This window comes from Amblyraja radiata, chromosome 17, assembly GCF_010909765.2.
Source record: "Amblyraja radiata isolate CabotCenter1 chromosome 17, sAmbRad1.1.pri, whole genome shotgun sequence".
NCBI lineage: Eukaryota > Metazoa > Chordata > Chondrichthyes > Rajiformes > Rajidae > Amblyraja > Amblyraja radiata.
Window position 1 is genome coordinate 32,993,351 of NC_045972.1, and position 144,179 is coordinate 33,137,529.

The following is a 144,179-nucleotide window of genomic DNA, read 5'->3' on the forward strand; positions in this document are numbered from 1 at the left end:
ACTTTGAGGAGAGCAGTTTCTGTGCTATGGAGGGGGCGAAAGCCAGATTGGAGGGGTTCAAGTAGGTTATACGCAAGGAGGTGGGAATGAAGTTGCGACGTAACGATACGCTCCAGGGTTTTTGAAAGAAAGGGGAGGTTTGAGATTGGGCGGTAGTTAATAAGAGAGGAGGGATCAAGACCAGGTTTCTTTAAGATTGGTGTAACAGCAGCAGTTTTGAAAGCGGAGGGGACAATTCCTTGGGACAATGAGGAGTTGAAGAGATTAGTGAGGTTGGGGCAGAGAACGGGGAGGCAGGACTTCAACAGGGGAGTGGGGAGAGGGTCAAGGGAGCAGGTAGTGGGTTTGGAAGAGCTGATGAGTTTGGAGATTTCAATAGGGGTCTGTCTTATCGCTGTTGAGTTTGACGAAATTATGTTGCATCCAGGTTTTTATAGCTGACAAACAGGAGTTGATATGGGAGAGGGGGGGGGGGGGGGTTGTGGGGGGATTTGGTGCCGAGGTAGATCTGGGTGTCGTCAGCGTAACAGTGGAAGTCCAGGTTGAAGTGGCGGAGTATCTGACCAAGGGGGAGGATGTAGATGATGAAGAGGAGGGGGCCGAGTATGGAGCCTTGGGGAACGCCTTGAGTGACTGTGGCTGTAGCAGAGGTGTGGTTGTGGAGAGAGATGAACATTGTAAGAATTTGTCCAACTATGTTTGTTTTTTAATATTTAATGATATTCATTCTTGGTACATAGAATGTGGGGAAATAGTGTAGTAGTGTACATGTGCTGTGCTTGAGAAAGCTTCTGAGAATCAAAACTGTTTATATGAGGTTCTCTTACTGTCCTGTGGCATTTGAAACTTCCTATCATTTTTCCATTTCTTCCTTCTAAGATACATAAGAATCTTTCTTTCTACATAAGAAATAAATCTACACATCAACACTTTCCCACTCTACACCCGATCCCTATATCCCTTGACTCCCACGGTGTTTATCTTTCAATTTATTGATCTCAGTCTTGAATATACTCATGATCTTGATATCATTCAGCACTTTGGAGATGGGAATTCCAATGCTTGTCAATTCCCTGATTGACTAAATTTCTTCTTACCTCCAACCCAAAAATTCATGGTTTATGATGGTCTGTAGTTCCTGTAGAAGGGCAGCTGATCGGGTAAAATATGTGTCTGCAAGAAGAGGTGGGGTCAGAGGGAATGGAGAAGAAAGAGGGGCCTGAGATGCTTTGACGTTCAAGAGCTTGTGATCGGTGACTCCTGAAAAGGGGAGAACATTTGTAAGAAGATAGGAATGAAGTTGTAAAGAGGACCACCTCTGTGTTGAGATGTCTGTCATTTTTGGATTAGAGAGGCAAAGTGCATGTATTTTGAAGTGCGTGATGTTGATTGAGGATGTCTGAATGTGGCAAGAACCATGGCTCAAAGGTCACCAAATATCTTGGACAATATTTGCACTCATGGTAGATGTAAATTCAGTTTTAATTCACATGGAATGAATCAAAATCAGACGTTGCTGAGGAAAAAGATCTTGAAACATGTAATCATTTCTGTAGGCATGCATGAATCTTTAGTCAATATAAAGGATTGCTGAAAGCACAAACAAGGGTAGTGTGGGGCATAATTCATAATTAAATTTGCCTAATCTTCAGGTCTGAGAACATTTCATTTCTGTACAAATTGTACAAAGGTTATTGGTAAACAAGTGGAAACTCTACCCAATGGGTAATTGCTAATTTCAAGCTCTGTTAGAACAGGTGCTATTCAGACAGCAGAGTGGATAAAGGTATCAATTAGTTCAGATTTTACCCTATTGGTGTTATTGATAATTATTGAAAAGTATGTAAACTATGAAGAAGTGTTAAAAACATGGACTACAAAGCTGATTTCTAGAAGTGTGGTGCAAGTGACCAAGCTTGACCTAAAGACTGAATTTTAGAAAACATAAAGATAAGTAAAAGCATATACAGGCCGTCAGACTTGCTTCATCTATCAATGAAAATTAATGTCAAATCCATTTGACAAAGCAGCAGTTTCCTACACTAGCCCCCTCCCCTACCCCTTGATTTAGTTAATCCAGTAATCTACCTATCTCTATCTTGAATATACTCAGCCTCTATGACACTTGGATAGAGGATTCCAAGACTTAATATCCTCTGAGAGAAGACGTTTCTTCTCATCTTTATTCTGAATGGCCAAGCCCTTCAATTACTTTGAGACTGTGATCCCTGGTTTAGTCAGTGGAAGTCCATAATTAACTTCTGCCCATTAAGGACTCCAAGAATGATAAACATTACAGACATTAACTGGTTTATATTGACCAATTCTGTTTATTACAGCCTCCGAAATTTTAAAGGTTTAACTAAACATGATTTGATTTTCATCAACCAATACTGACACTGCATAATCCATTATTTATTTCCATGTATGCCATTAACATAAATTGCAGGAGTTACTTATGTCAGTCTAACTCTTAAAGTCAGCCTCTCCATTATTATTTACATTTGCCAATTTCAATCTCTAGAAACTGTTGTAGTATTTATGAAATTTTAGAAAATGACAACCACATAGATTGTGGCAACAATGTAACTCAGTGAGTGAGATGAATGGAACAATACTGAGTTAGTATTAGTATATCTTTATTGTCATTTTCCTGAGTACTCACCTACCCAGAGGAAACAAAAAAACGTTGCTCAACCAGTGTCCATTCAGTGTGCAGTAAAAAATAAATAGAAATAAAAATACATATATCATGAACAAATTAAACACTCTACTCTCTACTAAACATCAACAGGCGTTCCGATCGGCAGCGGCACGACAGTGGCTCTGCTGCAGTGTGTCCAGGTTGGTGGTTGGTGCGCGATACTTTGGCAGGGGGCAAAGTTGCCTTTACCCTTCCTTATTGTAGAATCATGGAATCATACAGCACATAAACAGCCCCTTCAGCCCAACTGGAAGTAAGCAGGTTAAAGATTTATTTTCAGATTGGAGGCCAGTGACTCAAGGTGTGCATCAATGATCAGTGCTATTTCATTGCTATTTGTGATTTATATCAATGATTTGGATGAGAATTTAGAATGCATGATTAATAAGTTTGGAGATGACACCAAAGTAGGTGGTATCATTGATAGAGAAAATAGTTATCAAAAATTACAGCAGGATCTTGATAAGTTGGGCAAATGGGCTGAGGAATGGTTAGTGGAGTTTAATGCAGATAAATGTGAGGTATTACACTTTGGGAAGTCAAACCAAGGCAGGATCTTCACAATGAATGACAGGGCCCAGGACACTGTTGTAGAGCAGAGGTTTCCAGGAGAGAAGGTACATAATTTCTTGAAAATGGCATCACAGGTAGATAGGGTGGTCAAAAAGGCCTTTGGTACATTGGCCTTCATCAGTCAGGGTATTGTGTGTAGAAGTTGGGATGTTCTGTTACATCCAAATGTCTTTAAAATGTTGTTATGGCACCTGCCTCATCTACTCCTCTGACAGCTCTGTCCATATAGCCACCACCCGCCATGTAGATTTGTTTTTGCACTGAGAAGATATATGAGGAAGTTGAAAGGACTTGAGGCCATGAGCTCTCAGGAGAGGCTAGGCAGGCTCGGACTTTATTCCTTGTAGTGCAGGAGGCTGAGTGGTGATCTTAAAGAGGTGTATCAGATCATGAGGGGGAATAGATGGGATGAATGCACAGAGTATTTTACCCAGAGTAGGGGAATCAAGAAGCAGAGGACATGAGTTTAAGCTGATTGGTAAAAGATTTAATAGGAACCAGAGGAAAATTAAATTCACATAGTGGCTATATGGACCGACCTGCCAGAGGCATAGCAGAGGCAGATACTATAACAACATTTAAATGATATCTGGACTGGTACATGGATGGGAATGGTTTAAAGGGATATAGGCCAAATATTCTAGACATGCCATCTTGGTCAACAGGGGCAAGTTGTTTCCTTGACTCTGTTTAAATTCAGCAACTCCTTCTACATCTGGTTAAAGCATGATGAATAATATGTTGCAGTGGTATAAGCTGAGGCATGGTAGTTGGCCCAGACACGGCAGCAGCTCCGTGCAGGGTTACTGGATTCTGAAGCTGTTCTCAGAGGACAGAAGAAACCTTCATTTAACTACTAATGCAACCTACTAGATTGGACATGGAAATATCCATTGGGAATCAAACCTATGGCACCATGTGAGGTTCCTTATGGTTGTTTCTGTTTGGAATTCCCCTGAACAATCGCTGTTTCACTACGACAGAATCTTTGGCATCTTTGAATAGTCCGTTACAAGCATCAGCTCGTTGATGTCTTATATTTCACACCCTTTAATTCAGTGCGAAGCATTTTCTTGGAATCAAACACACAAACCCAGAGCCAACTGACAAGTGGCAAAGCAACAATAGAACAGATTAACAGAAATTAAATAAGAACTTGTGCCATTCTGGGTCCAAACCTTTCTTCAAAAGGAAGCCTTCTTCTGAAGAAGGGTTTTGACCCAAAACTTCACCTGTTCCCTTCCTCTAGTGATGCTGCCTGACCCGTTGAGTTACTCCAGCTTTTTGTGGCTATCTTTGGTGGCATCTACTGTTCCTTCCCACACATTAAACAAGTACAGTTGGTTCAGAAAGTCGATGGTCTATGAGTATACATTAGCACCCAGTGCCAAGACATGCTTTATACCTGAACTGACATTTATTACGTCCATATATCCCTTCGCTATCGCCTCCTCCACAGACACCAATGGACCATTGTGGCCTCCAACTTTCCTTGGCCATCAGTGCGGCTCTGATTTGTTCTGAACCTTTTCATCTCTAGTTTCCCTCTCCCCATTGCTCTCAGTCTGAAGAAGGGTCTCGACCCGAAACATCACCTATTCCTTTTCTCCAAAGATGCTGCCCGACTGCTGAGTTCCTCCTGCATTTTGCGTTTATCTTCGGTGTAAACCAGCATCTGCAGTTCCTCCCTACACATTGAATAGTGCCATGCTGTGAAGAGCCAGATCCGTGTGTACAGTGTGTTACTAAATAGCTGTCCACTTTAAGAATCAGGATCTGAGTCCATACTTGACTTCTCTGAATGCTTTTCCTGCTTGTGGCCTTGAAATGCACAAAGCTGGCGTTGACCTGATGAAGTGAAGGCATGTCAGTGTTGCAATGGGCCTTGAACTCTCACTACCCGGTGTCCTGACATTATTTACACAACGTTTGCCATCTTGAGACTGCGGACACCTGAGAGCCCCCGGGGATGAAAGCTGCAGCGAGGTTAACGGCAGAGCGGTGCCCAGAAACGTGAAGAGAAGCGAAACTCCGGGAGCATCTCTGCCCCGGTGGGCGATTATTTAAAAAAACAAAACGTGAACAATGGCGCGTGTATAAATGTTGAATTGTTATCCTGGCAGTTTCTGGCGTATGGCACTGAATGAGAATGGTGGGTAGTCTAGGCCGGACTGAAATTCAAAAACGCTCCGCATCATTTTCACTGCTGGGGATCTACAGCGGGGCGGGCGGGGGAAACCGCTCTCCATCCCATTTATCCACCAGCAGCCGCTTCCAGCCCCCACGGCCAGGGCTGCACTCTATGTGGAGCCGGGAGGCGGGGTTGGTGGGGCATCGACAATTTCCTCGCCCGTCTTTCCATTAAGTTCCGCTGCTTTGGAAAGATGCGATCGAATGGAGCGGATGGCAGCCTGAGTTAATAATAGCCGGAGGCTGGGGTTGTCAGTCAGGGCAGCCCACTGCTTCCCCTTTATATCGCCTCTATCCCTTCCCTATTCCGTTTTAGACCCGCGTCTCCGCTGTTTCCACAAGCCAGGCTTCACTTCCCAAAAAGCCACCGGCATTTGACGTGCTCTACAACCCAGGACCGCGACGGAAGACGTTTAAACCAAACTCAGCCCCGTTGTCTCAGTGTTCAATCTTTTGAAAACACTTTTGTAGCGATTGTCATGTAAGTTGGATGATTTTATTTCTCCTCTACTTATCTGTCACCTGACCAAGCAAGGCTTTCTTCGATCAGAGAACACTTTGTTCAGGCAGGCGTTTCATTGTATGTGCGCGGTTTTATTAAAGATACAGTGTAGCGCGAATGCTGCTGGCTGTATCCAAACTAGGGACATTTCTGTGGCAGGGAGGAACGCGGTGTCAAGCAAGAGTGTTACAATGGACCGAATGAGAATCAGCGCCAGAATTCGAGTGTGTGTGTGAGAGAGAGAGGGAGAGGGAGAGGGATGGGGGGGAGAGGAGAGAGATGGGGATTGGGGTAACTGCTTATTGCTGGGGCGAGTGCCGACTGGTATTGTCTTCGATTAATAAAATTGGCACCTGAGCCATTACGAAGGAGGACGTTTTATGCACGTGTAATTTTGAGTAATACGAGATCGTTATTATCATTTTTATCCCAAGAATTGTCGAGTAAGTATTCTGGTCTGAAAATATGTTATTAAAAAATAGCGTTGGAAGTGCTTTCCTTTGTTTTACATACTGTACAGTTTATGTCGAGTGCGGTCCTATCTGTCATCTTTCAAGCACTCCCATTCTCTCCCTCTCACCACCTATCAATGCGCCGCGAGTTTCCTATTGTGTCTGGAACCGACACACCCACCGTCGGGAATCCGATCGGATGGTCTCGGCGGCTGGAATGCCGAGTCCTAATCATGTGGGGAATGGTCGCGGGGTGCAGGAGGTAAAATACTGTACTAATCAAGCTCAGTTAACCAAACAACTGTCTCAAACCGTAGCATTATGTCGCCTACCCAGCTTCAATGCCGCTTAGTCTACACGGACTTTCAAAATTTCAGGTTTAAAAAAAAGAATAAACCGCGATGCATAGCGGCCGATAGTTTTAGTTTAACGTGTTTGAAACCAGAAGAAAAATGCATTCTGAAGAACAACAGTAGTATGTAGGAAGGAAACGCTGTTCAATTTTAATCCAAGACCCTGTAAACTGTACAGCATATACACACCTTTGCATTTAGAACAAAGTATTTGCTGTATTAGTACTATTCAGAGCTTATTACAAAAACATATGAAAAGCAAGCACCGTTTCTGCGTTAAATTAAATGGAGAAACGGGTCTTCAAGTAATCTCCCTTGAGAGCCCAAAATACACCACCCGTCCCTCTCCATGTCACACACCTTATGTAGGGTGGAAATCTATTGTTTCTTCAGCTACAAAATGCAGGGATCCATAGTTCAAGATGTTCTGATAAACATTTTTCCAGGTTTCCCTCTCAGTTTCTCCTCCACTGCAAGAGACGTAAACAGTCTATCCATTCTCTCCTGGTAACAGACACATTATATCCCAGGCAGAATCCTGATGAATAAGTTCTATCTAGTACAATCATATACTTTCTATAGTACATTGTGCAGACCTCCACACAGTATTCTAGCTGTGGCCTAACTGAGTTTAATATATTTATTCCATCACCTCCCTGCTCTTGTATTCTATGCACTGGCTAATGAAGGTAAGTGTAATAATATCAAGAGCAGAGTAGACCCAAGCGCAGAGAAGACCCAGGGGCCAGTAGTAAGTTAAACTCAAAAAAGCTTTTCCTACAATCCTGATAAACATGTACAAGGTTCAGCATGCAAAAATCCACAACTGTGCCGAGACAGAGACAATCATCAGCATTTAAATAGGGAACTCAATAGGTAACACAAATGATAATGTCACACAGGTGAAAATACTTGAACATAATTGAACAAAAGACAATATAGTCTATGCCAGCCTTAGTGATCAGCAGGTGCTGTGACATGTAAGTATTCTACCTGCCGTTTTAATCTACCAGTGTTGCCACCTTCAGAGATCCTTAGATATGCTACAGGGTCCATCGGAATGGACTTAAGGAGGACTAAATTGTGTCCTGTCCTTAATAGTCCCCTCCAAGTGCATCACTTCACACTTACCAAGGCTAATGTCCATTTTCTACAGCTCTTCCCATCTTACCAACAGGACAATATAACCCAGTAGCTTAAGACGACCAACACTATTAATTTTGATATCATCTACAAAGTTACTGATCCTACCGCCTCTATTCATATACAAATTGATAATGTATATGTTAAAGATCCCAACACCAATCTCTTGGGTGCATTAGTAGTCACAGACTTCTCATCAAAAAGCAACCCTTCACAATCACCCAATACCTCCTATATCCAAGACAATTTTGGATCCAATTTGCCAATTCAATGTTTTCTCAGCAAATAAGCAGAAGGTGTTGCATGAAAATTGCAGGAGCAGAATTAGTCAATTCGGCCATCAAGTCATTCAATCATGGCTGATCTATCTCACCTAACTCCATTCCCTGCCTTCTCCCCATAATGCCTGACACCCATACCAATCAAGGACATCCCAAGAGTTGTAACATATTGCACCAGTCATCCATGTGGGAATGTTGTTGAAGTCCTTACCGAAGTACATGTAGCTGTCCTCATCAATGCTTTATGATATCTCTTAAAAAAAAAAAAACACAGTCAAATTTGTCAGACAGAATCTCCTCCTGTCCAAGTCATGCTGTCTCACTTTGATTGATACCTGCCTTTCCAATGGTTAATCCAGTCTCTTAGGGGGTTTTCCAATAACTTCTCTACCACCAGTGAGCACAATGTTAGAAAGTTCTTCTGTTTCTCTCCCTCCGTGCATTTATTCCTCACCCAACATCCGAAACAGATTGCTTTAACTCAGCATAAGATCTTGTTGCAGGAAAGTTGGCTTTATTTCAAGAGTTGCTTATTGAGCGTGTAGCACTTGGGGATGGTTTCAAATTTATTTTTGTTTCTAGATTGTCAAGCATCATACTAAATGGAATAAAAGATCCATTGAGTGTTGGAAGAGAGATATTACTGAGAGATAGTATGTGCATTTATGTAATATTCTTAATGACTCTAGGACATGCCAAAGCACTTTACAACCATTAAAGTACTTATTTTGAGATGTCATTACTATAAGAAAATAAATAAAAGATTTTGATTCTCTTTATGAGGCTGTTTTTGGAAGCTGTGATGTGTACTGGTTAATGTTCCACTGCTTTAAAACGTTTTTCTTGTTTAGCAGGAATAGTATTATGCAAATGGTTCAGTGGGTAAACGAGTCAAATAATAGAGAACTGTCTCAGATTCAATGCCTGATTTGTATTATGTTTGCAGATCTCTGCTCAGGGCAATAGTTTTGGACACATTAAGTACCCTTGGGCCTCCCAAAAAAGAGGCTGAAGATATTTTCTACTGCATTCAATTATAAATACCGAGTGGATGATCCATTTTGGTTGCCTCCAGTGTTCCCCTTCATCACATTTGCCTGCTTAAACCCTTTATGATTCAATCTGTATACATTTTAGAAATGGTTGAACTTTACAGAAATATCTGTGGGACTAGACAACAAAATGTAGAGCTATGAATCTCTGTTCATTGGCACCACTCGCCAGAGCTACCACACTAGCACCTGTCCCATAATATGAAAAATTGACCGTCTCCCACTGTTGAACTCTCACCATTAATATCTTGGATGTGCAGACACACGAAACTGCAGATGCAAGGATCTTGAGAAAATCAAAGTGCTGGAAGAACTCAATGTGTCGGGCAGCATCTTTGGAGATAATGGACAGGTGACCTTTTGGGTCGGGACCCTTCTTCCAACTGGGGGCGAGAAAGGTGGGGGCGCGTCAACACCTGCCAAGAGATAGGTTTATACAGGTGAGGAGGTGGGTGTACATGGGCAGATGGGTGGAGTAAGTGAGAAAGGCTAGAGGTGAAAAGGAGGCAAAAAATGTCAGATAAAGAAGAAGAGAAAAATGGAAAGCCAGAGGGAGAGATATGAGTGGAAGGGGACAGTGGAAGAGAAAAGAAGGGGAACAAAAGGGTATGAAGGGCAGGAAAGGAACAGAGAGACTGGAGGGGTGGAATTGGGGAGAGAAATGGATGCGTACGGAATGGGAAAGAGAGGACAGTGGAATCAGTACTTGAAATTGGAGAATTCAGTGTTCATACCATTGGGTTTTTAACTACCCAGTAGATTAGAAATTACAGTTCTGAAGAGAGACACAAAATAACTCCAGCACTTTGTGTCTATCTTATTGACCCTAACTGTAGTTTGACATTCCATTTCACAATGTTCATGGGCTGTTATTGGTTACACAATGGATGACGTGTAGCACTTTAAAAAGCAAGCACTGACAAGCATTACGTAATGCATGCAAAGTGTAACTAGACACAGGTTCAACATCATCTTTAAATTTGCCGATGAGGCCATCATTGTTGAACGAAGAATGGGTAATGAAGAATAGGCTGCATCCCTGAGTACTTGAGGAAGTAGCCCCAGAAATAGTGGATGCATTAGTGATAATTTTTCCAAAACTCTTTAGATTCTGGAGTAGTTCCTGAGGATTGGAGGGTAGCTAATGTAACCCCACTTTTTAAAAAGGGAGAGAGAGAGAAAACGGGGAATTACAGACCAGTTAGTCTAACATCGGTAGTGGGGAAACTGCTAGAGTCAGTTATTAAAGATGGGATAGCAGCACATTTGGAAAGTGGTGAAATCATTGGACAAAGTCAGCATGGATTTATGAAAGGTAAATCACATCTACCGAATCTTATAGAATTTTTCGAGGATGTAACTAGTAGAGTGGATAAGGGAGAACCAGTGGATGTGTTATATCTGGACTTTCAGAAGGCTTTCGACAAGGTCCCACATAAGAGATTAGTATACAAACTTAAAGAACACGGTATGGGGGGTTCAGTATTGATGTGGATAGAGAACTGGCTGGCAGACAGGAAGCAAAGAGTAGGAGTAAACGGGTCCTTTTCAGAATGGCAGGCAGTGACTAGTGGGGTACCGCAAGGCTCAGTGCTGGGACCCCAGCTATTTACAATATATATTAATGATTTGGACGAGGGAATTGAATGCAACATCTCCAAGTTTGCGGATTACACGAAGCTGGGGGGCAGTGTTAGCTGTGACGAGGATGCTAGGAGGCTGCAAGGTGACTTGGATAGGCTGGGTGAGTGGGCAAATGCATGTGAGGTTATCCACTTTGGTGGCAAAAACAGGAAAGTAGACTATTATCTGAATGGTGGCCGATTAGGAAAAGGAGAGATGCAACGAGACCTGGGTGTCATGGTACACCAGTCATTGAAAGTAGGCATGCAGGTGCAGCAGGCAGTGAAGAAAGCGAATGGTATGTTAGCATTCCTAGCAAAAGGATTTGAGTATAGGAGCAGGGAGGTTCTACTGCAGTTGTACAGGGTCTTGGTGAGACCACACCTGGAGTATTGCGTACAGTTTTGGTCTCTAATCTGAGGAAAGACATTCTTGCCATAGAGGGAGTACAGAGAAGGTTCACCAGACAGATTCCTGGGATGGCAGGACTTTCATATGAAGAAAGACTGGATAGACTCGGCTTGTACTCGTTAGAATTTAGAGGATTGAGGGGGGATCTTATAGAAACTTACAAAATTCTTAAGGGGTTGGACAGGCTAGATGCAGGAAGATTGTTCCCGATGATGGGGAAGTCGAGAACAAGGGGTCACAGTTTAAGGATAAGGGGGAAATCTTTTAGGACCGAGATGAGAGAAACATTTTTCACACAGAGAGTGGTGAATCTCTGGAATTCTCTGCCACAGAAGGTAGTTGAGGCCAGTTCATTGGCTATATTTAAGAGGGAGTTGTGGCTAAAGGGATTAGGGGGTATGGAGAGAAGGCAGGTAAGGGATACTGAGTTGGATGATCAGCCATGATCATATTGAATGGCGGTGCAGGCTCGAAGGGCTGAATGGCCTACTCCTGCACCTAATTTCTATGTTTCTATGTAACAATGAGTCAAGAGTGCAGGAGTGAAATCGATAATCTGATTAAATAGTGCCAGAGCAGAATTTTTTCTCTTAACCTTAGCAAGATCAAGGAACTAATTGTTGATTTCAAGAAGGATAAGCTGAGGATCCATAAAGTTATCTTCATCAGTGAATCTGCAGTTGGAGAGAGTCACCAGCTTCTAGTTCCTGAGTGTGTACATCTCTGATGATGTATCCTGGGCCCAGCACCCTGATGCAATCACAAAGAATACTACATCAAACTGTTGCATGTGTATGGTAGAGAGCACACTGACTGGTTACATCACAGTCCCCAAGAACCAAGGAGGCTGTAGAAAGTGGGAGACACTACCCAGTGGATCAGAGGTGTTGACCAATCGACCATCAAAGAACCCTACTCGGAAGAGCTGCCTCGATATGGCAGTTAATATCAATACAGACCAATACCACTCTGGCCAAGCTCTCATTTCGCTTTTACCACTAGGAAGGTGCAGGACCTTATTACCTCCAGGTTCAAGAACAATTTCTTCCCATCAATCATTAGGCTCTTGAAACACACTGCACAGCCCTAACCACAACTCTGTCTCAGCAACAAATTATTGTGCACTTTGTTTAGAAACTTTGGTAAAGGGCCTGTCCCACTTGGGCGACCTAATCCGTGAGTTCTGGCGAGTTTGCCCTCGACTCATACTCGCAGCATGGTCAACACAAGGTCGTAGGAGGTCTTCGTAACTCTCCTTCATGCTCAAGAGTGGTCTCTGCGTACTCGAGGCCTCAGCTAGGTCACGGCGTTTAAAAAAAATATGTTAAAAAATGGCCACGAGTAAAAAAAGGTCGCCATGGAAAAAATCACTACTTTTTTTACTCGTAGGTTCAGTCGTAGTAGGTCGTAGTAGGTCGGCATGTTAGTCGTAGGTAATCGAGGGTAGTCGAAGGTAGTCGTAGATAGTCTTCATCATAGTCGAAGGGAGGTCGAAGGAGATCGAAGGAGGTCGTCTTCACACTCCACTGTCCAATTTTCCTGAAGTTAGTCGTAGCTGGTCTTCAACATAGTTGAAGGAGGTCGAAGGAGGTTTTCTACATTGCCCACATGCTGCGTGGCACCGACACCTGAGTCCACTTGTATGAGTGTTAATATACATACCGCAGAGCCTGGTTTCCAGTCCCCTGGATGAAGTGGGTAAGACCTCTCTCTGTGAGGCATATGTGATGATTCATACGCAGTGGTTATTCTCTACTGCACTAGTTGAATTTTCAGGACTTGGAATGTCAATTTCCTCATGAATAGACCCAAGCAATAAATCTAAATGTCATATCATATTTTGGGAACAAAAATTGTAAGACCATAACATAATTGCCTTTTATACATAATCAATATTCTTTCTTCGAAGTTGTTGCCTTCACTGTGGTGCCTGCAGTCTCTTGCCTCACAACATTACCAACCTGCTAAAGCGGACAAGAGACATCTCAAAGCACTCATGCTTGTCCTCTTGATCATAGCACAGTGGTAGCATCGCTGCCTTACAGCACCAGAGACCCGGGTTTGATCCTGACTACAGGTGCTGTCTGTGTGCAGTTTGTTTGTACGTTCTCCCTGTGACCACGTGGGTTTTCTCCGGATGCTCTGGTTTTCTCCCACACTCAAGACCTACGGGTTTGTGGGTTAATTGACTTTTGGAAATTGTAAATTGTCACTAGTGTGTAGGTTAGTGCTAGCGTACGGGATGATCGCTGGTCAGTGCTGACTCAGTCGGCCGAAGGGACTGTTTCCGCGCTGTACTCTAAACTCTACAGTCTTGAATTGGACACTTGGATTGGAAAAGCTGTCCATGTCATGGATCTGGCTCCCTCATTCAGTATGCGCTTGTTTCCTGCAGTGGTAGTAGTGCTCATGAAAGGACTTGAAATTGAAACTCAACCATGCAAGTACTTCTTAATTTATATATAACAACAGATTATTGATGTGTGCTAAAGGAAATCAGCCCAGAGCAATAGGAATCATGCCACAAATAGAAACATCCTGCATTTATCTCAAGTTTCAGCAGAACAGCAAAAACTTGGGCAAACGTAATGGAAGAAATGTGATAAAGAACCCTTCCAATGAAGGTTAAAAATAGATGTCTGAGATGGGGTATTGGAAAAAACTGAAAATTATCCATGCTAGCAGCCATGTGAAAGGATGCTTTAGTCTCTGCATCAGTGGATACGATGGGATCGGACTGTGACTGGGTAGATAGCAGACAGATGAATGAAGCAAACAAAGGAGAAGAATTTAAGAAACCTTGGTCCAGATCTTGCTGTAATGGGGCAATTTTGTAGTGTGTAGAGTTTGATGTTGTCAGGCATTTATCAAGCCGTACAATGTTAATTTAGTTCCCATAGAAATGCCTGATGTCTTTGTGATTAGATTTGTGGATGGTTTGACCATAGGTGGAGGGACAGGTGGTGTTGAGGAAGCAGGGAGGCGGCAGAAGGATTTGGAACAGGTTGGAAGAGTGAGAAAAGAAGTGTGGTCAACTACGATGTAGCAATATCACTGCATGGGTGCAGCACTTATGGGTACGACTGAAGGACTCGAGGTGTGATGTGATACTGCTTCCATTAAATGAGGTTGGGATCTGATAAACAGCTTTAAGTGAGCCTTCCTTCCCCCTGATATGAAAATGAGTGCAGCACAATGTCAGAGAAAATGATTAGGAAAATAGAATAGTGTAGAATATAAATAAGAAGCTCGTACTTCAAAGCTAGATGGGATTTAAAGTAATACAACCACCCAGTCCAGGTGCTGAGGAAAGAAGCTGAGGGGCTCTGACCACAATTTTCCAATTCTCATTGGATCTGGAAGTAGTAAGGACAGCTGGGGTATTGCCATTGTTCAAACCGTAGATTAATGATAAGCCAAAACACACTGGGCTAGTCAGGCTAATTTTTCAGAGGGGATGATTCAACACAAAAGGAATTGGCTTTTTGAAAAGTATGGATTAATGCTGAACCTCTTCATGAATTTACCGATGCATACTCATACTTAATTAGATGATATATTGTTGGATGAAGAAGTCGGAGGGGTGTTGTTGTGTAAATGAGCATTGCAGGTTTTGACAAACCACTACATATAAGTTATTTGTTCAATTGGTGGATATGTGCTTGGCCAAGCTTGAGAAAGCAAAGGGTTGAGGAAGTAATGTTGTGTTTCTGACTGGAAGGAAATGCACACCAGTTTCCTTTAGAGATGGGCTTTGAGACTATTGGTCTTTCAAAACCCAGGAACATAAATAGGAGGATATAACAGAATTGATGAAATGGACAGACACCTTTATTTAATGCAGATAAGTGTGAAGGGTTATATTCTGCTCGGGATAATGAAGGGAAACTATGATTTTAAGGATTGTGAAAGAATAGAAAGTGCTAGTACTACACGTATATAATTCTTTGCAGGTGGCAGGATAGTTCTGTGCAGGCTGCATAAACAAAAAGAGTACAGGATTTTTGGCTTTATAAATAGCAGCAGCGAATACAAAAGCAAGGAAGTTTTGCTAAACTTTGAGAAGAGTCTGGTTAAGCTGCAGCTGGAGCATTGTGATTATGTCTGAGCACTGCACAATCGGAATGATCTCAGTAACTTGGAAAATATGCACAAAGTTATGTCGCAAAACGGGAAGCTGGATTGTTCACGTCAGAGCAAAGAAGTTTAACGGGACATCAAGTGTGATCAAAATCATGAAAATGTTTAATTACGTAAGGAAGAATGAATTGCTTTAATTAGTCATTCATTTAATTAATCATTCGTTGAATGGCTTTAATTCAAAATTAATCTCGACCTAGGAGCGACGATTCTCCAACTTTGGCAACATCTTTGCAAATCTACTCTGCTCTCTCTCAAGTGCAATTACATCCTTTCAGTTATTGGGTGGTGAGGTGTACACATTTTTCTCGCTGTAGCCGAGAATCGATAATATATGGTCATTAACAAAAGACAAAGGAATATCAAAGAGGGGTGGTATATTTTCATGCGGTATACATGAATTTTATCAAGGTGTTTAACCATGTGCAGGTTGATTAATAAAATAAAACCCCAGGAATCCAAGGAAAGTAGCAAATTGGATTAATGTTTGGTTCAGTAGCAAAAAGCAATGTTTCATCATTTCTGGATGCCTTGCTATTTGTGGTGTAAGTAACTTGTTTTAGACTTGAATACAGGGAGTCTTAAATAAGCCATTTGCTGATGATAACTGACACTGCCAGTGTGGTTGATAATTAGTTTAGTTTAACTATACAGCACATAAACAGGCCCTTCGGCTCACCGAGTCTGCACCGACCAGCAATCCCCGCACACTAACACTATCCTATACACACTTGGGACAATTTTCAATTATACCAAGCCAATTAACCTGCAAACCTGCACATCTTTGGAGTGTGAGAGGAAGCCGGAGAAAGCCCAGGCAGGTCACGGAGAGAACTTACAAACTATATACAGACAAGCACACATAATCAGGATCGGACTCGGTCTCTGGTGCTGGAAGGCAACACCACTATCGCTGCACCACCGTGCCGCCCCGATAATGAGGGAGAACATTCTGGATTATGGGAATATAATAATTGGAATGGTTATACGGGCTAAAAAATTGGCAATTCACATCTGAAGCAATATGAGTTTTGGGGAGGGCGAGATATTAATCAGTATGAAGGCATGGAGGAAATCTCTGAAGGTAACAGGACATTCCCTTTCTTGACCAGGGTTTAGGAAGCCAGACGAGGGAGCTACTGTCAGAACTGTATAAAAGAATAGTTAGACTACAACAAAAGAAATGTGTACACTGCTGGTCACCCAATTACTGAGAGGATGGATTGACTGAGACAGGGATCAGAGGAGACTTGCGAGGATGTTCCCAGAGAATCATAGTTATGAGGCGGAGGTAAAGGAGGCAGAGGGACAAGAGTATTTTGTGATGTATAGAGTTGTAATGGTCCTTGGCACGCCATGGTGGAGAGAACAATGTCCATGCATTTATATTAATTAATAGAAGGTTAGGGGGAGTTGAGAAAGATTACTTAATTCAGCGAATGGTGGGGGTGCAGTAGCCAGTGGCTGAAAAGGAAATTGAGGTCAAAGCCCTGTCCACATTGGCACATTTGAAGCAGCAGCATTGTAATGAGCACTTTGAAAGTTATATGACTTATACGCCAGGATAGAACTGGGAAGTGGGAGTCCATATCAGGTTGGCATGGACGCAATGGGCCAAATGACCTCCTTGTGTACTGTGAATTTCTAGTAATCAGTGAGCAGACACAGGGAAGCAAGTCTGATGGGGCCATCTATTTTTACACTGCCTAATTTTACTTTCTGAGGTCACTGCTTTCTCCTGTTGCCTCACGTGTGAATTTCAACCCCTTTCGCACCAGATGCATGGCTCTTATTTAATCTCCCCTTGGACTTGTGATTTGGCCTTCATTCCTCTCTCACTGTGTTGTCTGTGGACCTGACAGATGGCCAAGTGGCTTATTATCAGTTTCATTTGGACCTGAGATCTCTTGTTTCTGCGTGAAAGCTGCCTTCCCTGACTCAGTGGATGGTGCCAGGATATATTATGGGTGTAAGGTATAAACAGATGCTGCCGTGCAAAAAGCCAGTGAGCACCCTTCACATCCATAAGCCCCTCCCACCCCCAGCCCCCTCTCCATACCCCCACAGGCAGACACACAATGATAGAAGTAGATTTTAGAAACTTCGAAGGCAGTTTTGGTCAAAATGTGATCATTGATACCCCAGTTTTATTCCCTCAACAGTTTGGTGGCTGTTACTATATGAACCTCCCCACCATTCTCTGCTCATTTAACACTGCCTTTTTGACCAAGTTCTCGCCACCTGCTTTAATGTCAATTTATTGAATCAATGTCACGTGTTTCCTGATTGTACTAGATTGAAACATTTTGGGCTTCTTTGCAAGGTTATAGTTGCTATACAAATGCAAGGTGTTGTTACAAAATGAAATATTATGTCAGAGATTGTACCCGGAAGCACTGCCTCTATGGTCCACATGTGGTGAGCCTTTTGCTGACATTAAGCTTGTGGAACAATGAGGTTCAGTAGTTGCAACAGATGATAGAATTTAGCTTATAGTTTGACTTACAGGAGAATTTGGGATGTGTATGTGAGAGGATGTTACTCTGTGAGCCAGCATCGACTCAAGTGGCCAGATGGCTTCCTGTGAGGGAAGGAAATATAAAGAAAGTCCTGTTGAGGACACAGAAGGGCTGGAACTGTGGGAGGAAATAAGGGCGGAGAAAGGGACTGCAGATGCTGGTGTATACCGAAGATAGACACAATGTGTGTGCGTAACTCAGTGGGTCAGGCAGCATCTCTGAAGAAAAAGGATGGGTGACGTTTCGGGTCGGGACCTTTCTTCAGACTCAAGTGATTTGATTCAGATGGGATTAAACTCATTTTATACACGTGAAATAAGAGGTTATGCTACTGGAACTGCTGCTTCACAGCTCCTATGATTCGGGTCAGATCTTGAACTCTGGTGCTGTCTGTGTGGGGTTTGCATGTTCTCCCGGTTTCCTCTGCGTGCTCCAGCTTTCTCCAACATACCAAAGACTTGCAGGTTGGTAGGTTAATTGGCCGCTGTAAACTGCCCCTTGAATGGATAAGGGCAAATTTGGGCCCCATATCTGAGGATGGGTGTGTTGGCTCTGGAGAGGGTCCAGAGGAGGTTTACAAGAATGATTCCAGGAATGAGTGGGTTAGCATATGATGAGCGTTTGACTGCACTGGGCCTCTACTTGCTGGAATTTCTAAGGTTGTGTGGGGGGACCTCATTGAAACTTACAGAATAATGAAAGGCATAGATAGAGTGGATGTGGAAAGGATGTTTCCACTGGTGGGAGAGTCTAGGAGATCAGAGGTCATAGCCTCAGAATTAAAGGGCCTCTTTTAGAAAGCAGGTGAGGAGGAACTTCTTTAGTCAGAGAGTAGTTAATCTGTGGAACATTGTCACAGAGGGCTGTGGAGGCCAAGTCAGTGGATATTTTTAAGGCAGGGATTGTCGTGGTTTACATGACTCAAATTAAAGATATAAATGACACAGACACGGAGAATTCTTCAAGAAGACGAGAGGCCTTTAATTTGCACAAACCTGGGCCTTGGAACATTCAGAGATAGTACAGCTTGGCCATTCTCCAAATGCTCACTGAACTATATTTTCATGCAGCATTTTATTATAATTTCAGTTCTTATCTTTGGCTGCTTAGCATTCATGTTTTTACTAACTTTAACCTCGTACTGTCCTTGTCTTTTATCTCCAATTTCTAAGTTATCATAATGTTCTAACTGAAGCAAAATAAACTAAACAATAACATATGATGGACATAGCACGCCTTGAAGAAATGAGACTCCGACTAATAGATAAATATGACCAATTCTTAAGGAGTTGGTCTCCTTTCATCGACTTTTTGGAATCATGTGATGCAGCGGTACCATAAGGATTGCTGATTTCAGTTCATGACGTGGATAGATCTACATCTCCGAATATAGATTTGAAAAATTCTCTTTTAAGGGGCCTTTTCTTCTATTTCTACTTTCCACCTTTTCTTTTTTATTTTATTTTTTTATTTTTATTTTTTATATCCACACTTCACATTTTTCTACTCTCTACCATCTATTTTTCCACTCTTTCCCCTTTCTATTGTTTTTTTTTTTCTTGTCTTGCCTACTCATAACATAAAACTAGAGGTTGTACATAGAATGGATTACGGTATGACATAGTTGGCACCTAAAATTAGGTGCCACTGTATTGTTTTGTATTGTATTAACTTCTAATAAAATAAACAAAAAAAAAACATGTTTTTTGGGCCTTGACTTCTGAGCACACAAAAAAGCTGACATTTGCGAGCTTTACTAAATGTTTTCAGCATATTGGTTAGATTTAAGAAGTAACGTGTTTCTTCTATATACATTCTATATAACTTCTATAAGATAGACAAATTCTTGATTGGAACAGGTGTCAAGGGTTATGGGGAGAAGGCAGGAAAATGGTATTAGGAGGCAGAGATCAGCCATGATTGAATGGCGGCGTAGACTTGATGGGACGAAAGGCCTAATTTTACTCCTATAACGTGAACATGTGATAGATGAGTTATAGGAAGTGGGGAGACTGTTGAGAACGTGTGGGAGAATAAAATGGGTTACACTATAATTTGTTTAAACACGAGCGTTTAATGGACAGGGCGGACAGTGAGTTGAAGGGTCTGTTACTGTGCTTGTCTTTCTGCGAGTCTATGACATTGATTCAGTGCTCTTTTTTAATTTGGCAGATCGATAACGTGAGGATAAAGTTCAACTTCCCACGGCATTACTTCCTGGCTTCGGCGATGGTGCTTGATCCAGGGGCCCAGGGTTTGGCCAGGCCCCAGAACAGCAAGCAGGCCGGCACGACCAAACCACTGAGGAAAGAGGCCGAGACAAAGAGCAGCGATAGGAATGGGATTCGGGGGCACAGCAGCCTCTCCACTCCGCAGCCGGAGGCACCTTTGAGGACTATATCCCAGACTTCAGGGGCACTGGGCTGTGGCCTGAAAGTCATCAGGGCACCTGCAGTGGCGCCCGGCCTTGTTGGTAACAGACAATGCAGCTGGATGAGGCGGAGTGAAAGTTCATTCAACGTGAATAACGCTGGTTCCAATCACTCCCGGGCCAGGATCAGGAACGCCACATCCCTCCCTCATATAGCCAGGCACATCCCACAGGAGCCGCCCCCTGTTAAGAGCCCATGCCTCTTGGTGGCGCTGAGACCAATGAATGTTGATAAGGAGAAAGAGGTGTTTTTCAAATCTAATTACACCTACAACCCTCAGTTTGAGTATTCGGAACCCTTGAGCACTAACATAATGAGCAAGTACAGCGAGGCATCTGACCGCTTCATCGAACAGGTGGGCACAGCTCTTTAAATCTTGGTTTCTGGAGATTCCACTTGTGTCTTATGTCGAGCGATATTAATGCCAACTCCTGGCATACTGTAAAACTCCACAAACTTCATCCCGTGCTCTGTTGAATCTTTATGAATGTACACCCAATTTCATTCAACCATCAACTCGACACTCGTTCACCCTGGTTTAGCTCCCAGTCTAATTTTAGGTTTCTCATGTTTTTGTTGAAAACCCTTGTGGCTCAAGATCTCAAACCTCCTCCTACTCTACACCCCAATAAGGTCTTGGCAGTGTCTTCTTTGGGCTTTAGGTACAAACATTGATTTCTGTTGTCCCACCATTGGCAATCCTACTTTCAGCTGCATGGGCCCTTGTGTATGGATTTCCCCCCCAAAAACCTGGCTTCCCCCTCTGATCTTCAAGATAGTTCTTACAACCTAATTTATTGCCTGGCTTTTGTTCAACTGCCCTAATACCTCTTTGAAAGTTTGTATGGTAACAGTTTTGTGAAACCTTGAATCTGTTACATTGCTAAAGGCGCTAAGAACCGTAAATGTGCTTTAAGGCAAGACTGCGTCTGGTAACGATGTGATTCCAAGTCAGAATGCAGGTAATTGGGGAAATTCCCCTGTCGATCAAACCAGGTGATCACACAATTGTTAATGACAGACTGTTGACACAATGTATTTGAAATAATCCCCATGCACTGTTTTAATCCAGAGAAAATGCAATCTTATAAAGTGACATTACCACAATTTCAGCCAGACTTTCTCTTGCTCTTTAACTGAACTCTTTTTCCGGAGTAAATTGATTTTATTCGACAGTGCACTGCTTTCTCTGAGCCTATCTGTGCATCCACCTTCCCTCAAATTCGTTGGGTAACCCAGTGGTACCAGTAAATACTGTAGCCCTCGACTGTGAGGCATGGATCATATTTATACAATACCAGCACCTGTCTGGGAATTTGTCATGTTCGCTGGCCTAGCTGGAACTGGGCAGCTAGAGGTGCTGCAGGTAGTGCGGCTGTCTCACAGCTCCAACAACCCGGGTTCAATCCTGACTCCAGTGCTCTCCATGCGGAATGTGCACATTCTCCCGGTGGTGACGTAGCTTTCCACCAGGTGCTCTGGTTTCCATCTACGTCCCAAGTATATGTAGTTAGTACATTAATTGACCATTGCAAATTGCCTGTGATGTGGGTGGGTGAGTGGTAGGGGAATCAAGGTACAGTTGTGCTTGTGTGTGAGACAATAGGTTGCAGGTGGGCAAGTGGGGGATTGGTTTGATGAAATTGCTCTTGGAGGAAGGAGAGACTTGGTGACCAGAATGGTTTATTTCTCTGTCATAAGGCAATATTACATATGACCACCATTTTAAAGCTGTCAAAAACTTAAAACTCTCCATTCTCAAACATCTGCTTAAGATCACTATGCAGTAGCATTTTGAAGAAAACTGTACCCATATGATGTAGATTAATGAGCGTGAGATTTCCCTTGCACGTCTTCCAAGTGTCTGTTGGGCTAATGTACAGAGGTGCCATGCACAGTAGTATCGAGTTGAACACATCACGCCTGGACACACAGTTGATTTTCTTTCAGGCTTTTGTGGCCCATGGATAGTCCAGAGCCCTCATGTAGAAAGAAACTTCACCACACATGTGAGCCTCCCACGTGGCCGTTAAACTGCATGAAGTTGGCAATTTTGGTCTTGGGCCTGTTGATTAAACAATTGATAGTTGGGCATGTTGTTCCGTTTCTAGCTGAGTGGCAGTTAGTGCAATAAGATGAGGCTGCATGTCTCCAGGTGTTGGAGGAACAGCACCTCCTATTCCTCTTGGGTATCAATGGTGTAAACATTGAATTCTGCAATTGTAATTAATTAACCTACCAACATTCCCCCTCCCTTTCACCAACCCCCCTTTTCTACCTCTCTTCCCTGTGCCCCACCTGGATGTGCACCCATTTCTCCCTTTCCCCTTTCTCCAGCCCCATCCACCTACATTCCTTCCTCTGGCTTCACATTTTACGCCTCTTCTATCCTTATCTTCCTGTCTTCCTGTCACACTTTGATCTTTTCATTTTGGGCCTTTGGACAACCATCTCTCAATCAACCCCCCCCCTCCCCCCCAACCTTCTGTATCCACACACCACTTGCCAGACTTTGTTTGCCCCCCTCTCTTCCAGCTTTCTGCCCCCTGCTACAATCAGTTTGAAAGGTCCCAACTCGAAATGTCACCGATCAGTTTTCTCCTGAGATGGTGCCTGAACTGCCGAGTTACTCCAACGCTTTGTGTCATTGTTTTCCGATAATTCTAATATTATCTAGCTTAGCTTTCGCCATGCTAATCTCTGTGAAATGATCCACCGTCACGCAAGTAATTCAATTTGAAGATTAATGTCAAACCGTTGCATGCAGAAAACATTGTACTGACAGGGTAATTGGATTAAATGCTTAAAATATGTTGATAGTCAGTGGTATTTAATGGTTTACTTTGATTACTTTAATTCCCTTTGATCTGCTTGATACCTGCAAGGATTAGATCATCGCTCTCAGAGACTCATTCAGCCGCTTGCCTTTTACTTTAGGAGCAGGAAAACCCATGTTGGCCACTTTACCCCTGACTTCAAGGGACTAAATCAGGTGAAATTTCTGAATGAGATGCTGCAGGGTAACTACAGTTGCATTCCATTGTCTCTCTTCTAGGCGGTACGAATCATGAAGAGCGTGGTCAAGATGTACGGGTGCTACGAGAATTTTGAAGTGGCCACAGGGGGTGCTATGCTATCAAAGAATAAAATATGGACCTGCATCAGGAGCTACATGCGTAAGGAAGGATGCTCTGGAGAGGTGAGGTGGATAAAATGACTGTGTCCACACAAACCCTGCACCTTCACTGTATTTACACATGCTCTAACGTTTAACTTCCTGTCTTTGTTCTGTCAGCAGAGATTAAGCTGGCTGGGCCTATACTAAGGTGCGGTCATATGAAATTATCATGAGGCTTGACAGAGTAGATCTGGGAATGATGTTTCCTGTAACTGGTCATCAAAAAACAGGCAAGTAGGACAAGTGGTTGGTCATTGAGAACCGAGAAGAGAAAGATCATTTCACCCAGAGGGGAGTGAATCTTCAGAATTCTCTATCCAAGAGGGATTGATTGATCGAAAGATACAGCAAGGGGAAACAGGCCCTTCGGCCCACTGAATTCATGCTATCCATCAATCACTCATTCACACTAGTTCTGTGTTATCTCACTTTCGCATCCACTCCCTACACATTTGCGGCATTTACAGAGGCCAATTTACCTAAAAAAACGTGCATGTCTTTACGATACGGGAGGAAACCTGGGTACCAAGTTGAAATCCACGCATTTACAGGAAAAACATGCAAACTCCACAGACAGCACTTGAGATCAGGACCTTGGGTTGTGAGGCAGCAGCCCTATCAGTTGCACCAATGTGCCACCATCAGTCGCTGAATGCTCAGTATAGAAATTAATAGCAATTTTGGATAGGAAGAACATTTTGGATATCTTTTATTGTATTTGCTTTGTATTAGCCTGGCAATAACCTTTCGCAAGAAAAGAAGAAAATAAGGACTAGGCCCTAATGTTCCTGCTCTACCTTTCAATAAGATGATCATAGATGCAAGACCAATGAAAAGGAGGAAAGCTTTCCAGACATTGGCTGTTCAGCTAAAGCATTAGTGCATTAAATCACCCCATAGCACGTTAGATGCATTTTCAGTAACTTCAGTTTTCCTTGTGGGCGGCACAGAGGCACAGCGGTAGATAAGCACTCACTGCCTTACAGTGTTTGCAGTGCAGGAGACCCTCATTCGATCCCGACTATGGGTGCTATCTGTACAGAGTTTGTAAGTTCCCCCCGTGACCGCGCGGGATTTCTCTGAGCGCTTCGGTTTCCTCCCTTACTCCAAAGATGTACCGGTTAGTAGGTTAATTGGTTTGGTTTAAATGTAAATTGTTCCTCGTGTGTGTAGGATAGTGTTAATGTGTGGGGAATGCTGGTCGGTGCGGACTCGATGGGCCGAAGGGCCTGTTTCTACGCTGTCTCTCTAAACTAAACTAAAAGAGTCAGCACCTCTGTGCTTTGTGTCACTTTACTCTGAGACTGTCCCTTTCTTTTCCTTCTCCCTTTATTTGTCACACCCATTTTCTGCCAACTATTATTCTACTACACCATCAATTTTTCCTCTCATTTTCTTCTCTTTCATTTTGCACCACTTTTTTACTTCCTTTCCATGCCCTCTCATCACTGTCACATTCAACTTGAGTCTAGCAACTCCAGATAAAGCTGCCTCAAGGCTTTATGATTCGTTTTGCTGTATAAATTGCTGCCTGTTATTGTTAGGCCACGGGGGAGTATAACAGATGTCACCGGACTGTCTGGCTTCGCAAGTAAAAGCCAATGAACATTGTTGCTGCTGTTCCAATGAATCTGGAAAGCTGACTGGAAGGCAAAATCTTGCAGCTGCCATTCATCCTGATTAAAGCAAAGGCTGCTAATTATTCTTAACGACTTCAAAATCAATTAGTCCAGAACACCTCAGCCAAGTGTATGCCCAGTGTGGAGCAGGCACTTTCTAAAGATGGCTACACTACCTGCCTCAACAATGTTCTTTTGAATTAGTCAGCTCGTAGGGACGGACGTTGAAGGTGTCCTATCCAGAGTAAATCTGTGACTTTACTACTTTCAGTGTTTCTTCCAAATGTTGTTCATCATGGAAGAAGTACTGATTCATCAATTGTGCCAGAATAGTAAATGGTGATCAGGAACGGGGTTTCTAGGTTGCTGATGGTACAAAACCTCCTGGGGGTCAAGAGTCAGTGCTGAAGACTCTCTCACGCATTCCACTCCTCTGGTCGGTTTGCCCTGCTGGCCGGACAGTGACTGTGAGAATAGGATTCTGACATGTTGTCCAGAGTCACATACAGATCAGATCAGATCAGGACAGAAGGAGTGTGGAGGGATGGGGGTGGAAGAGTGGGAAGGGGATGAGAGAGGAGTTTGGAGGGGATGGGTGGAAGGACTGAAGAGGCGATGAGGGTGGGAGGGGTGGAAAGGAATGAGGAAGGAGCTGTGGGGAGGGCATGAGAGTGAGATGTGGGAAGGGGATGAGAGTGGTAGGGGTGAGGACGGTAGAAATGGAGTGAGATGGAAGTATGGAGAGGGGTTGGTGAGGGTGGGGTGTCGTGAAAGGATGTGGGTGGTAGTAGTGGGGAGGGGATGAAGTTGGGAAGGGTAGGGGTCATGAGATGAGAAGGTGGAGAGGGCTTTGGGGCAAGGAAGGGTAGTAGAAGGTAAGTTATGGGGATGTGGAGAGAAGAGGAAAGTTGAGTGTGTGGGTCAATGTAAAAATAGGAGTTGAGCGAATGTCGCACCATCTACATTGTATCCTTGTGTCTGCCACAGGATGAAGAAAGACTTGCATTGATATATCTCCACCCAAACATTCTGGACATTGAGCATCTCTTCACAGTGAAGTTTCACACAGTAGCCATGTTGTGAATAGTGAAATAGTGTCACTATCAGCAAAGTGATCAGGCCTGGATGCACTGCTTTAAGGTTGCTGTTTGTGAGAAGGATCATAATTAAACCTAAACAAAGAAATGTAAGTTAGTCTCAGTCATGCGCTCAGCAAGAACAACATTCTATGTGACAGCCTTTCATCCCTCGGCTGGCAATTTGAAAGATTAGCCACATGAATGATATCCTGCAAATCTAATTGTGTACTTGTAACTATATCCCAGCATGGGCTAGTCCCTTTGGAAAAGAAGGGAGAAAACCAGAGGGAAATAAAGCCAAAATACTTCTGTTGAGAAGAGCCGATGCTAATTAATATATAAACCATGATGTTTAGCGCGAATGTAAGGCAGCTTGTGCTTGCAGGTTGGTGGTAACTGGATGGGATGTACCCTCACATTGGCTGGAAGATGATAAGTTGCCATGCTCTAAGCCAAGAGTAGTTGATCCCCATTAACTCGAGCCCGGCCTAACTGGTAGCAGCTCTGTGGCAGATCCTCAGCATTTCTGCTCCAATTACAGTTCATCCCAAGGTCATTGCTGAGAAGGATATGTTCTAATTGTGCTTGTGATTCAGAAGTACTGACTTGCACTCAGTACACAGACATGGACCCCCTGTGAATACTGGCCCGCCCCTGAGGAAATTTTGGCTTCAAAAATTGTTTCATCCATGCCGAGAAACATATCACTCCTCAAACATAAGGCACTGTACAATACAACATTGAGAAATTCGACACACTTTTAAGAAAGTTAATGGCAGTTGTCAATATCAAGTGGTCTCTTTAGCGGGAGATTTTGTTACAGCTAACAGTAACACAATGTTTAAAATCCATGAATTCTAACCATCTGATCCAAATATCAACTGCTTTCACAGAAGGGTTAGATTTTACCAGCACTGAAATGTTATTTAAGAGACCAGCCCTGTTTCTCTTTTGTTCACTGACAAAGAGATCTATGGTTCTCTCGAAACAAAACCGACTGCAAATTGACTCAGAAATCTCTGGAAACACTCAGCGGGTTAAACAGCACCTGCGGAGAGAAAAAAACAGAGTTAATGCTTCAGGTCTGCGACCCTTCTAATGAAGTATCTTGCTGACCTATTGAGTAGTTTGACATTTTCAGTTTCTGTTACAGATTTTCACCATCTATGTGATTCAATCCTGACTTCTGGTGCTAATGCCCCTGTCCCACTTAGGAAACCTGAACGGAAACCTCTGGAGACTTTGCGCCCCACCCAAGGTTTCCATGCGGTTCACGGAGGTTGCAGGTGGTTGCCGGAGGTTGCGGGTAGTGGAGGTAGGGAGACTGACAAAAACCTCCGGGAACCTCCGGGAACCGCACGGAAACCTTGGGTGGGGCCGTTCAGGTTTCCTAAGTGGGACGGGCATAAGTGTGTTTGTATGTTCTTCCTGTGCTGTTGATTTCCTTTGGGTGCTCTAGTTTACTCCCACATCCTAAATATATGTAGTTTGGTAGATTAATTAGGCAGAGTAAATCACACCCAATGCTGTAGGTGGGTGGTAGAATTTTGCAAAATTGAGGGAAATGTGGCAAGAGTAAAACTGGATTTGAGTAAATATATGGTTGAGGGCCAGCACAGACCCGATGGGCCGAATAGCCAGTCTCTGTGCTATATGATTCTATCATAGGTCCACAGACTAGTTAGCTGGTTATCCATCCAGAATTAAGGCATGCAATGTGGGTGGATTAGAGTTAGAGTGGTAAGGAATAGAGTGAGATGGGAGGTACACAAAAATGCTGGAGAAATGCTGCGGGTGCAGCATCATCTATGGAGCGAAGGAAATAGGCAACGTTTCGTCCCGAAACGTTGCCTATTTCCTTCGCTCCATAGATGCTGCTGCACCCACTGAGTTTCTCCAGCATTTTTTGTGTACCTTCGATTTTCCAGCATCTTCTTAAACAAAATGAGATGGGAATTGTTTGCAATGAAGAAAGACACAAAATGCTGCAGAAACACAGCAGCAGCAGTGTGGGAAGGACGGTGGAGAGGAGTAGATAGAAGAAATGGAAGCAAGTTAAAGTTTGGAGCCAGGGGAACAGAAAACCTGCTCCCAGCATATTTTTGAGAAGCAGAAATTTATGAAAATGCAAAGCTAATTTTTTTTTGGATACAAAAGACTGCACACTGCACAAGGAAAAAATTATTGTGGAAGCACTTGTCGTAAATCTGACAGGATGAGATATTTGCAATTCTACCTTGGTTAGATCATCTCAGAAGTGTCATTTTTGTGTAGTGACGTTATACGATAAATAATATCAGCGGAAAGAGCTGCTGGTGGTCACGTGACCCCCCCCCCCCCGCCAGGGAGGCTTGAGGCTGGGTTAGAAGTTGCTGAAAGCTTGCTGGCAGAGACTTTACTAGTAATGGCCTGTCTGTGCAGCGCTGCAGAGCCCCTAGAAGGCAACACATGGAGCTCAGCTGTGGAGCACAGGGCTGCTGGGAATCACAACTCTTCTGGGAATCTGCTTGTGGATCCCCAGTGGATTAGGGCTGGCTAGGACTCACAAAACCATTCACTTGAACAGAGATTTTAAGCTATGAGGTAGCGAGGTAAGGATAATGTAAGATTTGTAGGAAGGAACTGCAGATGCTGGTTTATACTAAAGATAGACACCAAATTGGTGTAACTCAATAGATGATATTTCAGGTTGGAACCCCTCTTCAGACTGGGGTCTGAAGGATTTCAATATAGGGGAAGTTTGTGTTGTGATATTTAATTATTTAACTAAGCTTTAAACCATTTCAAGTGATTTATTTCATTTTTTCTAAATTACTGATGTAAGTTCTTTGAATTGTGTATTTGATTTGTATTCATTTTTGAGTGTGTCCCAACCTCGGGGACATTGAAGATCTTTGTCTCCACTAGCAGAAAGTGACATTGGGGGGCGTTACTATTCACCATAGCTGTGTGTTCCTTCACCTGTTAGATAGAACCATTGCTATGCTGTACATAACTATGAATCGAAAATCCTTTAATGTTACATTTGTGCCTAGGAACATTGCAGTCTCTGAAATCATGGCCGCAGAATCATCCAAATGTTTACTGACATTTTTTTTTAAAGCAGATGCTGGAAATTTGAAATAAAAATAGTCAAAAATGGCTGGAAATACTCATTAGATCTCAGATCTCAGATGAAGTGTATTTGACCTGAAACCATAACTCTGTTTTCTTTTTCACAGATGTCGCCTGACCTGTTGAGTGTTTCCATTATTTATTTTCTTTTTATCTCCAGAAGTTAATGCTATCACAAAGCTCTCTGAGTTGGTGCTGATGGTCCCTGCCTATTTGTTATTAGGAGAGCTCCAACAGAACAGGACTGCTCTCCCTTCTGTCTGCACTTTCCCATTTTCAACACCAACAACCTCTCCTCGAAGGATTCAGCACTCCGCACAAACACAGTGAAAACTAGTAATCCGGCATTTCACTAACTGGCACGCTTCTGCAACTGGCACTTCATATGTATTGGAAGGAACTGCAGATGCTGGTTTATATTGGTTATATAGGTTGGAAGACACAAGGCAAGGCCTGATGGGTTTACCTGATATCCATGAACAGTGCCTGTCCATCTGAGTTTACCATGTCCTCTCCCTCTGCAGGTGGTGGTGCGGCTGAGTGATGACCTGCTGTCTCAGGCGGTGATGATGGTGGAGAACTGTCGGCCCACGCTCACCATTAACCTGGCGGGGGCTCGTCAGCACTGGCTGGAGGGAATGCTGCGGCATGAAATAGGTCCGTGTCCAAAACTAATCGGGTAGGATCGAAGGACGTTCTGTGCTTTGTCATCTTTTGTCCTCTCCCCGCAATTTTCTTCTGTGTTCTCCTGATGTCTTTTACTCTAGTTCCTATGGGTACCTTCTGTTGTTTGTTATTGTGACAATGTAATTGAGCCACAGTGGTTATTGTGATTGACCCTGAGCCAGTGCTGGACCCGTTTCATGTAGACATCTGTAATGGGGTCACTGGAATGGGTAAAGGAGCAAGAACCTTGGCTGCTGTTGTGCCTAATGCCCCTGTCCCACTTAGGAAACCTGAACGGTAACCTCTGGAGACTTTGCGCCCCACCCAAGGTTTCCGTGCGGTTCCCGGAGTTTGCAGGTGGTTGCCGGAGGTTGCAGGTAGTGGATGCAGGTAGGGAGACTGACAAAAACCTCCGGGAACCTCCGGGAACCGCACGGAAACCTTGGGTGGGGTGCAAAGTCTCCAGAGGTTTCCGTTCAGGTTTCCGAAGTAGGACAGGGGCATTAAGGCACAAGTGTTAGCCCAGTTCATGCAGGCACAGAATTTTACAATAACTATAGCACTGAAAGAGGCTATTTGGCCCAACATACTGGCTCTATATAACCGCATTTCAGGAAGTCCCTTCCTCCACGTCCTCCCCACAGCTCAAAATTCTTCTCTCTAAGACACTCATCCTGCTCCCTTTCCGAAACCACAACTAATCTGCCTGTACGACTCCTCCAGCAGTACATTTGAGACCCTGACCACTTTCTATGCAAAAAATCGTTTTTTTCCTTGTGACCCTTTTGTTCGTTTGCAGTCAGTCTAATTTTCCGACCTTTCCACGAGTGGGAACATTTCCTCTTTCCATCATCTCTGTCGGTATATCAGATCATCTCTGGGCCTTTTCCTTTCCAAGGAGAACAAACCCAGCTTTTCAACTTGCCTTATACATACTGTACAATGGACAATGCACATCCCAAAACCCTAAACCTTCCTGTTCTTGTACCCCTTTCAGAATTTAGAACCCCTTTAATATGCGTTAAAAATAATTAGTTTGTTGCCTTTTCACACTCTTCGTATCAAAATGTAACACTTCGCATAACTTAGCGTTAACTTTCTGTCATCTATGTGCCTGTTCCACCACCCTGTCTATACTTTCTTTGAAGTCTGTTAGTATTTGCCTCACAGTTCACCTCGCATCTGAATTTTGGGTCAACCAGGGGTCAAACCTAGCCACTGCCTGATTTGGACGGCATAATTCCCTGCACCGTCATCCCAACAATGCACCTTAACATTCCATTGTTAGAATTTTCATGGGGTTACAATCCCTGTCCTCCAGATCTCACTGAGAGCCACACAGTACATGTTAAAATCTTCATGACAAACCTTTCCTTATTTGAAGTCAATTGTTACAATTTTTGGTTTCCGTGCGAAATATGTCAAACTATATTATCACTTTGCAATCACAAACATTTTTCCTCCTGCTTCTTTAAGGCGGGATGGGAGGTGGCTGTCCCTTTAAATCTCACTCTTCATCACAAGCAGTTCCTGGGTTCCCAGAGGTTACCCGTGCTGGAGAGGGTGCGATTATTTATTGCCAAGCTTTTGGTAAAATTCTGCTTGTTTTGGCCGAAATTGCGTTGACCTTTCTCCCTATGATGATACTGGTGACAGAGCTGTCCTTATGATGTGGTGAAGCTTTCTCTCTCCATTTGTTTATACAAAATATGTATTTGTATCAGGAACGCACTACATTCGGGGTGTCAATAACAGCCATCAGCCCTGGCACAGTGCAGTGGGCAGGAAGCTGTACAGCCTGAAGCCGGCTAACCCAACAGAAGAGGGCCTGGCCAGCTTAAACAGCGTGCTATACCGCAAGTACCCATTCCTGTGGCGAGCAGCTCTGCTCTACTACACTGTGTTCCAGGCCAGTTGGATGCCTTTCTGCCAACTTTTTCAAGACATTGCTAAGTTTGTCGAGGACCCGAACACTCGATGGGAGTACTGCGTGCGAGCCAAGAGAGGGCAAACAGATACTGCACTACCAGGTCACATACATTGATGTCTCTAAAGCCAGTTTCTTGCTATAATGTAGCTGTCACTATTTTTTGTGTTTTAAGGAAGGTTTATGCTTATTGCAAAGTCACTAATTGATATTTCTCTATATGGAGATGCCCAAGTAATGTGTAACAGTGCTATTACTGTCCGAAGCACTATCTCTTTTACCATAACCAGCATGTCCCAGCTTGATTACAGCTGTCTTTACCGCACTAATAGAGAGCTTGACAAAGCTGTCACAAGCTTATCAACGTTGTAACTGGTAGGGCAAACCAATTCAAGTGATACATTTGGATTTTCAGGTCTTCAATAAGGCGCCAGTGAAGAGATTATTATACAAGATTAGAGCTCATGCATGCAATGAAAGAACAGAATTCAAAGTATGGGAAAAAAACGAGTCACTGAGCTAGCAGGATGTGAGTACTGGTGGGAGGGCCTCGGACCAGAGGGCATAGCCTCAAAATAAAAGGAGCACCTTCAGAGAGGAGATGTGGAGGAATTTGGGTGGTGAATCCGTGGGATTAATTGCCACAGAAGGCTGTGGAGGCCATGTCAATGAATATTTTTAAGGCGGAGATTGACAGATTTTCTTAATTAGTACGTGTGTCAGGAGTTACGGAGAGAAGGCTGGAGAATGGGGTTGAGAGGGGGTAGATCAGCCATGATTGAATAGTGGGGTAGACTTGATGGCCAAATGGCCTAAATCTGCACCTCTAATTTATGAAGAGATTTATAAAATATCAATTTTTGCTGATGATACAAAGTTGGGTAGCAGAATTGACTCTGAAGAGGAGCGTCGGGGGATATAGACAGGCTCTGAATAGACGAGGATATGAAGCCTGGGATATTGACTAAAATAGTAAAGCATCAATATTGTTAGAAAGGTAGAAAAGCAGAATATGTTTAACTTGCGTGAAATTGAAAGGTGTCGGAAATTGAAAGGCCTCTATTTTTGTTCATGAATCACTGAAAGTTAATAAACAGATTCAGCAAACATCTGGAAAATGACGTGAGTTGACCATTTTGTAAAAGGATTTAAGTACAAGAGTAGAGATATCACATTCAATAATCAAGTAATCAGCTGAGTGTATCTGGATTTTTTTACAGAGGTCTCCCTATCTAAGACCAGGGGCATAGAAAACATTTTGTTTTACCTTGCTGGTGTAGTTCGGCCCCATAGTGTAGAGACTCTGTTGTCACAGGAGCAGTCAGCGTGACAGCATTCCTGGGATAACATGGTCTAAGTCTCCTCCTGCAAATCTCCACCCAGAAAATCAAGTAATTCCATGCAGTGCTGCTGTGGAAAAGTACATTGCTATCAACAGAAAGAGCCCGGTCCAATGTCCAAGTGAAATCGTATGACCAGAAAATTATGTTTCTCCTCCAACAAAAAAATCACTGTCCAATTGCATAATTCTCAGAAAGCTATGTAAGTGCACGTCTAGGTCATGGTGCATCTGTTACACATATCCCAGTTAGCCCATAACTGTAATTTCCTAAAGACTCAATGTTAAATTGACATAGGAAAGCTATGCCTCACTCACATCTTGGGTCTCTGTTGTTTGCAGGCTGTTTCAGTAAGGACCAGGTATATCTAGACGGTGTGTTGATGCTGCTTCGATACCGGAAAACCATTGATTTCAAGATGCTGGCGGCACTGGGGAAGGTAACCTTATCTACCCTGCTGCAGGGTTTTTCTCACTCAGCTACTTGTCGTATGAGCCTTACAATTCGCCATTGGTGGGGGTGGCAGGGGGAGCTTTGTAACACATGCCAAAGAATAACTCAACATGCAACAATGGTGTACAGTACAGCAGAGTAGACTCATGGTAGGGGTCAGCGGGTCACCTGCGTCTTTCCAATGTCTTGTTAAACTTTGAGCAATATTGCAGCTGAAATATTGGTCCATTACTTCTTGGAATAAAAGTATTTACTCTCCATTATTATTTACGCTCACTTAGGCCTTGCATCCTGCTCCCCTCTTCACTTCATAAAACAACGTGTCATTCATTGCAAGTTTTATTATTACAGTCACTGTCATTGGTGGTAATATATAGGCAGATGTTTCCCGATATGAGAGATATAAAGTTGAAAGTCATCCGGTTGGAGTTTTGAACATGACTTACAATTAGCTGAATATAATAATAATAAGCATGATGCCTCTGCATTTGAATGCAGGGCTCTTGCAAAGTATAGCTGCCTATTTTATTTTGGCCTGCTGCAAGGTTAGATTGATGCCCTGCCTTCTGTCCCTACATTCACTTAAAGCTTGCTGCCCTTTGCAATTGCCACGTTGCAGAATGGAGTGCAGACATAAGACAGCTTTCTTTCTCCATCTGGCCTGTGGAGCAGAATGTCAAATTGGATATACAAGCAAAGAATTTCACTCTGTCTTGTCACATGTGACAACGTACTCAATTTAATTCCATTCAAGGAACTGAATGATTCCCGCTTACGATCTCCGCTGGGAGAGAATGCCATCGCTCCTCTTCTGGCGCATGACTGAAAAGACATCACCATCTCGGGTCGAGCGGTGAACAAACTCTGCCCCACTACAGTGATCAGCTGCTCCTTCAGCTGAGTGATACCATCTAACACCCATTCTATGCTGCCTCTGAATCTCTAAGGGGGACCATTCACCTTGTACCACTTGTTCTGGAGCCTGCTGCATTCAGGATATGATACAATAATTAAATACTGGGCCTTTACTTAACAATTGGGTTCAATTCTCATTTAACTGAGTATGATTGTGTCTTGTAACCATTTTATTTGTCAATGCCTTCTATTTTTGTTTTACTTCTTTTGCCTATTCAGTTGACTGGGCCCAAGATCTTAAATTTTCTCTATTACCATTCAGTCTGTCTCTCTTCCAATCCCCTGGACCTAACTCTGTACAGCCACAGCACTATACAATAGTCCCGCTCCCTGCCGTCCTTGCTTCGTGTAAGTTCCCAAGACTGGCCTCCCAAAATACTTTTTCATGCAAATCGAGCCCTGCGCTTAGGCTTACCATTTGTCAAGAGTCTGAAAAATCTCTGACATATAAAAAACATTTAAATATATTCAAAAATGAGTCCAAATTAACCATGGCATGAAAATATGAATAATTTTATTACATTAATTGTCTTAAAAGATTTTAAGTTAAAATGCACAGAAAAACAATCAAATACGTTTCAATATACTTGTTAACAATTAATATATGTGTTATCTCAATGAATGCATCAGAAAACCCCTCACAACAGCTCATCTTCATTGAACTGAGTCACAGAGCCATTGGCAGGTGTGGTTTAAATGTACGATTACTGGGAAACTGCTGAAGGCTGGTGATCTCCGAGGACCTGCTGGGAACTTTGGGATTTTCACGTCGCACGAATGTCCCTCGGGTGTCGTTGGGATTGACAATCTTTCCCACCACTCAGAAAGTTGTACACAACAACTTTGCATCTGATAAGAGTTTCAAATTTTAATGAGCAATGTTTCTGTTGGGATTATTTCCTGGATTAATGGCAATGCAATTCAGGAACATCTTTCTCTTGCTATCTTTGTGTCTCTCTGGAGGATCAATAATATGTATCTCCCCCTTTCCACCATATCCCAGGTTTCATTCGAGGATGTGGAGCATCTGAAGAAATCCGCTACCCTGCAACGCACGCGGATCCCGCACTTCATGCGAGACCAGGGCCGCTACCTGGAGCAGCTGCACCACATCACAGCCGTCAACGGTCTAACGGACGAGGAGCTGCTCAAGCTAATCCCTCAGTAGACTCTGCCAGCAGCGGGTGGAGGAGAGTGTCTCCTGTTTTGTTTTGAAATGCACTATTTCACTGCAGCGTGCGGGTACATGCGCACACATACCCACACACATATACTGTACATACATAGACACATACATAGTACATCTGCTCACACACACAAACAGGAACACATTTCTACACATATCTGCTCATATTATACATACCTGCTCATATATATATATATATATATATATGTGTGTGTGTATATATATATGCATATAATATATTTCTACACAAGTACATAAACACACCACAAAGGCACAGAGGCCTTAGCTTTTTTTTGTTGTGATGCATCTGAGCATCCTTGGGGATTAGTATGAAAAAAAAAATGGGCATTTGTAACCACTGAAGCCAAAGCCTGGAGCTGGAGCTTCACCTCCTAACTTCTGTCCCATGTGCCATGTTTTTCCTATTTAAATGTATTTATTGTTGGCAATGGTGCTGCTTTTTAAAGAAAATTATTTTAACTACTTGCTGGAGAGGGAGAACAAAAGAAAATAATTATGGATAAAAACCCCACAGACACACTTGCATCAACATTGATTATGTGCAGTATACTGTATCTGCGATTAAGACTGTTTAACTCATGCAAGGCTGTCCTCGGCTCGGGCAGAGGGATGAATCTGGTTGAGCTCTCCATTTCTTCCAGAGTCGCATCACACCTTTAAATCAATTCCGCTGTTTATGTTTTGAAAGCATGCAAAGGCTTAAATGCAAATAAAAAATGAAACCAAAAAAATATATGGAAAATCATCTAGGAGGTGAGGGAGCAATGGTGAAGATAGTTAACATTTTGGCTAATGGATTTCCATTTGAACTAGATGATGATAAAGATGAATAGCTCTTTAGAAAATATAGTGTCAGGGAGAAGAAGGTTGGGAGTTGGACAGGAAGAGAGGTCTGTGGTGTTTGGAAGATGTGATTAGATGGGAAATTGAATAATGGAACCAGGCAAGTAGAAATGGTGATGGACAGGCAATGTAGCAAAAGATAGGTATTGATGAAATGGAAAAGGCAATGGTGAAATTTTAACAGGATGGAGAAAGAGAAAATCTAGGAAAGAGGAGATGGCAGATTGAGGTGCAAATTGTCCAATGAGGTGTGGACAATTGTGATAGCTGTGTACTATTTGGAAATCCTGTCAAATTAACTGGGTTGGTGGTTTGTGATTTGTAATAGTGAGCTGCACATACGATGCAGGTAGATGAATTCCTAAACTTGACAATAATATGAAACTCGGAAATACAGTCGTGAACTTTAAGAGCACATTAGCTGTGAAATCAGCAGACGGGAATTAACACAGAGAAGTGTGATGTGATAGGTTGTGTTACAAAGTCAAAAGAGTGGCGACATTAATTAAATGGGAACATGTTAAAAGTGGTACAGGAGCAGACTGGCTGCACACACACCTTCAAAGGGTGCAGGCAAGTTAGGGTGGTTGGTCTAGAATAGGATTTAATGCATTGTCAATGGAAAAGTATGTTAAAACATTATATAACTGTTCAGTTCTGGATTTAGTAAATTTAGTACCATTTAGTAAAGATGTATAGGAAAGGGTAGGGAGGGGGGGGGGGGGTGGGAGTTATTTGAAAAAGATAAAGTAGGATCTTTAGATGCCTTGTGAGATTTTTCTTCTTAGAGCAGAGAGATCAATGTAGTTTGATGAAGGTGTTTGATACAATATACAATCATGGTTAGTCACAGAGACAGTTCAGGTGGATACAGAGGATATCGACTGAAGAACATTGGAGAAAGTGCCAGGATTTGGATTATGAAATAAACTCAGTAGACTGTTGTGCTTTGGATATAGGAGCAAAAGACAAAAGAATGAATAATGAATTTTGATTGAAAATGTAACAATGCTTAAAGGGGAAATTAATAATGTTGTAAAGAAAGAACAGGGGAATGTGACTCTAAGAGCAGTGCCTAAGTGATAGGTCGATTGGCCTCCCTCAGCGAGTATCCTTTTCTAACTGTGATGTTTGGCAGTACTTGAACTAGATCAGGTTTAAGACCTGATTTCTGCTGATGAAAAGGAACTGCCCACATTGGGATCCTTGTACTGAAGATCACTGTATCATTATCCACAGTTATTTTTGTGTGTTAAGATATGATCCACTGTTCCAAGTTGGGATCTCTGGTGGTTTGGTTTCAGTTAAATATTTCTGGATGCCCTGAGAAGTCAAGAGCTGGATGGGTGACAGCTCCAATTGCAGCTGTGCTCAGCAGCATGGTAATATTATCTCCCTTTCACTAGATGTGATAATGCTAGATCTTTGGGGTGGGTTACCATGAGTCTTGAGGGGTATTCAGGCATAGATTCCCACCAACTGTTCCATATTTCTTGGGATTTTCTTCCAAATAATCATGGATGGAGTTTGCGTTGCCTACCTTCCCCCTTTTCCCAAAACATTCGCTGGCAGGTTCAGTTCAGGTTTGGGCACCCCTTCCCATGACTTCTGGCTTTGCTGCTGGCAGGATCCTCACTGACCGTTCAGCAGTAAGCTACCACATTGACCAGTGGTATCAGTTGGACATTCTCAAGGCATCCACCCATTTCCACAGCTGCAACACTAACCCTGCACAAAATGGACGTTGTTTATTGCTAATGATCCCTGCACCTCTTAGGGTAAAATTAAATCTTTAAAGACTGGGATCAGCGGCTAATAGGAACTGGCGTGAGATTCTTTGTGAAAAAGATCATAATCATAAAAGGAGGGCGGGTTTTCATTTTTTGCAATAACTTATTTATTGGGTTAATGAGGTTTTGAGATTTGGGGACATAAAAGCTGTTTATACAGGGTGGGGGACAATTGTAGATGAATAAACTTGTAATGAAACCCCCAGAGATTTGTCCAGCTGATGTTGGTGACCCAGGGTTTATATAGAGGGTTAAACATTGATGGTTGGTAACGCATGGTTCAGAGAAACAAAGAAACCCTGAGTGTTGGTGACCTAAGGTTCACACAGCAGGTGAAATCCTGCTCTCTTGGGAGGTACTTCCTGACAGCTGGACAGGAAAATAAGTGCTTAAATGTGTTTTTTGGAACAGATTTTTATGTACTCTGGAAATTCACTGTCATCTTTCAATGTAATATGGAAACAAATGAAAAAGACTGATTTTTTTAATCCCGATCCAGTTTCTGTACTGTGTCCTGTTCAATAAATTTGTAATGATCGAGAGGCGACGTCACATTTTTTAGTTTCACAAGATCTCAGACATGGTCCCAAAGATTAAATGTTGATTGTACCTAATAAAATTGCAGACATTTGCAAGAGCACACAATTAAAACAAATATTATTGGGTATGGAAATCGCTTTGATACACTTATGTGACATTCCTTCGGAAACATGAGGTGGTTACCTTTCACATCGGGGATCTATGTTTCTCAGTCCTCCTTCGCAGGGATAGATTTGCAGTGGACACTACCGAGTCAGTGCACAAACTGGCCAGACATTATGTTTGGATAGCTTACAACCCAATGGTATGAACATTGAATTCTCCAATTTTAGGTAACATAATGTATAACAACTCCCTCTATCTCTCCTCCACTTTCTCCCCCACACCCCTCTTTCTGCAACACCCTCCCCTGAGCCTCACCTGGATGCACCAATTTCTCAGCTCTCCCTCCTCCTACATTTCTTCCTTTGGCTTCTCAATTTGCAACTCCATACTTTCGGCTTCAATCTCTGGCCTTTGTCCCAACCATCTATCCATCAAACACCCTGTGTCCACCTAGTACCTGTCTCACTTTGTCTTGTCTTGCCCCTCTTCCAGCTTCCCCCTGTATTTTGTATGTTTAAATAAGGCATTCAGACCCCAACCTCACAACTGTCTGCCCCCCCACCCCCACCCCCAATCTCATGCCCCACGCCCTGACAACCAATCCAAGGATCCTCCTGATTGACATGCAACAGATTCCATCTGCCTCAGCTTTGCCACCCCACCCTGACCAGCAACAACTCCTGCCTAATTACCGTGGACCTGACTACCCTTAACAGTGGAGTGCATTTCCAAACCTAAAGTTCCTGAAATGAACAAACTTTGGAAGATTTTGATGTGGAAAACAGTATTCAGAGTTGTACAGCACAGGAACAGGCCCTTTGGTCCACAAGGCCCATATTGGCCATAATGTCAATGTTAAACTACAGATCTGCATGCACATGTTCTATATCCCTCCATTACCTACCTGTTTGTGTGTCTGTCTAAATGCATCTTAAACATTTCCATTGTATCCACTTTCACTTCCCCTGACAGCACTTTCTTGGCAGCCGCCACTCTCTGGGCAATAATCTTGCCTGTAAATCTCCTTTAAATTTCCCCTATCTAACTTCAAAGCTATGCCTCTAGTATTCGGCCTTTCCATCCTGGGAAAGAGTATCTGACAGTCTATCTATGCTTCTCATGATTTTATATCCTGTATACTTGTATCAGGTTTCCCCTCGGTCTCCAAGGCTCCAGACAAAACAATCTAAGTTTGTCCAAACACTGTAGCTAATACTCTCTAATCCAAACAACATCTTCTGAAGCCTTTCGAAAGCCTCCAACGTCTTCCTAAGGTATGGTGACCAGAACTGCATGCAATACTCCAAATGTGGCTTGAACATGTTTTATACAGCTGCAACATGCCTTCCTGATTTTTATACTCAATACCATGACAAATGAAGGTATGACGCAAGCCTTCTTTACCATCCTTTCCATTTTTGTTGCCACTTTAAGGGAGCTATGTGCTTGCACCCCTAGATCTCTCCGTGCATGGCCTTCAGAGCTTTCATTTCTTTTAAGCCCTGGGGTGGAATTAACTTGGTTCTCGGAATTTTCCACTCTTTAATGTCACTATTTTTTCTTTTCCATGCTGTTGGACCATCATGAGTGGATTCAGTACTCCCTCACCAACGGTTTGAGATTTCCACATCCTGCAACAGGCTGGAAACATACAAGAATGGAATTCTGATCCTAGATATAAAGAACACAACCCATTTTTCGACCTATGCAATCCATAGAACTACCAACGCAGACTTCTCCTTCTCCCTCCAGTTGCACGGTGCCATGGAGAACGTTATAACTAACCTTCGCGCAGTCTTTCTCTTCGTCTTCCTAGATATCATGTGACATGCATCTGCCAGATAGGGTCAGTTTCTGTGGATCCTCGTTTTGAACCTCTTGTTTTCCCTTTTGTGTACTACTGGCCATACAAACCCTATTCTGATCGTAAGGTGTTACTAAGGTCTGCAACAAACTGGCCAAACATTCCCCTCTTTCTCTTATCTGTCACACTGTACCTCAAGGACATGAATGTGTAACTTGCTCCACCAGTAGAAAGGTACAGTACAGCACAGGAACTGGTCTTTTGACTCAAGATGTTACTTAAATCACTTATTGTTGATAATATTCATTGTTAACAAGTTACCTATTTTAATATAAAACACACCAACTTAGTCTAGGTGCCAAAGCATTGGACAAACTTTTACACACTTATTGCCTCAAGCTTATTCAGATCTCTGCAGGTAATGACATCTAGTAAAATACCTACCTGTGCTTAATTCTCCTCTGATTAAATTCTTAGCTTTGCTCTCTATTTCCTGCCCTCTCCACTCTAACGCACTCTGTACTTTTATTGGATCCAGATTATGCAATTGATGCTTCCAACTGCTTCTTATGTATAGCTCTGGTGTCCATAAGCAATGCACATACTCCTGAGCTACACTGTTTGTATAGAGATATAAAATGAGTGGATGGCATTCATACAGTAAATCGGTTAAAATGGAACACACTGCCCTGAATAAATGCTTAACCCAATGCCAAGAATTGGAGGAACTATATAAAGAAGTGGCTACTTTGGTTACTTCTGCAACATTCACGTGGTATATATTGCTCATTTTCTATTTATATAGCACCCTTTTATTAACTATTTTATCATCATAAAATAAGAAGGTTGTGGATTCAAATTTCACTGCAGAATGTATCGTGTACGATCTAGACTTCATTTGGCCTGTTGGGTGAATGTAATGGCCACTAGAGGAATATTTCAAGGACATTCTGAGAGAAACGCTACTGTAGGTCTTTAAAAAACGGAGTGGGTAGTAGGGGATTTTAACAGAAAACACTGAACACATCAGGAAACATCTGTGAGGCAAGAAAGAGACTGAACATTTCAGGTCAGGAATCTATCTATATTACTAAATCTCTGATCTTGACCGCTTTTGGCCGACTGTGCTGCGATTTCCGAGAGAACGCCGCCACCTACGGCCGTCATTTTTGGCAACCTCGCTCAGAGCCCCCCTCCGCCGTATGAGTGCGGAGGATTTGTTCCGTCGATGAAAAATGAGAGATATTAATGTTTTTACAAAATTCCCCATTCTCTCTGCTGCCCTCGCTGGCGGCAGGGGGAGGGACTATAAAACCAGGAAGTGTCGTGCCTCTCTCAGTCTCTGCCAGACCAGGAAGCGAGAAGGTCACGGCTCTCTGAGCTGCGAATAACACTGAACGCACATCTACTCCACGGTGAGTCCCCTCGATGCGGCTGTAAAGTGGCTGCAGCCCTTTTTAACAAGTTTGTGTTCACAAGATGAATTTTGGTTGTCGGGTGTCTGCGGCCCAATTGTTTGCCTCGCCTTTTTGACAGGTTTGTGTTCACAAGATGAATTTTGGTTGTCGGGTGTCTGCAGCCCAATTGTTTGCCTTGGCTTGGCTTTTAAAATCGTTACAACAGTTGGATGCCTGCCCAAGCATCCATACGGCCCACAATGTCTATACTAGCCCTCTGGAAACCAGTACCTTCAGCCCGCAACACCCATACTAGCGCAACAGACAGCCCCCCCCCCACTGGCGAGCAGTATTGGAATTGGTGGAGGTGGAATATTGCGTTGGTGACCAGCCCTCCCGTGTGATGCTGGGACCCAACTGGTCCCACTTAGTCTAGTCCTTTATAAGGGCTAAAGAAGCAAGGGGAAGAAAACCTACCATTAATAGAAAGGAATAGAAAACCAAGGTCATAATCAGACCAGCCATGATCTTGAGGAATAGCAGAACAGGCCTGAGGGGCTGAGTGGCCTAATCCTGCTTCTAACTTGTACGAAGATGAAATGTAAGAAGAACAAGGACAGGGAAAAGAAAGAACAAACAAAAGGGATGATAAATTATTGTGGTTACAGCAACAATGATTGAGCAACCAATAGGATGATGCCAAAGAGGGCAGTAGAACTACTGTGAGCTGTCTGAAAAAATGTGGCTATGGTCTGTGATGATTAAATAATGAGCATCCAGAGTTTTTTAATGTGCAATATAATAAAATGAGAACTGTTCCTTCAGCATCTAGTGAGCTTCCCTGGAACAGTGGCAACATTGTAAAAGGCCAACATAAGAATGGGAGTGGGATGGAAAATTAACATGCCACACGGCCATAATTCATGCTTGCATATGGGCTGGAAGATTCCTGTAAGGCAGTCTTTCAATTTACATATGGTGTCTGCAGTGCAGTGCAGGGTGGGGGGGGAGGGAGCAACTGGGACCTGAACAGCAAATAGTTTAGTTTATTATTATTGTCATGAGCCTCAGATATAGGAAAAGCGTTGTTTTGTGTGCTACCCAGTTAAACCATACCATGAGTGCAATCATTCACAAATAAAAGAGTGGAACGATTATCATGGATAACAGTCGACCCTCTTCTGGGACAGGATGCAAAGAATCGTTACTTTCTGGCACCATCTTTCAACTCTCAGGTCCCTGAATTCAAGTCTGAACTTGCCCTCTAAAGAACGCATTTCTGCTTCAGTTGTACGATGAACAATTGCCATTCTGAGCAGTTTCTCAGGGAATGTGACAGGGGATTCCGGTTTCTCCGCTGTCCGAGACTCGAACTCCCAAGGCTCCATCGACCGGGGCATTGGAACCACCACCCAATCATTATGAAACTGAGAACATATCTTACTAATCGCTGATTGACAGACAAAGACAGGAACAATCCATGGGAGGAGTAATGAACAATGAGCCAAATGTTACCGCGAGAAGAGATGATTGGTGCAAAGTCAATAATCAGTAAGAGGGGTTTAAAAAACAGAGTGGTGAATGTTCCAATTGTAAATAAAAGAATGCAGAACATTTTGTAAATACTCCACAGCTTGCCCGGACACTGTGGCTGTGCAGGAGGCAACAAACAGAGGTCAGAGTGGGATTGGGATGTGGTATTGTAGTGGCAGGAATGGGAAACTCAGGGTCGCTCACACCGACTGAACGCAGAGCTCCGTGAAACGGTCAACCACTCTGTGCTTGATTTCTCCAACATAGAGGAGACTCACAGTGCTGGGTTCCTCTGTGGGAATCAGGCCTCCAAATTCATTCATTGTCCACCTCAGTGGAGACCTGATCCGCTCAGTATGGGGCTCTAGTATCTTTGGTATGGGGAACTGCGAGAATTATAGACAATTGCTGTTACCAACATAGGAAGTGTTAGAGTTGCCAGGTGATGGAATGGAGGGAGGTGAAAGAGTGGAAATTGGGCTTGGGGATGATTGAAGAGTAGACTTTGATTGTGCAGAGGGAAGAATGGACTCAGAATGTTGCAATATTGGGGCCCAAGGATGTGAATAATAGGAACACTGTTAAAAGTGATGAAAATAGTAACAAAGAGCCCGATTTCTATTTAACCTAGAATTCACTGTGAAACTTAGTGGTCTCAGCCCTGCCTTCTTGTGAATCATGTTGATCTGTGCTCACTCCATATAACAGTTTGACCACATGAGGACTCATCTTTGACCACATGAGGATTTATGCCTCATCATTCTCATGAAATATGATGCACAGATTTGCAGGCACAGATTTCACAGCCGACACGGCTCATACAAGTACCCATCTTGTCCCTAACATTTTATACTCACCAAATTACACACAATAAACCCACTGAGTGAGGGAACAAAGAATGGCCGGAATGTACAATGCTTCCGAAAACTCCTAACCCATGATGATTTCAATTTTAGTCCAAGGCACAGGCAGCAGTCAAACCAGTTGAACAACTCTCTCACAACAGATATCGACGTCAACCAAATGCATATCATTGATTAACTTAATAAAAAATAAACTAGATACAACTATTACATTATGTTGCCATTGCTTGACATTTATATCTCTTATATTGTTTATTATTTTTCTATCTTTTAAAATTAATATTGTACACTTTTGAATATCTTGTGGAAGAGTTGAATAATCTTCGAACAGTACTATTCCATTCTGTTTACTGTTCCACTTTAACTCCTTCACCAAAGATAAGTTCTTGTCAGAACACAGATCAATGGAACCAGATTACCCTTCCTTGTTCAAGAAAACATTTGTTGTTATTGAAAAGGGAAAGAATCACAGTTAAATCTTTCGGTAATGTCCACAAGAAGATCTTCTAGCAGTTGTTGTGGTTTGCAGTCAACAAAAGAAACACTGGCCAATTCCTCTCCCTCTGCTCACTACACTACAGTCAAGATTTTAAGCAGTCAAATCTCAATGTGATATTTCTGCACCGAGCTAAAAACATATTAGGATTTTCTGTTAACCCAAGTCTCTGTATTTATTGGACACAAAAAGCTGGAGTAACTCAGCAGGACAGGCAGCATTTGTGGAGTCCTTCCATCCAGAGATGCTACCTGTCCCACTGAGTTACTCCAGCTTTTTGTGTCGATCTTCAGTATAAACCAGCATCTGCAATTCCTTCCTAAACATTTCTCTGCATTCGTTGTTCAGTGGGGCTGAACATGCATCTAGGCGGGCTCCCTTGTTTATGCTAGGTTTCGTTGAGGTTGCTGATCTCTGATAGGTCAACAATTGGGGTCTATGGTTAAAAGGACAGCGGTGGCACAGCCAGTCGAGCAGCTGTCTCAGAACACTGGTGACCTGGATTCAATCCTGACCTCGGATACTGCCTGTGTGGAGTTTGCCTGGCAACCATGTAGGTTTCCTCTGGATTCTCTCATTTCTTCCCAAATCCCAAAGACTTGGACTAACGTCTGCCCGCGCCCTGGAGAGAAGAAAACTAAAGCAGTATATACCAGAATCTGATGAATCAATTAATCATTTTCTATATGAATAAGTATCTCAAAAATTATTTTATAGCTTGGGGGCATAGTAATTGTTGGAGATTCAATGTTGTTTGCGTATATTGCCAAAAAACTCTAAGTCGAGCAGCCATTTTGTAGACTTGCTTATTTTCTAAGCTGAGCATTGCTGAGCATTTTTTTGAGAAGGCTGTGTGCCTTTAAGACAAATCCCCCATATAATCTGTGCTTTCAGCTTTGAGCATAATGTCTCACGAGAAGGATGAGTCATGGTGCTCATGTGGTCAAACTGTCAGTGGAGGTCAGCCTGATTTATTGGAAGACAAGCCCGAGGCCTTCACTCTGAGTTGTTGGAAGTGGCGGCAGTGAGAGTTGGATTAAATGTCAAATTGTGTCAGCAGAGAAGCCAGTGAAAAGTAGGAAGGGAGAAACCGGAACTGCACACTGCCAGTATCCAGCCAGGATTGAACTCTGGTCACTGGAGTTGCGAGGATTTTGAAACCAGTCAACAAACTGTCAGCAATGTTTTGGGCGAGTACTAGTACACGGGGAGTAGAAATCCAGAAAGGCATTGAGATGCACAAGTCTTGAAGTAGCAAATGCTCGTATTCAACAATGAAGATGTGTTTCCATTTATATGGTAACAAATAGCTGACTTCCCTACTGTACATTACATGAACCAATTCCATCAGGTCTGCAGAAAAACTCTTGAAGTTGGCATTGTGTCGGAATCCAGTCCCCCCCCCCCCCCCCCCCACATTCTCCTGACATACAGCCAAAACACCACATACGTAGAAATAGGCCTTTCAGCCCACTGCCATGGCGACCATCAACCACCCATTTATTCTAATCCTACATTCGTCCCACTTCTCCTAGATTCTACTTCTCACCTACATGCAAGGAGCAATTTACAGCAGCCAATTAACCCTCAAATCACATCTATCTTTGGCATGTTGGAGAAATCTGGAGCACCCGTCTGATACCCATGTGGTCATAGGGAGATTATTTAAAATCCACACAGACAGCATTTAGGTCTGATTGAACCCGGATCCGTGATGCTATGAGGCAACAGGTCTGCCTCTAGTGCCAAGCTGTTGAGCCATTAATGGAAATATACTAGAGTGGTTCCTGGAGTGGGCACTTGTGTGGAATGTTGACAATCTTTGTTCTTTGGTCTATTTGGGCCTGTGTTGGTTTGCTACCTGTTTCAAAGAGGAGTCAAGGCCACTGACCCGGCTGATTTCCTGGCAGAAAATATATTGATATCTTTTTACTTCACAATAGAATTAAGAATTTCAACCCCTTTGTAATCTGACTTTGTTTAATGTTTTTTCATGGTTCACTATTTCACAGAGTACCAGAAGGATCTCTCTCAGACACCTCTCTGAAGGGTTAAAAATTATCATCTGACAAAATTCCTTTGGTCATGACTCAGTTCTTTAACTTGTGCTGAGTAGATACAATAGTGCTTTGAGCCAAATGACCGGTTTAAGATTTGCTAATTCCACTTTTGAACTACTGAGGCAACTTCGGAGACCCTGCAAAATTTCAATTTAACACAGGAAGAGGAGAGAGAGTAGCTCATAGGAATGGCATTTCCTGTTCATCGGGAGGGGGGGGGGGGGGGGGGGGGGGGGGGGGGGGGAGAAGATTCTGTTCATGGGAAGATACAAGGAACATTTTGAAAGAATGAACTGCAACAAATTCCTGTCCCCAACTGAGGCTGTTGATTACACAGATTTGAAAGATGTCCCAACAGCTGAATAATTAATTTTCACAATGTGCGCAGATGAGGTACAAACGAAGTGCCCATTAAAGCCTCTGGAACTGCAACACAACGTGAGTCTCAATGCAAAGGGATTTGGATATCCCTCCCAGCTCAAAGATCAGACACAACTTGGGATCAACACCCCAACTCTTCTTAGGGTCAGAGATTCACCGTGATCAACCCAGTTTACTCCCAAGTTTTGTGTTGGTTTAACACCTATCGCATGAGAGGTTCAAGTCAACTTCCAATTGAACTTCATAAGGAATATAACACAGAAACAAGCTGTTTGGCCTGCCATGTCCGCACTGTGCAATGCATTTTATTCCCATTTTCAGCACCTTCATAGCCTTCAATGCTTTGGCAATTCAAGCACTTGGCTGGATACCTCTTAAGTAGAGGTTGTAAGAGTCTCATCATCCCCTTCCTGTTTGTGGAGGCAGTAGGAATGCAGCCAGAACAAATTCACTACCTAGAGCGACACAGTAGAGGAGTTGGTAATGGCACTGCCTCACAGCTCCAACCAACTGGGTTCAATCCTGGCATTACATACACATTCTCTTTGTGACTACCTGGGTTTCCACTGGGATGCTTTTTCCCCTCTTTCAAAAGACTTGCATGTTACTTGCTTAATTGGCTGCTGTAAATTGCTTCCTAGTGAGTGAGAGGAGTTAATGGAAGAGTGGGGAGAATAAAATACATGAGGCTATAAGTGTAAAATAGGTGATTGATAGTTGGTGTGAACTCTAATTTCCATCTCCAAATTGAAGGTAAGAAACTAGGATATGAATTTTGCAGGAGTCAAAGTTATTATGGATAACGTTTGAGTCAATTAAGAGGAGAGAGATACATCAATTAGAAGCATAATTGGACCCAACATGTTTAGCTAATGTGGTCATTGTGCCACTGCTGAATTACTTTATTGGGTTTGAAGCAAATTAAATAACGGTTTGTGGTAGCTATTGTAGCTCTGTTTTTCGTCATTCTCCATGCAGGTTTATCATTTAGTCCAGAACACTATTTTGAGTTTTTGTCTAATCAACGAAGAACTCAATCCAAACCGGACAGTGTTGAGATACGATTCCTCCCCATTTCCAACCATCTGGTATCCAGGGACTGCTGAGACCTTGTCGGATCACTCCCCATCTCCCTGTGAAGAGAGGAAACAAAGATATGTACTGCCTTCAATAGGTTCACGAATGGCAAATCACACAGCTGCCGCATTCAAGGCTCAATCTAGTATTTGGGCACATGATGTCAGTTATGAGAAAAGCCTGAATCAAAGGCTTCAAGGCTCAATGACTCACAACACCTTAGCGTTTGGGGGCAGGTAACATAAACAGGTCAACAGGTAATTTCTTGAATTGCAAAAAATTGTTGTATCCTCCCATTCACTGTTTGGAGAATGATGTGAAGTGGCGGAGATTAAGAAGCTGATCAAGCTACAAGGAAAAAGACAAAGAAGAGCTGGACAACCAAGATGGCATCATTGGTATCTTTTACAGAACCTTTAGCCAGAGGTAATAAGGTTTCAGAGCATGATTTTCCATTAAAACAACTTCCTTTAAAAATGTTTGTATCTGGTGTGATGTTGGACAGATATAAGAGAATGGCAGAGAGTGAGGTGAATACATTTTCTCTTAACTACACCCACCTCAATGCTAACTAATAGGGTGATCAACCCCATCAGGCTAGATTGTTTTAGGGGTAATTTCCAAACCATCTAAAGAGCAGGGACTATCCACATCTTCAAGGTGAATGCCCCACTGATGGTAACCTGGAGTTGAGAGCTTGGAGCCTGACCCGGGGCTCCACAAACCTGGATTGCCTGGAAACCTGACCTGACTCAAGAGGTGGAAATGCTACCACATCACCGAAGGCCTATTTCAGAGCGTAAATTAGGAAAAACATTTGGGTTATTTTCCCCATCTTCAGGCATTGGTGTAAAATGCATGAGGAAGTGACTAGAATTCTTACTTCTCATCAAAAACTGAAAGAGAGCAGATTTCAGTGAAAGAAACACATCCTCATAATCTCACAGAATGAGCTTCATTGCCTGGCTCCTCAAATGATGCAGATACTTAAAGGAAATTGTTTGATGGAAAATTGTGCTTTGACCCATTCTCATCCCTGACGTAGTGTTCCGTAAAAGACACCGATGATGCAGTCTTGGGTGTCCTGTTCATCTCCACCTTATGCATCTGAATCTTGGAACAGGGAAGTCAGAGACAAGCTGGAGATCAGATCCCCTCTCACTCTGCTGCTGGCCCCAGTGGCTGTCAGTGCACAAATACATTGGGCTAAGAAGCTTGGTGCACTTTACATCATAGCATGTGGACATAGCACAGTGCCATTCGCTTCATTGGGTCTTTGGGCCTCATTAAAAAGGCACACTTAGGTATGTGGTTTGTGAATTTTGATGCTTTTAATTAATTTAATCTATTTTGCAGTACTTTTATTTGAATTGCTTTTGTTCATTTGAACAACCTAAATGTTTCTGATTCTTAGAGATTTGTAAGAAGTTCAAAGGGACTTGGGCCCAGCCACCGTTTGCAGTCTGCTCTGCATCAGATAGTCATACAGCACAAAAACAGGCCCTTTGGACCAGCAAGTTCATGCCGCCTTAGTCCATCTGAGCTAGTCCTATTTGCCCACATTTGACCGATTTCCCGTTAATCCTAACCAATCCATATACTGGCTGCAACAGCCAAGCCTTGAGCATTTCAGTCACCACAGAACCTCAAATGTGCAGGAGCCCATCCACAGGTCAATGGCCACTGTGGCTCCTACAAGGGAATCAAACTGGGCAGTAAATATGAAGGAGACTGCCTGATGCATGATCTGTTACTGATGAGGAGCGGCTACCTGTGTAGGCACCCTGGGCAGGCTGGTTCCACCAGATGTTGTCCTGACAGTCATCCCCAGTCTTGTTCTTGCTGCTAATGTTGGTGAACGTGTCGCTGGGTACACAGTGCTGGAAGTGATTTTCTCTTAATAGGTTGAACTCTGTGGCATCAGGCTGCAGACCAAAGTGTCCCAGAATGATGAGCTGCTTTTGTTCTGGAAGACAGAAGAGAATGTTGCTCACTTTAATGAAGCAATTCAATCAGGAAAACCTATCACATGATCACTTCATAAAAACTCAAACTGAACCTTCAAAATTCTTCGACCGTTTTATTACCATGCCCCAACAAAGTTTTCACTGTATATCAGTACACATGACCATCATAAACCAATACCATATAAGTCTTGCTGTACAATAGTTGGAAGTTTCTCTTGCACATGCTGCTCTCACCTTTTTAGGCTATACATTCCATAGATCATATTGCTGTACAAGAACAAAACTCTGCTCGTGCTGCCTTACCTTAAATCCTTAACCTTATTTTTGTAAGCCTGCTGAGCATACCCTAGGCCTGTAGGATCAGGTGTCTTGGCTTTCTCCACCCAGAGGGCAAAGATCTTGAATATTCTGTCAGGGTGTGTGGTGGAAGCAAAGTCACCGACACCATTTAATAAGGTGTAACTGAGCATTTGAATTGCTTTGACATAGATGAGAGTAATATTAGTAATGGCCGCAGACTCCAACACGATTAACAGACTCATCAGGAAGGCTGGCTCTATCCTGGGGGCGGAGTTGGATTCATGGGAGGTGGTCTTGGAGGGGAGGATGCTCCTCAAACTGCGGAGCATCCCGGGCAATACAGTTCACCCCCCTCCATGACACACTGGTCAACCTGAGGAGTATCTTCAGTAACAGACTGGTTCCACCAAGATGTAGTACAGAAGGAGATTCTTCCCTGTGGCTATTAAACTGTACAACCCCTCCCCCTTCTGTCGTTGGGTAAACTGACTGACTCCCCTCCCCAATATTTGCACATCCCCACTCGTCACTTTAATTTCATGTTTCACGTATCTTGTGTTTTATGACTGTTGGCAGATCAATTTCTCTCCTGGGATAAATTAAGTTCTATCATATCGTATGGTATTATGGGTGCCCACTGGCAGATGTAGATGTGGTGGATCAACTGGTCTGTTTCCATGTGGTATGACTCTATGACTATGACTCTACGATGAGTACAATGAGAGTCAGCAGATTCTGAAGCCTGCACCCAATCTGTTCTTCCCAATCCTGAGAGGTAATAGCGACAGAGCTCCTCACAGAAGCTTGTCTGACGGTTCTCTTCGCTAGCTTGGTAATTCAGAGATCAATTGCCTCATCCCTAATAGTGTTGTACAAGATTAGTTAACAGATTTCTGCTTACATTAGAATTAACCTGCTCTTTGTGCCTGAAGAGTGGACTATACACCAGGACATCGAATACAAAGACATATCCATTGGATTAGAATAGGGACGACGGAATACCAAAATTCTAGAGAGCTATCTCCAATGTATATATGGAGGTAGATACAAACTTCAAGAGCAAATATGTTGATTCTACTTTTTAACCACTTGCATGGTAAATCTGAGGATTTTGCCAATCTCCAGCTGAACCACTGGTTAAGTTACGCTACCTTTGGAAGGGTTTGAGGTGGTGTACAATATTTGGGTGAGGAAGGGCCTGGAGTGGGGGTTGTATGTTAATTATGTTACCTCCTTATACAGAGACGAGTAAATAATAAGTGGCCATCTGTCTATGAAGGAAATAATTATTATTTGATGTGAGTGATGGTCTAAGAACTTGGGTCCGCAGATAACAGTGTTTACTGAACAGACCAATTTTTTGTTTCCGTCTTGTCATGTGGTTTCTTCCTATTCAGTGATGACAGGCTCTTTATATATTATGATCAATTCATAATGTGTTCCACAGAGGAAGGTTATTCAGCCGAATATGTTTGTTCTGGTTGGGAAAAGCTCTCCAGCATAATACCACCTTCCAGCACTTGGTCTCCAGCCTGAAGATCATGCCTATTCAATGAACATGTGTGAGGGTTGATTAAAAATGTCCTTTCAGACACTGGAGTTCAAGACCCCCATTACCCTCTGGATGATTCCTTATAAATTCCTTACATCCTCTATACTCACACGTGTCCTGCATTAAACACTGCGGCTGCATCACTCACCCGACCGACTTGACGCCTTCTTTCACACGTGCATGGCAACATTTTTGCTTAATTTACCAAAATTGTCCTCTATTCCCACTAAAGCTTCCCGTTTTCATGGAGTGAACAGGAGGTACCTGTGAGGTGTGGCCTTAGGATGTCGAGGTCCAATGCTTTGTTGCTGCTGCTCGCTTGAACTCCAGATAACTGGTTAGCCTTCAGATGGATATTGACGAGGTTGAGTGGGAGTTCTCCTATCTACGCAAGTCAGACCCAGAACAAACAGAAGGAAAATCTGCGTTAGTTTTTGAGACCTAAGGACCTGACAAAAACATTTGCAGCTTTACTAAAAAGATAAGAGGCCCCAAATTTCCATGGGTAAAAATCCTGGTTGCTCCGCTCACATATGCCCACCAGTTAATGTTTGCCATATGCCAGGGTAATTTTAAAGACACTACTTTAGATCGGTACAAGCACTATTTTGGCACCACATTTCAGGGATGGCCTTCCCTTGCCTATGTTACAATGATGTTAGTAACACCTTTTCATAAGGAGTTATATAGTTATTCCACCAGGTGGTGCTTCAATGGCAGCCTCGCCTACAGTCTGTCTGTCCTATACGTCTTTTTTAAAATATATTTAGTGTGTTTTAAAAGTTTGTATTAATGTTCTTCGGTTTGTTTTACGTGGGAGGTGGGGGAGGGGGTCGGGGGAAACTTTATTTCAATCTTACCTTGCCGGAGATGCGATTGTTTTCCGGATCGTATCTCCGGTCACTCTGCGGCCTAACATCGTGGAGCTGGAGGCCTTGCTCGGGACTGACTTTGAGCCCCACCGCGGGGGCGTGGACTTACCACCGGAGCCAATCCCTTGCCTGGGATCAACGCTCCAACTGCGGCCTGCGGATTTTACCATCGAGAGCTCGCAGTTCGCGTTGAGCTCCAAAGGCCGCACGACATTCGACTAGCCCCGACCCGGGGTAGATCGCCCGGCACGGGGGAGCTGAGATTACCCCCTGATGCAGGAGCTTGATCGCCCCGATAAGGAAGGCCTTCCGCCAGCTACGGGAGTAACATTGTCCTGTCAACGGAAGGTTAGAGGCCCCCCGACCGCTGGAGGACGAAGAAGGGAGAGATTGAACTTTTCTTCGCCTTCCATCACAGTGAGGAATGTGGAGGAGTCACAGTGGTGGATATTCATATTAAAATGTATTTTGTTTGTTCTGTTGCTTTTTATTAGTATGACTATATGGCAAATGAAATTCCTCGTATGTTGCAAAACATACTTGGCTAATTAAAAAAAATGATTATGATTAAAGCACCAATAATCTGAAATCTGACCATTTTGAAACCCTGATGATTCAGTGTCTGATTCAAAGTAATGTTTGCCATACTTGCAACTCACTGGTTGTTCCCATGCCTCTTTACACTTACTGGACCCAGTCTGTGCACTCCCTCCCCATCCGCCAGTTCCCAGGCCCCCAGTCAATTCACCACACTCTGTTCTACCCTCACCTTGAAACCAACCAGGGTCCCATTTCCCACACTCCCTACCAGGTTCACTGTAAATAGTACAGAAAATGTACTACTCCTGCACACCCCCAAAATCTCCAGCAAAATGTAATTGCTATAAACAGCACATTTTTTTTATTGTAAACAGAGTATAAGGAAGTAGCAGCAAGGGACATGCAAGGTACATCAGAATGAAGGAAATGTTGGCAATTGGCAACATAACTACAGGACATTGGCTCTAGTGTTCTAGACCATTCCCGAATCTGTTCCACCCATGAGGCAAGTTAGAGAGTGAGAACATGGAAAACAAAACATAAAGAAGACTGCAGGAGTTGTGAAAGCAGGAGCTTGTCTATGTCCCCATCCTCTAACTCATTGACCAGATAGCCTGGTTAACAGTTTATCAGTCAATATCAAAAAGGGTCCTTAACCAAAAAGCACTCTGTCCATTTCACTCCATGGATGTTACATGATCCAATGAGTTCCTCAAATATTTGCTCAAGATTCCAGCATTTGCAGTACCTTGCGTCCCCTATGGTTACCCTGGTTTTACCCCACCCGAGGCATCCCCCCTTTCCCTACCCTCCCTGGATTATTTTCCATCCTTCCCAGTTCTGGTGAAAGATTTTCAATGTAAAAAGGTGATGCTGTTTCTCTCTCCACAGGCATCTGCTTTTCTTTTGATTTTCATAGGCCCATCTGAATTTCTTCATAGAAATTACATGAAGTATCTGCCACCATTACAAGTCCACTGCAGTCTGAAATAATAAATTGTCTGTGATTTATTTTGAAAGAATAAAGCAGTGTATATGCTGAAACCTTTACTTTCCAGGTAACTTGCTGTGTGTTCCAGTAGATGGCACCATCCACTGATGGCCAGTCTTATTGCAATGAATAGGCTTGGATAATATTGTGACATACAATAAAACAGCCCATCATGACCCCACTTACACTAACCCCCTTTATCATCTTCAAATTTATATTATTCACCTCCCCCCCCCCCCCCCCAAATTCTACCACTCACTGAGGCATTAGGGTCAATTTGAAGGAGAGGTAACTGCTTGAAACATTAAACCGAATAGATCCTCAGAGATGAGTAAGGTTTCAACAAATAGTTCCTGAGACTGTGACCGTGTGCTAAATGATACTCAACAGCAAGGGAAGGCAAGACAAGCGAGAAGATGGGGTTGGAAGAAGTGGCGAGACCAGATCACTGGAGGACTAGGAATGAAAGTAAAGGGCCTGTCCCACTTGGCCGTCATTTACAGTGACTGTCGCACGCGCCATCATGCATCTTCATGCGTCAGCACAGCTGTCTGGAGCGAGTGACGTAATTTGAATACCCAGTTTATGATTTTGATGGTGATTTTCTAAAATGTTTCAGTTTCTTGAGTGGTAGCAATGGGAAAACTGCAGATGTAATGCCCCTATTAAAAAAAAGAGGGGAATGAAAAGTAACAAGCTGCAGACCAAATTAATCTGTAGGAAGGAACTGCAGATGCTGGTTTCAATTGAAGATAGACACAAAATGCAGGCTAACCCCGCAGGACAGACAGCATCTCTGGAGAGAAGGAATGGATGATGTTTCGGGTCGAGACTCTTCTTCAGTCTGAAGAAGGGTCTCGACCCGAAAGTCACCCATTCGTTCTCTCCAGAGATGCTGCCGGTCCCGCTGAGTTACTCCAGCATTTTATATCACTTATCTGGTTTGCTCTTCCATTTCCATATTGGTATGTATTGGTACGTAACCTTTCAGGAATGTGTGTTCAAGGAGTTCCAGCTCGTTCTGAATACAGACATCTGCCAAACCCTCAATGTCTCATTCCTCATGTGAATTGCCTGTTGCCAAAGATTTCCAACATTCCCATTGTTCTAAAAATGCTAAATAATTATCCACAATGTACTCTTAAATCGCGCGTGCTTATATCCATGACGCGTAAAAGGAGGGCCGACTGCGTATGGGCGGCGCGTGGCGGGGCATGGTTACGCACGGTGATGTAATCATGCGTCATCACGCACTACAAGTACGAGGTCAGGACGTCAGCGTGCGACCGCAGTACGTCCGCGTGCGTAAGTGATACACCACACTGGTGGCGCACGAAGATTTCGTGCAGCACGATATCCTGGAGCGCCGCCCGATACCGCGTGCAACTCCACACTTCTCCACACCTCTCCATGCGCCCGTCCCGCGCTACCCACATGCTACCCGTGCATCACAACGTGACAACCACATTTTTGGAGGTTGCGTAAATGGCGGCAAAATGACGGCCAAGTGGGACAGGCCCTTAAGGATTTGGGACTTTTAGTGCTGAGAAACTATGAATCTATGAGTGCATAATGTAGAACACTGTAGAGGTGATGAACATTAAAGTTACAGACACAAAGGAGAGTCCCAGGAGATCTGATCAATAAGTGAGAAACCAGGGAGCTAGGGTGAGAAATGAATATGGCACGTGCAGAGATTCAAACAGTTCCCAAATAGAAGCCCTGGTTTTCTGCTCCCCCACACCTCTCCTGCCCCAGGTCCCATCCCCACCCCTACCCGCCATCCTCTGCTGCCGTGATCTGGAGAGGACAAGGTGGTGATGTTACTCAGGTATACTTTAAACTGCATCGCATTCCCATTCCTTGATGCAAAGTGGAAAGGCACTGATAAAAACGTCCTTTTTAACAGTATCTTACCTTGAAGTATCCCAGCACAGGTTGGTTGTAAGGCTGGTGTCCGTTGTTCTGCTCCGGCAGCACCTCGAGGGTGTCAGCCTCGTTTAGCTCAAGGCCCGTGCTGCTGTCCCAAAGAAAGGCTACACGTTCCATCTCCTGCGATAAAGATGGGAGCAAAATTGAGACAGCCACACTTTATCTCAAAAAGACAAATTCAAAGATGGTTTGCAGAGAGTGTGTCTCGGCTGTTGGTCTGGTGAACTGTTGCAGATGCACTGCTCTAATTATGTCAGAGCCTGTAAAAACTTCTTAATTCTCTGCAGAGGCGTCCTCAAAGAACAAAAAACATTTTCTCCAAATGGAAGAAAATTTAAAAGGTGGTGGCTAAAAAGAGTGCAGCTTATGACTGCCACATCCAAGTACAATAAACTCAAAATAAAATTAGATAAGACAAACTTATGGAATTAAATTAAACTGAATCTTGAGAGTTTCCGCTCAATGATCAATTATCACTGATCATTTCCACAGAATCTCCTTCAATGTGGAGACTGGAATTGACGCCAACCCTGACAGTTGTTTTGTAAAAATTGATCATACCTTCCTTGCTTTGGTACAAGAGACCTTGATGCAAGAAACCCAGGAACTCCCATGAGTTTTCAACTGTCTTCTCAACCCACCCTGCCAGCTTCATAAATTTGTGGACATTTACACGTCCAGGTCTCCCTGAAACTACCTTCCCTTCAAAAATGCCTCCTCGGTAATATACCACCCTCCTCATTGTTCACGTCACATCAGTCTGCATAAAATCTCATCTGCTATCTGACTGCACACGAAGTCCAAGCTCCTTGTTGCTCTCCATCCCAGTTGAACATCATTTATTGGATTTTGACTTTGTGACCTGAACACTCAAATCCAAGTTGGTAACACAAGTTGGGAAACACAACATTCCCAGTAATCAACATCTGGGGAACAACTATCTAATTTCCTCCAATTGGGAAAAATAATGATTCACCACATAGGAACAAAATAATGAGGAGTAGGAGCAGGCCATTCTGCCCATCAAACCTGCTCTGCCTTTTAATAAGATCAAACCCACAACCTCAACTGCACATTCCTATTAATTACTTCCGCCTCCTTGCTTATCAAGAATCCATATACCTCGGCCTTAAAAAGAAAATAAGAGACTTTGGTTCCACTGACCTTTGAGGGAGAGATTGCCAGCGACTCATAACTCTAAGAGAAAATGTTTTGCTTTATCACTGTCTTGAATGGACACCCTTTCACTTTTGAGTAGAGACCCCCAATTGCAGATTCTCCCACAGGAGGATACATCCTCTTTACATCCACTTTGTCAAGACCCTCAGCATCTTATAACACTCGATGGAACCTACGATTTTTGCAACCAAACAAGAGTTTTTATCCCTGATGCCACTGCTTCTTTCATCTTTCTTGTGGACATTTTTATTATGTCAATTTATTAAACATATTTTTGAAGGCCATTTACCCTTCAAGCATAAAGTCCTAATCAACATTCTCTGTTACCTTTTCAGAAAACTCAGATTAGATAAATGCCATCCCTCCTTTCCCCAGTGACCTTGAATTCATCCTATGGGTTGGGTGATTTATTCATCCCATGTAGACAGAGCCGTACATGTACCTCTTTATTCATTTTGAATCCTTCCACCATTACAATGATGTCCTCTTTTGCTCACTCAGTGGCAACATCTGCTTTCTTGGTAAAGACTGATGCAAATTACTCATTCAATCATTCCTTCTGCCTTGACGAGCAGGACCCAAATTGTTCACTTTCTTCCTTGAACTATTCAATGAATCTGCTCATGGAAGATCTTAGTGTTTCCTGTGTCTAAGAGTTTTAAAGCTGTACTGAACAGAAACGCCCTTCGTCCCACCTCATCCATGCCGACCTTTTTGCCCTTCCATGCTAATGCTACGTGCTGCATTAGGAACATATCTTTATTTGACGCCTCTTTAAGTGTCTGTCTAAATGCATCTTAAACCGAGTAATTTTATTTCATTCCACAACCCCCTCTGACAGCAAATCCCTGGTATTAAATCAAACTCAGTGTAAAAGGCTTACCCTTCATATCTCCTTTAAAACTGCTTCTTCTTTAAACCTATGCCCTCTGCTTCTTGATACTATCAGGGGAGTAACATTTTGACTATACTTTATCAGTGGCGCTCATTATCTTATATTCTTCAATCAACCACATTAGTTTTTTCGCTCCAGGGAAAACAAGCCCAGCCTATTATGTTGACTTTGAATCTATTTACTCTCGAAATCCTCTGTTCCACCCAGTTCTCCCTTGTGCTGTGAACCTGACAACTATTATGTTTCATAGTTCTTTATCTCTCTATCCCATCTATATCTCCCATTTCCCTTTCCCCCGACTAGTCTGAAGAAGGTTCTCAACCCGAAACGTCACCCATTCCTTCTCTCCCGATATGCTGCCCGTCCTGTTGAGTTACTTCAGCTTTATGTGTACATATCTTTGGTTTAAACCAGTAGGTGCAGTTCCTGCACCTATTGTTTCCTTTGTTCAGTGCATCTTATTCTCTCTTTTTTGTCATTTAAAGAGCTGCAGCTTCAGTTACTCCACCTTGCCCCTTGAGCGAATGACCCATCCCTCGCTAAAGGTTGCTCATTATCCCATCCGTATTGTTTCTGGCAACATTAGGGTTAATGTTTACTTTCAACTCACTAATTCTGATTCTCCTCCCTTTTAGTTTATTTTCTATGCTAACTTGCTCCGTGAACTTTTCCAATGCTAACCAAATATTTATGATATCTTAACCAATGGTTTTTATATGTTAGCTTCAAAATACCAATTTGAACATTCCAGTTTCTCTGAACCAATTCAGCATGTCTTTCTTCCCCACTGGAACCGTTACAAATGCACCAGAAATTCTCTCTTTCTTTGTCTTTTACACTATTATAATCACTGCTTATATCAGGATAATGGAGGTCCTTGTTGCGGATGTAGCCCAGTCCATCACATAGACCAGACTGTCCACTGTTGATTCTATCTACACCATGCAGCCTCGTAAAAGCAGCCAGCTGAAAGACTTGACCCACCCGGGCATTCCTTCTTCTCCCTGCTGCCGACAGGCATGTGATACAGAAGTTTGAAAGCATGCACCACCAGACTCAGGAACAGCTTCTTCCCCTCTCTCACCAGGCTTTAGGACGGTCCTTCCATAAGATAGGGTACTGTCCAATTCACCTCCACCCCCTCCGGTACTCTGCAACTGGTGTGCTAAATGCTGAGAAATATATACTGCACTCTGCATCTTTCCCTTTGCCCTACCTATTTGTACTTGAGTTTGCCTTGATTGTACCTATATATATTATCTGATTTGACTGGATAGCATGCAAAAAAAAAGCTTTTCACTGTACCATTTTCACATGACAGTAATAAATCTCTGAACCTCCTCCAAACCCTCACTGTACAATGGCTGTTATAACAGAGTAATTTCCACAAAAAAAATTAATCTGCCAACCATTGGAAGACTCCTTTAGAATAAGCCTATATTGTTTCGTATCTCTAACTAAAAGGATTCCTTCTTAAACCTTTAGTCTTTCTACCTTCACTCCTGCTCTTGAATAGAGAAGCAATGAATGTAGTGTTGTTTTCTTATAGCACTAGAGTCCTGGGTTCAATGCTGACTTTGGATTTTGTTTGTTTGGAGTTTGCATGCTATCCCTGTGATTGTGCAACCTTTGCTGGGTGCAGCGGTGTCCTCTCGCACCCCAAAAGACATGGTGGTTGGTAGGTTAATTGAGTAATATAAATTACTTCTAGTGGGGATCGGTAGGGTGTTTAAAGTAGATCATAGGGAAATAATGGGTGAATGGGGTTGATGGGATTGCTTTAGTAGCTGCACAAACCGGATAGGCCAAATGGCCTCCTTTGCAGTTGTACGAAATATGATGATATAGAACCTGTCACTTCAAGAACATTTGGTATAATGAAGACACAAGGAAGTGTGAATGCTGGTTTACCAAAAAAGACACAATGTGCTGGAGTAACTCCGTGATCCAGGCAGCATCTCTGGAGAACATGGATGGACGATGTTCAGAGTATGAAGAAGGGTTCTGACCCAAAATGTCACCTATCCATGTTTTCCTGAGCTGCTGCCTGACCTGCTAAGTTACTCCAGTAATTTGTGTCTTTTTTTTGCTTACTATGATGACCTTACATGAATCAGTATCAAACTTAAATAGATAGTGCCCCTGTGAAGTACTTGGCCCATTTTAATACATTGATTAGCCATACAAAGACAAAATGCAACTGTTTACTTAGGTGGAACTGATAATTTAGTGAAATAACTTTAACCTTGATGGTACCTTTTCCTCTTGTCCTTCTGGGTTTTCCAACACAACATACTTCCAACTTCCCCGGTCAGTTTTCCATTCCTGCAATGCTGCAATGGTGGGCTTCTCGAATTCCGAACATAGCTGGGGAAAGCAAACACTGCAGAGGATTAATAATGTGATGCACATGGGAGATGATGACGGATACATTAGCTGTTGGGGAGTGAAGCACAATAATGGAATAATCAAGTAAGATCAATAGAACTTGTTCACTCAGCGGATGTTCAGGACTTCTTCAAATCAACCTATGGTAATAGGTAATATCAACCTAAAAGGATAAAAGGGCACAAAGTGCTGGAGTAAGTCAGGCAGCATCTCTGGGAAACATGGATAGGTGGCGTTTGGTGTTGAGACCCTTCTTTAGACTGATTGTAGGGGGAAGGAAGAGGAGAAGGAGAAGAGAAAAGGGGAGAGACAGGACAATGATGGTCGGAACAAAGGCCAGAGATAGGAATAATAGTGAGACAGGTTTTGATGAGTTGTGAATGGTGAAGCCAGAGGAGAAGAGAAACAGGTGAGTCTACGTGAGAGGGGAGGGGGGGGATGGGGGGGGGGGATGGGGGGGGGAGGAGATTTGGGGGGGGGGGGGGGGGGGTTGGTTAGAGGTTACCCAAACTTGGAGAATTCAACATTCATACCATTGGTTTGTAAGCTACCCAAGCGGAATAAACTGTGCTATACCTCCGGTTTGTTTGCAGCCTCACTCAGGTAATGCAGGAGGCCCAGGTCAGAGATGTCAGCATGGGAATGGGAAGGCAAGTTAAAATGAGGAAATGCATTTCTACTCAATCTTAAATGGCTCCTCCCCAACCTTAAATTGTGACCCTTGATCCTAGAGTCCATGGCCATTAGTAACATTCTCCCTGCATTGATTCTATCCAGTCTTGTAAGAATTGTGCCTGTTTCGATATTATATCCTCTCTTTCTTCTAATCAATAAAATCGTAAATAACCTAATTTGCCTTCATTGGTCAATCCTGCCATCCCAGGAATCAGTCTGGTGAATCTTCTTTGAACACCTTCCACAGCAAGAGCATCCTTCCTCAGAATAACTTGCTTGTAATGGGAACCCCAGAACAGAAACGGTATAAAGCTTTTACCTAAAGCCAGGGAAAGATCCAAAGCCAATACCACTCTGCAACTGTGCAGGAAGGAACTCTCTATGTTTCTGTGTGTCACCAAAATAAACATTTACAAGTCCGGATTGTTCACAGGTTAAAGTATGCACTCCGTGGCTCTCATATGTGCCTCTTTGTAAATGGACTAATTGAGGATTTCTGGAACACTAAGATGTACTGTGTCAATAGACTGCAAGTGCTTAGCTGTAGATCACCTAAAGGTTTTTCAAAATATGCAGGATTTACCCACGCCCAGGCCCACTGGCTAATGCCCACTGCTGGACAAGAGCAGATGTTAAGTGAAGCAAATGGCTGTGGTTCTACAGATCTGTTGAGACTCACTGGATAACTCCTGAAGAACAATCACTTGTTCAGAGTGGCAGAGAGAAGCTAGTACTCATGGAAATTCACCCCACAGCAAGGCATTAGTACAGGGGGAGTTTAAACCCAACATAGATGATAGACGCCTAGATTTTCAATTTTAGTACACACTCCCTGTCCCCCAACGCACTATACAAACACTCACCCATAGCCCCAATTGCACAGGTGTGGCTGATGGGATCCTGTTGTGATGCCAGAGATCCCCGTTGTGACGAGAGTCAAAATGACAATCTCAAAATGGGCCCGGCAACCCTCCCCTAACTGCGTACGGATAGATACCGGGCACGGAAACCCGCCCCCAACTGCGCAGGCGTGGCTGGCCAGTGGTAGCACGACTGCCAAGTTTAAAATGTCAATAACTTTTAAAATATAACAACGATCTGAACGTAACTCACTACTGCATACCCCAGGACAATGGCGAGTGCTATCGTGTACCGTTTTGGCTGTATTTCGGGATCAAACAAACAAGTCAAGTCGTCACATTTATTTATATAGCACATTTGAAAACCAACTCTCGTTGGCCAAAGTGCTTTACATTTGTTATAAGAATAGTATAAACAAACAAACTACATACATATATACATAGAGCCCTCGCTCAGTGGACGTCAGGAAAGGCTTGGGAGTATAGATAGGTTTTTAGTCTTGACTTAAAGGAGTCGATGGAGGGGGCAGTTCTGATGGGAAGGGGGATGCTGTTACACAGTCTAGGAGCTGCAACTGCAAAGGTGCGGTCGCCCCTAAGCTTATGCCTTAACAAATATATACACAAACAAACAAGATGAGTGTTTTAGGTATATATATACCTAAATATATATATATATTGAACATAGAACCATACACCACAGGATCAGGCCCTTCAGACCACAATGTTGAACATGATGCTTACTTGGCTAATCCCTTCTGTCTGCACGTGCTTACTATCCTTCCATTCCCTGCATATTGTCTATCTAAAAGCCACATTAAAAAAATACTATTGTATCTGTTTCCACAACCACCCCTGGCAGCACCAGCATTCACCACTCTCTGTGCAAAAAAACTTGCTTTGTGCTTCTCCTTTAAACTTTCTCCATCTGACTTTATGGTTAAGCCCTCCAGTATGAGATTGAGAAACAAGAATAATACTGTTAGAGACATCAGCCAAGCCTTTGGCTTACCAAAATCAACTGTTTGGAACATAATTAAGAAGAAAGAGAGCACTGGTGAGCTTACTAATCGCAAAGGGACTGGCAGGCCAAGGATGACCTCCACAGCTGATGACAGAAGAATTCTCTCTATAATAAAGAAAAATCCGCAAACACCTGTCCGACTGATCAGAAACACTCTTCAGGAGTCAGGTGTAGATTTGTCAATGACCACTGTCCGCAGAAGACTTAATGAACAGAAATACAGAGGCTACACTGTAAGATGCAAACCATTGGTTACCCGCAAAAATAGGATGGCCAGGTTACAGTTTGCCAAGAAGTAATTAAAAGAGCAACCACAGTTCAGGAAAAAGGTCTTGTGAACAGATGATGATTAACATATATCAGAGTGATGGCAAGAGCAAAGTATGGAGGAGAGAAGGAACTGCCCAAGATCCAAAGCATATCACCTCATCTGTGAAACACGGTGGTGGGGGTGTTATGGCCTGGGCATGTATGGCTGCTGAAGGTACTGGCTCACTTATCTTCATTGATGATGCAACTGCTGTTGGTAGTGGCATAATGAATTCTGAAGTGTATAGACACATCATATCTGCTCAAGTTCAAACAAATGTCTCAAAACTCATTGGCCGGTGATTCATACTACAGCAAGACAATGATCTCAGACATACTGCTAAAGGAACAAAGGAGTTTTTCAACACTAAAAATGGTAAATTCTTGAGTGGCCAAGTCAATCACCCAATCTGATCACAATTGAGCATGCACTTTATATGCTGAAGAGAAAACTGAACTGGACAAGCCCCCAAAACAAGCAGAAGCTAAATATGGCTGTAATACAGGCCTGATAGATAGAGCATCACCAGAGAAGACACCCAGCAACTGGTGATGTCCATGAATCGCAGACTTCAAGCAGTCATTGCATGCAAAGGATATGCAACAAAGTACTAAACATGATTACTTTCATTTACATGACATTGCTGAGTCCCAAACATAATGGTGCCCTGAAGTGGGGGACAATGTATAAACACTGCTGTAATTTCTACATGGTGAAACCAAAATGTATAAAAATGGCCTTTATTAAAATCTGACTATGCACTTTAACCACATGTGATTGTGTCTATTACAAATCTCATATTGTGGAGTGCAGAGGCAAATAAATAAATGATGGGTCTTTGTCCCAAACATTATTGGAGGGCACTGTACATGGTGAGCACATCCAGGGGCAGGGGGGAGTGAACTGAATTCTTGCCAGATATTTTTACAAGTAGTCATTATGGATCACAGAACCTAGACCATCAAGGTCAGAGTTCAAAGGAGAAAGAAACATTCTGACTAGTTAGTGTGGATGGAATGTGAAATGAAGGCAACAGATGAGGTCGTCAGGGAGTTTGTTTGTGTAGAACACACCAGGATGAGAGAGAGGTTAAACTCGACAGGTCACTAACTCTGTCAAATCCATTCCTTCTGCACTGTCATTCATTTACTACATCTGCTCAGAAACAGTTCTGTTTGGAATGCTTACCAATGCCTACAGAAAAATATTTCCCCATTTTCTACTTTCTAGCATTGCACATTATAATGTCCCTGAATAATTCAGATACACTAGGTGAGGAATTCATGCACATAAAACCAAAAATATTATTTTAAGATATTGAAAAATCACATGATGGCAGAGTGAAGTAATTCTCCCAGGTCTCTGGTGGCTTGGCAACAATCCTGATCAATTTACGTGAGATTTTATTGTTCTCAAATGCTGCTTATCCAGTGTTAAACTAACCCTAAACACAATACCAACAGAAGTGCAATGCTCAAGTTTTCCACTCCCTGATGGAACTTACCACTAAGCCACTTTATTCTGAAAATTATACTCGCTGTTCACTCACAAAATATCCAGCTCCTCTCAGCCAGAGGGCTCAGAAGCAATGATATTTAAAAAGGGCCAAACACATAAAACATGCATTTATAATCAGACTGCTGCACAGCACTTCAGTTCACTATGCAATGCTCAGACTTTTGACAGAACATTCCCTGCGTTTTGAAGTAGGCAACATGGACATGTGTCTAGATCTATCATTGCTCTTCATGCATGTCATAGACCTGGAATGGACATCTCCCATGGCAACCACCACAGAATGCAACGTGTTATGTACCACGAGAAGCCACACCCTTGTCATTGCTTCTGGGAGGAACAATGACTACTCAGGCTGTGCCATTAAAAGGTAGTCAACACTGACATCTGTAATGCCATAAAACTGCCCTGATAGTCAAATCACCACCCTCTCAAGTTCCTAACTCCGGGATCTTTCCAATCTGCAGTTGCTGATGTAGTCACAAAGTATGATGATCACCACTACATTAGAGAGGTTATTGGCGCTCTCTACTCCATTAGACCACACTTGACCTACTTGCTCATTAGCCAAGCGACGTAGGCAGATGCACCCTGGGTATTTGTTGCAGGTGGGTTCCCAAAGGTCCAGACATTCATGCCAACTGGAACTCCCATTGTTAACACTATTCATTAACAGTGGAGCTGGGATGGACTATCAAATGATTAGCCTGATTAAAGTCCTATGCAGCTGAGACATGACTTCTTGGTTCTTATTCACAATGATCTGATCAATGAAGGCAAGCATTTATTTTTGCCTTCTTTACAAGAGCCGGTAAATCATGCAAGGATTATTAGTTAAGACACAGCTGAAGTCCAGTGTACACCTCTGGATACCAACCTACAGGATGAAAGTGGGTGAAAGCATTGGAAGTACATAGGAGATTTTTTTCAGGTCATTGTCAAAGCTGGTCAATTATAGTTATGAAGAGAGACTGACAAGGCTTGAGTTCCTATCTTTTTAACAGCAGAGAGGTACAGGGGATTAGTTCAAGGCGTGTGAAGTGATGAAATGTCTAGACAGGGATTAGGGAGTTGAGAGTAGGGAAGATTCAAACAAGAGGACATGACTTGAGAATTAAGGGACAGAAGTTTAGGGGTAACATGAGGGGGAACTTCTTTACTCAGAGAGTGGTAGCTGTGTGGAATGAGCTTCCAGTGGAAGTGGTGGAGGCAGGTTCGATTTTATCATTAAAAAATAAATTGGATAGGTATATGGACGGGAAAGGAATGGAGGGTTATGGTCTGAGTGCAGGTAGATGGGACTAGGGGAGAATAAGTGTTCGGCACGGACTAGAAGTGCCGAGATGGCTTGTTTCCGTGCTGTAATTGTTATATGGTTATATGGTTATATGGATGAGCATCTAAAAGGATGAGCACCTTGCCTTACAAGGCAGCAGATTGAGAACTAAAATATATTAGCATTATTTTTGGCCACCTTGGACATGATGATTGAATGGACACTTTCTAATTTGTAAATTTTTAATGTTCCTAATACCCTGTCCTCCCTTGATTTTGTACTCATCCCTTGAACTATTTACTAAATCTGCTATATCCCTTTATTGCCTCTCACCTTAAGATCATCTGCCCCTAAAGCTATAACTGCAGAATTGTCCCTCCATTCTCAAAGTTGTGCCACCACATAGGAATGTTGCTCCCGAAGATCCCTTCCCCCACTAGCTTTCTAACAGCTGAAGAAAGCCTCCTCATCACATTCACCTCTTCCCTATGATTGTCTCCTGCAGGCCACTGGAGCTTCCAGTCGTAATGCGACTTGAGCTCTCTGGATCCCCTCACCCAGGTCAGCTGATTGTCTTCATTCCCTCCTCCTGATTCCCCTCTCCTTCCGCAGACTCAAGCTGTAGGTTGTTCACTGTGGGAACTTGCTGAGTTACCACCAGCCCTCTGCTCACTCCCTGCAGCAGGAGCTGTGCAGTCGAGGTCTGAGCCTATAAATGATCCCAGTTCCTATGGGGCAGCATTGACAGGGCATCCTCCCCTCTAACCATCAGTCAGTTAGAACACTAAATTAGGTTTTATTTAACTTCCAGGAATAAATGTTTTGAAAGCAGAAATTTTAAATTTGTGATCACACTTCTCATTTTGCGAGAGGTCATTAACAAGGCTACCTTTTGACATGAGATCCTTTAGACTTTATACTGGAGCTGAATGTTGCACAATTCAAACAGAACTGTAATCTACTCAAAGTTCATTGTGCAACAAGTGACACTACTGACTAAGCCAAAAATAACATTAATTATTGATTGCAAAGTATTCTACTGTAACTTCCATGCATAACCAATCTCTGATAATAGGGTACTCAGAAGATCATAAGAATTAGGAGCAAGAAAAGACGATCCAGCTGATCGAACCTATTACATAGATACATAGAAAATAGGTGCATTCGGCCCTTCGAGCCTGCACCGCCATTCAATATGATCATGTCTGATCATCCAACTCAGTATCCCGTACCTGCCTTCTCTCCATATCCATACATGCTTGCCATCAAATCACTGGTGGTTTAGTGCTGGCATGAAAGACCAACAGAATAGAGAGCAAAGCAAACAAACTGAACATCATGGTCTGAGATTCACTGGCCCCCTGGGCTACTCCATACCCCCTGATCCCTTTAGCCACAAGAGCCCCATCTAACTCCCTCTTAAATATAGCCAATGAACTGGCCTCAACTACCCTCTGTGGCAGAGAGTTCCAGAGATTCACCACTCTCTGTGTGAAAAATGTTTTTCTCATCTCGATCTTAAAGGATTTCCCCCTTATACTTAAGCTGTGACCCCTTGTCCCTATTCTATCATTCTCTCCACATTCTTGGGATAATATACTACATGGCCTCTCAGTCCTTAAGATTACCTCACCCCACCGGTCTCCCCCAAAAAATCCAGAACTGTCTCACCCCTCTTGTCCTGCCAAATTAATTGATTCTCTATAAATACCCCACCACCCCTATTTCTTTTCTTATAGGTGTTTTTCTAACTTTCCTAATATGATGTTGGGCCAATAGGTCAGATGTTTCCTATTTTCTTTTGTTCTACGTTTTCAAATATATATTAGCAAGATTTCCCTTGCAAATTAGTAAGTTTTTGGAATATTCCCAAGTGTTTTGTTGTGCTTACAGTGAAAAGACTCTATGTGTAAAACTAGGCAATTAAACGAAGAGTTACCTTATCCAAGGCATCTTCATGCAGCACCTCCTGAATGGCCAATAGCTTGATCCTGCAACAGATACAACAACATTAGTCACATCAACTGGGAACCATTAAGCCCTCAACAAGTAATCATTCACAGAATGGTGTTAAATGGAGTAGGGCGATTTTGGTAGCATTTGAACCTCCTCCTTACCAACGTCATCGCCACAGACCTGAAAATCCTTCTATTATTTTCTCACTTCTGTGATTATTTCCTTTCTATTTTCTTAAACAACCCATTTGACTAGTTTTACTTTTAATCTTGTTTAATAGATAAATATATCTAGGACAATATTTGCAGTAAAACTGAATCTCACATTGGTATGCATACAGAGGGAGATATCAGTAAACATGCTTGAAGAACAGAAAGCAAGAGGATTCCGATATTGGGGTAGGTGTTGATTACTCTGGGGAAGGGAGCAGACAAACTGGGCCGAAAGCAATGGTCACAGCTTAAAAAGGCTGCGTAGGGACTACATAAAGACTTAAATGACTGGAGGAACAAGATGGAGATTGAGGATTTTCCTTCTCTTTCCATCAATTTACTAAAGAGTTACCACAACTTCTTGTCACTGGTAATCAATCCCAGGAGACATAAAAGACAGCTTTTTTGCTCAAGATTTCAGCATCTGCAAAGTCCTGGAGGAACTCAGAGGGTCAGCCAACATCTTGGGGGGAAAATGGACAGACAACATTTTGGGCAGGACCTTTCTTTAGACTGATGATTTATCTGTCTGAAGAAGGGTAGACCTGAAGTTTCATCTGTACATTCCTACCACAGATGCTGCCCTTACCCACCAAGTTTCTCCAGCATTTGCTTGTTGCCAGTGAATCTCAGACCATGATGTTCAGTTTGTTTGCTTTGCTCTCTATTCTGTTGGTCATTCATGCCAGCACTAAACCACCAGTGATTTGATGGCAAGCATGTAGCATTGGTGCTGCATGCATCTCCCAAGACATTATTTACATATTGCAAGGAAAGTATTACAGAATGCATGGGAAAAAAATAGCATTATGTTCTTTGTACAATAATTGGTAGCTCATAATGGATCCCCTGTGGTTAAAAACTAACCAACTCCTTCATTTGTAGCACTGAAGGAAGCAATATTATGAATACCACAGTTCAGAGAATGGAATAATCAGCAAGGAGAGACTCAAGATATGGCTTGTCATCTTGGTGTAGGTTCCTGTGATGGGGTGGAAAGGAATGACAATATCTGGACTAGAGTGATAACAGAATTAGGCATAGTTGTTTGGGACATGATACTGAATAACACATCATGCTTCACTGCACAAACTCACAGAGAAAACCAAACAAATCTATTAGTCCAGTGTCCATGGTACTATTTTCTGCAGCCATGTTATTCTTTGGAGAGGACATAGAAAATTGGATTATTTTTGTTTGAAAGCTGGTGAGCAGTGGATGCGAGGAATAACAGTTCAATAGAACTTTTAGGAAGAACTATCTTCAATATCTAGATCCCCAATAAACTAATTTTTTACCGAAGGCATGAAACCAAGTGAGATTGTGGGGTACGAGAGGAATGTAAAGAGGCTCTCAGACTGATAGGATAAGTTGAGGGTCTGAGCAAACAGATGACAGATTCAGAATAGTTACTGTCGATACTTTGGTAGAAAAACAAAAAGGCAGAATATTATTTAAATAGTGATAGATTGGAAAATGTTAATGTATGAATAAAGATATGAAGCAAACATGGGCATCAAGCAGTTAAAAAGCCAATGGAATGTTGACTGTCATTGTAAGAAGGTTTGTATACAGGATCAAAAATGTTGTTTTAGAATTATACATATGTTTGGGGAGACTATTCTTGGAGTGTAGCATGTAGATTTGGTCTTCTTGCCTAATAATATAGGTACTTTCCATAGAGACCATGCAGCAAAGCTCTGCTAGACAGATTCTTGGCATGGTAGCAGTGTCACTTGAGGGGATGGATCAACTATGCATGTATTAGGACTAGTTTATAAGGGCAAGAGGTACTGGGCTAAATGGACTGAAAGCAAGGGTTTTGTTCCGTCTGCCTGTGGGTTCTGGAATGAGGATCACAGTCTCAGCGCACAGTGTAATATGTTTGGATAAGGGGACAATTCTTCACTTAGTGGGTGGTAAAGCTGCAAATTCTCCATCACAGAAGGCCGTCATCGAATATATTAAAAAATACATAGATAGATTTATGGACTCAAACGTTATCAAGGTTTATGGGAAGCGAATGACAACAGGCAACATGATAGCAGGAGAGAGATTATGCCATGTCCATATGAAATGGCAAAAATAACTTACTGTGTTATTTTCTAAACTTAATGTATGCTTTGAGTCCCATTCCTTGCTTGGTTGTATATGTCTGAACTTCAGGTACTAAGAATCTGGACAGAGAAAGTATGAGTAACAAGACGCCCACATTATGTTTACATTTATCTATCCATTTCCTGCCATTATACATACAAGGACATACCTTTAGAAAGGAGATGAGGAGGAATTTATTTAATGAGGGAGTGATGAATCTGTGGAATTCATTGCCACAGAAAGCTGTGGAGGCCGTCAATTGATATTTTTAAGGTGGAGATTGATAGATTCCTGATTAGTACGGATGTTAGGGGTTATGGGGAGAACTTGAGAAGGAAGGAGAATGGGGTTAAGAAGGAAAGATATATCAGCCATGTGTAAGAAGGAACTGCAGATGCTGGTTTAAACTGAAGGTAGACCCAAAAAGCTGGAATAACTTAGCGGGACAGGCAGCATCTCTGGACAGAAAGAATGGATGGCATTTTGGGTCGAGACCCTTCTTCAGACATCATTAAGTGGTGCAGTCTTGATGGGCCAAATGGCCTAATTCTCCTCCTACAATTTATCAACATATATTCTTGGCATGTGGATGTTGCTGAAAAGACTGGTATTTGTTGTGTTGGCCTAGTAGACCAGCTCGCTTTCTGAACAAAATGATGGAGGAAGGGATACAAAGCACTACAAGTAGGGCATTCCAGGATTTTGACTAAGCAATGACAATGGAACAGCGATATCTATCTATATTTTTCCAATATGTTCTTCACTAAAATTAGTGATAACAGGGAAACCAGCCTTGATTCGCACTTTGCATCTTGCTAAGTAAATAGCTGCACACCTTGAGTACTGAAAGCAAACTGTAGCAACCTAGCTGCTTTATTGAAACAGTCATTCAATAAATATTGATTTCAAACTTGGTTTTAAAAAGAACTGCTCAGAGGCTGTTATCACCCAGATAACGGGGCCAAGGAAAGAGCGTTCACGTCGCGGCCCTGTTTCAACCAATCTTTCCACCACCACGCACAAGAAGCACAAGAAGCGCAAGACAGACACCATTGGGCAGATGCCAAGAAGTGTGTTCAGCTCTGGCTGAACAACTTCTAATCTTGTGTGTGGACTCGATAAGAAGAAGAAGACCCAGATAACGCTGCTTGATCACAAAGGCAGATTTGTTTCCAATCATTTAGAAGTTAGAAAATAAAATATGTTAACCAACACCATTAAGTTCCTTTTCTATAAAGGAAGGATTGAGATTATTTATAGTTGATTTGATCTAAACACTCACTCTCTTCACCATCAATGTATCAAGGCTTCAGTGTACATTCTAAGAACATACCATAGCTACCCAGGTTTGATTCTGTCCCTTGCTTCTTTTTGTATAGAGTTTGCCTGGTCTCCATGTGACCATACGTGTTTTCCCCCAGATACTCCAGTTTCCTCCTGCATCCCATATACATGCTGATGGGTTAATTGTCCGCTGTAAATTTCCCCCTGAAGTTAATAAGTGGTGAATCAAAGAATGCAAAAACTTGTAGGAGCAGATGAGAAAAGATGAGGGGTATTGGGATTGATGAATTTGTTCTGTAAGGAGCTGGCACCTCCTGAACCTGCAACCTTGACTAGCAGAATGAACGAGACTAGCTGACACACCATCAATTATGTTTCCCTTTACAGAAAATATTCTATCCTTTCACTGTCACTGGGTTAAAATGCTTAAGCACCCTATATTACAGCCATCTCAAATTCAATAGACAATAGGTGCAGGAGTAGGCCATTCGGCCCTTCGAGATGGGCAAATAATCATCTACACCTGCAGGGATAAAGGAAAAATCTAATAATAAAAAAAATAATTTGCTGAGGTATGGTTGAAGTGTATTGTTGGGGTTTAGTAGTTGAGTCAAAGTTCGAGGTGGACAGCATGGAAACTAGACCTTCAGCCCAACTCGTCTATGCTGACCAAGTTGCCAAACCAAGCTCCATGGCCTTATCCCTCCAAACCTTTCTTCTCCAAGTATCTTTTCAATGCCATTATTGTATCAGCTCTACCATGCTGTAGACACCATCTTCTGCATGAGAAACCTGCCCCCTCAGCTCCTTTTTTAATCTTTCCTCTCTCACCATCAATCTATATATACCCTCTAAAACTAGTTCTCTGGAACTATAGAATATAGATTTATTGTGAGAGGGGAAAAACGCCCTGACTCTGGGCAGAAGACCGTGTCTGTTCACATTATCTATACCCTTTAGGATTTTATACAACTCTGTAAGGTCATCTCTCATCCTCATATGTTCCAGTAAAAAAGACCCAGCATCTCCATAGAGCACAGAAACAGGCCCATCTGTCCAACTGCCCAAGCCAACGAAGATGCCCCATCTAAACTAATCCCACCGACCTACATTTGGCCCATTTACTTCTCAACCTTCCCTATCCTTTTGCACTTGTCCAAATGTCATTTAAGTATTGTACCTTCCCCAACTACCTCCTCTGATAGATTGTTCCATATACCTACCACTCTGTGTGAAAAAGTTGCTTCTCAGGCACCTATTACATTTTTACCCTCTCACCTTAAACGTATATCATTTGGTTCTCGATTTGTCTACTCTGGGTAAAAGACTGTGCCTTCACCCTATCTATTCCCTTTATGATCTCATGCATCTCTAAGATCACTCCTCATCCTCCTATGCTCCAAAGTATATAGTCCTCACCTGTCCAACCTATCCCTATATCTCAGGCCCTCAAATCCTGGCAACATCTTGGCAAATCTTCTACACATTCTTTCCAAATTAACAGCATCCTTCCCATAGCAAAGTGACCAAAACTGAACACAATACCCCTAATGCAGCCTCACCTATATCTTGTCACCAATGCAACATAACATTCCACCTTCTATACTCAATATCCTGACTGATGAAGGCCAATGAACCAAAAGCCTTCTTGACCAACCTATCTGGTGTGATGCCACTTTCACAGAACTATGTATCTGTACTCCTAGAAAGCTCTGCTCTCCAACACTTCCCAGGACCCTGCCATTCACTGTGTAGGTCTTGCCCAGGTTTGACTTCGCAAAGTGCAGCACCTCACACTTATCTGCATTAAACTCCATTAACCATTCCTCAGCCCACTTGACCAACTGATCAAGATCCTGCTGTAAATATTGATAACCATCTTCTCTATCCAAGATATCACCCAATTTAGTGTCTTCTGCAAACTTACTAATCATGCCTTCTACTTTCTCATCACAATCATTGATAAACCACAAACAGCAATGGCTCCAGCACCGATCCCAGAGGCACACCACAACTCACAGGCCTCCAGCTTGAAAAGCCACCTTCCAGCATCACTCTCTGCTTCTTTCCATGAAGTCAAATGTCGGCAACCCATACAATTCTGCAACCCATACAATCTAACATCGCATAGCAGCCTACCACTTAGAACCTTATCAAATGCCTTGCTGAAGTCCATAGAGACGATCATCTCCAGCTTTGCTCACAGCATTTTTGGTTACTTCTTCAAAAAAACTCTGATTTGTAAGACACGATCTCCCACATACACAACGCCGACTATCCCTAATCAGCTGTATCTATCCAAATGCATGTAAATCTTATTCCTCAGAATATCCTCCAGTAACTTGCCTACCGCAGATGTTAGGCTCACTGATCTCTGGTTCTCAGGCATTTCCTTGCAGCCCTTCTTAAATAGAGGCACAACATTAGCCACCTTCCAATCTTCCAGCCTCATCTGTGACTAACGATGATTCATACATCTCATCCAGAGTGTCTGCAATTTCTTCTTCTGCTTCCCACAGCATTCTCAAATATATCTGATCGGGCCCAGGAGATTTATTTACTTCCATATGCCTTAGGACATTCAGTGACCCACTGTAATACAGACAGTCTTCAAGTCTTCTGGCTCCACACCCACATCTATTCATTATACAAACATCTGCCAGTGCCCTGCAATGTCTTTCTAGCTTTCCACAATGTCCTCAGCTACACTTGATCAGGTTCCAGTGGTTTATCTACCTTTATGCATTTTAAGGCCTCCAGTACTTTTTTTTCCCTCGAGATTCTTCAATTAGCTTCCCCAAGTTCACTCACACCCATGCATTCTCTAGGGTAAAATCAGATGAGGAATATTCATTTTATACCTTGGCCATCTCCTGAGCCTCCACATATATTCAACCTCTGATCTTTAAGGTGCCCATTCTCTCCCAGGTTTCTCATTTGCCCTTAACATACTTGTAAACTCCTTGGACTCTCCTTTACCTTATCTGCTAGGCCTATCCCATGTCCCTTTTTTGTCTTCTGAAGTTCCCTCTAAAATGCATTCCCTCACCCACTTCAAAGATTTCACTTGATTCCAGCTGCCTATGCCTGACAAGTCTCCTTTTTCTTGACCAGAGCCTCACATTCTCTTGTTATTCAGGGTTTTGCTTTATGGAAGATATCTTAGAATATTTCTCATGATTACATAAATAATTTGCACTTGAAAAGAGAAATATAATTTCAAGTCATGGGTGATGATTTATACTCTATACAGACGAGTGTAATAAAATGAAGGAGGACATGAATACATCTGCATAATTGAAAGCCATGTTTGGAATTAAACTGCAGTGCAGCCAAATGCTAGGTAATACACTTTGGCGAAGGCTCACGTGGAACATAAACACAGGTGTGGACATACGGTACTGAACGCGCTTTTTCTGTGCTTTAATAGGGTGATTTCACGAAAGGTCACTGGGTCATAGGTCTTCACGCACGGAGCCGCAAAATCCAACTGGGGTACAAACGTCACTTCCAGTACGTTATTGATGCTAGAAACGCGTACTTTCAAACCTGTTAAAAACCGCGAAAACGGTTAGTTTTTGCGCTGTAAATAACTGTGCCAGTCGGGATGACCGTGAGACACAGTTATCCTGCTTTAGAGTTCTAAAGATTAAGGAAAATGAAGGTAAAGAGAAGAGAGAGCTGAAGGGAAAATAACAGCGGAAGTTGTTGGCCGTGCAGATATAAAGATAGAAAATATCGGGAATTATCGCGTTTGCTCGCTGCATTTCATCAAAACATCAATAATGCCTTAGTTTTGATGAAATGCAGCGAGCAAACGCGATAATTCCCGATATTTTCTATCTTTATATCTGCACGGCCAACAACTTCCGCTGTTATTTTCCCTTCAGCTCTCTCTTCTCTTTACCTTCATTTTCCTTAATCTTTAGAACTCTAAAGCAGGATAACTGTGTCTCACGGTCATCCCGACTGGCACAGTTATTTACAGCGCAAAAACTAACCGTTTTCGCGGTTTTTAACAGGTTTGAAAGTACGCGTTGCTAGCATCGATAACATGTACTGGAAGTGACGTTTGTACCCCAGTTGGATTTTGCGGCTCCGTGCGTGAAGACCTATGACCCAGTGACCTTTCGTGAAATCACCCTATACACAATAGACTTTGTGGAACTGCTTTCTGTATACCAGACTCATAAGAATCGATTTGAGATAGGATAATGAATTATTTTGGCTTAAGATCAAACACTCCTTACGGCACTCGTCAGTTGCGGTTGGCAGTAAGAAGTCTGCAAACCATAAAAATTAGAGTTGTCTGTTTTTAGTGATTTGTTGCTAAAAGGGTTCAATGGATGTACAGATGGAGAGAAGCATAAACAGCGCCATGAGCCTTATGGGTTTCAGGTCGCATGATGCTAGTTCAACGATTGAGTGAAGTGATTACAAACCCCTGCTCAAGTAGGGTCATGCAGATGACTTCCCTCACTCCAGGATTGTTGACCTTGTCCAAGTTGAGGCGTTGCAGGTTCCATGTGGCGACACGAATGACCCTCCTGCCGTCGAGGCAGTCGGTGAAGGTTGAATGTAGAGCATCCAGCGAGGGGGTGCGAGGCCGGATCCCCGTTTTCAGGCTCAGGTCCTGCAGGCTGCAGAAAGGGAGGGCGCCGGCCCGCTGCGCGGATAAGGTGGCCTTCGGCATGGCAGCGCTGAGTCGGGAGCTGATGGGCGTCAGGGAGAAGGCTTCGTCACCCGTCACCCGCAGCAGGTCGTTGGCGTGCCGGTAGGGCCGGTGGAGGACGATGCGGTGAGCCAGGTCCTCGGACACCCCCAGCAAGGCGGTGAGCTGCTTCTCCGAGGCCAGGTTGATGTTAAGTGTGGCGCAGGAGAGCAGGTCGTAGCTGGAGAGGTTCTCCACGGAGCGAGAGAGCCCTCGTTGGCTCACACCGACCTCGGGCTTCCCCTGCTGAGGCTTGGTAGCTCCCACATAAACCTCGGGCCTCGTCTGCTGCGGGCCTGCGGCCCCGACACCGACCTCAGGCCCCGCCTGCAGCGTCTCGACGGCCCCCACGCAGACCTCGGGTCTCATCTGCTGCAGCCTGGCGGCACCCACCCCTGTCACCAGAGCCACGTCCTCGATCTTGCGGAAGCCCCCGATCTTGTCCCGGTACAACACGATGTTGTGAGCCAACAACCGGTTGATGCCCGGCAGGGTCATCAGCTCCTCCTCGATTGCCGTGTTGATGTTGACCTGGTGCCCGGGCTGGCTGCCCGCATGGCTGGCCGGCCGCTCTTTCAGTCGCTTCTTCCCCTTCGGATACCGGGCCCCTGGGTCGCGCTGCGGCCGGTGACAGCTCAAAGGGTAGCCCATTGTTTAACCTTCCTGAGAAAATTCAAGTACATAGTAATTAGGACTTTCATTTTGCTGTCTAAAGCTGCTCTTTATAGTCAATTCATTAGTACGGTTCAGGAAGGTTGATGAAGGTTAATTTATCTGAAAACTTAGCTCCATTTCTCTCTTCATATATGGTGCCTGGCCTGTTGAACATTCCCTACATTTTTGTTCTTTAAAATAAAACGTTTAAGCACCTACAGTGTGTTGTTTTACATGAAAGAACAATCTTAATGGCACTGGAGTAGTCTTGTTCCATTTTCGCCAGGCAATAAAATTGGGAATTACAGAAAGACACTGATTGTAAATGAGCTGATTTATTCTGTAGGTAATTTTCTCAATCCTACTCAATTAGTCACATGGAGGGGATGTATATTGCCTTGGTGCTAACATATTTCATCATGGTGACATAGTGGTGCTGCCTCACAGCGCCAGAAATCCAGGTTCGATTCTGACCTCAGGTGTGGAGTTGGCATGTTCTCCCAATAACTACTTGGATTTTCTCCGGGTGCTCTATTCCTCCCACAACCCCAAAACGTGTGGCCCTGTAGGTTACACTCTGGCCTCTGTAAATTATCCTCAGTGTGCAGGGAGCGGATGAGAAAGTGGGATAACGTGGAACTAGTGTGATCAGATGGTCAGTGTGGACCGAAGGGCCCGTTTCCATGCTGTGTCTCTAAACTAAACTATTGAGTATGACACTTGAATGTATGGACATGAGATTATTTGAAGAATATTTAGGTCAGCACAGTGGTAGACTTGTTGCCTTATAGCGCCAGAGATCCAGGTTCAATCTGGACTACGGGTCGACTACATTCCAAAATGTACCGGGTTTGTAGGTTAATTGGCTTCGGTAAATATTCCGCAGTGTGTAGGATAGTGCTAGTGTACAGGGTGATTGCTGGCCGGCACGGACTTGGTGGGATAAAGGGCATGTTTCCATAATGCATCCCTAAAGTCTAACGTAAAGTCTAAGGATAAAGAAGGCCATTTGGCCCAATGAGTCTGTGCTATTTCTTAGAGCAATCCCATTTCTTAGAGCAATCCCATTCCCCCACATATTTCCCTCTATTCTATCTCACATATGTTTGCAGATGATACGAAATTAGGTGGAAGGGTAGGTAGTGTAGAGAAAGCAGTAGGACTTGGACAGGTTGGGAGAGTGGGTAGAGAAGTGGCAGATAGAATATAGTGTAGCAAAGTGTGGAGTCATGCATTTTGGTAACAGGAATAAAGGCATTGACTATTTTCTAAATGGGGAGAGAATCCAGAAATCAGATGTGCAAAGGGACTTGAGAGTGCTGGTGCAGGATTCCCAAAACGTTAATCTGCAAATCGAATCGGTAGTAAAGAAAACAAACTCAATGCTAGCATTTATTTCAAGAGGGCTTGTATAAAAAGCAGGGAGGCTCTATAAGGCACTGGTAAGACTGCATTTGGAATATTGTGAGCAATTTTGGGTACCATATCTGAGGAAGGATGTGCAGGCTCTGGAGAGAATCCAGAGGAGGTTTACAAGAATGATCCCAAGGATAAGTAGGTGAACCCATGATGAGCGTTTGTTTGCACTGGGCCTGTACTCGCTGAAGCTTAGAAGAATGAGGGTGGATAGATAGATTTTTGATTTTTGATTAGTACAGGTGTCCGAGGTTATGGGGAGAAGGCAGGAGAATGGTGTTAGAGGGAGAGATAGATCGGCCATGATTGAATGGCGGAGTAGACTTGATGGGCCGAATGGCCTACTTCTACTCCTATCACTTACGGCCTTATGACATATCTTTAGGATGTGGAGGAAAACCATACAGTCACATGGAGAACATGTAAACTCCACACTGGCAGCACTGGAGGTCGGGATCAAACCTGGATTACTGGAGCTTTGAGGTAGCTTATTACCCGTTGCATCATTGTGGCACAGGTAGTGCAGACAAAATAAGGTAAGGAATCATTTGATCTTGTCTCAATCATTATTCCCAAAAGATTGTATAGTTTCCCATCCATCTCATGGATTTAACTTGTTCTTACAAACATACACATTAGGAGCAGGAGTAGGCCATTTGGTGCTGGTAGTCGGTTTTTGTATTCAATTACATCATGATTGATTTGATTGTAACCTCAAATTTGTATTCCCGCCTATCCTCCCTTGCTTAACAAGAATCTATCCACCTCTGCCTTAAAAACAACAGAAATGTTTCTTCCACTTCCCTTTGAGGAAGAAAGTACCAAACACTCACTGCTTTCAGCGAGAGAGAAAAATCACATCACCCGTCTTAAATGGGCAACAATTTATTTTTAGATAATAACCCTTAGTTCTAGATTCTTCTAAAATAAAACATCTGTTTCGCATGCAACTGCTCTGGACCCCTCAGGGTTTTCACTGTGGTATAAAAGTCCCATAAAATAAAAACAATTTTGAAATAAGTTTATTAACATCAGTATTGATACCTTAAACAGAGAAATTTATTTTTAGGCATTTACCATACTTAAAATACAGAGGAGGTACTAAGTGAGAGCCGGAATTTAAACATTGGACTGTTCTGACACGCCCTCCATTGAAGTGAATTATGTTGTTGGTGCCATAATCTTCTTTACAAGTTTGAGCCATCATGCCTTGTTCTACTGCCCCAACTGATTCAATACCTTATAGCGGATAATCTTCAGCTTTCTACTAAGGGTCTCACCATTCAATAGCAATTAGGGAAATATGTACCTTCTCATAAGTTTCCCTTTGAAAAAAATCAGAATCATTCACTAAAATTATCCTGTTCAAAAAGGTTGACATCCAATGCCATGGTAGAATATCCCAGGAACTTCCATCTCATTCAACTGTGATGTAATTTTCTTAGATTCAAACCACAACAAAACTTTTATTTATGTGCCTCGACCCGAAACGTCGCCCATTCCTTCTCTCCATAGATGCTGCCTCACCCGCTGAGTTACTCCAGCATTTTGTGTCTACCTTTTTTTTTTTATAGAGCTCCTATAACACAACCAAATGTCCCAAACACTACACAAGAGCACAATCCTACAAAATTAGATAGCGAGCCATATAATTTGGTATTAGTGCAGATGATCAGAGGTTGGTTGTAAGTAATGGCTTAAACAAAGGATTAGAGGAGAGGTGGATTGATTTAACAAGGGAATCCCAGAACTTAGAACAGAGATAACTGAAGGTGCAGTAGTGGAGTTCTAACATTTTGTAAAGACCTAGAATCAAGAATTGGAGGAATAGCAATTTTCGGGAGGATTGTCGGATGAAGGTTTTTAATGGATGTGGGAGGGTGTAATCCTCTGAAGACAAAAATACAATACAATACAATACAATTCAATTTATTGTCATTTGGACCCCTTGAGGTCCAAACGAAATGCCGTTTCTGCAGCCATACATTACAAACAAATAGACCCAAGACACAACATAATTTACATAAACATCCATCACATTGCTGTGATGGAAGGCCAAAAAAACTTATCTCTCCACTGCACCCTCCCCCCCCCCCCCCCCCCCCCCCAAAAAAAAACAAAAAATGGTTAGAGAAATGGATGAGCTGAGCCATCTGTTGCTGGCCCCGGTTTGTTCTGGCCTTTTTATCGCCTTCAGTTTCCCCCACCTCTACTTTCAAACTGAAAGTCACCTATTCTTTGTCACCAGAGTTGCTGCCCAGCCTGTTGAATTACTCTCGCACTTTGTGTCTATCTTTGGTGTAAACCAGTATCTGCGGTTCCTTCCTACACAGGGGTGGAATTAGAGTCAGTTGCAAAGACTGAATTGGTCAGTCTTGGTTCTGATGCTTTTCTCTTTTGTTTAACGTAGATTCTGCACCTGCCAAGTGCTTCCAGCATTTTTAGTTTTTATTTCAGATTTCAAAACTCTGGTTTTTTTTTAATTTTCCAACTCTAGTAATGATGTGGATATGTATCAGAAGTTCATCTCATGTTCAAATACGACACCCAATTTATGAACAGCCTGATTCAAGTTTGGACAATTACCAGAGAGGGAGACAGATTCAATAGCCAGAAAACAGAATTGATGATAGGGAATAAAGACAATGGGATTATTTTGTCCAATATTTAATTGGTACTATTAAAAGGTGTATGACTTGTTGCTTAAGAGCTTTTTGTGCAGATCGAGTCAAAAACAACTCATCGGATTCAGGCAGGACTCCTTCATTCTCTCAGATCCTACAGAAAGTGTACAGATTGATTAGCTGGGAGGTAGTGCACTCAGCCTACCGAATTCACTCCGACAAAAAAAAACACATCTTATGATCCCGTGAACCCTATGATCTTTCCATGTCACAACACCAATCCACTCCCCAACTTATTTTGCAGCACAATCTTTACTCTCTGCAATAGAGTAAACTCAAGGACCAATCGTTTACGTGCAGCCTTCTCACAGACATATTCAGCTTGTGCTTGGCAGAGATTACTGTTATGTGAAGTCTTATACAGAATTGGCCTGACTTTGGTATGCAGCCCTGCTTTAATGCTCCTTTTAAGGTATGATATATTTTCAAAGCCAGTGCCTTAAGAATTTGTCTATATTTTCTTGCAGTTTGTACACGGGACGATTTACAGCAATTAAGAAATGATATATAATGTTATAAAGGAAGTGAAAATCAAGTCACAAGCGAATGATACAATGTAAGGATCTCTAATTAAAAAATGAACACAATAGCCACTGTTATTATAGCTCTCCTGGTGCATTTATTAATTGAATTCCTGAAACTAGCACGTCAATAATCTAAATGTTAATGTTTTTTTTGGATCTGTGGCTTTCATTCTGTTAGTTACTGTGTCACATTCAGGATTTGTTAACAATTCTTTAGGACCTTCATCCCAGACTGCCTTGCACAACAGTCATTAGAATACAAATGAGCTCTAAGAAATAGGGTTGTAGGATATTGATCTCGCAAGCAGAGGTCATTTTCCCCAAAGGACCTCCCTTTTATAGAAACATAGAAAATATGTGCAGGGGTAGGCCATTCAGTCCTACGAGCCTGTGCCACCATTCAATATGATCATGGCTGATCATCCAAAACCCAGTTCCTGCTTTCTCCCCATATCCCTTGATTCCGTTAGCCCAAAGAGCTATATCTAACTCTCTTGAAAACACCCGATGAATTGACCTCCACTGCCTTTTGTGACAGAGTATTTCACAGATTCACAACTCTCTGGGTGAAATGTTTACTGGTTCTGGACTCCCCCAGCATCTAGCCTATCCAATCCCTTAAGAATTTTATATGTTTCTATAAGATCCCCCGTCATCCTAAATTCCAGTGAAAATGAGCCCAGTCGATCCATTCTTTCATCATATGTCAGTCCTGCCATCCCCGGAATTAACCTGGTGAACCTATGCTGCACTCTTTCAATAGCACGAATGTCCTTCCTCAAATTAGGAGACCAAAACTCCACACAATATTCCAGCTGTGGTCTCACCAAGGCTCTGTACAACTACAATAGGACCTCTTTGTAGATGTAGCTAGTTGGGTTAACTCTTGCCTATTTCCATAATACATCTTAAGAAAACTATAATTTTCAGATAGTGGTGAAGCTGGGCTGGTAATGAGTCAAACAGTCACTATAGCTATATTTATGCTGCAGTTATGTGGTGGTCAGTCTGAATTGAGAATATATTTTTTTTTAAAGCAAGTTGGACCACCAATTAGCTACTAAAAACGGGTGAACCCCCAAAATAAAGCAAGTGACTGGAGAGAAACCATGGATATCTCTCACTCGCGTTCCTGCAGATGCACCATCTCCAGTGGGTTAACAAATTCTTTGCACCTGTGCAAAGTACTGCAAATGCCAGAAGTGCAAGGTAAAGGGCCTGTCCCACTTACGTGTCCTTGGCACGCAAATTACGCGACCTCGTTGTCGCATTGAGGAGCACGGGCATCGTGTGGCCGCGTGGGGCCGGTCCCACTGAGAAGTGCGGAGGGGTATGTAGTTGTGCGCGACATCGCGCGGGGCTCTGAAATTTTTGCAGCGAACGAAATCTTCGCGCACCAACGGCCTATCGCGTAACTGACGGCCAAAGTGGGACAGGCCCAAGATCCTGGTGCGACGCAACGTCTCACCTTCAACAGCAGCAAGCAAACGATCGCCGAACTCAGCCTGGGGCTCACGGCCGTTGCAGTCGGGATCCGCCCCCACTTCGACTCCCAGAGCGGGGCCAAGAAAATTGAAGCTAGACAAAAAATGCTGGAGTAACTCAGCGGGACCGGCAGCATCTCTGGAGAGAAGCAATGGGTGACGATTCGGGTCAAGACCCTTCTTTCAGACTGAAGAAGAGTCTCGACACGAAACGTCACCCATTCCTTCTCTCCAGAGATGCTGCCGGTCCCACTGAGTTACTCCTGCATTTTGTGTCTATCTTCAAATGACATCATGCGCTCCAGACGGCTGTGCGGTCAAATGAAATCACGCACAACCTTCGCGGTACCGTCGCGCCTCAACGCGACCATGAGGTCACGTAATTAGCGTGCCAAGGACACGCAAGTGGGACAGGGGCTTAAGAATGTTATTGCTGTTCCTCTCTCCACAAATATTACTCAAAGCTCATAACCTAGGTGCTCCCGGCACTTATAGTGATCCAAGAGCACAAAGGGTGCAATGGATTGGGAAGAAGCTATTAGAGGCAGTCCTTTTATTTATAATGGCACTTGCCACAGTAAGAAGTAACCAGCTGGACTGAGAAATAGATTCAAAGATGTGGTCAAAGCCTCTTTGAAAAGACAATCCATCCTCACTGCCTCCTGGCAATTTCTGGCGCATGACCAAAAGGAAAAGGAGAATTCAGGATGGCATTGTGAGCCTTGAGTGCACGTATCAGGGGCACAGAGAAGCAAGGAGCATGTGGTGTGCAACTCTTCACAAATATCAAGTATACAAGTTGCAAACAAATATAGTACAAAGCTCATCTCCAAACCTGTGGAACTTGGAGTCAGCACTCACCTCTACAACTGGATCCTCGATTTCCTGACAACTGACCACCAGCAGTGAGGATATGTGACAAATAATCTTCTATGATAATTCCCAACCCTGGTGCCCCACAAGGATGTGTTCTGCGCTGTCAAATATAAATACAACTCAATTTGCAAATTCACAGATGACACCACTGTAGAGGGCCGGATATCAAATAATGACGAGACAGAGTACAGGGAGGAGATTGAGAACCTCGTTACCTGGTGCCAAGACAACAACTTTTCCCTCAATGTCAGAAAGACAAAGGAGGTTGTGATCAACTTCAGGAAGCAAAGCAGTACACATTACATTAACAGCGCTGAAATAGAGCTTCAAGATCTGTGGAGTAAATATCACCAGCGACTTGTCCTGGACCACCCATATCGAAGCAACAGCCAAGAATGCACACCAACGCCTCTACTTCCTTAGAAGGCATGAGATGATGTTTGGCATGTCCCCAACAACTCTCACCAATTTCTACAGATAAACCATAAAAGCATTCTATCACGATGAATCACAGCATGGTTTGGGAACAACTTCATCCAAGTCTGCTGGAAATTGCAGTGAATTGTGGACGCAGCCCAGACCATCGCGCAAACTAACCACCCTTCCATTAACTCCATCTACACTTCACGTTTTCTCGGCAAGGCCACTAACATCAAGGACGGGTCTCACTCTGGACATTCCCTCTTCTCCCCTCTCCCAACAGGCAAGAGGTACAGAAGTGTGAAAATGCATGCCTTCAGATTCAGGCAACTGAGCCATCCTACCAACAACTAGATAGAGGTCGTGACCTACCACCTACCCCATTGGGAACCCTCAGATTATTTTTCTTCGGACTTTACTCGACTTTATCTTGCACTAAACCTCATTCCCTTTATCCTGTATCTGTACACTGGAAGGCTTGATTGTGATTATGTATAACCTTTCCGCTAAATGAATAGCACACAACAAAAAAGCTTTTCACTGTACCCCAGTGCACATGACAATGAATTAAACTACACTAAACAATGCATGGTACAAAGGCATATTAAAGCAGTGCCACATACGAGACTCACTCACTTCTGTTTATGGCACCATGTGACAGTACCTGTTGGTCACATGAACCATTTGTGGAACATTGGCTTCAGTCATCTTAGAATTTACAAACAAATGGAAGCAACTCATGCTTGATCCAAGGGACTGCTTAGGAGGATTAATGCTAGTGTCCTGTTGTACAGATAAAGGCTCCATAATACAGTGCTGGCTGAGACTTGCACGTAATTGAACAATGTCAAAAGAGGAGTGAAGAGTCACAGTTCAGCTGTATTTTCCAGTGTATAAAATCTCCCGGAATGTCCCTGTCAGTCCCCACCTTTGTTTATCATGGGAGCAGGTGGCACCACACCTCCTAGTAATTTAGAGACATTGGCCGCTTATTCACAGTATAGAACAGGGTGGAAATATCACTTGGAGAAAATTGAAGTGAAGTCTGTTGAGGTTACTCATTCCTTCCTTTGGATCCTGTATCCTCTCTGTGCCAGGAAGTCACAATGGCAGACTGTGATTTCATTGCTAAACACTTTTGAATGGAATTTAAAAAAAGGCAAATTCAGCCAAAGTAAACTTTCATTCACACCCTCACTCCTAATATTAAATAAAATAATACCAGGCATCTCTGCCAGAGCCAGAGTAGAAAGCTGGGACAATACCAGTTTGTCAACACTCTTAAGAACAGATAAGGTCTAGTTATAATCCTTCATCTAATATAGAGGTTGCTTTTCGCTTTTAAATGAATACCATTTTGTATTTTAAGGCTGATTTCCATATCCTTCAACAAACTCAAAATTGTGCCAGACACCCGCCTGTTCTGAACTGTCAGATCTGGTATATTTGAAGGAAGGCGAGGGGTGACGATACGGTTCTGGATCAATTGGGTCCAGATGATTGATTCAAACCGAAACAAAATCCGACAGAAGACTGAAAAGAGAAATTTAACGTGTTGTACTCCATAACTTAATCGAGAGTTGAAACAATTTCTCTGCTGCATTATCCCGAGCCACACTAGTTTACATATACTAGGTTACAAAAAGTATTTGAGTGTAATTAATGTAAAAGTTACCTGTATGGTCTTGATAAAAACTACAGTTTCTAAGTTTCTTGAGCACAATGATCTGGTTGCAACCTTTTGCAGGAAGAATCTATATTGTGCCCGCACGCTGACACATTTGCGTAAATACTTTGTTGCAGGTTGACGGACCAGATATCAATCCTTAATAACTTTGAGAGTATCACTGTTTAGGATAGGCTCACGCAGAGAGGTACCGCCTTGGGTCAAACAGCATCTGAGAGAGGCGTGTCATGCAAATCACCAACTTGATGTTTAATATTTGAGGACTGCCCATTAAAGCTATACTTCTCTTTCATCGCCAGGGTTCTATTTCGATCAGAGGCTTTCCCCCCCCAAAGTCCTAATTGTCTGATCGTGTGAAGCATGCCTTTCAAAAAACAAAAAATGCAGTTGCAAAATATTTAAATATACACAAAAAAAACCACTGGAATTTTTCAGGAGAATCAGGCAGCAACCGCTGAGGGAAATAAGACAGATAATATTTCCGGCCGTTAACTATCATTAGGATTGATCATCAACGTGAAGCATTAGCAAAAAAAAAACGGTCTGTTGGAGGAACTCAGGGGGCCAGGCAATGTCTGTGACAGACGACGTTCGGGTCTTCCAGTACTGCCTGACCCGTTGAATATTTCCAGCATTTCTTGTTTGTCTTGCCCCAATTTCATGAGGTGGATTTGATGTCTACCGTGGGTGTGCGGTGGTTCATGGGTTGATTCAGACTCCATCTGGAGCACTAATTGCTCAGAAATGATACATTAGACTGGGTGGGGCGGGGAGGGGCAGTGAGATTCTTCAAATCGACACCACAGCTTTGTTCGTAAAATTGTATTTACTTGAGTTTGCTATGTTGAGAAGCGACATAATCACGTTCTACAGAGTACCAGGGGTGTTTGTTTGCAATTAGAGTCAGTGATTCAATTAGAACTCCGGACTGACTGCCTGTTAGAGCTTCCGGCGTAAGAGGATGAGACCCTCAAGCTCACTATGTTCGTGCCAAACAAGACGCAAAATTAAACTAATCTCTTCTCTTGCAAATGATCACAATCCCTCCCTTCTATCTATTACATGCCTTCCTGAAAGCCTCTTCAGTGCCACAATAGTGTCTGTTTTTACTATCACCCCAAGGAAATTCCAGACACCCACCACTCGCTGCAGAAAAAAATCTTGCCCCTCATATCCTTAAACATTCCCCCATTCACGTTAAGGCTATGCCCTTTAATATTTGACAGTTTCACGCTGGGAGCAAGGGTCCTGACTATCTATGTCTCTCATAAATTTATAACATTTAATCAGGTCTCCTCTCAGCCTCTGACACTAAAGAAAACCAAGCAAGTCTGTCCAACCTCTCCTTATAACTAATACTCTCTAATCCTGACTGGTTAAACTCTTCTACAACCTCTCATGCCATCTAAGATTCCCTTAGCTTTCCATCCTTGTCTCTCCCACCTTATTGGAATAAATGGTGCTGAACTCTAATCAACTGGTCTTTAAATGACTTTCACACATTACCCATTAACATCTGCTCCCGATTTACTCTCCCTAGTTCCTGCCTAATAATATGGAAATTCCATATCCCAATTTTGTACTTTTTCCAAGACCAGATTTATCCTTTTTCATAACTATTTTAAAACTGAAGGAGTTGTGATCACTGTTCCCCAAAAGCTCTCCCACTGAAACACTGGCCAATCTTGTTTCCCAATGCAAGGTCCAATATGACTCTGTTTGAATATCCTCATGCTGTTTCAATAAACCCTCTAGGATGCACGTAAAGACAATTCTGTCCATTCTAAGCCTTTTGCACTAAAAAAGCCCCAGTCAATATTGAGGAAGTTAAAGTCACTCAATACAATAAGTAACACTGTTCCGGCTCTGGAACTCTTCATTCAGAACTGCCGCCGTGACGTCAACCGCCTCAACTTCTCCACTCCCCTGTCTCACTCTAATCTTTCCCCCTCTGAACGCACTGCCATCGAATCACTCCGCAAAAACCCAGATTGGGTCATCAAACCAGCCGACAAGGGAGGTGCCATGGTAGTCTGGCACGCCGATCTCTACAAAGCTGAGGCCACGCGCCAACTCTCGGACACCTCCTCCTACTTACCCTTGGACCATGACCCCACTGACGAGCACCAGGCCACCATTTCTAGCACCATCACCGACTTCATCAATTCCCACGCCCTACCTGACCAAGCCTCCAACCTCATCGTTCCCCAGCCCCGCACGGCCCGTTTTTACCTTCTCCCCAAAATCCACAAACCCGGCTCTCCCGGCAGACCCATTGTCTCTGCGTGTTCGTGCCCCACCGAACTCATCTCCACATACCTTGACTCCATCCTATCCCCCTTGGTCAAATCCCTCCCCACCTATGTTCTAGACACCTCAGACACTCTCCGCCGCCTCCACGCATTCCACTCTCTGGGCCCTCACCCCCTCATCTTCACCATGGATGTCCGGTCACTCTACACCTCCATCCCCCACCAGGATGGCCTCGGAGCCCTCCGGTTCTTCCTCGACCAGAGGAGCAACCTATACCCAGCCACTGACACTCTCCTCCGCTTAGCGGAGTTGGTCCTCACCCTCAACAACTTTACATTTGACTCTTCCCATTTCCTCCAAACACAAGGCGTAGCTATGGGCACACGCATGGGCCCCAGCTACGCCTGCCTCTTTGTCGGGTACGTTGAACAATCCTTGTTCGAGACGTACCAGGGCCCCATCCCCGACCTCTACCTCCGTTACATTGACGACTGCTTTGGTGCCACCTCCTGCACCCACACACAACTGACTGACTTCATCCACTTCACCACCAACTTCCATCCGGCACTCCAATACACCTGGACGATTTCCGACACTTCCCTACCATTCCTTGACCTCACCATCTCCATCGCAGGGGACAGACTCCTGACCGACATACATTACAAACCCACTGACTCACATGGCTATCTGGACTACACGTCTTCCCACCCTGCCCCCTGTAAAGACTCCATCCCCTACTCCCAATTCCTCCGCCTACGCCGCATCTGTTCCCAGGATGAGACATTTCATACCAGGGCATCGGAAATGTCCTCGTTCTTCAGGGAACGGGGATTCCCCTCCGCCACCATAGATGAGGCTCACACCAGGGTCTCATCCATACCCCGTAACACTGCTCTCTCTCCCCATCTCCGCACACGCAACAAAGGCAGAGTCCCTCTGGTCCTCACCTTTCACCCCACCAGCCGGCAAATACAACACATAATCCTCCGCCATTTCCGCCACCTCCAACGTGACCTCACCACTCGCCACATCTTCCCATCTCCCCCCATGTCTGCCTTCCGCAAAGACCGCTCCCTCCGCAACTCCCTCGTCAATTCTTCCCTTCCCTCCCGCACCACCCCCTCCCCGGGCACTTTCCGTTGCAACCGCAAGAAATGCAACACCTGTCCCTTCACCTCCCCCCTCGACTCCATTCAAGGTCCCAAGCAGTCGTTCCAGGTGCGACAAAGGTTCACCTGTATCTCCTCCAACCTCATCTACTGCATCCGCTGCTCTAGATGTCAGCTGATTTACATCGGTGAGACCAAGCGTAGGTTGGGCGATCGTTTCGCCGAACACCTCCGCTCAGTCCGCAATAACCTACCTGACCTCCCGGTGGCTCAGCACTTCAACTCCCCCTCCCATTCCCATTCCGACCTCTCTGTCCTGGGTCTCCTCCATTGCCAGAGTGAGCAACAGCGGAAATTGGAGGAACAGCACCTCATATTCCGTCTGGGGACCTTGCGTCCTTATGGCATTAACATTGAATTCTCCCAATTTGGCTAGCCCTTGCTGTCTCCTCCCCTTCCTTAACCATCTAGCTGTCTCCTCCCACCCTCCCATCCGCCCGCCCTCGGGCTCCTCCTCCTCCTCCCCTTTTCCTTCTTTCTTCCCCCCCCCCCCACCCCCCATCAGTCTGAAGAAGGGTTTCGGCCCGAAACGTCGCCTATTTCTTTCGCTCCATAGATGCTGCTGCACCCGCTGAGTTTCCCCAGCAATTTTGTGTACCTACAATAAGTAACACTGTTGCTTTTATATATTTCCATAATCTGTCTCTATGTCTGCAAAAGGCAAAGTTGTGGTAGAGAGGGATAATGTGTGCATTCAGCAAAGCAAACAGGCTGGTGTGTAATATAAGCAAATTCAAACAGGTGTCTGCTTATTTAAGGCAGCTGTAAATTAATTTTGAAATAAAAAAAGTTGTCAATCATCCATTGATTTCAAGGATACCAATGAGAAAATGGTGCTGTGCTAATAAACACTGGCACCAGCCACAGCACATCAAGGTTAAAACAACCAACCATCAGAGCATTGTAGCCAAACCCTCCTCTAATTATCCTCCTCGAACTTGCTGCTTCATGTTGGGATACAGGTTTGGCTGGTTTCACTGGTCCCTCATCCAAGTGGCGAGGCACTTATTCATGTGTGCACTGAGGTCACGGGAGGAAATTCCATGCAGTCCGCCAATTCCAGAGAAATGCGGAAATTGTCAACTGTGTACTCATGCCATTCTCATTAAAATACGGCAATTTTTTCAGACATATGAGGTCCTTGCATCCAAGCCACACACCAAGGAAAAAGTTATTGACTTCAGGAAGTGAAACAGTACACATACCCCGTTACCGATGCAATGACAGTGCCGAAGTAGAGATGGTTGAAATCTTTGTTTCTAGGTGTAAATATCACCAGCACATTGTCCTGGACCACCCATATCAAAGCCATGGACAAGAATGCACACCAACAAATCTATTTCCTTAGAAGGCTTAGGAAGTTCTGCATGTTCCCAATTTCTACACATGCACCGTAAAAAACAAATTTTCGGGATGCATCACAGCATGATTTGGGAGCAGCTCCATCCAAGACTGCAAGAAACTGCAGGGAATTGTGGACGCAGCCGAGACCATCACACAAATTAACCTCCCTTCCATTGACTCCATTTACCCTTCACCCTTCAGCAAGGCCACCAGCATAATCAAGAAGGCCTACATGAAGACCAGATACGACCTTGGTAAGGCCATCAAAGGCAGCTGTGGCAGGGTCTGAATGCAATCACCTCCTACAAGGCAAAACCAGGAGGCAGCTCGAATGCCGGTGTAACATCACTCCCTGACGAGCTCAATGCGTTTTACGCACGCTTTGACAGGGAGAATACTGATGTGCCTTCCCGATCCCCCATTCGCTGTGATGGCATTTCAGTCTCAGTCACAGAGGCCGATGTCAGGAAATCCTTCAGAGGGGTGAACCCCCGAAAAGCACCTGGTCCTGATGGTATACTCGGTCGTGTTCTAAAATCCTGTGCGGACCAACTGGCGGGAGTTTTTACGGACATTTTCAACCTCTCACTTCTGAGGTCTGAGGTCCCCACCTGCTTTAAAAGGGCATCAATTATACCGGTGCCCAAGAAGAGTAAGGTGACGTGCCTCAATGACTATCGACCAGTGGCACTAACGCCGGTGGTGATGAAGTGCTTTGAGAGGTTGATCAAGGAGCAAAGCAACTCATACCTCGACAAAAACCTGGACCCACTGCAGTTCGCGTACCGCCACAACAGATCAACGGTGGAAACGATCTCGCTGGCCCTCCACTCCGCACTGGACCACTTGGACAACAAAAACTCATATGTCAGGCTGTTATTCATTGATTACAGCTCGGCATTTAACACAATCATCCCCTCCAAACTGGTTACCAAACTCGCAGAACTGGGTCTCTGTGCATCCCTCTGCAACTAGATCCTCGTCCACAGACCACAGTCTGTTCGTATTGGTGGAAATGTGTCAGCCTCGATAACAATCAGCACGGGAGCACCTCAAGGCTGCATGCTCAGCCCCCTGCTGTACTCACTCTATACCCATGACTGCGTAGCGAACCACAGTGCGAACTCCATCATCAAGTTCGCTGACGACACCACTATTGTGGGGCGTATCACTGATGGGGATGAGTCAGAGTACAGAATAGAGATCGAGCAACTGTCCATATGGTGCCAGCGCAATAACCTGGCCCTCAACACCAGCAAAACCAAGGAACTGATTGTGGACTTTGGAAGGAGTAGGAGGGGGACCCACAGCCCCATTTATATCAACGGGTCGATGGTTGAAAGGGTCAAGAACTTCAAATTCCTGGGCGTGCACATCTCTGAAGATCTTTCCTGGTCCGAGAACACTAACGCAATTATCAAAAAAGCTTATCAGCGCCTCTACTTCCGGAGAAGATTACGGAGAGTCGGATTGTCAAGGAAGACTTTCTCTAACTTCTACAGGCGCACAGTCGAGAGCATGCTGACCGGTTGCATCGTGGCTTGGTTCGGCAATTTGAGCGCCCTGGAGAGGAAAAGACTACAAAAAGTAGTAAACACTGCCCAGTCCATCATCGGCTCTGACCTTCCTTCCATCGAGGGGATTTATCGCAGTCGCTGCCTCAAAAAGGCTGGCAGTATCATCAAAGACCCACACCATCCTGGCCACACACTCATCTCCCTGCTACCTTCAGGTAGAAGGTACAGGAGCCTGAAGACTGCAACAACCAGGTTCAGGAATAGCTACTTCCCCTCAGCCATCAGGCTATTAAACCTGGCTCGGACAAAACTCTGATTATTAATAACCACTTTCTGTTATTTGCACTTTACCAGTTTATTTATTCATGTGTGTATATATTTATATCATGGTATATGGACACATTTATCTGTTTTGTAGTAAATGCCTACTATTTTTTTCTGTGTGCTTAAGCAAAGCAAGAATTTCATTGTCCTATACAGGGACACATGACAATAAACTCACTTGAACTTGAACTTGAGTCTCACCTTGGTCACTCCCTCCTCCCTTCTCCCACCAGGCAAGAGGTACAGAAGTGTGAAAATGCGCATCTCCAGATTCAGGAATAATTTTGGGGGTGGAAGATTGCAACCTTCACGTGGTCCACCCTGTTTCGACTAATGCAATCAACTCGATGTGCACAAATGGAAGATCAAATAGAACAAGTTGTCCTACAACTTTAGGATGTGCACGCCATACGAAAGAAGAAGAAGGAATAATTTCCTCCCAGCTATTATCAGGCAACTGAATCATCCTATCAACAACTAGAGGGCGGTCCTACCTCATCTCAAACTATCTTTAATTGGACTTTTCTGGACTTTATGTTGCACTAAACCTTATTCCCTTTTTCAGGTTACACTGTGGATGGCTCGATTGTAACCATGTATAGTCTTTCCACTGATTCATTAGCATGCAACAAAGGCTTTTCACTGTACCTTGGTATGCGTGAGAATAAACTAAACTAAACTATCCTGACTTTCAGATGTATTGCTGTTTCCTTCATTATTTTGGGTCTAAATTGAATGTTTTCATATGGCGATCTGAGGATAGAAATTCATTTATTCTATTTTTGAAACATTATGAGGTTATTGCCATGGTGCACTCGCTTTACAACACTACTAAATATGGTATTTTTACAGCTGTGCGATTATGATAATAATAATGAGCATTGCGGAAGAGCACAAACTGTTGCTGCCTGCTGGACAGATTTCAGCTCTCGAGTCACTTGGGTAATTAAATAAATGGTAATCTATTTTCAATTCATTTTCTGGGTAAGTTAGCATCACTGACAGGGTCAAGTTTCATTGCCACACCTAGTTCCCCTTGAGAAGCAGGTGGTGAGACTTCCCTCAAAAAACGTAATTGCTTCTGATGAAAAGGCTTCCATGGTGAGGAGTTCCTGGATTTAGACCCAGTGAAGATGAAAGATCAGTGATATATTTCCAAGTCTGGATTTTGTGTGACCTGAAGACATGCAACTCAATCAGGCAGCAACAGCAGAGGGGGCGAGGCAGCATGTGTGACAGATGACATTCGGGTCTTCCAGTACTGCCTGGCCCGTTGAATATTTCCAGCATTTCGTGGTTGTTTTGCACCAATTTCATCAGGTGGATTTTATGTCGACTGTGGGTGTACAGTGGTTTATGGGCTGATTCAGACTCAATCTGGAGCACTGATAGCATCTTACGATACCTCAGAAATGATACATTAGACTGGGTGGGGCAGGGTGGGGAGGGGTAGTGAGATTCATCAAATCTACACCACGGTTTTGTGCGTAAAATTGTATTAACTTGAGTTTGCTATGTTGAGAGGCCTGTTTTCATGCTGCATCTTTAAACTAAACTAATCGAGTTTCCTCTCCTGCATATAAAACTCGATTGCACCAGCAATGGTTGGGTGTGGTAGCCAGGCAAAATGCCTCAAAGTGTTTTTGAAAAAATTAATTTGTTGCTAGGTGGGGCCAGGCCACTTAGTTCATGGGAAGTTTCCATCAGATCATTTTTCATGGCCTGAACGCCACTTCCTTGGTGTTTTAAGGATTTAAGTTTCCTTTAGTCGATATTTTGCACATTTTTGTAAAAACATATGAGCTGTTTTTCTTCATGTTGCCAAATCTTAGAGTTATTGGGAGGAAAGAACATGTATTTGTATCAGCAGGTTATATTTGTCTGTAGGTTTTGAAACAGGTAATAGCATTTAAAGTGTAATCACTCTGCCATGTAGAAACACAACAGGTTAGTGCACAATCTCCCATAATGGTTAAATATGCTGGAGTAGAATTCCCAGGCAAATTAGAAAGGCTGATCTTCTCCATCCAATTAAAACTGAATAGGAATGTAAGTGACATTTTCCCTATGATTTTGCAAAGTGCCCACCATTCAAGTTAGTTTACCACAACCAACGATGCATGCGATGCATGCCATCAGCATTGCATTACTGCGAGTGGAAGGTTTAAACTGTGTTATTTGGGAACTAGAGGCTGATACCTGGAGGGCATCCTGACTTCTGTCCCAGTGCGATGCAAATGCCAGCAATTATAAATTACAAATTGGTTTCTGACGTCATTTGAAGATAGACACAAAATGCTGGAGTAACTCAGCGGGACTGGCAGCATCTCTGGAGAGAAGGAATGGATGATGTTTCAGGTCGAGACTCTTCTTCAGTTTGAAGAAGGGTCTCGACCCGGTATTGGGGGTTCAGTATTGATGTGGATAGAGAACTGGCTGGCAGACAGGAAGCAAAGAGTAGGAGTAAACGGGTCCTTTTCAGAATGGCAGGCAGTGACTAGTGGGGTACCGCAAGGCTCAGTGCTGGGACCCCAGCTATTTACAATACATATTAATGATCTGGATGAGGGAATTGAATGCAACATCTCCAAGTTTGCGGATGACACGAAGCTGGGGGGCAGTGTTAGCTGTGAGGAGGATGCTAGGAGGCTGCAAGGTGACTTGGATAGGTTGGGTGAGTGGGCAAATGCATGGCAGATGCAGTATAATGTGGATAAATGTGAGGTTATCCACTTTGGAGGAAAGTAGACTATTATCTGAATGGTGGCCGATTAGGAAAAGGGGAGATGCAACGAGACCTGGGTGTCATGGTTGTAGATGATATATGCATGTGACCCTTAATATAGTTACCTCATCACTACTAACCACTCCCCATATCTCAAGTATAATTAAACCTCCCCACCCACATATCGCTCTCTAGTTTCCGTGACAGACCACGTACAGCTAGTGTTCTCTGTAATGCCACAGTATGAATAAAAGAGGTAAAGTCACAGTGTGTCGATAACACTTCTTTACAATGCTACACCAGTCATTGAAAGTAGGCATGCAGGTGCAGCAGGCAGTGAAGAAAGCAAATGGTATGTTAGCATTCATAGCAAAAGGATTTGAGTATAAGAGCAGGGAGGTTCTACTGCAGTTGCACAGGGTCTTGGTGAGACCACACCTGGAGTATTGCGTACAGTTTTGGTCTCCTAATCTGAGAAAAGACATACTTGCCATAGAGGGAGTACAGAGAAGGTTCACCAGACTGATTCCTGGGATGTCAGAACTTTCATATGAAGAAAGACTGGATAGACTCGGTTTGTACTCACTATAATTTAGAAGATTGAGGGGGGATCTTATAGAAACTTACAAAATTCTTAAGGGGTTGGACAGGCTAGATGCAGGAAGATTATTCCCGATGTTGGGGAAGTCTAGAACTAGGGGTCACAGTTTAAGGATAAGAGGGAAGTCTTTTAGGACCGAGATGAGAAAATCATTTTTTACACAGAGAGTGGTGAATCTGTGGAATTCTCTGCCACAGAAGGTAGTTGAGGCCAGTTCATTGGCTATATTTAAGAGGGAGTTAGATGTGGCCCTTGTGGCTAAAGGGATCAGGGGGTATGAAGAGAGGGCAGGGATAGGATACTGAGTTGGATGATCAGCCATGATCATATTGAATGGCAGTGCAGGCTCGAAGGGCCGAATGGCCTACTCCTGCACCTATTTTCTATGTTTCTATGTTTCTATGACCTGAAACATCACCCATTACTTCTCTCCAGAGATGCTGCCGGTCCCGCTGAGTTACTCCAGCATTTTGTGTCTATCTCCAATCGTCTTGGTCCCGTTCTGGGAGTAGGATTGGGGGCGGATCCGGATCCGCAACTGCCGTGAGACCCAGGCCGAGAACGGCGATCGTTTGCCTGCGTCTGCTGCTGTTGGAGGTGAGACGTTGCGCCGTGCCAGGGTCTTGGGCCTGTCCCACTTTGGCCGTCAGTTACGTGACAGGCCTGTGACGCACAAAGATTTTGTGCAGGATGAAGTCCACACTCCATGCGCTCGTCCCGCGCTACCCACGCACTAGCAGGTCGCGTAAATGCCGCGCGAATGACGGCCAAGTGGGACAGGCCCTCTCCCAGATTTAATTTGAAGATAGACACAAAATGCTGAAGCAACTCAGCGGGTCAGGCAGCATCTCTGGCAACCAAAAACAGGTGATGTTTCGGGACGGAACACTTCTTCAGGCTGAGGAATTTTTGAGGGATTAGCCATGTTTGTGTTGAGCAATGAATTTTACATGGTCCAGGTGCCCCCTCTACTGACTGACAATAGGTATTACAGCAGCTCAACATTGTTAGGCCAATAGTGGGTGATAAATTCTACAGTCCCAAATGGGATTGTAATGGGCCTGTTCCACTTACGCGACTTTTTCGGCGACTGCCGGCACCCGTCAGAGGTCGTTACAGGTCACCGATAATTTTCAACATGTTGTTCCATGACGTACCAGAACAAGGTACGTCTCTTTGGGCGACTACTCATGACCATGTAGGCTTCACCCCGTGACATGTCGCCAGGGTGTCGCCTGTATGGTCGTGAGTAGTCTCCTCAGTCGCCCAAAGAGTCGTGGCGTCTTTCTGGTCACCGCTGAATTTTTCATACGTTGAAAATTTTTACCAACCTGCAACCACATATGACGGGTGCCGGCAGTCGCCAAAAAAGTCGTGTAAGTGGTTCAGGGTCATTAGGATCACAATGTTAAAAGTACAATTAAACCACACCGATTGATTGCTTCGTGATATTTTCATTTTGAATGATTCTGTTCTGTCCCATTGCTCAGTGACTGAATATATTAGTTGGGGGCCAATATTGTTAGATATCATGAAATACTGTGTAATTAAGTGGAGGTCCATTGATACAATACAATACAATACAATTTATTGTCATTTGAGCCTCAGTGAGGCTCAAACGAAATTCCGTTTCCACAGCCATACAAACAAAGACAATTTCCTACAGACATACACACAATTTAATTCACACAAACATCCATCACAGTGAACCCACTGTGATAGAAGGCAAAGTCTTTTCTCTCCCCTGTTCTCCATTTCTCTCCCGATGTCCAAGCCCCAGGCGGGCGATGCTAAGTCCCACGGCCATTTTAGGCCGTGCCGGGCGATTTACGGCCCCGCTCCCGGTCTAAAAGTCACAATGTTGGAGCCCCCGGCGGGCGCTGGAATGTTCCACGGCCATGAAGCCGTGCTGGGCGATGTACGTCCCCGCTCCGGGTCGTTCCAACCCCGCGACACGGGCTGGAGAAGTCGCGTTGCGGGAGCTCCGGGAAGCGGTCTCTCTCTCCCCCCGGACCCGTGAGCTCCCGATGTCCCAGTCCACCGGACCTGCGGCTGCGTTGTTGGAGCCGCCGAGCCCCAGGAGTCGAGTCGCAGCAGCGAGTCACCGCCGCTCCCCACGCTCCGAGGCCGGCCAGCCCCACGATGGTGAGTAGTCCGCAGCTCCGCAGTCTCCCGAGCCCCCGGGTCATTCAGGTTGGAGGCCGCTCCACGGTGCTAGGCCCCAACGACAATGGAGACCCGACAGGGAAAAGGTCGGGTCTCCCGGACAGGGAAGAGATTTTAAACAGTTTCCCCCTCCCCCGCCCCGCCCCCCACATATACACATTTAAAACCAGTATTAAAAAAACACCAACACTACATTTAACTAGACAAAAAAAAAAAGGATTGTGATAGGATTGTGTGGGGAGAATGAAATGGAAGGAGTGTAGGATTGGTGTAAATGGGTGTCGGATGGGCAGTATGAATGGGCTGATGTCTCTTTCTGTGCTGTTGGTGTATTGCACTGATACTCTGTGACAAAGCTTAAGTAAATGTACATTTGGAAACCCCATTGTCGATTCCTTCACTTGGATGTCTAGAAGGCAGGTCCTTGACCAAATGTCCCAACTGCATGGCACTGCTCCTTAACTCTCAGGGAAGACCTGGTCAGCTTGGATCACTTCCCATATCTTGGGAGCCACCTTTCAACAAAGTCAGAGGTCTATTAAGGAATTCACAACAGCCTTCCATGTTGGCCAACTGAAGAAAAAATTAAGACCTCAATCCTGATGCCGAACTCACAGTCCGCTTAGCAGAGGTGATGCTCACCCACCTGTATGTATAAGCAACATGGATAACTTATAGCAGGCACCTTAAGGGAGGTGGCAACTATGCCGCCTGCATTGATTAGATACTAAAACAGGTGGTATCATAAATAGTGAAGATAATTATCATAAATCACAGCAATGTTATGATCAATTGGGCAAGTGGAACAAGAATATCTAATAAAGTTTTATGCAGATAAATGTGAAATGTTGCATTTTGAGAAATCAAACCAGGGTAGAATCTTCACAGTGAAAGGAAACGGGTCCTGAGGAATGTTATAGAACAGAGGGATCTAGGAGTACAGGTACACAGTTCCCTGAAAATGGCATCACAGATAGATAGGGTGCCAAAGAAGGCTTTTGGTACTTTAGAAAAATATTGAGTAGAGAAGTTGGGATGTTATGTTACAGTTGTACAATTGGATTGTTTTCAATTTTGGTCACCCTGTTATAGAAAGGATGTCATTAAGCTGGATAGATTGCAGAGATGATTTACGAGGATGTTGCCAGGACTCGAGGGCCAGAGCTAAAGGGAGAGATTGGGCGAGTTAGGACTTTATTCCTTGAAACACCGGACAAAATCTAAGTCTATCTTATAGAGGCGTATAAAACCAAGAGGGGAATTGATAGGGTGAATGCACAGTCTTTTACCCAGGGTAGGGGAATCAAGAACCAGAGGACATTGGTTTAAGGTGAGAGGCAAAGATTTAATATGAATCTGAGGGACAGCTTTTACACTCAGAAGTTTGTAGGTATGTGGAATGAGCTGCCAGAGGTGGTTGTTGTGGCAGGTGGGGTAGCAACATTTAATAGACACTTGGACAGCTACATGGATAAAAATGTTTAGACGGATATGTAATAAATGCAGGCAAATAGAACTAGCTCAGAAGCAGCATCTTAGTCAGCATGGACAAGTTTGTCTGAAGGGCCTTTTTCTGTGCCGGGTGACTTTATGACTCAATTTGAACAGTACAAGGATATGAAAGGTTTGGAGGTGTGTGGGCCAAACATGGGCAAATGGGACTAGTTTAGGTGGAACACCTTGGTTGGCATGAATGAGTTGAGCCGAAGGGTCTGTTTCCGAAATGTATGACTATATGGCATTATTAATGAAAATTAGTCTCTCCCAGGCTATCTTCCCCAGCATCAATGGTGCAATTGGCCACAGGTTTTAAATCAAGGACAAGTCTTTACAAGTAAGGCAAACATACAGTTACATCAGAAGTAGTTAATTACATAGAACAGAAATATCTGATGCAGTTGCAACATATGAGAATGGCTGAACACCACTGTGGTTCACAGTGATCATCACAGTGTTGGCTGCTGAAGTAAATCCGGCTTAGAGTTGATGAACTCATATAAACATGGTAAATAGGTGCAGGAGGAGGCCATTCGGCCCTTCGAGCCAGCACCGCCATTCATTGTGATCATGGCTGATCATCCACCATCAGTAACCCATGCCTGCCTTCTCTCCATACCCCTTGATTCCACCAGCCCCAAGAGCTCTATAAAACTCTATTTTAAATTAATCCAGTGAATTGGCTTCAACTGCCTTCTGTGACGGAGAATTCCACAAATTCACAACTCTCTGCGTGAAAAAGTGTTTTTCTCATTGCAGTTTTAAATGGCCTCCCCTTTATTCTTAGACTGTGGTTCTGGACTCCCCCAACATTGGGAACATTTTTCCTGCATCTAGCTTGTCCAGTCCTTTTATAATTTTATATGTTTCTATAAGATATCCTCTCATCCTTCTAAATTCCAGTGAATACAAGCCCAGTCTTTCCAATCTTTCCTCATATGACAGTCCCGCCATCCCGGGGATTAACCTCGTGAGCCTACGCTGCACTGACTCGATAGCAAGGATGTCCTTCCTCAAATTAGGAGACCAAAACTGCACACAATACTCCAGATGTGGTTTCACCAGTGTGTACAACTGCAGAAGGACCTCTTTACTCGGGTTCAAGCTTAAGACATTTTCGACTTATTATGCTGACTCATTACCTCAACCTGTTTGGGGAGGCAATCACGCCCGCTTAGATAGATTCTGATAAATACGATCAGTCATCAGGGATACAAAGGCATTACAGAGGAAGGGACATAGGTGGAAGGAGAAACAAAGGAATGGGAAGAAACGTGTGTGATTCCAGTTGGGGCATAGGGAAGAGAGGGGGGAAAAGGGAGTGGAAGAGAAAAGATGGATTTATTTAATATTTAACTAACACTGGAGAATTCAATGTTCATACCATTTGTTTGCAAGCAACCCCAGCAGAAATGAGGTGCTGCTTCTCCAGTTTGCACGTGGCCCAACTGTGGCAATGGAGGAGGCTCTGTATAGAAAGGTCAGAATGGGAATGGGAGTTAAAATGCTCATTTAACTCCAGCAGGCCTTGTGCAAGTGTCGCCTGTTCTATGTGGTCTCGCCAATGTAGAGGAGGCCACATTGGGAACATCGAATAGAGGAGGTGTACGTGATCTTCTGTCTCACCTGGAAGGACTGCTGGGGTTGCTGGATGGATTTGAGGGAAGAGGATTAGGGAAAGGTGCTACATCCGCCCCCAAAAACATTAATTTCACAAGTAAAGTTACTCTCACAAACACAGCTTCAAGTTAAAATATATTTCTTTCACAATGGGATACGGTGTTTACTGCTCATAATGCAGTCTCTTCCATTGTAGGGAGAGAAATACAGATTGCTGGTTATTTTGTTGAAAATTTCTGCTAGCTATTTTCCAGTTATCTTGTCACTTGAATTCAAGGTCTTTCTCCCTCAATGCTATTCATTGGTTTCACTTAAAATACATTAATTAGCTTCTGCTTATGTTTGGCCTCACCTGACAGAATCCCGTTCAATAGACAGGACAACAAATGTAAGCATCATGTAAGATTGCATGACTCAGCAAATTCACACAAAAAATCTTGCTCCTGAAATCCTGGGTTTAAACTTACTTGTTTGGATCTGAGATAGCTTTTGTAATTGTACACAGTGGATATAGGGCCCACTCATAGAAATGAAGAATTGAACATATCCAGTCAAAACCCATACATGTTATCGACTGGTGAAACGTCCAAATTTGACTTTTGCCCAGCCTGTGGCTAACAGTTTAATTTTCCCAGTCAGGAAATTTATTTTTATTTGAAATGCGTTTTGATTTTAGTGAATGGAATGGAGCGAGTGTAATACCGATTATCCAGAATAATTGTGGAGATTAAGAGAGCCGAAGGGCAGGTTACATAAATGTCTTTTCTTGTTTTAAAGTGTAGACAATTTAGCAATGTTCAAAACACTGCTTTTTATATGGTTGGTGAAGAGAAATAGTTCAGGAATACAGAACAGGGATAGTCAATCTTAAAAATAGAGCCGAGCTTGTGAAGGGAAAGATTATGAAGTATTTCCTACGAAATACAGTTGAAAGGTGAAATTCTCTTTGCAATTGGATTCTGAACATTGAAACAAGGGCCTGTCCCACCAGCATGTGATTTGATGCGTCTAGCGAGACCAAACATGGTCGCTTGAGGTGTACGGCCTCGCGGGGCCAGTCCTACTTTGCTCGGCGGAGGCATATGGAGTTGTGTGGGGCTGGTCCCGACATCGCGCGGGGCTCCAAAAATCTTGCACTGTCCGAAAATCCCGCGGGCCAACGGCCTGTCGGCCCGCAGCTGCATTGAAACATAGAAACATAGAAACATAGAAAATAGGTGCAGGAGTAGGCCATTCGGCCCTTCGAGCCTGCACCACCATTCAATATGATCATGGCTGATCATCCAACTCAGTATCCTGTACCTGCCTTCTCTCCATATCCCCTGATCCCTTTAGCCACAAGGGCCACATCTAACTCCCTCTTAAATATAGCCAATGAGCTGGCCTCAACTACCTTCTGTGGCAGAGAATTCCAGAGATTCACCACTCTCTGTGTGAAAAATGTTTTCCTCATCTCGGTCCTAAAAGATTTCCTCCTTATCCTTAAACTGTGACCCCTTGTTCTGGACTTCCCCAACATCGGGAACAATCTTCCTGCATCTAGCCTGTCCAACCTCTTAAGAATTTTGTAAGTTTCTATAAGATCCCCCCTCAATCTTCTAAATTATAGTGAGTACAAACCGAGTCTATCCAGTCTTTCTTCATATGAAAGTCCAGACATCCCAGGAATCAGTCTGGTGAACCTTCTCTGTACTCCCTCTATGGCAAGATTGTCCTTCCTCAGATTAGGAGACCAAAACTGTACGCAATACTCCAGGTGTGGTCTCACCAAGACCCTGTACAACTGCAGTAGAACCTCCCTGCTACTATACTCAAATCCTTTTGCAATGAATGCTAACATACCATTCGCCTTCTTCACTGCCTGCTGCACCTGCATGCCTACTTTTAATGACTGGTGTACCATGACACCCAGGTCTCGTTGCATCTCCCCCTTTCCTAATCGGCCACCATTCAGATAATAGTGTTTTTGCCACCAAAGTGGATAACCTCACATTTATCCACATTGTACTGCATCTGCCATGCATTTGCCCACTCACCCAGCTTATCCAAGTCACCTTGCAGCCTCCTAGCATCCTCCACACAGCTAACACTGCCCCCCAGCTTTGTGTCATCCGCAAATTTGGAGATGTTGCATTCAATTCCCTCGTCCAAATCATTAATATATACCGTAAATAGCTGGGGTCCCAGCACTGAGCCTTGCGGTACCCCACTAGTCACTGCCTGCCATTGTGAAAAGGACCCGTTTACTCCTACTCTCTGCTTGAGGCCGTAAGCAGCGTCTCGACGGACGTACGCAGCGTCTTGACATCGTACGCAGCGTCTTGACGGCGTATGCCTAGCGCGTGGTGTTGCGCGATGATGCTACCGCCCAGTGTGCTGTTGCATGATGACGTCACCGCCCGACGCCGTGCGACGTCCAAATTTAGTCGGTCCGCCTCCTGCCCAGCTGAGTATGATGTCGGGACCAGCCCCGCACAACTCCATATGCCTCCACGGTTCGAAGTGGGACTGGCCCAGCGCGGCCGTACGCCTCAAGCGACCATGTTTGGTTGCGCTAGACGCATGCAATCGCATGCTGGTGGGACAGGCCCTTAAGGCTGTTGCCAAGAAGGGGAAAACACTACGCAGCCTAAAAATAGTTCTGAAAAAAACATAGATCCCGATTAACTAAGAACAATTTGATGTAAAAAGAAGTAATTAGAGTCATAGAGTCACAGAGTGATACAGCATGGAAACAGGCCCTTCAGCCCAATTGGCCCACACCGGCCAACAATGTTTCAGCTACACTAGTCCCACTTGCCTGCACTTGGTCCATATCCCCTCAAACCTGTCCGATCCAAGTACCTGTCTAAATGTTTCTTAGGGGTGGGAGATTGCAACCTTCACGTGGTCCACCCTGTTTCGACTAATGCAATCAACCAACATGCACAAACAAATAGATCAAATAGAACAAGTTGACCTACAACTTTAGGCTGTGCATGCCATGCGCAAGAAGAAGAAGACTGATTCTTAAACAATGGGATAGTCCCAGTCTCAACTACCTCCTCTGGCAGCTTGGTCCATACACCCACCACCCTTTGTGTGAAAAAGTTACCACTCGGATTCCTATTAAATCTTTTCCCCTTCACCTTGAACCTATGTCCTCTGGTCCTCAATTCCTCTCCTCTGGCCAAGAGACTCTGTGCATCTCCCTCATCTATTCCTCTCATGATTTTGCACACCTCTATAAGATATGCCCTCATTTTCCTGCGCTCCATGGAATAGAGACTCAGCCTCTCAACTTCTCCCTATAGCTCACACCCTCTAGTCCTGGCAACATCCTCGTAAATCTTTTCTGAATCCTTTCAAGCTTGGCAATATCTTTCCTATAACATGGTGCCCAAAACTGAACACAATATTCTAAATGCGGTCTCATTTAGCAAACCTCAGCAATTGCATTTTGCAAAATGCAACAGTATCCATATGAAATTAAGATGTGCTTCAGCCATGTTCTAACGACAGGGAAGAACTGGCATGAAGGATTGAATCATCAAATCTCGTTCTCAGGCCTCATAGTGGAGCAACTTTCTACATTTGCCATTAATTTAAAGGAATATTACAGTGCTGATTACATGTTTGTGACATCAGTGTTAAAAATGTGAATAAAGACTGTTCTTTGTGCAATAAGCTCCACTGGGATTTTTTTTAGAATTTTGGGGTATAAAGCTGGGATTGAATTTTTGAAAAATATTGATGGATTAAAACTATGCAAGCTTTCTGTGACTTCTGTATCTATATTGTTGCAATGCATGTTTTACATTGTGTAATAATGATAACTGAGGTGGTTTAATCTTGTGTTTGAACACAATAGTTTTGATAAAATATTGCAACACTCTCCAGAAACACTTGAGTTCAACAGTAATTTTAGGTCTGTGCCAATTGCAATATTTGGGCCAGTCTTTGTTCTATTGATAAGAGGATATTTATCTTCGGTACATTGGCATCTTTCAATGTAACAACGTAACTTTTGAAAGCATTCCTTTGTTTGACAATGCATCTTGCATGGTCTATGTTTGAATGTTTCAGGAGAAACTTTTGTGTAGTTTTCAGCTGAATTGGTGATCTGTTTTGTTGGGAATTGGACGAGTGGAAAATTTATCGAAAATTAAGGAATTTAAGACTGGCTACTTCACCATTTCAGTTATTGTCCATCCACAGATACCGGCATAGATTCATACTGTGGGGAGGTCACAAGGACAGCCAAGTAGTACCACAGTCGCACAATTAATCTTTCTCAAACAGTAGATCAAACAATAACAAAAGTATAATTGCCAGGTTTAATAATATCCTTGCCCAAACATTATGCCAGTTTACCCTCTAAATGGGATTATTGACTGGTAAATTGCAACGAGAAACATGTCTCTTTGTTCACTTAATGCCAGAACTGTCAATACTTATGTTTACGTATATACGAGAGCAGTCCCTCAGGATTGAGGATCACTTTCTTCCACTCTGGTTTTGTGGGTTCTCTGCGAGAATTGCTAACTTTTCCTCATGTGGGGCAGGAGGTGGATGGCAAGGAGTTTGGGTAGGCGGGCTGTGAGATGGTATGCCCATTCCCCTGCTTATGTTAGACCCCTGAATGCCTCTTGTGAATATTCTCCATGTTCTCAACACCTTCCAAATGGCCCTCCTGTAATTTGAGTGCTTTCGGATTAGAGAGATGTTTCCCAGGTTTTTTGTAATTCATCAAATAAATTTGGGGTACATTTTTGATATTTGTTCTCCTCTCTCACACTGCTATTCACTCTTCAAGCCAGAGCTTTGAGTAATGTCTGTTTTGCAAGTCTGCAGTGGGGCATGTAAATGGCAAACCCTGCCCTTCGTAGCTGAGTGCTGGTGATGTTATTGTTGCAGAAAACCTTCAGTGGCTTGCTTGTCCTTCCAGTGAATTTGGAGGCTTTTTGTTAAGACAGGTTAGGTGGTAATTTCCCAGTGCATGGAGATGCTGGCTGTGGGCAGTCCAGGACTCAGAAGCATACAAAAGAGAAAGAATTACTGCTGCCAAGTAGTCCTTTAAATGTATGCCAAATCTGAGGTCTTAATCTTCAAAAACCCTTTATTGACCGCAGGCTCTGAAGTCGGAGGTGAACTCCATCATCAACGACTGCCTTCGCTGAGAGGTATGGGATGTATTTGATGTTTTCATTGCTCAGTGCAAACCTTTGATGTCAGTGGGCAGTGTGGTGAATGGAGGCAAGTTGGAAGTGAGCTTTTATTAAATTGCAGTTAAGATCAGATGAAGCTTCCTTGTCTGTGTAATGATAAGGCGGTGGAACATGCCAGCTGGCAAGACCAAACTACAGAAAAAAGAAAAAAAATGAGCCAAAGTTATGACTGGAATAGATGGAAGATGGGTTGGCGGTCCTTAAGCCTGAGATGGGCCTTGTTACAATGCAGGAGGCCACAGATCGAAAGGTCAGAGTCCTTTCCAATTGTGACCATCTGTAAGTGGCCTCTTTCTACTACCCTTCATTAACGGTACATTACATAAAGAAGCTTAATCTGATTTTAAATTATTTTGAAACATCATATTCTATACATTGAGTCTCACTCGACCGTAGATATTTCCTCTGTTCTCGCCATCCCTACCACACCTTCTCTGCTGCCTAAAACAAACTAGTTTTCTCTCTTTCTCAGTTGTGATAAAGGGTCACAGACCTGAAACGTCAGCCGATTCACGTTCCATTCATGCTCACCGATCTGCTGTGTGTTTTCAGCATTTGCACCACTATATTAAGGCAAATTCTCTGATCTTACTATTTGGAGGATCTTTAAGTTATAGAATCAGTATTATTATGTGGGAACCTTATTTCGATCTACACTATGACTAAGCTCAAATGCTATACATATCCCACTCCCCCCCCCCCTGCAACTGCACAAATAGACTGCAATTTGTTGTGTATTACATTGTATGAAGCTCTAGGTTCTACAATACAGCATGTCATTCAATCTGCTGCGGGCAACAAACATGTGATTTACGTTGTGCATGTGAATATCACATTACCAAGCATCAATGACCACAGTTTATAATGTCATGCGTTGTTAGAAACAAAGGGTATTTAGTGGGAGAGGTTGAAATTTGCAGGCAGTTACTGACTAATGGCTTTATATACAGTTGAAATGTGTTGAACTTGCCTAGTAAGATGGGGTTCAAAGGCACAGGCCAGGCAAGTAGCTAAACACCACAGCGATCCTGACCTGGAATATCGCAGGCAATTCCATTGTCGAGTCTTAGATTATACAGCATAAAAACAGATTCTTCAGACCACACATCAGTGCCAAACAAATTGTCTTTTCGAATTTGTCCTATTTGCCTTCATATGGCTCATGTCCCTCTAAATCTTTCCTACCTATGTACCTGTCCAAATATCTTTAAAATCTTACAATTGTATCCACCTCTACCACATCCTCTGACAGCTCATTCTTAATACCCGCCACCCAGAGCATGAAAAACATGTCTCGTAGGTCCCCTTTAAATTTTTCATCAAAATGTATTCCTGAGAAGACACCCCAAAGTTATGCTGCTAGTTTTAGATTCCCCTATCTTAGGATAAAAACTGTGACTATTCACATTATGATTTTACAAACCTCTACATGGTCAGCCCTCAGCTTCCTATGCCCCAGCCTATAGTCCCAGCCTATTCAGTAAATTCTCAAAACTCAAGCCCTCTAGAGCCAACAAAACGTTTGTGAATGCATATGTAAACCATGAGACTGGAGGCAATCAACAAGACCCTTCTAACTTCCAAGTAAACCAACTATTAGTATCTATTCCCAAAGATAGACACAAAAAGCTAGAGTAACTCAGCAGGACAGGTAGCATCTCTGTTGAGAAGGAATGGGTGACCTTTTGGGTTGAGACCCTTCTTCAGACTATCTCCAAATCCCTCTGCAGTGGACCATCTCTTTACAGTTAGATGAATTTGATTTTGAATGCCATCTACGGTGACACAGAGGTAGCTAGTAGACCTGCTACTTCACAGCTCCAGCGATCTGTGTTCAATCCTGATCTCCAGTGTGGTGTTTGCACATTCTCGCTGTGACAGAATGGGTTGCTCCAGGCATTCCAGTTCCTTCTCACCTCCTACAGACATGTGGGTTGGTAGGAGAGTTGGCCATTGTAAATTGCCTTGAGAGTGTAGGTGAGTGATCGAATCAGAGGAGCTGGTGGGATTGTAGAGGAATATAAAATGGGATCAGTGTAAATGGGTGGTTGATGGTCAGTGTGTACTCAGGGCCTATATCCATGTTGTATTACTTTATGTTAATTACAATTGTGGTTATCCTGTTCCATACATAGCTAACATCTCAAAGTATTAAATTAGGGATTTCCTTCAGTAATCCTTCTCCTGGATTACAGCTTTTCCCACTGTAGGAGATATCCGGACACATCAGGATTTTTTTTGTCCATGAACCTTGTCAGCTTGTAGGAGTTTTTTGCCCTCACCGCATGTGCCAGAATCCCACATATCTCACCTTTAGAATTAAATAATGAAATCATCGCGAACATACAACATGTCAGCACAGGAACAGGCTCTTGAGTTCATGATGTCCATGCCATCAATGTTGCCAATTTAAATGAGTTCCTTCTGCGAAATGTGATTCATATCCCTCCATTCCCGTAGATCCATGTGCTTATCTAAAAGATCTTAAACACCATGATCATAACTGCTTTAATCACCATCCCTGACTGACTATATGTTCACACCAATTTACAGGACCACACTGAAAAAGCCAGGAGTTCATACTGTTTTGTAGCTCTTGTAGGGTCCCTATATATGCATGATAGGTCAAATGCTTCTATCTCAATAATGTTGCTTTCCTAGTAATGTTGTATACACTGCTTATACTACATGGTTTAAAATCTTTGTTTTACATATTTTCTGGCCTTATCTCTGTGTGACTCCCACACACATTCCACATCTGTTTGCCTGCCAAGTTTAGAACATCTCAAGTTAACTAGCCTTTTGAACTTTTATCTTTTGCAATTTAATTGTGTATCAATCTTTTAATCAGGACATTGATTCTGTCGGAAGGAAGATTCTACTCTTGGTCCTCTGTTTTCTCTCTCTTACATGTTTCCAATAAAGCTCTCGGTAAATACAAGTAAAGATATTCCGTCTTCCAACTGCTTATTACAGCCCTCATAAGAACGCAGTAACAAATGTGGTTCTCACTGTAGTTTAATTTAGACCATGGATACCGCGTGGAAACAGGCCCTCGGCCCACAGACCAGCGATCCCTACACATTAACACTATCCTACACACACTAGGGACAATTTACATATATACCAAGCCAATTAACCTACAAACCCGAATGTCTTTGGAGTGTGGGAGGAAACCGAAAATCTTGGAGAAAATCCATGCAGGTCCTGGGGAGAACATACAAACTCCGTACAAACAGCACCCATAGTCAGGATCAAACTCGGGTCTCTAGCGTTGTCCCACTGCGGTGACCTAATTCACGAGTTCAGACGAGTTTGCCCGCGACTCATACTCGCAGCATGGTCGACACGAGCTCCTAGTAGGTCTTTGTAACTCTCCTTCATGCTCAAGAGTAGTCCCCGCGTACTCGAGGCCTCAGCTAGGTCGTGGCGGATTTTTTCCAATATGCTGAAAAATGCCGGCGAGTAAGAAAACGTCGCCAAAGAAAAAATTGATATATTTTTACTCGTGGGTTTAGTCGAGGTAGGTCCTAGTAGGTCATAATGCTATTTGTAGGTAGTCGAAGTTAATCGAAGGTAGTCTAAGGTAAAGCTCATTGAGAAAAAAAAGGTAAGTAAACCGACCGGTAATGTTAAATGCCCGCTAAACTTTATTAAACGTTGTCTGGCTTCTTAAAAGTGTCTCCACTCCTTCTCCCTCCTTCTCTTCCCTTCTCTCCCCTTCTCTCCCCTTCTCTCACCCTCTCTCCCCTTCTCTCCCCCCCCGCGCTCTCTAAAGGACTTACTGAACTGTGCCAACCGTCTTTTACCTTCCTGTTCATCGTGGGTGTGAATTTTAGACAGCGCTCCCCCGCTTTCCCTGGCCTCCACCTTTGCAATGTGTGTGTGTGTGTGTGTGAGTGTGCAGACGGTTGATCCGGCTCGCGGTTTCATCACTGACGGTCGATCCAGCACGAGGTTTTACAAGTCGAAGACAGTCGCTGAAAAGTCGCGTCAGTGGGACAGGCCCTTAAGGCAGCACCGTGCCGTTCATAACAGGATCAGTTTTGTTTTTGGGGGTTATTGGGAGTGAACTAAATGTAGGTTTGAACCCTGAGGTTGAAAATCAGTGCCTGAACAGGGGACTTGAACACTGGATCCTCTGGTTAAATGTTTAAATGTCTGATGCTCTACTGATCGAGCTATTCAGGCTGTTCTGTGACACAAATCAGGATAGGCCTATACTGATATCTAGCAGTTGTTTCTCTTTATTGAGATCTCACAGACATTAAATAGAATGGTGGGCTTGAGCTGAGGAGGGGAAGCCAACAGTGGCAGGACAGTGGCATTGTCCCATGGATAGCCTATCCCCTTACTGGAATAAGTCTATATTTATAAATGAATGGACAAGAGTAACTGTTACTTGATTTTTCTGCAGAAAAAATCCTGAATAATCTGCTGTATAATTACTACTGTAATAACAATGTCCCTGGAGGGAAGCCAACTAAGGTTTTAAGAAAGGTTGTCTTCATAAAAAGGAGAGAACAATCATCAGATGTTACCAAAAATCAACACAAAGGGCTGGATTAACTCAGCTGGTCAGGCAGCATCTCTGGAGAAACGGATGGGCTACGTTTCTGGTCTGAAGAAGGGTCTTGACCTGAAACGTCGCCCATTCTAGTTCTCCAGAGATGCTGCCTGACCCACCGAGTTACTTAAGCACTTTGTGTCTATCTTTGGTGTAGACCAGCATCTGCAGTTCTTATTTTTTACAAGCATCAGATGTTATCTATCATGCCGACTGAAATGTTTGCACATTTGGCACGGGTGAGGTTTGGCTCTGACACCTTCCATACTTCCACTTTGTTTGGATATCCTGCCAATTATTACTACCAGCACTCAGAAAGTCCTTGGGATGAACGTTAACCAGATGAGCGGGTATCAGTACTGTCAGCTGAGGGAAAATGAGAGGAGAACATTGGGTGCAAATATTGCTTTGGTTTTCAGATCCAAAGGGATTCACAAGGTGATGTTTTATCTTTAAGTACGGCCATTGAGTGTTTTACTTCCTTTGGTTGTCAGATCCAAAGTGATTCACAAGGTGGTGTTTCATCTTTAACTGTGGTCATTGGGTGTCTTACTTAGAAAACAGTGAATGAGCTCCCCGGCACAGTTTATATTTAAGGCAGAGATCAAGAGATTGGTTTTAGATGTTCATGAAATCAAGAGTTATGGGGTTCATTCTTGAAAAGTGGTGCTGAGATCAAAGCTCATCCATGCTGTTTTTGAATGGTAGCAGGAGGGTCTGAGTGGCCTGCTCCTGGCTCTACATCTTGCTTTGTTATGACAACAGTTTTAGTGGAAGAATCATTATACCAATTAGCATGAAATGTACACCAATATAGGAAGTATTTATATCTGCTTTGGACAAACAGAAATCAAAAGGATAGCTTTAAGAATATTGTTGGTGCAAGCTGAGAGTTTCTTTCAGTGTGCAGTGTCCCATTGGACTTAACTTGTCTTTTTGTTTAAGAAGGAACTGTAGATGCTGGAAAATCGAAGGTAGACAAAAGTGCTGGAGAAACTCAGCGGGTGCAGCAGCATCTATGGAGCGAAGGAAATAGGCAACGTTTCGGGCCAAAACCCTTCTTCAGACTTAACCTGTCATTTGATCGTCCATCTACTCCAGCCTAAAACTTAGTGAAATGAAGAAATGAATTGTTTCTTGTGGAATCTGTTTACACAGCAAAACAAATTTCATAGGGAAGTCACAGAACTTTGGTTTCCTGTGCCATAGATAACCGTGGTTTGTACATTTCAGTTCCTCTCTTTGGCAGTAATTAGTTATCAGCATCATGGGAAATAATGTTGGCTCTGACCTTTATAAGACCCTATATAATTTGGTAATGCTCAATTAATTAGTTCATTTTGGGGCAATTTCCCCCCAAAACAACTTACGATTTGCTTTTTGACACTGAGCAGGATGGCAGAAAAGAGACAGGAAAGTGTTATTGTACTTTTGTAACCCTTCTCCCTCTCAGTCTCTGAGAATCACTATATCAGGGTGAGCTACCTTTTTTTAATGGCATTTCATTGGTTTTAATTGTGTTCAATTATTTCAATTAAGGCCCTGCTAATCAGTGAACTCAGGAGGGTGAAGGGGGGAGGGTGAAGGCGGGAGAGTGGAGGAGTATAAGGATGGAGGAGTATAAGGGTGGAGGAGTATAAGGGTGGAGGAGTATAAGGGTGGAGGAGTATAAGGGTGAACACAGGACACCTAACCAAAAGGAGCTGGCTGGGAACTGGAGAATGGCAACTTACCCAAGGAAGAACAAACTGATATGGGCACAAATTCACTGACTCAAGGAGGAGACAAACAACAGGTGATGAGTGTAATAAAGCATCGAACTTCTAAATTTGCAATTATCCCAGTCAAAGTTGTTGTAGGAATCTTCCTAATGTTGCCACTGATTTGAAAACCAACACATCTATCATTCATCAGACTGGAATAATATGATTCTGTGAAGATCAACTCTGATCTTTAGCTAGCCTCTCTTAACAGACAGTGGCAGGCAATGGAGGTCCTTAGGATATGTGTGAGGTCTTGCAATGTGTTTTGATAAGCTGAATGATACAAAAAAAGTTAAAATATTCCATCTTGTTAACCAAGCCCCAGCTTTTCTCAAACGTTTCTGATAAAACTATATGTGTGATTGCGAATGAATTGTTAGTGGTTTTAAACTTGTCATAGCAATCGTTATTATTTTCCTTTCCAAAATCAAATCTTAATTTACATTGGGAACATTGCATTGGATATCTAGTTGCTGCAGCTATTAAGCTTATTGTTCTTTGATATTAAATCCCAGTACAATAAAACATCAGTTTCAATAGTTTGGATCCATTCTTCTGAGAATTGTTATGGATTATAGAGTATCCTGTTGCCAATTTGCTCAGTGGTGTTTGGTTACTGCAATGGAATTTTTTAACTTTCTCAGCAAACACATTCTCACTTAGCTTAGTAAGGTTTCAGACTGATCTCCAGTCTCTCCTTTTCCCTGCTGCTGTATGTTTTAAACAAATTTTAGAGGCAGATACTGCCACAGTTCTCTCAAGCAAATCTCCCTGATACAATATGTTTGGCTGCATTTACTGAAGGCAACCAAGGCTTAAACATTGGTTCATGCACAGTGTTGCCACTGACCCATATCACATGCATCAGAAAGCTGGAACTGATAGAACCTGATATCTCTACCTGCAGTGAAGCTGAAACATTATATTGAGCTGCAAACGTTCACTATCCCATCATACCTTATTAATGGAGTTGGAGAGACAAAGAGACGGAAAATAACGGCTGCACCTCTTCAAAGGCTGCAGTTACCATTGAGAAGAAAAGATGTGTTAAAGCACTGAGCAGGTTCTGCAGTGCATCAAGCTGTTTGCATGTTTATCATTTACCTCAAAGGCACCCTATTGAAATAAATGTTCGTGGTGCTGAGAGCATGAAGGTGGATATCCACGTACAATGTATCAGCTGTGACAGGAGCAGCACTCCTGGCTAAGACAATGCACCATCCACCTCACTCTTAACAGAAAACAAAGAGGAATAGCGTTGGGCACCCTAAACTGAAAAACATTTCTACTGTGGACCCAAACGGCACTCCAATAACTGAGTGCTTGAATTTTTTCAAATTTTGTTTTGATTTAAATAACAAGAGAACAAAAACCCAAACCAAACCAAACGTAAAATACAAAACTAGAAATTCAAGATGGGAATTGCTGAATCATCCGGAGGTTATTAGTTCAATCACAATACATTTTGGATAATGCTGCCAAACTACATTCCCGTGATGCTCAAGAAAGCTGTGTGACAGCAAGCAGGTTAGTTGAAGTGAGTCAGCTACAGCCCTTTATATAATTGAAGTGAATTATAATTGCGAATACAAGCAAAAAACAACAATATTAACATCTAAAGTAACTTAAAGTAAGAGCAGATTGGATGAGGAATTTTTGTAAAATAAATCAACAGAAAATAGTAATAGCATGAGGTGCAGTACTAAGACTGGAACTCAAGCACAGAGATTCAGAGAGAAAAGTGGGACTGCCTGCTAATAGAGGTCCCATGACATATAGAACTTGGAGCCTGTACACACTGTGAGAACACTGCTTTTGTTGGTATTTATGGCGGTCTACGGACATTGACACAAAAAGGCTTGTAACATCTTCTGGTTTCAACTAAGATCAACTCCCATACAGTGCTCTATAGGCCGGGCACGTTCCCTAGGCAATCCAGCCTGTCATGATGAAGCAATAGTCTAGTTTGCCTTTATATTTGAAAGGACAAACTATTCTGTTAAACCTATTATTAATTTCATATTTATTTTGAAGCAGATGACATGCTAGCATTTATTGCCAATTCCTTAATGTCTTTGAGGAGATAATACTAATCCACCTCCTGAAATACTGCAATCATTTCAGTAAATGTGCTTCGAGGGAGGGCGTTCTAGGATTTTCATGCAACAATAATGAAGGAACAACAACAGATTTCCAAGGCAGAATGGTGTGACTAGGTGGGAATATTCAGCTGGTTGTATTACCATTAGCTTGATATCCTTGTCCTTCTCAGTGGTTTAGATTACAGGTTTCAGAGATGCTACCGGGAGTAGCCTGGGTAAAGAATGGCAGTGTGGTTTGTAGATTGTACACACTGTAATCACCTTTGCACCGGAACGGGAGGACATTTATGGTGGTGGATGGCGCATCAATTAAGATAGATAGATAGATAGATATGCCTTTATTGTCATTCAGACCGAAGTCTGAACGAAATTGCAGCAGTCATACATATAATACAATAAAAACAACAATAAACACATATTAACATCCACCACAGTGAGTCCACCCAGCATCTTCTCACTGTGATGGAGGCAAAAGTCTTAGGTCTGCAGTCTCTTTCCTCCTCTTCTCCCTCTGCGCTGAGGCGATACCCCCCGGGCGATGTTATAAATCAGTCCCGCGGCTCAAACACCGCGGCCCGGGGTGGTCGAAGCTGCCGTCCTGCAGACGCAGCCGCTGGCCCGCGGCCGAACCCCGGACTCAGGCCATCACCCAGAACACCGTCCCAGCCACCCTCACGTGAGTATCGTGCCGTCTTCAGCCTCGGGCTGGGCCGCCCCCAACATGGGCGCCGAACCTCCCCCGGGCCGGGCCGCCCCGACTTGGGCGTCGCTTCTCCCCCCAGCCGGCCTGCCCCGACTTGGGCGTCGCTTCTCCCTCTGGCCGGGCTGCCCCGACTTGGGCGTCGATTCTCCCCCCGGCCGGGCCGCCCCGACTTGGGCGTCGCTTCTCCCTCGGGCCGGGCCGCCCCGAGATGGGCGCCGAACCTCCCTCGGGCTGCGAGCGCCGCACCTCCCCGAGCTCGGCCGCTCCGACAGGAGCCTCGTTCCACCCTTGGGCTGGCCGCCCTCACGAGAGCGCCACAGCCTCTCACGGGAGCACTGTTCCAGCCCTGAGCCGGACCACCCTCACAGGAGCGAGCTCAGGGCGAGTCCTGACGGCTCTGCCTCCGGAGCCTTGAGGTCATCAGCTCCATTAGGCCTCAGCGCAGACGGAGACAGAGAAGGGGAATACGACAAAAAAGTCGCATTCCCCCACAGGGAGAGACTGCAAACCCCGTTTCAACCCCCCACCCCCCCAAAACATAAACTAAAAACCAAAAACTAGACTAACCAAAACAAAATAAACAACACAAAAAACACAAACAAACGGGACTGCCGGTGAGCCGCTGCAGCCAGAGCCGCGCCGCCACTCCGATAAGTGGGCAGTATTGATATGTTTAGTGTTGGAACTGCACCATTCCAGAGTGTAAATAGTATTTTAACAACTCCTCACTGATGCCTTATGGATGGTTGCAAATTTCTGGAATTCAGGAAATGAGACACTCCCCACAAGATACCAGCCTCTGACTCGCTTCTGTAGTCACAGTATTCATAAGGCTGCTCAATTCCTTTTCTCCTCAGTAGTGAACCACATGATATTGGTGGAGAAGCTGATGCTGGCAATGCCATTGAATGTCACAATCGGTTGTTACTCCCTTACTCTAAATAATCAGTGCCTGACCTTCGGCAGTGGAAATTGTATTAGATATTTATCAGGCTGTTTTGAAATGTTGTCCAGGTCTTGTTACCTGCATACATGGATTCCTTTATTTGCTGAAGGGTTGTAAATGTTGTTCAATATTGTTCCAGAATTGGATAACATCTTCATTTATAATCTTATCATGGAACAAAGGTCTTTGGTGGGAACACAGGAGACGGCAGATGCTTAAATCTAGAGAAAAAATAAACTGCTGGAGAGCTCAGAAGGTCAATCAGCATGTGTGTAGACAAAATAAATATGTTGACAATTCAGGTGATGACCCATTAGTTCACAGTTGTTGATCCATTCGGTTCTTCCAGCAGTTTATTTTATCATTGCTGAAGCAGCTGATGATTGTTGTGCCTAGGACATCATCTTGAGGAATTCATGCAGTGATGGGACTGAGATGATTAACCTCCAAAACCTGTAAGCAATCTTCCTTTGAATGAGATGCGATTCCAGTCTCTGATCTGGTTTCCCTTCGATGTTCATTGACTTCAGTATTACAGGAGCTTCTTGATGCCACACTTGGTCAAAATGCTGACTGATTACCTCGCCTCTGCAATTTAGTTATTTGGTCCATGTTTGGACCAAGGCTACGATGAGGCCTTGAGCCAAGTGGTCCTGACAAAACTAGTCAACCATGTGGAACATTACTCAGGCATGGAACATGTGACTATTGGTAAACAGGCACTCATTGACAACACTACTTAACAAACTAACCAAAAAGTCTTTAATCACTTTGCTGTCATTTGAGAGCAGGCTATCTGTGTAGTAATTATCCAGGTCAGATGTTCCATATCTGAGCAATGTTCCACATGGTTGGCCGATTGCTAGAACTGTAACTTTACTGGAACAGCCTTGACTACAAGCATGGTCAGTGCTAGAGTTCAAGTTTTCAATGCTGCAGCTTTCCCCAGAGCATTTGTTGTATCATGTGCTCTCAGACATTTCTTGATTATAACAGAGTGTTTTAAATAGCAAATCTAAATTTTCTTCATAAAAATACAAAACAGTAAATGGTTTTCTTAACATTCGTAGGTGTTGTCAAGTCTATACATTCAATGTGCCATCAAGGTAATACATTCTATGTACTAAGCACCTATGTAGCCGCATAGCAGAAGCGTCCATGTCGCGGGGCTGGAAACTGGAAGTATCCTGAGCTAATTCTGCCACCAGCATCATCTACTGCGACAGGTGATGGCTTCCACTGATTGTCGGCGGAAGCTTGCGTCCTTTTCAGGACAGACGATGACAGTGAGGCCAACATTTGTAACAGGATGGATACGAAAAGAAGAAGAGGCACCAATGTTACTCATGTGACCTCATGAACAATACACTTTCCAGTGTTACAGGGAACCAGCCCCTCAGTGCTCTGTGGTAGAAATAGAGTGGGTCTGGTGGACTGCAGACTGGCTTTACGATGATGGAAAACTTAGCTCATAGCTGAGTTCCAAATCCAAATCCAATTGTCTTTGACATTTATGAGCTATCTTCTGCAATCACTGAGGACAGGGATGTTCTTGGCACTCCCTTCTATTACATGTATTATTATTCCTTCCCCTTCATAAGCTCCCCATTCGGAGCTTTAGTTTTATCCCCTCAGTTCCGGGATTGCTCTGTTTATTACATGTTGCTTTTGGTGTTTCAGATGCATGTTGTCCCATGTTCCAGTTTTGCTCCCGGCGTTCATTCAACCAGGGTTGTTTTTCTGGCTAGATTGTAAAGGTGGAGTATGGGATATGCCGAGTCATTGTTGTAGTTAAATGTATATAAATATATTTTACTTCAACAATGACTCAGCACATGATGACGGGTTGAAATTTCAGAATTAGTCTATTCAATGCACATATTCTGAAAGCCCCCAACAGTCATGATAATTGGAATTTGCATGGATACATGTTGGGTCTGGTCTTTGCCCACCACGGTTCTCCTTGGTTTAGAAGGATATGTGTTAAGAGTATGCAGCAGAGATGAGCACCTGATTAAAGCTAACATTCGACCCATTTCTGAGGATGTCCTACACTACTGGAGGTCCCATTTTTAGAATGGAATAATAAAAAACAAGGATCTGACTACCAGGTTCAATAATAGCTTCTTTCCCACAACCATCAGGCTTCTGAACATGACAAAACACTAACAATGTAAACCATGGACTGTCTTTCGCTGCACAAAGGACTTTGGATTCTATTGCATCTTTACTGAGGTCGATAATTATTTTTTTTTGTTTATGTTATGTTATCTATGAGTATTATCTTTATAGGCCTGTTATGCTGCTGCAAGTAAGAATTTCATGTTTCTTTGTCGTACATATGGCTATAAACACTCTTGACTTGGATTTAAGTGGAAGATGGCATGACATTATTTAATTGTGAGAGCAGGAGGGAGATTTTCCTTGTATATCAGCTAGTGTTTATCTTCCAATCACTATTATTAATGGCTAGATTGTAAAGGTGGAGTATGGGATATGCCGAGTCATTGGGGCTCCGGCTCCCCGCCACTATTATTAATGGGGTTAGGGTTACCATTGCTGATTGTGGTTTTTGCGGCTTTAATTGTGGGGTGGGGGAGAGAAGAGGGGCGGGATACTTGCCTTTGGATAGTGCTGCGGCTGGGAGTTACAGAGCCACGTCACCGCCACCGCCACCGCCTCCGCCCCCGCCCGACTTTGAGCGGAGCAGTGTGATTATATAAGAAGGAATTGTGAGGCAGCTGGTCAGCGCATTTGAGGAGCAGACATGGCAGAGAGTATGTTTCTGTTCTGGGGCTCCGGCTCCCCGCCATGCTGGAGGGTCACCATCGCCTTGGAAGAGAAGAAACTGCAAGGCTACAAGGGAAAAGTGCTGTCCTTCGAGAAGATGGAGCACAAATCGAATGAGGTTTTGGAGATAAATCCCAGGGGCCAGGTGCAGAATGAGAGTTTGCTACTTTCCTCACGCCCCCCCTCCCCCGTTCCGGACACCTTAACGATAGTTATTTTGTAAATCATCCACTACAGTTACTTGTGTCTCTACAGTTTGTATATTTGTGGATTAAATAGCTGTTTTACAGTCCCAGGTCGCAGCGCAGATATTTGAATTTATATGTAATCGGATTTAAATAAACGAAACGTAAATCAAGCTTTTTAAAAAAAATTTTTAACATGAACATTGTTGTTGCAGTTACCCAGTTTCCGCCATGGGAAAATCGTCCTGAATGAATCTATTGGAATCTGTCTCTATTTAGAGGTAAGAGGGTTTTATTCCCCCCCCCCCCCCTGAAGGCTTTCGTCGAAAATGTTGCTTTTTCTTTAAACCCGAGGCGTGTTTTTCCTCCGTATTGAGTTAGTTTACGACTACTGTTGACTTGGTATCAGCGGGTTGCTGGCTTGTTTCCCAGGTTTTAATGTATTGTTCACTCTCTGAACTTGCCTTCCCCAGAACCAGTTCAAGTCTCAAGGTACCCAGCTGATTCCGGATTCCGGGGCTGAGCAGGCTCTTGTTTACCAGAGACTGTTTGAGGTTCTGACTCTGCAGGAAAAAGTGGGTAAGTTTCCCCTAGCTTCCCCTGTGTGCCAACTGTTGCTATGGGTGTTCTTGCATCAAAACGCGGTTGCCAACCAAGCCATATAAAGGTTGATCCCCAGTGTATTTTCTCCCGCTGAGCGCTGACGAGCTGCTTCTGAATGGTACAAGTACCGTTCCTTCCTTCCATTCAAAGCAGCGAAGACAAAGATCCTACACAACAAACATTAAGCCAATGCTAAACGCAAGATTATCTTAGTGTTTTATCGACTTACAAAGTTAATGTTCACTATTCTGTGTCCAGCATTGTTAAACACTTTAAAAACGTGAATGTTGCAGCATCGTCTTGTGTATTTCTAGTACTTGCATTAATGGCTATTTGCAGCAACCCTGCTTTTATTAATGCTTTCTAGGGCAATTTTATCTTCTGTTTGTCTGCCTTGTATTCCCAATACTTTAAATGATGTCATTCCTATTTCTAGAAGGTGAGTATTTTGGTAAACAGCAGCAAGCACAGGTGTGCTGTGGGATGGTGATAAATTTCCAAGGTGGAATAGAATGGGACTTGATGTTCCCATGCATCTATTACATTTGCCCTTCTATGTAATTTGAGGTTGCAGTTCTTTGTCAGTTGCAATGTACTGATTTGTAACTATTTGCAACCACTCCAGCTTCCCAAGCTTGTGTCCCTCCATTTTGTGTGATTGTGCAGTTTGCTGCAGTGTTTTTCAACAACGGCATTGTTCAATATCAAAGATAGATGGGTTGGCAGTGCAACCCACTTACCAGGCCAAGGCTGAAAGTTGTCTAGTTCTTCAATTTGCACAAAGGAACTACTTTTTTCCCCCCAAGGAGTTGGTTACAATGGAGTACATAATTGAGTATTAGCATTTGGGAGGGAGATGGTTGGGCTTGGGGCACTGAATGAGGTTAAAAGTAGTGAGAAATAATGGAATTAATGATGCATGATAAATAGCATTGGACACAATCAGTATGTAGCAATGTTACAACATTTTGAGATTTAAAAAACCAAGTCTGCAAGTAATCCCATCGGATAAAGCATAAAAAGTTTAATCTAGAAAGATTCACTCAATATAATCAAAATTATTATTTTTTAGCACAATACATGGGACTAATAGTATAAAAAATATTGACTATGGATAGACAATAACACAAAATATAGACTATTTAGATGCTCTTATTACATGATTGTTCAAAAAAAAGAGCATTTAAATCATCTTGCAAGTGGGTTTTTCTGGAACGAGATCGATTGGAACGTTGCATTTGCAGTGAATTTGAACTCTATATCGGCAGGAAAAACATTGTAGGTTCGTAGGCCCCCCTCCTACTGACATGGGTATCCCTCCTTCCGAAGCCCTCCCTCCGGGCTCAGAAGCACCATGGGTCCAATGGAAGACGCTCAACCGCCTGAGAACAGGAACAGGGCGATCAAAAGCTGCCATGGCCAGATGGGGCTATGAAACTGGCCAAACCACCTGTGAATGTGGAGAAGAGGACCATACAATGCAGCACTGCCTTGTCTGCCCCCTACTACCCAACCAGCGCAGCTCAAAGGATCTTGCAGTGTTCAATAAAAACGCAAAGGACTGTGTAAAGGAATGGGAAACTGTCATATAGTCAACCAGCTTCAAAGACTCGAAAAGAAGAAGAGGGGACCCAAATCACATTTTCGCAACGTAAAAGTAGATTAAAGCCATCCCAAGAAGCGTTTATTTGTAAAATAAACAACTTGCCTTTTGTTTTATCCCGTTCTTGCGATCCGTCACGTTGTAGGCGTTGAGCGCGTTAGAAGTCGCATTTTATTTTAATCTAATTATTAAATTGTCTCGCGGTTATTATTTTAAAAAAAAAAAATTGGGAAAGGAAGTCCGATCGATTATTCGCTAGCAGCCCGAGAAAATCCGCCACTGACAGGCAGTAGAAAACTGGATTTTAATCCAGCCCCCCCCCCCTCAAAGGCGCCAAAGTCGCGCACACAGCCAGTGGCAGAATTGCAGCACCGCTGAAGGTAAGTTTTGTAACATCGCTACATTATGGTTTTGTTGGGAGGTGCAGTGGACAGTGTAGCTCTTGAAATCGTGACCTTGGGTGCTGTCTCCATGAAGTTTGCACATTTCCCTAATGAATGCTTTGGTTTCCGCTGGGTGCTCGCGATCCTTCCCATAGTCCAAGTAGCTGTTGCTTAGAAGATGAATTGCCCACTGTTTTACAAAAATAAAATTCCATAGGTGGGTGGCTGGGGAGGGTGTGCCTGTAGGAATAAGGGGGTGGGGGGGGGCGGGGTGTAATTGGATGCTTGGTGATCTGCATGATGCCTCTGCAAGCCCAAAGGACTTTTCATGTTAGAATTGAGTTTCTTTTTACCTGACAGATTGGATAAAGATGAATTAACTAATATGGTAAAATATGTTTTTGATATTTAGCTGTCCTTTCAGGATCCACTCTACAACTAGAGCAGGCAATACTGGGTGTATTGTGCCATTGAGGATTAGTCAGATGAGTATAAATGAGGCCCTTTGGGTAGGAAGGCTGTGTACAATGGGATGCTGGAGCCCTACATGCTCCTAATGCTATTTTGTGATTTGGATGTGGGGATTATAGAGAATAAATTCAAGTTTGCTGATGATACAAGGCCAGGTGAGCTTTGAAGAAGATGCAGAGGGGCTTCACAAAATGTAAGTTAATACATGAGGTCATGGCAGATAGAATATCATTAGGGAAACTGGGACGGTAGTGTTTTAAAAATGCACTGGGAATGAATATAAGGTCATGGTTCATTTGACAATTTAGCAGCAATTCATAGCAAATTATATTTTACCTCTTTTCCAAAAGAATCTGAATATCAAAATAAAAATATCTTGCTCCAATTGTATTAAGCGGAGAATTTGTACCGATCAAACATGTATGTCTTTGTAGTTCATCAATTCGTTCCTGGTCAAGGTGGATTAAATAGTGTGACTAACAAAAAAAGCAAGTTGAGAAGATATCCTGTTGCAAACGACTTGCCTGACACCACATCCCTCCCCTTACCTGGATCAGTACAGTCCCATCGGCTCTCGGAGCCAACAACATCCAGGGCAGGGAACACTCTCGGCAACAGTACTGGTGATTTTGTCACTTGCAAAGATGTGAGGTCTTTTAATAGCTTCACTGTTCATCACCCAATAATTTTTGGTGGAATAAAAGTATTAGGCCCATCTACCTGCTCCGCCCTCTTGTGAGATAGTTGCCTTTATAATCTGCCTTCGCACAATTGCATTTTGGGGTTCCAATGTGTCCTACTCTTTAATGAAAATGATCTTTGGAATCCTTGGTTATCAGATCGGTGGACAGAACCACAGTTCTGGGTTAAACGGGCTTTAATTTTTAGCACTGTTTCTATCTCCACAGATACTGCCAGAAAAGTGTGTTTTTTATTTTTGTCTTTGCTTACAAAAGACAGTTGCTGGACCTGCATTTTGTGCCTCCTGTCTTTTGTCAAAGGAGAGAAGATTTATGCATCAAGTCTTAACCATCATGCAGCTACTGCCTCTAGAGGCAATTCAGTCTAATGCAAATGTTTTCTCCACCATTCCCCTTTTCGCTGCAACTAAAAATTCCCTTATTTTCTTGCAATTTAAAATCTACGGATTGTCTTCCTTTTAACCTGCCAAAATCTTTCCATGCTGCATTTTGTCGCTTGTGACATCTTTATAATTTTTGTTCTGCAAGGCTTACTGTCATTGAGTTTTGTCTGAAGTAAATGTTTTTTTACCTTATTTAGGAAGCTTTTGGTTTGACAGTCTTGGCCTCTTTCTTCATTGGTGATATGTTCTCTTAAAATCCTTGAAACTTCTCCTTGCACTCTTTGCCATTGAGCAGTTCATTTGAGTCCATTTGCTGAATTATTTGTTTTAAATTGATTTTGATGCACCTTGAACTTTCCATGTCCTTTACTATAACTATTGTTAATCATTGAGTTTTGTTTAGAATCTCTGTTTCCAATTTAAAATGCCTGGCTTGATTCCCAAACTAATCCAGAATTGCTTCTATGATTGTTGAAACTTCTGAAGGAAACCGATTCATTCACTCTAGCTGAAGATGGCTAGACCCCCATCTCGCAAATGCATGTTAGTTCTTGGCATGAATGTAGTTTCACTTTTAGTGGCATGTCTGTTCCATTTAGGACAGTTTCCTGATTCCTCAGTGGATATTGTGCACAAGCTTCTACTTTTGCAGAATACTTCTGCTTCTGAAGCATTTCAGCTTGTATGTCCTTTTCAGCTACTAGATTGGTTTAATTTTCCAAGTTGAAATAGCAGTGGTACCAACTAATGTAGGTGAGCATATCCTTTGCAAATTATCTTGGTCATACAAATGGTGTCACGAGTCATTTCATCCACTGCAGTTGAAATTTTGCAATAGACTGTCATCTGGCCTTAAATTAAGAGAATGCTCGTAGAACTTGGCGAGCCAGGCAGCATCTGTGGAGCAAAATGAACAGAATATTTTTGATCAGAAGTAAGAATCCTGTCTGGCAGCTGATCCTCTGAGCCTGGTTGGTTCAAGCAATAGTGCTGTTATGGAGATGTTAATGGACTGAAGTTTCCTGTCCTTGATGTTTTTAAGTAGGCTCTATGTTGATTTCCTGACGGGTAATGCAGTGATATTAAATGATAAGATTATCACCCGAGGACATGAATCTTATGAGTCCTCCACGCTTAGTCTACATGATTTTAGTCTTGACTGTTTGCTTTAGTCCCCACAAACCAAATTTTTCCCCATGACACTTAAGTTGGTACTCTCTTGATAAAACTGCCCAACATTCTTGAGGAAAGCAATTCACAGCTGCTCTCCAGGTTATGTATTCTAGATGGTTGCTGTAAAGGAGATTAATTTTCCTTTAAGCAGTTGGATTATACACTTCATCTGTGCACATCAGAAGAGGTTTCTTCCACTTGCTCCATACTTCCTCAATTTAAAGTAATGGGGTTGTGTCTCCCATCTTTACACTTGGAGCAATTTGTCTCCAATTGATTTCCATAGCTGGAATCGTGGGTTTAGCCTCGTCCGATTCTCTTGAGACTGTGACTTGTTTTCAAAAGGTTGTTTCCATGCAATCTACAGTTACAGTTAAGGCCTGAATGTTTATAAATATTTACCATCTAGTCACTTTGTAAGAAGAAACTAGACGTACTTGCTCATTTAACTCTAAATCTTTCATTGACCATGCTCTGTATGTTAAATTGTGCTTTCTCACAAAGGTATGTCATGTTGAGCATTCTATGTTAAACATCTTACGCTGTCCACTTCAGTCTGTTGTAATCTGGTAGCTGGATAACATTTAATTGGATTTCCTACTTTATGTCTTGTTACATTTTAAAATAGTACTTCAATAATCCCACCTATCCATGTTTGGTCCCTATCCCTCCAAACCTGTCCTAACCATGTACCTGTTTAGCTGGTTCTTAAACATTGGGATTGTCCCAACCCCAACCACCTCTTCAGACAGATTGTTCCAAACATCAACCACCCTAGGTTACCCCTTGGATTCCTATTTGATCTTTTCCCCTTCTCCATAAACCTATGTCATCGATTCACTGACTCTGTGCATCTACTTGATCTATTCCTCCCATGATTTTATATACCTCTATAAGATCCTCTTGTCTCCTGCGCTCCAATGAATAGTCTCAACCTATTCGACCTCTCCCTATAGCTCAAACCCTCTAGTCCTGACAACATCCTCGTAAATCTTCTCTCTACACTTTCCAGCTTGACAACATCTTTCCTATAACATGGTGCCCAGAATTGAACATAATACTCTAAATGTGGCCTCGCCAACATTTTTTACATCTGCAACATGACATCTCAGTTTCACAACTTCTATACTCGATATACAATACTTCTATCTGACCTGTTAATTTTGATTGCCACCAAACATGTGTTTTAAGATCCCCAATCACTCGAGGCTTTGTTTACAATTCTTCCTCATCCCCTCCAGGAATCCACTCTACTTTTGCTTTAATCTCCTTCAGAGTAATTAAGACCTCAACACCGATACTGTTCCCACCATTTAATCTATCTCTTCTCTGATGGCTTTCAATGAAGTCATACTCCACTCCATAGCCCTGTTCATTTTGTCCACATGCATTCTTATTTTGTACTTGTCCAAACTTAAAGATGCATGGAAATGGCTTCCATCTTTTTGTATACTCTTCCATATCCCAACTTGAATGGTTGGAAAGACACTCATTCTTTGCTCTTTCTTTTGCTGGTATCTTCAAACTGGACCTAATTAACTCATTCAGCAGAGTGCAATTCTTCCCCACCAGAACCACTTGGTTCTGCCTCCAAGGTTAAAATGTTCCAACATTACTCATAACTGAGGTACATGTGATATCATCCACCAAGCGTTGCCACACTTTCATCTTTGCATTATTTCTAGTGACAATTAGTCTTCAGTTTATGTTATCCTTCTCACACTATGGCTTGTAGGTTTGCTATTCAAGCATCCACTCAATTTCAATTCATCTTCCCCATTTAAAACCCATTAATCCATTTTATCTGTATAACCCTATGCAGTTTGAAGTGTTACTTTAACTTTTTATAAAGCAGATTGGCTAACCCATCGCTCTCCTACCTACGCTCTTTAAAAAGTATCACTGAATGTATGCTGATGAGGATCACTTCTTCCAACTTTATCATGTCTTATGTTGGTTTCCCCATACCAAGTTCAACTCCACCTCCCAATTCTGTACAAATTTCTATTAAACCTTCTCTTGTGATGTCTTCAGCACAATCATGCCTGACATTGTAGCCATGACATTTGCAATTCCTTGCTCCTCTCTGCTAACAGTTTGCAAACCTCTTGCTGAATATCCCATTGAGCAAAGGCCAACTGGTCTTTTCATTTTCCATACTCTTGCTTATTGTAAATGGCATTTCAAGCCCCATTGGATAATATTGTTTTCTTTGTATCGGTTGATAACTTTCAGTTCTCTGCTTGAATACAGCAGCTAATTTATTCTGATTTCCTTGCAGTGGCTATAATCTATTACTTCTGGAAGGTTCCAGAAAATGAGCGCCATGAATCTGCTCTAGAGAGGAACAAAAAGGCGCTGAATGCTGAGCTGAATATGTGGGAAGGATACCTTGGGAAGGTAAAAGGGCATATATAAATGAACATATATAAATGAACTGTCAAGAGAATTAAATCACCTGACCACTGAATCTACTTTCTCTTCTAGCTGCCTCCAAATTCTCACATTGCGGGGAAAAACTTTACAATGGCAGATGTAATGCTGTTTCCACAGTTGGCCTGTGCTATTCGATTTGGGTGAGTTATTTCTGCAAATGAGAAATGATTCAATTTGTTAATCTTTTGCCAGGATAGCCATGTGTTATTGGGAGAGCAGTATCTTTTGCTGTCTATCAATAATTACAGCCTGAAGAAAACAGCAGTCAAAAAGTGTAAAGGCAGCCCCAGTCACCCATTATCTCATGGTTTTAGTTTGAGATTAAAAGTGACCAAAATACCAGGAGCAACTACCCTATATATCTTTAGAAATTGTGTAATGCAGCCTCCTTGGCATCTGAGAGCTAGTTTGTTTTATCAACAATTGCTCCTCAGTACAATTGTCCCTCGTGTTCCTCTGGAGCATCAGTGTGGAATCTTGTGCTTGGCCTTTATATGTTAAAACCTTGGTTCCCTGACACTTTATCGGCACTCCCTGTAACCAACGTTTCCAAGAGCCTAGCTAAACCTGGACTAGAGCTGTGCTGGAAATTGCTGAAACTGTACTGGGGCTTACTGTTGCATCTTGCTCTTTGGAACTTGGTTAATCTTCTTTCGTGTCCTTCTCTCGTGTTTCAAATGTTGACATCGCTGTCATCATCCGTCCTGTAAAAGGACGTAAGTTTCCAGTGACAATCAGTGGAAGCCATCTCTTGCAATAGATGATGGTGGTAGCAGAATTAGCTCAGAAAACTTCCAGTTTCCAGCCCAGCGACGTGGACGCTTCTGCTATGGGGCCACATGTAATGGGTAATGGAGATGATTAACAATTGAATATTATAGATTTTTGTTACTTCCCTTAATCCATAATGCTAAAGATTGGATAATAAGGCGTAATTTAAATCTTCAATAACCAGCATATTTGATCAGTCGGTGTCTCCCTCCCTGTCATAAATATAATGGATAGTAAGGTTCCATTGTATTTGAATTTGAACGTGACTGTCATGGAGGTGAGTCCTTTGATGAAAGTGCAAATGACTGTAGATGCTGCAATTTTGAGCAAAACATTAGGATCTCTGGGTCGGCAGTGTCTGCTGAGGGAAGGGCGGGTGACATTTCAGGTCTGGAATCTTTTCCCCACTGATAGGAGGAACGGGAGAGCAGAAAATGAGGTGGGAGCAAAGGTGAAAGAGTAGGCCAAAGCCTGGCAAATAATAGGTGTGGTGGAGCCGTGGGAGTTTGTTGGTAAATTATTCAGTAAGTTGTCATCTTGAGGCCACATCACAAGATTAGATATTGTTCAGTCAGAGCTGAACACTCTTCTCTGCATCTTCATTGTAGGGAGTGAGATTGGCAGCTGTGCATTGGTTTTCTAGCTGAGGGCCTTTCAGCAGATGTTCCATTGTTTGCGACGCAATACCACATTCGCAGGTGACATCATTGGAGATTAGAGACACCTTAGCTCTGCCGACACCAGTTCTCAATCGATTGAGACATTTCTATCTGGCCCAACTTGCATCTGCACCAGGAGGGAGTTGCTCACATGCCGTTAGTCCCATGGTAGTTAAGGGAGGTAGAGTGGCTATTTTATCACCCCATAAGGAGACTCGTGCTTCATTTGTTATAATGCCAGCCTCGAGAGGTGTCACGCAGTTAAGAAAACTTTTCCTCAAATTTAAGCAGCTCAGAAATGGTGTTTGGCCAAACGTTGAATGTCGTTCATCTGTTAACTGCCGCTAGTGCTCCTTCATGCTGGCTCCTGCTCTTCTGATGTTTGGTGGGGCTATGCCTACCAGGAGGTAGAGGCTGTTGGTACTTGTTGTCTTGAGACAACCTGTAACCAGTCTGCAGGAAGATTTGAGGGCTGGGTCCAGCTTCTTGGCATGGGTGGATAATTCCCATACTGGGCATGCATACTCTGCAGTAGAATGGCAGAGGGGCAAGGCAGTGTAATGTAGGGTCTGTGGGCTAGCACTCCATCTTGTGTTGGTTAGCTTACTAACAACATTGTTGCGTGCACTCACTTTCGCCTTTGTCTTTTCAATATGGGTCTTGAAGGTAAGACATAGGTCAAGAGTTACACCAAGTTAAGGTGCTCACAGTGCTCCAATGTTATCCCAGACTAATTCACCTGAAGTTGTCTCTTGGCTTCTTGGTTTCTCAAGTTCAGTAAGTGACAAAGGAGAGAGTTGAATAAAAGACAACATGGTGCTAAATTTTGGTGTTTCTTTAAATCTCAAATGTATTTTTCTTAAAAGATTGTCACAGAAATTTGTTTTCATATTTTTCTTGTGATCCAATTTTAAGGTGTTTATGACTTATTCCTTGGTTTCTGGCAGTTTGAGACATTGTTCATTAGATGTGATGTGAACTGAAGCCAGGGGCGGTGTTGCACTAATACCATTGACACTTGCTGTAATCTTTATGAATTGCACTGTAGCAGTTTTGTTTTTAAGATCTGGGTTTCTCTGATTTCAGGTAAGCCCATGTATGGATAAAATATTTACTGGGAGCTGAAGAAAATTTGAAGTGCTACTCAGAAACCGATTGCTGGTCTTGCTTCCAAGTTAAATGCTCCACCAATGTCTGAATTATTGGATTACAGATTCTGAACTAAATTTGTCCGTTAAATTGCAAACTGTTGCATATAAAATATGTGAATTCAATGTCTATTAATATTGAAGCAATACCCCTGGGTAAAATTTAAAATTCATCTGGACCTTGTGATTTGGATGAACATCTTTTGACTTGAGCACGAATAATTGAGATCAGTAATTATCCCAGCTCGTTTATCCAGTAGTTGCAACATTTAGTTTTTAAGTGGATTAATGTACTAAAACAGGATGATAACCCGACCACTGATTACATTTCATAATTTTACTTTTCAATTTTCTAGGCTGACGACTGATAAATATCCCAGAATGTTTGAGTACTACTCCAGAGTGAAAGAGCGGCCCAGCATCAAGGCTTCATGGCCTCCCCATTGGAACGAGAGCCCTCCAATGATGGACGTGCTGAAGGATATCTGAGTTCACAGCAAGCGTCACTTAATCCTGCACCTTTTCAATTTAAATCGTGTAATAGACCATTGGCACTATCAGTGCCACGGAAGATTGAGTCCTGCACAAAGAAGGCTATGATGCATTGCAGGTTGTTTGTTGCGTTAAATATTATTAAACTATTATCAACTCCACTTTGTAACATTTAGCATGGTCCTCTGTTTATCCTGATTTAATAAGAATCCGAGTCATTTATTTACTACAACTTTAAAATACAGTTTTTTTGTTTTGTTTCTCATTTGGATGAAGCCTCTTCTGATTGCATGTCCAAATATGCATTATAGTGGAAGATGCTTGTAGGTATTTTTTTTTTTTTTTTCTTCTCCCTTTTCAGGAATGGCTGTTACACATGCACATTATGTACAGTCTTGGTCCAAGATCATTAGAGACCAAGCTCTTTAGTGCCAACACAAAGGCAACCACCTGCATGTACAGGTGCATGCTGTATACAAACAATGATTACTCGCCTCCTTAACTTCCCTTCCTATCTCTTGGATGAGAATGTACAAGGTCTGAAGTTTGCAAATAACACTAAAATGGGTATTATTATGTAGTTATCAAGAATTCCAGTGACATCTTGATCAGCTGAGGAAGTTGGCAAAGGGATAGAGTTCAATTCTGGTTTGAGGTGTTGCATTTTGAGAAGTCAAACCAGGTCGGGGTCATCACAGTGAATGATGGGGATTGTTTTCGAGCAGAGCAATCTAGGAGTGCAACTAAATAATTCTCTGCAGTTAGGGAGGAAGGCGCTTGACATGCCTGCATTCATCAGCTAGGGTATCGAGTATAGAAGTTGGGATGTTATGTTACAATTACACAAGATGTTGATGAGGCTGCACCATTTCATCCGCCCCCTTCAAGGACCTCTTTCTCTCTTTCTTTCCCCCCTCCTTTCCACTGACCCCTTATACTTATTTCACTCCCTCTGACTTTGATATATCAATGCTATTCTGACCGTTTTTCTTCTTTTCAGTTCCAGTCTTTGTCAATTACTTTTCCAATCAAACCCATGTCCCTGTATCCAGATATCTCTTGCTGTGCTTTATCTTTATCCGACCTCTCCTTTCTCCCTCCAACTACTATCGGTCTGATAAAGAGTCCTGGCCTGATACATCACCTGCCCATCCCCACCATTAATGCTGCCTGCTCTCCACAGTCTGGCTGTCACTGGGGCACAACGTTTGCTGAAGTTAGTAGAACAAGGCAGCAGATGGCGACAAAGGACAAGGTTTCAAGGTTTGTCCTCGTTAGCCTATGGTTTACTTGAGGTCTGTACTCTGTCATTGTGTTAACCGAGGCAATCCATGTCTAGATGTTGCCACAATTTGGGAGTGGAGTCGGCGTGGCAGAGGCGGTCCTAGAAAAGGGCCTTGGAGCGATTTTCCATAACACAATATTCATCAGCGTTTCTGTCAAGAAATGGAAATTGAAACCAAAAATATTATGTTTATTTACTTATTTTTCATATTAATTTTAAGAGCAGATCAATACATATACTCACCACCCTCTGTGTGAAAATGTTTGCTCTCTAGTTTAGAGACCTGGGCTCGATTCCGACCTCAACTGCTGTCTGTGGGGGTTTGACTTCTCCCTGTAACTGCGCTGGTTTCCTCCCAAATCCCAAAGACATGCCGGGTGGTGGGTTGATTGGCCTCTGTAAATTGTCCCCAGTGTTTAGGGAGTGGATGCCGAAGTGGGTTGACCTGATACTAGTGTGAACACGTGATCGATATTGGCATGGATCGGTAGGCCAAATGGCCTGTTTCCATGTGATATCACTAGATTGGACTAGATATAAATGTAGATGGGTTGGTGAATAAGTTTGCATATACACCAAATTTGGAGGAGTTGCAGACAGTGAGAAAGGCTGTCAGAAGATATGGTGGGATATAGATGAGCTGCAGAAATTGATGGAGAAACGGCAAGTGGAATTTAACCCAGGTAAGTGCTTGGTGTTGCACCTCGGGTGGTTGAATGTAAGGAGAGACCATACAATTAATGGCAGGACCTTTAACAGCAATGATGTGCAGAGGGATCTTGGAGTACAGGTTCATAGCTCACTAAAGGTGGCAGCTAGGTGCAATGAATATCAGAGTCAGGAGGTCGATGCTGTTCTATAGGACTTTGGTTAAGCCATATTTGGAGCATTGTGTGCAGTTATGGTCGCCGCATTACATCAAAGATGTGGAAGCTTTGCAGAGGAGGTTTACCAAAATGCTGCTTGGATTGGAGGGTTTCAACTGCAGGGTGAGGTTGGATAGACTTGGTTTGTTTTCTTTGGAACATCAGAGGTTGAGTGGGACTTGATAGGTGCATGTGCATAAAATTATGAGAGGCATCGATAGGCTAGGCAGCCAGAAATTTTTGCCCAGAATGGAAATATCCAGCACTAAAGGGCATAGCTGTAAGGTGAGAGGGAGAAAGTTATTTGCACAGAGGGTGGTGGGGGCCTGGAATGCATTGCCAGGGGTGGTAGTGGAGGCAGAAACTTTAGTGGTGTTTAAGAGGCTTTTAGAATTGCACATGGAAGTTCAAGTAATGTATGGATATAGCTTACGAGATCAATTCAGATAGGCATCATGTTCAGCACAAACATTGTGGGCCGAAGGGCCGTTTCCAGTGCTGTATTGTACTCTGTTTTATATAAACTAAGCCAAACAAAAGTAAACTAACCTGAACTGAGCTAAACTAAACTAATCTAAACTGAACTAAAGCATCAATGGCAGCACGGTGGCGCAGCGGTAGAGTTGCTCTCTTACAGCGCTTGCATCGCCAGAGACCTGGGTTCGATCCCGACTACGGGTAGTTGTCTGCGCAGAGTTTGCACGTTCTCCCTGTAACCGCATGGGTTTTTTCTGTGATCTTTGGTTTCCTCCCACGCTCCAAAGACATACAGGCTCAAAGGTCAGTTTATTGTCTCATGTACCAATTAAGGTACAGTGAAACTCGAATTACCATACAGCCATACTAAAAAAAAAAGCAATAAGACACACAACTACATAAAAGTTAACATAAACATCCACCACAGCAGATTCCCCATATTCCTCACTATGATGGAAGATAATAAAGTCTAATCTTCTTCCTGCGGTCGGGGCACCTGAACCATCAGCAGTCAGGGCGATCGAAGCTCCCGTGTCGGGGTGGTTGAAACTCATGCAGTTGGAGCTCCACAAGTCGGTCTCTAACCAGGGACCGCGCGCTCCATGATGTTAAAGTCCTGCAGTTGGAGCTCCGAGGTCAATCCCCGACAGGGATCGCCAGCTCCCCGATGTTAAGTCTGCAGCCACCCACGGTTGGAGCTCCCAACGTGGGTCTCCAGCAGAGCCCATCAGCTCCTCGATGACATGCCACAGTGCGGACGGAGATACAATACAGGGAAAAAATCGCATCTCTGTCGAGGTAAGAGTTTAAAAAAATATATACGCAGCCCCTACCCCCCACATAAAACAAGCCAAAGAACACTAAAACATATATTTGACACAGACTAAAAAGCAACAAAGAAGGAAGGGGCGAGACAGACTGTTGGCAAGGTGGCCATTATGGGCGCCGCCCAGTGGTTTGTAGGTTAATTGGTTTGGGTTTGTCTAAATTATCCATGGTGCCTAGTGGGCGTAGGCTAATGTGCGGGGATCGCTGGTTGGTGCGGACTCAGTGGACCGATGGGCAGTGATGGAAATGGGTTTTAGAAACTAGGGGTACTCTAAGGTCCGTGAGGCTGAGGTTGAGAAGGAAGGGGAAACATGGGATAGTCTTCACCCTACCATAGTTACCCAACCACATGCAACTAACTTTAAGATAGCTCTTTTTTCCCCAAGAACCCTTTTTTGCTTAAGTCAAGAGTCAAGAGAATTTTATTGTCATGTGTTCCAGATAGGACAATGAAATTCTTGCTTGTTGCAGCACAACAGAATATGTAAACATAATACAGAACAGGAGGTAAAAGTTCAGTGTGTTTGCCAAGCCGGGCAAAATTACACGACTTTTAGGTTGCCCGGCAGGACGTTAGGTGGCCATTGGCACCTGGGCAACCTAAAAGTCGTGTAATTTCGAGCCCTGGACTGAAAACTGAAAAGTAGGGGAACGCCATCCCCCTGCGTACACCCCCATTTCCATCACTGCCGATGGGCCTGTCTCCGCAATGTATCTCTAAACTTAACCCAATGTCATTAATCCTACATTAATTCCAGTTTATGCTCCAGACTCTCAACAACCTCTCTGGAGATTCTATCATTCAACTACACATTGACAATTGGGGCAATTCACAGAGCAATTTACAGCAGTCGATTAACTCACCCACCCATATGTCTTTGGGATGTGGGTGGAAACTGGAGCACTTGGAGGAAACCCATGCAGTCACGAGGAAAATACGCAATCTCTACTCAGAGAGAAACCGGTCACATAATTGAATCTATGTAGCTAATGCAGTCTCGGAAGCAAAAGAGGAAGTGCTGTAGTCCGTGGGGCAGGCAGCATCTCTGGAGATAATGGATAGGTGACATTTTTGCTCTTCTTCGGACTGATTGTGGTGGAAATGGAGATAAATCCATATCTGCAGTTCCACGTATCTCTAATGCTGCCGTTAGGCTAATCTCATTCCATTGTCTTCTTTTTCTATCCCCTATATTAAAATAGTGAGGTTACATTTGCCACTCTACAATCTGTTTGAACTATTCCCCATGGACCTGTCCCACTTAGGCGACTTTTTAGGCGGGTGCAGCAGACTCTGCGCTCGCCACATGATCGTGACATGGTCGCCACATGTTCGCTGGTGGTCTCTGGTGAGTCTACTTCAGGGTCGCGAGGAGTTCCTGCATTCTGGGGAACTAGTCGAGTCCTCAGTATGGTCACCACAAATTTTTCAACGTTGAAAAATGTTCTGCGACCAAAAATTAGTTGCCATGGAGAAAATCAATAATCCTGTAGTTGTAGGTGCAGTTGCAGTGGGGTCGCCATGTGGTTATAGGTAGTCGAGGTAGTCGTAGGTAGTTTAGTTAATTGCATTTGCTGACTGGTCATTTTCATTGGCTCATTGGGGAAAAAAAACGTGAGGATGAGTTTTCAGAATCAAGGATAACCGACCGGTAATGTTAAATGCCCGCCGAACTTCACAGCTGTGTATCTCTGGCTTATTAAAAGTTCTCTGGCTTCTTAAAAGTTGTTTCCACTCCTTCTCCCCCCTTCTCCCCTCCCCACCCCACGCCCCCTCTTTTAAAGGACTTGCTAGCCTTTCTGTTCATCGTGGTGTGTGTCTGTATCACCTTAGCTTTGCACCGTGTGAATTTCAGACAGCGCTCCCCTCGCTTGCCCTGGCCCCTGCCTTTGCGATGTGTTTGTGTGTGTGTTCCACTCTGACAGTCGCCGTTCCAGTTCTCGGATTTTCAGGCGACTGCCGGCAACTTGACAGAGTCGCTGGTAGTCCGCTGAAAAATCGCCTGTGGGACAGGCCCATTTGTCTGTGGAATTTTAGACAATGAAACCAATGCATTCACTATTTCCATGGCTACATGTTTTGATGCATTCTGGGGTGTAGATTATTAGGCCTTCTGGGGTCACTGGCTTTCAGTCACAATAATTTCTCCAGTGCTGTGGTTTAAAACAAATCCTTTGATGCAACAATTAGATAAAGAGGTTCAATGAAGTGCCAGCTATAAAGAACACACATATCTATCTTCACAGAAGAGGAGACAAGGAATCTCCCAGAAACAGTGGAAGAATCCAGAGTAAATGAGGAGCTCAAAGAACCTAGCAGCAGTTTGGAGGTGGTGCAGTGGCATGCTAAACAGAACAGCTGCCTCACAGTCCCAGAGACCTGAGTTCAATCCTGACCTCTGCTGCTTTCTGTGTGAGTTTACACAGACCACGGTTAATCCTGTCTATGGGTGCTGACTGCACGGAGTTTGTACATTCTCCCCGTGACCTGTGTAGGTTTTCTCCGAGATCTTTGGTTTCCTCGCACACTAGGTTAATTGGTTTGCTTCAATAGAAATGTAAAATTATCCCTAGTGTGTGTAGGATAGTGTTAGTGTGTGGGGGTCGCTGGTCGGTGTGGACTTGGTGGGCCTGTTTCCCCACTAAACTAAACTAATATCAGTGTTTTTACCTCTGATTCCTACCAGGCCTGGCTTGAGAGGGCATCCCTATATGTTTATCTAGCATAGCCTAACATGTATCAATAGACAATAGACAATAGGTGCAGGAGTAGGCCATTCAGCCCTTCGAGCCAGCACCGCCATTCAATGTGATCATGGCTGATCATCCACAGTATCAGTGTCATGTGCCTCAACTTTTCCCCGTGGCAGTAACTTCCTCCCACATTTGTATGTTTATATTTCCATTTTCGGTTGGGAAAATATATTTATTTTGCATTTGCTATTTAAGATATAAATACTGCTCTGTTGAGTATGATGTTGAGATCAGTTGTTTTAAAATGGCAGGATGATTTGGCAAAAAAGAGCCCTTGCTGAAAGGTTGAAAAGTTAAAGACAATGAACAAGAAATGCTGGTTCTGCAGCTGTTGTGTGGCAATGCAGAAATGTTAAAACAGGACAGGAAATGCTCATTCATAATCTTGCTAGATTCACCAGGAGTTAAGTAGAAAGCACAGGACAAATATGTCAACTATTTACATAGTACACTTATCTCCAGTGCTAATCTTTCCAGTTCTAGTCAACAAGATGGCAGTCAAAAATGCAAATAAACATGTGTAAAAACGGATGCAAAATTGTGCTGAGAGCTGTACAAATTACTATTGTGCAGTAAATTCCCTGCAGGTGGTGCCATTTGAATTATTTGCAATGAAGGTTATGGCTTTTATGGAAGATGGTATGATTTTGCTCCCTTAGATTTCACAGATGCTTTTCACGCAGTGTTAAAGATCTTAGGAGGTTCAGCCCATTCAGTTGGGATGTTTCAGTTGCTGTGAGCCCGGGAGAGTTTTGCACTTGCCCGAGTGGTTAGCAATGTATTATTACTCTGTTTACTACTCCAGCTAATGCACTACAATTGCTCAAAGCCATCATTGTGGGTTAACAGCTTCCTGTTGCCTGTAAGGCAGTGTTCTATTTTTGCAATGCCGATAATATTTGCTGAGGGTCATGTCTGATTTCTCAAGATACTATCTTGAAGATTGCACCTCATGGGGTGCTTTGTCCGCTATGAGTACCTGGTTTTGCCACTGCATTGAATTAAGGGTGGTTACATTCTATGTAAAATCTATTAAAAGAGGCTTACAATTATATTGGACTCTAACGCATTACTCAAGCTTTCCAGAACATTTCACACAAAGCCTTCAAAAGCTGGGTAACCATTGGTCGATTAGCCTAACTAATACCTGTTGCTGGCAAAAATATTTGAATCAATTATTCAGGAATTAATAGCAACACATTTGGGAAATGATAATCTAATCAAGCAGAGTCACCGTGGCATAATGAAGGAGAAATTGTGCTTGCCAAGTTCATTAGAGTATTTTGTGCTCTATGATCCCATGGTGGCTAGATAGTTCTTATTAAGCTGTCCTATACAATCGAATGTGACTGTGACCAAAGCAATGTCATCCCTCTTCTACTTTGCCACCTGTATGCAGTCTTTGGCATTGTATCTACACGATATGAATGAGGGCAGAATTCCATCACTTTTGCTCAGCTCAGTGGAGTAACATCACTTACTTCAGTTTTAATCCATCTGCCTGTGACTGAAGTATCTTAAAAAATGAGCTCCCACCCCACATCTGCACCATAACTTCTCCTGTTTATTCTGCATGAAATCTCCCTCCCTTGCCTTGTCGTCAGTTCACTGCTCTTCTGCTCTATTAACCAAAATCAACACAAAGTGCTGGAGTAACTTAGTGGGTCAGGCAGCATCTATGGAGGGAATAAGTAGGTGGCGTTTGGGGTCTGGACCCTTCTTCAGTCTCAACCCAAAAGTCACCTAACCTTTCCCTACACTGATGCTGCCTGACCCGCTGAGTTACTCCGGCCACTTGTGTTTTGCAACAGCTCAAAAAACATGATCAAGTTAGTAAGACATGACCTGCCGCGTACAAAGCCAGGTAAACGAGCCCTACCCCTCATACAAATTATAGTTATGATGGGGTTAAGCTTTTCTCAATATTCTGCAAATTCTCATGAGAAGAGGTCAGTGTTTGTAAAGCGAATGCCAGCGGTTGGCATGATCAGTTTAAGCACAGTCAGTGTAATGCCTATAATTCCATATTTTCTTATGAGATAAAAGCAGATCAGTTACACCAATGGTGCAGAATGCAATGCCGTTGTGCCACTAATCTTTCTCCCAATAATTCCATTACCCACTAACACTATAGGCTTCTTCTTCTTCTTGCATTTGAGGCAGATGATGTCTTGGGCCGGGTGATGCCATCCGGTTCGACCTCCGTAGGTGCCTGCCCTAAAAAGGGCGCATGCTCCGGGTTGGTGCCAAGCTGCGGCGCTGCTGCTGCCTCTGTTTGTTGTCGTTCGCCTGACTGAGGTCAGCTGACAGGGCTCACCACGGGGAGGTCGACAACATGAGTCCCGCACTGTAGGCAATTTGCAAGGGCAAATTGACCTGGGAAACCACATGTTTTCCAGATGTGGGAGGAAACCAGAGCAGCCTGAGGCAACCCATGCAGCTACAGGGAGAATGTGCAGCACCAGAGGTCAGGATTGAAGGTTACTGCAGCTATGCAGTAGCTCTACCAGATGTGCTATCAGGATGCTCTTATACCTCATGGTGTTTCCCTGGCCAGGTTATTAGATCTTCTCCAGCACTGAAATCTAATTTTGGAATAAGTTTGAGAGCCTTGGTAACAAGGTACAGCCATAACTGTTTAGACATAGACATAGAACATAGAAATTAGGTGCAGAAGTAGGCCATTCGGCCCTTCGAGCCTGCACCGCCATTCAATATGATCATGGCTGATCATCCAACTCAGTTTCTGTGGATATTTCATCAGAAGAGTACCCCCCTGCTGTTTTGCACTGGCTTAACCAACACCTTTTTACCTCTAACCCTCAAAGCCCATTTCACAACATTGTTTTTGCTGTCTAACAGCTGCAGCAGTCCTCTAGTTCAAACCACAGGCCAAAACCACAACTATCAACAACACATCAGCAATCTGCAGAAGTTACACTTCTGGAGCAACAGAATCAACAATTTCAAATAAGTGGTCACAAAGTTTAGATAAAGCATTCACACCTCTGAGTGCCAGTGCCACTTCAGTTACTCAGAATTTCTCATGATTATAAATAATAGAAACATTGAAAATAGGTGCAGGAGTAGGCCATTCGGTCCTTTGAGCCAGCAACGCCATTCAATATGATGATGGCTGATCATCCAAAATCAGTACCCCGTTCTGGATTTTCCCCCATATCCCTTGATTCCCTTAGCCCTAAGAGCTAAATCTAACTCTCTCTCTCTCTCTCTCTCTCTCTCTCTCACACTAATAAGCTTAGTTGAAGAGGTACATTTACTGGAACCCACACCTGATTACAATCGCTACACAGATACCTAATGGTGTCGACTGCCACTCTGTCAGCTAGCTGTGACTAACACATTCAGTCAGTAGCAAGACCACAGCAAGCTGCTGCAACAGAAGAGATGTAGAATACAGATTGTACTTTGCAATGATGTAAATATTCTAGTAATTTGTGAAAGTGGGCAGTCGCAGCTAAAGAAAACCATACCAATCAATATGTTGATCAAAGTTTGATTTAATATTGCAAGTTAAGCTGCCATTACAACAGCATCGACCAATACACACTTAGAGACACGAGGAACTGCAGATGGTAGAATCTTGGGCAAAAACACAGAGAGCAGGAAGAACTCATACAGCACCTGTGGAAGTAATGGACAGACAACATTTCAGGTCAGAACCCCCCTGTGCCCTTACAAAATTTATTAAGGCCTTAAGTGAGGGGATGCATTTGGCTCTTTCCATTGATTTTCAGGTAGGTTGGGAAATTAAAAAAAAACTGGATGAGGGTCAAAGCTAGAATTGAAAATCTCCACAAAATGTATTTAAAATAATTTATTTGATGATCAGGCTTTTGCAATCATGACTTTGGTTAACATCAACAGTTCCAACTTAATCCAGAGCAACAATCTACAGATTAAAGCTATTTTGCAAAGAAAATAATCAACATCACATTTGCGTATAAATTCTGATAATTATTCTTTAACCTGTTTATAGCTATATAATATTAAAACTCTGTGGCTGCTGGCTGGCTGGCTGGCTGGCTGTGTTTCTGCCTGACTTGTGGTTGCCAGCCTTTTATTTCATTGCTATGCCAATGCCAGACCCAGAAACGCCGACATTTTTACCATTTCGGTAGGGATTTCACTTTTCATTCCAAGTATCCACTCCTCATTAAATTTTGTCGTGTTTATGTACACATTTTTAATAAAATCCTTCTCCCCCCCTCACACATTTTTTCGCCTCCTGCTGGCCAGCGACCATAACGGCTGCTGGCGCCGCCTCTCGCCTCAAATACGCCATTTAAAAACAGCCGCACTGCTGACTGCGGGAACGGCTTGACTAGGAGGACCACGTCTCCCGTGGGGGCTACGGGTAGGGAACGACTGCGTTGGGGGAGCAGACCCAACGGGTCTGCACTTGGTCTAGTATAATCCTAAAACACTATTTTAGAAAATTTATTTTAATAAACCAAATCTAATCACAATGTTCTGGAAATTTTACATCAAATCGCAGCTACTATAGCAACCACAAACAAAAGATTAAATTTAATGCACTGTCCATTGCTTCCATTTTACAATCTCAGGCAAAATAAACCCACATCAGTATCTTTAATGTAAAATGATTCAGACAGTTTTCCTTAATTCAAGATTCACAATTTATGTGCTTAAAGAAGATACATAATTTATATTTGTTAAATCCAAACTGTGATTATCCTGGATTTTCATTAGTAGGATTCAATGCCTAGTATTTTCCATTACACTGAACACAATCCTAATCTCAGATGCTGTCTATGTGGGCGAAAATGCTGGAGAAACTCAGCGGGTGAGGCAGCATCTATGGAGCGAAGGAAATAGGCAACGTTTCGGGTCGAAACGTTGCCTATTTCCTTCCCTCCATAGATGCTGCCTCACCCGCTGAGTTTCTCCAGCATTTTGTCTACCTTTGATTTTCCAACATCTTCAGTTCCTTCTTAAACATGCTGTCTATGTGGAGTTTGCATGTTCCTTGTGTAACCAGGTGGGTTTCTCCATCTACTACTGTTTACTCAGCATTCCAAAAAAGTGTGGTTTCACCAGTTAATTGCACCTAGTGTGTAAGTTAGTGCTAGAATGTGGGTGGGGTTGTTGGATTTGCGAGGAGAATTAAGTTGGATGAGTCTAGGGTGGGTGTAAATGGGTGGTTGATGGTCAACATGGATTTGGTGGGTTGAAGGGTCGGTTTCTGAGCTTCATGACTCTGTGACTAAACAATTTGGAACCATTTGGCTGGTCTGGACAGCTGTGGCCATCCTGTAGCCAGGAGATGGACACCTGTGCATATTGTGGGCCTGGAGATGTGCATTTAGGTCACTTTGGAAGTCACAGAAACACTGCTGTAAGGCTTTACGAAGTGGCAAGGGTCCATCTAACTATTCCATCTGCCAAAGGTTTTAATGCTTAGCAATGATTTGATTATTTAAAAACTATAAAAAATAAATAAAAACAGATTTCACAATTGTATTTTAAAAAGCAAAAACAAAATTTAAATAGCTTAAAGGAGTTCAATGACAGTTAGAATGTAACAACTTTTTCTTTCCATTTTATCAGTCACTCTCCAACTGAGTGAGAGCCATCATATTGTCTAACTTTTCCTTGATCTGAGGGCAGATTCCTTGGCATAAGTCCTGGGGAATTTGTGCAATGCCCTGCTCTAACATTGAATTATGTACTGCACTGAACTGTTTTGAAAGGAACTGTGCGTGCAGCTGAGAAATCAATACAATGGTTTGGCCAGAGAGACTGTAATTTCATTCCTAGAACCTGTACATTTACATTGCAGAAATCCAAGAAATTCCCTGTTAAATCCTGGCCAAAATAGCTGAGTAATAGTTCATAACTAACTTGGAGAAAACAACAATAGTTCAAATAGTGTCGGGAAGGCTGTACTTATTTTGTTTTATATTCTACGTGGTCACCAAAACAAAATTACAATGTATTGCATGGTCTTTAATTTAACAATTGTAGCTCTGCAAACTGCCACACTTTCACACCTCAAACAGCTCTCCAACTTATTTAGTTTTCATTTACTGCCTTCCAGTATCTTCTATTCCTCTTTGTTTCTTCAGGACTCAGCGTAAACCACCAGTTACATATCACAATGTGTTGTGTAAGCTTCCATTTAAAGCAGCCTGGCTTTTTGCTTACATCTTTTTCTACCTGATACAAAGTGGAAACTGTTTCCTTACTGGTGCACCTCTCATAGCTCATGTTCTCAAAGCTCTGTGGACAGCGAGGCTTGGAAATGTATGAAGGGTTCAGTTTCTGACCCTTGATAATGTCCTGAAGTTAAAATGCATGAGCTTAGTTTTAAAAGTTTAATAAGTTCTTAGCTAACATTAAATAACTGACTAAAAGATTAACGGCTGCAGGTGATGCAAACAGGCAAACTTTACATTTTCTATCCTTGTCTCTGTGCAGCAGCCCTTGTTCACTGTGCGGTTAATGTCCCCTTTCTGATAAATTAGTTTCATTTATAGAGGCAAGATTGCCCCTCTAAGTGCAACATAGTGAAGGCAACAAAGGGAAACAAAGGAATGCAGAGATTGGTTGATTGCAATGTATCAATCATGTTAAGGACAT

At 43.2% G+C, this 144,179-nt stretch overlaps 3 protein-coding genes across 4 annotated transcripts; 2 read left to right on the forward strand and 1 right to left on the reverse strand.

Moving 5' to 3' along the window:
• Positions 1-5,047: 5,047 nt before the first annotated feature.
• On the forward strand, positions 5,048-39,048 carry kiaa0895l (KIAA0895 like). 2 transcript variants are annotated; one of them, XR_004414517.1, is made up of 8 exons: positions 5,048-5,948; positions 20,116-20,730; positions 23,431-23,574; positions 29,890-30,022; positions 31,756-32,061; positions 33,640-33,737; positions 35,670-38,784; positions 38,826-39,048. XR_004414517.1 is itself a non-coding variant. In XM_033036059.1 (7 exons), the coding sequence occupies exons 2-7, from the start codon at positions 20,173-20,175 to the stop codon at positions 35,832-35,834; spliced, it is 1,404 nt and encodes a 467-aa protein (XP_032891950.1). In that variant the 5' UTR covers positions 5,048-5,948; positions 20,116-20,172; the 3' UTR covers positions 35,835-39,048. The 2 variants fall into 2 exon arrangements, 1 of the variants encoding a protein (XP_032891950.1); XM_033036059.1 differs by having other exon boundaries at positions 35,670-39,048.
• Positions 39,049-44,963: 5,915 nt separating this feature from the next.
• LOC116982695 (endonuclease/exonuclease/phosphatase family domain-containing protein 1-like) lies at positions 44,964-87,198 on the reverse strand. Its single transcript, XM_033036060.1, has 8 exons — positions 87,032-87,198; positions 77,030-77,961; positions 68,978-69,029; positions 61,247-61,357; positions 56,902-57,036; positions 52,846-52,966; positions 50,534-50,728; positions 44,964-48,818 (listed from the first exon to the last, which is right to left on the reverse strand). The coding sequence occupies exons 2-8, from the start codon at positions 77,947-77,949 to the stop codon at positions 48,703-48,705; spliced, it is 1,650 nt and encodes a 549-aa protein (XP_032891951.1). The 5' UTR covers positions 77,950-77,961; positions 87,032-87,198; the 3' UTR covers positions 44,964-48,702.
• Positions 87,199-120,228: 33,030 nt separating this feature from the next.
• On the forward strand, positions 120,229-131,518 carry LOC116982696 (glutathione S-transferase A-like). Its single transcript, XM_033036061.1, has 6 exons — positions 120,229-120,482; positions 120,738-120,803; positions 120,996-121,101; positions 128,121-128,239; positions 128,327-128,415; positions 131,210-131,518. The coding sequence occupies exons 1-6, from the start codon at positions 120,315-120,317 to the stop codon at positions 131,340-131,342; spliced, it is 681 nt and encodes a 226-aa protein (XP_032891952.1). The 5' UTR covers positions 120,229-120,314; the 3' UTR covers positions 131,343-131,518.
• Positions 131,519-144,179: the final 12,661 nt, after the last annotated feature.

Bases quoted from the DNA above. Each gene is read 5' to 3' on its own strand.
- kiaa0895l (XM_033036059.1), top strand. From the start codon at position 20,173: ATGGTGCTTGATCCAGGGGCCCAGGGTTTGGCCAGGCCCCAGAACAGC. The intron at 20,731-23,430 runs GTGGGCACAGCT...TCTCTCTTCTAG, and splicing joins CTGACCGCTTCATCGAACAG to GCGGTACGAATCATGAAGAG. The intron at 33,738-35,669 runs GTAACCTTATCT...ACCATATCCCAG, and splicing joins TGCTGGCGGCACTGGGGAAG to GTTTCATTCGAGGATGTGGA.
- LOC116982696 (XM_033036061.1), top strand. From the start codon at position 120,315: ATGGCAGAGAGTATGTTTCTGTTCTGGGGCTCCGGCTCCCCGCCATGC. The intron at 120,483-120,737 runs GTGCAGAATGAG...TTGTTGTTGCAG, and splicing joins AGATAAATCCCAGGGGCCAG to TTACCCAGTTTCCGCCATGG. The intron at 121,102-128,120 runs GTAAGTTTCCCC...ATTTCCTTGCAG, and splicing joins GACTCTGCAGGAAAAAGTGG to TGGCTATAATCTATTACTTC.
- LOC116982695 (XM_033036060.1), bottom strand. From the start codon at position 77,949: ATGGGCTACCCTTTGAGCTGTCACCGGCCGCAGCGCGACCCAGGGGCC. The intron at 52,967-56,901 runs GTAAGATACTGT...TGACTTGCGTAG, and splicing joins CTGTGCTGGGATACTTCAAG to ATAGGAGAACTCCCACTCAA. The intron at 48,819-50,533 runs GTAGCCGCTCCT...CTCTCTTCACAG, and splicing joins TGCCCAGGGTGCCTACACAG to GGAGATGGGGAGTGATCCGA.